Source organism: Heteronotia binoei, chromosome 15 (assembly GCF_032191835.1).
Source record: "Heteronotia binoei isolate CCM8104 ecotype False Entrance Well chromosome 15, APGP_CSIRO_Hbin_v1, whole genome shotgun sequence".
Taxonomy (NCBI): Eukaryota; Metazoa; Chordata; class Lepidosauria; order Squamata; family Gekkonidae; genus Heteronotia; species Heteronotia binoei.
The window spans coordinates 48,545,991-48,690,169 of NC_083237.1; the positions used below are offsets into that span (position 1 = coordinate 48,545,991).

At 47.7% G+C, this 144,179-nt stretch overlaps 1 protein-coding gene and 1 non-coding gene across 2 annotated transcripts; one reads left to right on the forward strand and one right to left on the reverse strand.

Annotated features, from left to right (window-relative positions):
• Nucleotides 1-2,476: 2,476 nt before the first annotated feature.
• Nucleotides 2,477-80,963, reverse strand: NGFR (nerve growth factor receptor). Its single transcript, XM_060256015.1, has 7 exons — nt 80,909-80,963; nt 55,724-55,865; nt 24,923-25,282; nt 12,691-12,765; nt 10,453-10,672; nt 5,564-5,724; nt 2,477-3,378 (listed from the first exon to the last, which is right to left on the reverse strand). The coding sequence occupies exons 1-7, from the start codon at nt 80,954-80,956 to the stop codon at nt 3,077-3,079; spliced, it is 1,308 nt and encodes a 435-aa protein (XP_060111998.1). The 5' UTR covers nt 80,957-80,963; the 3' UTR covers nt 2,477-3,076.
• Nucleotides 80,964-144,048: 63,085 nt separating this feature from the next.
• TRNAT-CGU (transfer RNA threonine (anticodon CGU)) lies at nt 144,049-144,115 on the forward strand. The gene has a single exon. It is a non-coding gene; the product is annotated as a tRNA-Thr (tRNA).
• The last annotated feature ends 64 nt before the right edge of the window (nt 144,116-144,179 follow it).

The window sequence follows — 144,179 nt, forward strand, 5'->3', positions numbered from 1 at the left end:
ATGTCCCCAAATACACAGTGAGTACTCCTTTGGTTCTCAATGACTCCATTGTTCTCACTGGTCAAGTATGACCAGGCTCATCTATATCCACTCCCACAGCAATATCGATTCAGCTCGTACTGCAGCTGGGTCAGATCCAAAGGTTTCCTTCCACAAATGGTGGACCTTCCTCTCTTTCAAGGATTCCTTCTCCAGTGGCAGAGATGTGGTCTTCCAGTGAAAGACTCCTCACTTTGCAAAAATCCACCATGAATGGAACCACTCGCATCTGAACAATGGCATGGCCTGCCAAGCTGGTGTTGTGCAAAGTCTGTATTATTGATGGATATTATTATTGTTTCAATCCATTACTCTTAAAAAAAAAACCCCTTCTCTATACAACACACTCAGAACACTGAAGGTGGAACTAAAAGACACAGAGAGTTGGCAGCTCTAGGAAATGCTCTAGGGGAGGGACAGTGGCTCAGTGGTAGAGCATCTGCTTGGGAAGCAGAAGGTCCCAGGTTCAATCCCTGGCATCTCCAAAAAAGGGTCCAGGCAAATAGGCGTGAAAAACCTCAGCTTGAGACCTTGGAGAGCCGCTGCCAGTCTGAGAAGACAATACTGACTTCGATGGACCAAGGGTCTGATTCAGTATAAGGCAGCTTCATATGTTCATATGTTCAAATGGGTTGGATCCAGACTATATTTCCCACAAATGAAAACTTCCATCCTGTCCTGAAGAAGCAGAAGAATCGTGGAATTGGAAAAGCCCTCCAGGGTCAAATAGTCCAATCCCCTTCAAGAAAATGGAGGAGGAGGGGGAAGAGGAGACTGGATTTATACCCCGCCTTTACTAGCTGAAGGAGTCTCGGTGTGGCTTACAATCTCCTTTCCCTTCTCCTCCCCACAACAGAACACCCTGTGAGGTAGGTGGGGCTGAGAGAGCTCTTTCCAGACCTGCCCTGGAGAAAACAGCTCTGAGAGAACTTGTGGCTGACTCATGGTCACATTAGCAGATGCATATGGAGAAGTGGAGAATCAAACCCAGTTCTCCTAGATAAGAGTCTGCACACTTAACCATGACACCAAATTGGCTCCCAATTCCTTTTAATGCTGCTGCAGTGAACTCCCATCATGTTATTTCCTGGAGTATATTGAATACTTCTGACTTCTCTCCTACCCACTCTGCTCAGTGAAGGTTGCAGTCTTCCTCCATCCTAAAGGTCCTTCTTCCAAAAGCAGTGGCTCTTCTTCCAGCAGCAAAGCTGCACCTTATGCTGGAGGAAGTCTTCAAACATCACTGAGAGGAGTGGTAGGATACAGGATCTTTCTTTTTCTCACTGTAATCTGCTTAGTGCCACCTCTCAATTTTTGCCTAATGCCAAAGTCATGGCAAGCTTGGCATTTCCTGTTCAGGCCATACAACCTAACAATTTCTCAGGGGGATCCTGAAGATTTCTAATCACACCTGACCACCATTTGGGGCAGGTGGGGTGGATTTCTTCTCCCCTGTCACCTCTTTGGATTTCCTCTCATTTCCTAACTTTGTAGGACGTCCTTCTTAATGTCATTCTAGCTCAGAGGGACAACAAAAAGAGACGAAACATACTCTTCACTAGACCAACTAGCTGTCTAAAATGCTGCAAACTTGCAGGTTCTTCAACTTTCACGTTCTTCATCCATGTTCAGAAGAAAAATAAAAACAGATAAAGCCAGGGAGTGTGATAAAATTTCAGTTCATATTTTTGTTGACCCACGGAATACTGGTAAGTATCTCCTCTTAGCTCCTGGAGAATCTTCCCTCCCATTCCCACACTGTATTTTTTTTAAGAACCCATCCATGGAAAAAAAAAACCCAGCAAGCCCCAACAGAGGTGCATTGGAGAAGACCCAATTCTAACCTAGATATATTGGTACAGAACCAACTGAACTCTTCCCTCCATCCAATGTCTTAAGACTCAATCCTTTAATGCAACAGAGGTAATGGCTTTAATAACCCACAGTGATTGGTTCACTAGTCTGAGGAAGAACATAGGGCTTATCTTCTAATGTTTCACCAAGGCAACATCTGGGATGATAACAAAGATGACATGTGGCCCGGCTTAGAGTATCACAGTGATTAGTAACTGACATGCCCACGAGCCATTTGTACGGTTTTGGTTGGCTGGGTTGGTTCCTCCAGCTCTGATCTCCAGTATGGCTTTTGACCCCATGATGTCAGTGCTGTCCATTCACTTTTGATCAAGGAACAATACTGGCAAGAGCGTTGAGTGCCAACTACAGAAGTGCGTCAAAGCAAAAAAGAGAAGGTAGAGACCAAGAGTGCTCTTGATGTTTGGAGTGCATGGATGGAAATGTGGAGGGAAAACCTCTGTACCCCTTTTCATTCCATCCCCACCCTTCGAGGTTTGATCTTCACAGTGTCAGTTTGGACAGACACAAATCATTCCTTCCCCCTTCAAGGAGGATCTCTCTTAAAACAAGTGTCTATGATTTTTTTGAAATGTTCCCTTGCTCTTTCCCTCTCCTAAGCGGAACTCATCCACTTTCCACCATCTTTGAGTCATGCCACATCTCCCACCAAGCTTCCTTCTACTTCTTGGCTGAGGAAATGTTCAAGAGAAGAGCTGGTGACTGAACAGAAGTGGGTGAGAGTGCAGAAAGAGAAGCGACATCGAATGGAAGCAAAGAAGCACATTGGGACGGGCGATGATATCAGAGAGGCACCTGAAAGAGAGGCATTGACTGGATGCAGTTCTTCACCCTATGTTTTAGCAAGAGACAGCAAAACCCTGCTATTCATCTCAGGAGACATTTCATAAAGAAAGAAAAATCCACTCCAGTTACCTTCCTCCTTTTTTTTAGCATCCCTCAGTCTGCTATCAGCAAGAGGTATTGGGTGAAGATACTCAGATGGGGAAGAGGAACAACAATCAAGTCATTGTATAGAGGATTGCTCCAAGACCCCAGACATCAGGGGGAGGAGCAAGCTCTGTTTTTCCTTCACATGTTTTCTCCCAAGAGGCACCAGTGAGGACAGGTGGGGTGATCCCAGGGGGGGCCACCTGGTGCACCACCACCCCTTCTCTCTGCTTCAGACTGGCGAGCTAGCAGTGGACTCGCTATACAGGCTCTCCACAATGTCCCCTCTTTGGATTTTACGCAAGGCAGAATAAAGGGCGTCCATGGTGGCACTGTCCTTGCTGGACCAGTCGGAGAGGAGGGCGCGGACTGGGTATTCCTCCTGCGTGAAGGAGTCTATGTGGTCTTCCTTGTAGCCCAACTCGCCCGCCAAGTGACGCCATGTCTCCTCTGTGGATCCATTCAGCAGCTTTTCAACCTCCTCTCGCTTGTTGGCTGGCAGGCTGGTGTAGAGGTTCCCATCTCCTTTCAGGCCTGCGTTGGGAAGAACAAGAGGAAAAGGCAGAAGGGTGATCACAATGAAGGATTAAAATATGGAATTCTCTGCCAGAAAACGCAATGGCCACAAGTTTGTATGCATGGGGAAAGGGATGTTGAAACAGCTGACTTATGGCAACCCCAGCAAACGGCTTTCAAAGCAAGTGAGAAGCAGAGATGGTTTGCCATGGTCTTCCTCTGCAGAGACTTTCTTCGTGGTCTCCCATCCAAGACTTATGGTGACCCCATAAAGGGGCTTTCAAGACAAGTGAGAAGCAGAGGTGGTTGACCATGGCCTTCCTCTGCAGAGACTTCCTTGGTGGTCTCCCATCCAAATCCTGGCCCTGCTTAGCTTCTGAGATCTAAGGAGATTGGGCTATACCATGCTGTCTTCCCTTCCAGCCACAAGTATAGATAGCTTTAAAAGGGGACTAGAGAGATTCATGTAGAATAGGGTCCATCAAGGGCTACCAAAGGGAACTCCACATTCAAAGGCAATAAACCTCTGAATAGCAGTGCCAGAAAGCAAGCTCAGGGGAAGGCCTTGACCTCTGTGCCTTGCTGTTGACCCTCCAAAGCAACTGGGGGGCCACTGTGTGAGACAGGATGCTGGACCACTGGTCCGATCAAGCAGGGCTCTTTTTATGTTTTTAGGTTAGCTTTAGATAGATAGCTTTAAAAGGGGACTAGAGAAATCTCGGTCTGAAAGCATCAGGTGTAGTCCAACTCCTGACCACTCAAAAAACAAACAAACAAATCTGGACCTAAAAAGTTCCTGGAATGGAAATAACTGGGAGCTCCGTCATTGGCTTGGTTTCAAGCTCATGAATAAAGGGCAATCTGCTTTCCCACATGCTGAATAATGCAGTTTCAATCCACTTCAGTGATGACAGCTTGCAAGTGGATTTTGCCCTTGTACACAATAAAATCCAGTTGCAAAGTGCATTGAAAGTGGATTGAAAGTGCATTATTTAGTGTGTGTGACGCCGCCCTCTAGATGTAACAAAGTGATGAAAAACACTCAAACAGGGTGGTCCTCACTATCCACTCACATTTAGTCTGTTTCTGCAGCAGTGTGGAATGTACATCATTTATTTAGCAAGTATCCCTTTTTGTATGTTATGCGTACCAGGAGCCCAGCAATTGCAAATATTGGCAGTATTCAAAGTTGCCTTGATGTCGTCATGTTGTCTGATCAGTGGAATGCACATATTTTTTTGCATTCAGGTACAGCTTCAGTATATGCAAAGCAGAACCCTGGAAAATAGAGTAGCTGATTCAGGCTGTAAGTGGATGCAAATTATGTGGACCTCCACTGTCTGGACAACATGGGAGCATCAACACGTAGTACCAGGTAGATATAGATGTAACATCTGAAAAGGACTAGAATTTATGGCGAACCCAGATGATGTTATCGGGAGCCCAGTGCATCTCAGTATTTTCTGTGTTATCTTTCCATCTTATAAAGATCCAAGCGGGCAGCCGTGTTGGTCTGAAGCAGTAGAACAAAGTAGGAGTTGAGTTGCACCTTTTTAAAATTGCTTTCTTTTATTGTTTTCGCATACTCCTGGTACCCAGATCGAAGGTTTGCTCAATTTGGTAATTTTACTATTCTGTCATTGGATCTTAAACTTGTACCATTTTGAATTCTAAACCACTCCCTACCAGCTTTATGTAGCTCTGCCCACTGTACCTGAATCTTCGTCCGATGACGTGTGCTTGGAGCACACGAAAGCTTATGTTCTGAATAAAACTTTGTTGATCTTAAAGGTGCACTCGACTCCTACTTTTATCTTTCCATCTTGTTTTGCGCCTGTATTACGGGCCAAAGCAGCTGTATTCCTCCATGCCTTACTGTGTCGGGAAATAATTACTCACTGTATGCACTGGCTATGGAGCCTGGGAGAAGATGGGCCAATGTGTGTATGTTGGCATTCCCCTGTTGTGTTTTTCTTAGTTCACTTTTTCATCTCATTTGAAAGTGCTGCTCTACAGACAACTTGCGCATACCAGGTCTCTGCCTTGGCATACGGCGGGCAAGATTTCACTGCCCAATTTACTGGAGAGCTCGAAGAACCACCCCCTGCCATCTTCCCGTGACCACTGATGTCCCTTCGCCTCAATTTGGCTCCCCCCTTGGCTCCCCCCTCCCCATTCCTGTGGAAACCATCGTCTCCCTTGCCTTGCATGGACGCCGTTTGCGTCTGGGGCTGTTGATCGTGGAGGCTTTGGCTGTCGACCGAGATGCCGCTATCGCTGTGGAGCTTCTCCCCTTCCGGCGAAGGTGTCTGATTAACAGGGCGGTTGTTGGCACCTTGCTTGTTCTGCTTGCAGCTGTTCCACCTACAAGTGAAAGCATCCAAAAGCCTTTTTTTTTTCATCCCCAGGTATCCTTCCCAACTCAAGGTGTACAACCCAGATTTGGCACAACAACGGACTTGCAGGTTCTTCGAAGCTCTGGGTGTGGCTAAGCCTGTCTTGGGGCTTGCATGCACCACCTTCGATGCAGAGACTGCTTCAGTAGTCTGGAGGTGAGGATGCTTTGTGCCACATTAGGCTTTCCCATCCCACTGCCGGGTATCTGAAGGACCCAACAGAGGTTGTAGGCAGGGCTGGCTCGCCCACTAGGCAAACTAGGCAGTTGCCTATAGCACTGGGAGAGTGGGCACCAAATTGGGCTTCCTCCCTCCCAGTGCCCAAGACAACAGTCCCCCCCCACTGTCACCAGCCCCCCCCCACTGTCACCAGCCCCCTCCCTTCCCATCTGCTTCACTCTGCCCACCACACTCCCCCTCTCGCCGCGATGAGGCTGGGCCCTACCGGCTTTGAGGCAGCCGGCAGGGCCGCATTTTTTGAAGAGAAAGCTGGGGGAGTCTTTGCTCCCCCCTCACTTCTGGTTCCAGAAGGAGGGGGGATAAGCCTCCTCCAGCTTTCTCTTCAAAAAATGCGGCCCTGCCAGCTGCCTCGAAGCCAGTAGGGCCCAGCCTTGTCGCAGCAAGCTTTGGGGTGGGGGAACGAAGCATGGTGGAAGGGAAGGGAGGGGGCTGGCGGTGACGGGGGTGAAGCAGCAGGGCCACCAGCCACGGAGTCTGCCTGGGGCACCATGCGCCCTTGGGCTGGTGCTGGTCGCAGGCCACGCCATCCTACTCTCATGCATGGGGTGGGGAGCATGCCTGCCTTTCTCTAGGAACTAGCATTGTCGTGCTGAACCAGGAGTCTCTGGAAGCCATCCCTGGAGGTTGGGTTTGGGTTGATGAACAGTCCATCCCAATGCCTGGTGGGATACTTCGGCCCCAAATAGTTAGTCATTTCAAGTTACCTCCAAATTGGGTTTGGGTGTGCCCCAAGAGATGTTTGACACTCCAAATGTGTGTAACAAAATCACCCCGCTACCTGCGATCCTCCTTATATGCACACTCAGCCGTCTTGTGTGAACAGGTCAAAGTACATTTATTTCCCATGGACACAAACCTTTAGTAAGCACAAACACATCCTCTGAAAAATCTATGGTTCTTATGGTGCGCACCATGCATAGAAAATGCACACTGACCCATTCCCACAAAATGGGGAGGACTCTTAGAGGGAGGATCACACGCAGCATGTGTTCTCTTTACCTGTGCTTGGAGGGCTAAAAGAGGAGTGGGAAGAAAGGAGAAAAAAGGGCTAAATTTGATGAAAAGGCATTGGAAAACATTAAGGCGTTGTTCCTTGGGCCACCTATCCTGCCTGTCAGACATTTCCTCAAGATATTCTTGCTCATCGCTCTCATGTTGTCCTGCTGAAGAAGAAGAGATTGGATTTATACCCCGCCCTTCACTCAAAGTCTCACATTGGCTTCCAATCTCCCTCCCTCCCTCTCCCCACAACAGACACCCTGTGAGGTAGGTGGGGCTGAGAAAGCTCTGACAGAAACTACTCTTGAGAGAACAGCTCTGAGAGATCTGTGACTGACCCAAAGTCACCCGGCTGGCTGTGTGTGGAGGAGTGGGAAATCAAACCCGGTTCTCCAGATTAGAGTCCTTAACCACAATACCATGCTGGAGTGCGTAAACCTGAATGGCTCTCCAGCAGTTCACTGCTTCATTCCTAAGGAGGAACAGTTAAGGAGCTAAGCCAGGGTGTGGGAGTAGCTGGCAGTGGGCTGCTATTCCTATCCTGTGAGTCCACCATTGCCCCGCAGAGCATTGCTTTGTGTGAGATGAGCACGATGCCAGAGCAGGGTTGCATGTTGAGTGTTTTGTTTACAGTTCTCTTTTGGTCTCAGTTGCACCCTATCTGTGGATAGCTTTACAGATCCTGGGAACGAATGTCATGGCCTTTACTCCAGTTCTGAAGGCTGCCTAATTTCTGGGAACTTCTGCCGCTCAGAGGAGGAGGAGAAACTCCAGAGTTGGAGAAAGGCTGCTGCCTCCAGAAGACGTTCACAGAGACCGGCTGGCAAATTCAGAGAGCTTCCCTCACTTGACTCTTTTGCATTGCAAATTCCAGAAGAGTGGTAAGGTTTCATCCGTTTTTGCCAGAAGAGCAGTGCCAGATTAACAATTAGGCCAAGTAAGGCACTGGCCTATGGGCCCCCAACCTTTTAGGGGCCTGGGCCAGCTTCCCCCCACCCTGGTTTCCCCTCTGCTTGCAGCCTCCCAGCCTGCACGTGCAGCCAGCAACTGAGCTACTCTTTGCCCAACTTGCTTGGTGCGGCTGCTGCTGGTGTTGTTGCCAGGTTTGCCTCTCTCTGCCTCTCCCCTGCAGCTTAGTTGAAGGGACTTTTAAGAAGGTGCCTGCAGGCTGCAGTGGGGGCCATGGGTGGTGGGGCCAGTGCTCAGACTCTGAGATCATTTGTGAGGGGACCCCCCCGGATTTCAACTGCCCAGGGGCCACCACAGTGTTTAATCCGGCACTGCGGAAGAGAAAAGAGTCTTGGGACACCCAAAAGACTAATCTCAGCCATGGGCTGTGTGTAGGGTTGCGAACCTTAAGGCAGGGGCTGGAGATCTCTTGGGATTACAACTGATCTCCAGATGACAGAGATCAGTTTTCCTGGAGAAAATGGCTGCTTTGGTGGGTGGGCTGTATGGCATTGTACTCCACCTCTCCACAACCCCTGCCCTTCTCAGGCTCCACCCCCCCCACCCCCCAAATCTCCAAGTATTTCCCAACTGGGAGCTGTGTAACTGTTGTTGTGAACATATGAAGCTGCCTTATACTGAATCAGACCCTTCGTCCATCAAAGTCAGTATTGTCTTCTCAGACTGGCAGCGGCTCTCCAGGGTCTCAAGCTGAGGTTTTTCACACCTATTTGCCTGGACCCTTTTTTGGAGATGCCAGGGATTGAACCTGGGACCTTCTGCTTCCCAAGCAGATGCTCTACCACTGAGCCACTGTCCCTCAGCCACCGTTGTGCCTGTACTTTTGCCCTGGCATGACAGGAAGCAAGGGGGAGGAGCAGGGTGGTGGCAGCAGAAAAAGGCACAGAAATCCCAGTGTTGGAAGGCACAATCTCTGCGTCTTCTCATGCTGCTTGCTGGTAGGGTTCCCATTCCCCTGTCCTGGGTGGGGAACCCCCAGGTTTGGGTGCTTCTGCTCAGGGGAAACCTGCCCCTCAAAAGCGATATCATCATGCAACATTCCTGATGTGCTGACATCACACGGAAGCCCCTCTACATGGGGCTGCCCCTGTGCTGGACCCGGAAATTGCAGCTGGTGCAGAATGCCGCGGCCCGGCTATTACTGGGCCTCCCAAGATGGGGGCACATTCGGCCGGGTCTTCGGGCTCTGCACTGGCTCCCAATAACATACCGGGTCCGGTACAAGGTGCTGGTCATTACCTTTAAAGCCCTATATGGCCTGGGACCTGCCTACTTGAGGGACCGTCTCTCCCCACACGTTCCCCAGAGAGTACTGAGGTCTGGGACTCAAAATCTTCTCAACATCCCCGGGCCCAAGGAAATGCGTCTCAAGACAACTAGAGACAGGGCCTTTTCTACAATGGCCCCTATGTGGTGGAACCAGCTACCGGAAGAGGTGAGGGCCCTGCGGGATCTTACTCAGTTCCGCAGGGCCTGTAAGACGACCCTCTTCCGGTTAGCCTACGCCTGACTGGATAAATGTAGCTTTCTAGATCTCTGTGATTACTGTATAGTTTTAATGCTAAAAATTTTAAGGTTTTTAGGTTTTTAAATGCTTGATTTTAAATGTAATTACTTTGTTCCGATTTTATTGTTTTATTGGTTGTTGTAAGCCGCCCTGAGCCACTCGTGGGAAGGGCGGGATATAAATCCCGGAATAAATAAATAAATAAATAAATAAATAAATAAATAAATAAATAAATAAATAAATAAGTGATATCCCCCTGCTGGCGCAATAGTTTTACCTGTCAGCCCCACTTGCTGGTGCTGTTGTGCAGGGGTGTATTACTTGCCTTTGTCTGGAAACAGGCTAAGTTGGCTCCCATTTCTTTGGATGAAATGATATACATCAAGCGCTTCACCAAGCCTAGCAAATGCCTGCTCATTATTTTTCCTTGAATTGTAGCACCTAATACCAATATATATATGTTTATTATGATATATACATCTATGGTATATATATGTTTATTAATTTATTCGTATTTTCCTTAAATTGTGTTCCTTTACTCCCCGAGCTTACTAGTAATGATATGTGTATTGGATACTCCGTAGCTTCTGTAATAATAATTGAGCATAATTAATGTGATATATGCATACTGTGCCCTATGTTTTCTTTTTAGTGTGACAAACTACTAATCCATTTTCCCTTTCCTAAGTTCTCCTGTGTTGTATCCTGTTTATAGCCAACAAAATTTGAAAGATTTTAAAAAAAGGAAGCAGGCTAAGTGAGCTTGGGCCAATGCAAGGTTATGCTATAATACATTGGTTCAACTTCACGGTGCCACCGGAGTTTTTGCCATTTTGGCCTTGCAAAGCTGACCACCGTGTAGAGCCAAAGATACCACCCAAGAAGTGTGAAACGAAGGAACAATTGTTTTGCTTGGGCTTTTTTTTTTGCATCACCCAGTTCTCTTTTTCCTGGATCTCCACAGGATCAAACTACACTTACCTCTTGAAAGCAATGTATGCCACCAGCCCCACGATCACAGCCGCCAAGATGGAGCAGTATACGGGGATGAGGTTGTCCGGCGTGCCACTTGGGACGACGGGCTGAGAGCTTCCCATCACCGTGGCTGCCGTGCCAGCTACTGTGCTGCCGAAACCATCCACTTCACTGGGATCATTTGTGAAAGGAAGGGGGTTCTCAGAACTCTCTGTATTGTAGTCTGCTACAGAAAGACAAGGAAACAGAAAGACAATGGAGGAACAAGTCTGGAAAAATCGGGGCTGCAAATCAGATTGCTGGAGAAAAGCATTTTGGGGCCAAGTGACATGTGAGAACAGCCATGCTGGATTGGTCCAATGCAGGGCTTCTTCTGTTGCAGGGACATATTTGCATATTAGGCAACACCTCTTGATCAGGCCCGGTGCATGGGGTTCTGGCGCTTGAGGCAGAACCCCAATGTGTGCCCCCAAATCCCGGAAGCAAACTAATTGCACACGCGTGGCATGATAACATTGCCAAGAGGTGATGTCATTGTGTCGGGTACTCGGTGGCTCCCCCTGCCCAGCGTGCTCAGAGTTTGGAGCATGCTGAGCAGGGGAAGGCTGGTTCTTTCTGGGCTTTGAGGGATCAGGTGAGCTCCCCCGATCCCTTAAAGCCCAGAAAGAACACTCGGCGCCTTCCCCTGCCCAGTGGGCTCCAAGTTCATAGCGCACTGGGCAGGGGAAGCCGCATTCTTTCTCAGCTCTGAGGGATTGAGGGAGCTCCTCCGACCCCTCAGAGCCAAGAAAGGCTCAGGGACGGCGCGAGCAGGGATGGGGAGGAGGTGCCCGCCCCTGCCCCCGCTGTAGGCTTCCCAATCCCCAGATACCAGCGGGGGATCCTCTGGTTTTGCAGGCTTCCCCCCTCCCCCAGCCAACTGGCCGGCGAGGGAAGCCCCACCCCCACAGCCATCATGCATAGGGAATGATGGGGAATTGATCCGCGGGTATGGGGGGCTTCGGGGGGCTCTTTTTTGAGGTAGAGGTGCCAAATTTTCAGTATAGCATCTAGTGCCTCTCCCCAAAATACCCCCCAAGTTTCAAAAGTATTGGACCAGGGGGTCCAATTCTACGAGCCCCAAAAGGAGGTGACCCTATCCATTATTTTCTATGGAAGGAAGGCATTTTAAAAGGTGTGCTGTCCCTTTAAATGTGATGGCCAGAACTCCCTTGGAGTTCAATTCTGCTTGTCACACCCTTGCTCCTGGCTCCGTCCCAATATCTCCTGGCTTCACCCCCAAAGTCTCCTGGCCCCACCCCCAAAGTCCCCAGATATTTCTTGAATTGGACTTGGCAACCCTACCCCGCTGTGAGCTGGTGCTCCAGGCAGTCCCCTCGTTTGCCTACTCCCACGCGCCAGCCCTGCTCCTGATGTAGACAATCCTCCAAGAGCTTACAGTAGGCTCTGTAAGAAAAACTCTGTAAGCTCTTGGAGGATCGGCTACATCAGGGTGTGTGGCCTAATATGCAAAGGAGTTTCTGCTACAAAAAAAAAGCCCTGGTCCAATGTTCCATCTGGTCTGGCTTTCGCTTTCTAACATTGGTCTGTCAGATGCCAAAGGAAAGTCTACAGGCAGAACAACCTTACAAGCTGGCTGCTCCCCAGTGTCTGATAAATTAGAGGTCCCTACTCACAATGTTAGAGGTCCCTGCTCACAACAGAGCAACACTAATTTTGGTCGTAGCATCAGTTTATTGCCCCCTTCCGATTTCCCTAATATAAGCTGTGCTCCCGTTAGTTGGTATTAATTGTACTGGCCACAAGTGTTCCCTCTAATACTGAGTTAGTGTGAGCTAGCTCAAAGGGTTTTAGCCTCTGGCTCACACATTTTTGTCTTAGCTCAGGAAAAATTGGCCCAGAACAAACTAATTTATGCAGTAGTCAAATCACTCACAACTTTAATGCTGGTAGCTCATGAAGTGTCATTTGTGCTCACAAGACTCCACTATCTAAAGGAAGCATTGCTGGCCACTAATGATGTCCCTGCAGCGATGGTTGCCATGCCAGCACATTTTACTGAATATATAGACCCCCACACACTTATTACAGAATTGTAACGGATTTAACTTCCATGTAACCCCCAATGCACGGAACATTTTAGAAGAAGAAGAATTCAAATTCTCAGCAGGATCTATGCTGGGCCTCAAATCATCTAAATAGATTAGCCATGGTTTTCGCATTGCTGGAAAAGCAAAAAGGTACCTTCATCTGGCTCTGGATCGTCGGTGTTGGACTCCATCGGGAATGTGGTTGTTGGTGAAAATCGTGGGTGAATCTCTGTGAAGAAAACGCAAATGGCACCTTAGTGATGTTTCAGCTACAGCCAGAATCAAAAGTCTCCATTCCCTCTTACTGAAGGTCCTGGTTCCCAAGAAGGCAAAGCCTGTATTCAGGTATCACAAGAGATCATCATTTGATCAAACCCTAGTTCATTGTGAGATGTGAATGCACACAGGTTCAGCAAATTAGAGTTTGCAAGCTGGCGTCAAACAAGTTCAGATCTCCATTCCGGCAGGGAAGCTTGTGGGATGACCTAGGGCCAGTCATACCTTCTCAACCTAACCTACCTCACCAAGTTGTTGAGAAGGTAAAACAAAAGACAGGAGACCAATGTATGCCACCCCAACCTCCTTGAAGGAAGGGCAGGATAAAAATGTACTAAATCATTACAAAAGTGAAACGATTTTTGAATGCACATCCTCTAAAATTAAATACTCACCATTCTTTTATATTCAATAATGTCTCCAATGTTGTTATTTAGAAGAAGACGACTGCAGATTTATACCTCGCCCTTCTCTCTGAATCAGAGACTCAGAGCGGCTTACAATCTCCTATATCTTCTGCCCCCACAAAAGACACCCTGTGAGGTGGGTGGGGCTGAGTGGGCTCTCACAGCAGCTGTCCTTTCAAGGACAACTCCTACGAGAACTATGACTAACCCAAGGCCATTCCAGCAGCTGTAAGTGGAGGAGTGGGGAATCAAACCCAGTTCTCCTAGATAAGAGTCCGCGCAAAACACCAAACTGGCTCTGAAGGAGAATTTTCATATATATATATATATATATATATATATATATATATATATATATATATATATATATATATATATATATATATATATATATATATATATATATATATATATATATATATATGTATGTATGTATATGTGTGTGAGAGTGTTGCATTTTTGCATTGGTTTTTTAAATTTTACTTATTGCAAGTGAATTCTTGCAATGTTGCAGTCACAAAAATACTTGCATTCACAAAGAGCAAATGTTGCAATGCTGTTGTTTTCTTTGCATCTATCTTGGTAGGTTTCAAATATGAAAATCTGGTGAGCCATCAATTCTCAAATACTAATTGCGGGTTATTTATCAAACGCTGTCAAATGCTCCTTATCACTACTTGATGCCTATCATATATATTAACTATAGTTGTATGCCAAGACTCCAGTGCTGTTAACAGTGACAGAAAATGTTTCTCAGTCTTCTGGAGAACCTTCAGCCCTTCTGACCCTTGCCAGGAATTTTTGCATAGAGTTGCCTGCTTTGGGTTGGGAAATACCTGAAGATTTTTTTGGGGGTGTGTGGAGCCTGGGGAGGGGGGTTTGGGGAGGGGAGGGACCTCAACAGGGTACAATGCCATAGAGTCCATCCTCCAAAGCAGCCGTTTTCTCCAGGGGCACTGATCTTGGTTATCTGGAGATCAATTGTAATAGCAGGAGATCTCCAGGTGCTACACAGAGATTGATAATCCTATTTCTCCATCGGAAGATTAGCAGCAGTTGTTTCCATACAGGCATTTCCCCCTTCCTTTGCTTCCAAAAGGCAGCATGGTTGTGGTAGGGTTGCCAAGTCCAATCCAAGAAATATCTGGGGACTTTGGGGGTGGAGCCAGCAGTAAAGTTGTGACAAGCATAATTGAACTCCAAAGGGAGTTCTGGCCATCACTTTTAAAGGGACCATACACCTTTTAAATGCCTTCCCTCCACTGGATATAATGAAGGATAGGGACACTTTCTTTGGGGGCTAATAGAATTGGACCCCTTGATTCAATCTTTTTGAAACTTGGAGGGTGTTTTGAGGAGAGGCACCAGATGCTGAAAATTTGGTGCCTCTACCTAAACAAAAATAGCCCCTCCAGAGCGCCAGAAACCCACGAATGAATTCTCCATTATACCCTATGAGAATTGGTCTCCATGGGGAATAATGGAGTGCCAGCAGATATTCCCCCCCGCCACTTTTTGATGACCCTGAAATGGGGAGAGGGCCTCCAAACTGGGAGATCCCCCGCCCCACCTTGGGATTGGCAACCCTATTGGGGAGGTATACACATATTGTTGTCCTCTAGTTGTCCCTTTCCAGGTTTTCTCTGTTCTCAGTAGGCTCTGTCTCAAACCTGCTTTGCTACAGTCTTTTCAAAAAGAATGAAGTCTAAGCATGGGTGTTGAAAGAAAGAAAGGGTGTCGTCGGATTCAATTCAGTATTCCTTAAAGATTAAAAGTTTGAAAACTAATATCCCATCTGCATCCGCTACCAATAAAACCAAGCACACCCACTGTAGTTAGATAAAGGTAAAGGTAGTCCCCTGTGCAAGCACCAGTTGTTTCCGACTCTGGGGTGACATCACATCACGGCGTTTTCACAGCAGACTTTTAGATATCAAATTTCAAAATCAGATATTGTTCTGTGTCAGACCAAGGAATTAAACCGTTGAAGAGAATTCAGAATTAACTGGCACACCCAGCGAATATTTAACACACAAAATTCACCAAGGAACATTTTGAGGCTAATTCGTTTTCTCAAGTGCAGCTACCTAAAGCTCTATCCGTTCCTTATGGACATACCGTCTTCTCCTTCCTTTTTCTCAACACACCAACCCCACCCAAATTCCATTTGTAAGCTCCTTGGGGACAGAGTTCTGTTTTGGGCTGATGTTAATCTATAAAAGCACCAGGACTAATGATCGTACAACATTAAGGGGGAAAAAAATCAGAAGAGATGGAAGGTGAGCAGAGGAGAGAGCAGCAGGCTGGAGGAGAAGAGCCGGTGTGGTGTCACAGTTAGCGAGTCAGAATTGGGAGTTCTGGGTTCAAATCCTCATTAAAACCATGGGCAGTTCCCTCCTAAAGCAAAATTACACCTTCTAAGTCCAGCGACTACAATAGACTAGAAGGGTGTAACCCTGCTTAGGCTACTAGCACGGTGGATGACAGTGGGTCTCTCCTGCTATCTCAATAGGGTTGCCAATCCTGGGGGGGGGGGGCGGGGCAGGGAATCCCCCCGGTTTGAAAGCCCTCCCTCCACTTAAGGTTCATCAGAAAGCAGGGGTGGGGGAGGGAAATGTCTGCTGGGCACTCCATTATTCCCTATGGAGACTGATTTCTATAGGGTATAACGGAAAATTGATCCTTAAGTATTCGGGGCTCTGGAGGGGCTGTTTTTTGAGACAGAGGCACCAAATTTGCAGCACAGTATCCTATGCCTCTCCTCAAACCCCCCCCCCCAAAGTTTCAAAAGGATTGGACCAGGGGGTCCAATTCTATGAGGCCCCAAAGAAGGTGCTCCTATCCTTCATTATATCCAATGGAGGGAAGGCATTTAAAAGGTGTGCAGTCCCTTTAAATGTGATGGCCAAAACTCCCTTTGGAGTTCAGTCATGCTTGTCACAACCTTGCTCCTGGCTCCACCCCCAAAGTCCCCAGATATTTCTTGAATTGGACTTGGCAACCCTATATCTCAACCTAGCCTACCACACAAGGCTATTATGAGAATAATAAGAGAGGTGGAGAGGATGAGTTCCATTTCGGAGGAAGGGCAGTCTTTTAAAAATCCACCAAGTGTCCAATTGTGCAAGATTTACAACAGAGGATGCAGGGAGGGCAGGATGAAGTGTTGGGGTGAATAGAAACGGCAGCAGCTTGCTGACAAAACAGGGAGTTCTCATCAGTTATATACACACACACACACACAACACACACATACACACACTTTCCTGGTTATCTGGCATGTCTGCATAAAGTTGAGTTTTAGCACCCTTTTAACACCACAGCGTGCTTTTAGCCTGAAAACTGTCATTTCTTTTAAGATGCCTCATAATTTATGCATTCTGCACATACTTGCCCATACTTGGTTTCATTTACCAACTTCAAATGCTTTTATGTTTTTCTAAGCTTTCGTTTTTAAGCAGCTGAGGGCCGGATCCCTGGAAAGCGATCCTGAAAAGCCTATAAACAAATAAATAAATAAATACAGGAGTTTTGCTTTCCGAGGCCCTGATCTGAGAAAGCAGCCATACAATCTTCACAAGCAGCTATACAGTCTTCACATCCTTGTCGATGCAGAGAGGGGTGTGTCTCTGTAGAACTGCTTCTGTACTTGCAGACATCTTGTCTAAAAGAAAATTATTAAAGAACATTCTGGGAAACTGGTGTGTGTGTGTTTGCATAGAACTGATGCACACTCTATGTTTTGCCAGCCAACTGCTCCTGTTTGGGAGGAAAAGGAGTGGCTGAATTGCATGCAGTTCTCCTTCACCGTGCTGTCTGGCCTGCTCCTTCTTTGCCCATCAAACAGCGCCCCTCTGAAGAACTTGGCATCATGCCATGTTCTGTGCCAGCGCTTCCCGGTTGTGCATTGCAAGTTCTTCTGCCGTCTGCCTCGCTATTTCACAGGCCTCATGTTCAAGCGTTCTGCGTCATGCGCAACTCCTCCGACCAATGGGTCTCATGCTTGCAAATTAGTTCCTGCTGGGCTTTTTCTACAAAAAAAGCCCTATGTGGAACAATGGTGACATCAGAGCCAGTTTGATGTAGTGGTTAAGTGTGCGGACTCTTATCTGGTAGGACCAGGTTTGATTCCCCATCCTCCACTTGCACCTGCTGGAATGGCCTTGGGTCAGCCAGAGCTCTGGCAGAAGTTGTCCTTGAAAGGGCAGCTTATGTGAGAGCTCTCTCAGCCCCACCCACCTCACAGGGTGTCTGTTGTGGGGCGAGAAGATATAGGAGATTGTAAGCCTCTCTGAGTCTCTGATTCAGAGAGAAGGGCGGGGTATAAATCTGCAGTCTTCTTCTTCTTAAACGGACTTGACTGTCCAAGATGTCACACGGCTCCCTGCTACTGATGCATTTAATGTGCCTGAATGCCTCTATAGATTTGGGCCCTGCTCTCAAATTCCCAGTTGCATCTGGCTCGATCTCTGTTCAAGAGATGCTGCACCAAAAAAGGCTCCCCCACCGAATCCACAGCGCTCCAGGTTGGATTCCCCCTTCCCTCCTTTCAAGGTTCTCTGTCGTCCTGACCCGCCCCCCGCTTCATTTTGTAATTTGGCAGCGCCTAAGGGAACAGCTGTTCCTTCTGCTCTGCAGCCTGCACCGCTTTCCCCACCTGGAAGCCTGTTCTGTCAGACCCAGGCTTACTCATCTTCAATGGCAACGGCTCAGTGATTCAGCTGCTGCTCCACCCATCACCGAGGGAATCCTGAGGTGCAGTCGGGGTGTCCAGATGCCTCTTCATCCCCAACAACACCGGCTCTGCTTTGTTATTGTTAACTTACTATGTTTTTAGCTTGCTTTTCAGCCCCTGAAACTGGTTTTCAAAGTGACTTGCAGCGATTAGGCTCGGATCCAATAGCACCTTAGAGGACAACATGAGTTTTAGAGGGTAAGCCGTGGAGAGTCAATGCTCTGGGGATCTTTGAGTATCAGAAGCTCACACCCTGAAACTCTTGTTGGTCTCTAAGGTACTACTAAGGATGCCAGCCTCCAGGTACCACCTAGATCAGGGGTGGTCAACTAGCTTAATGCAAGAGCCACATAGAATAAATGCCAGATATTTGAGAGCCACAAGACATTAACGTCAGATGTCTGAGAGGAAGGAAGAAAGGCAAATAGATGGGGAAGGAGGTGGAGATGGAAAGAAAGCAACTTTAGATTAATTCTCCAAGCTAGAGAGAAATGCCTTCTCCAAGCTGGCTGATGGGGCAGTGGAGGCTTTGAAAGCGACAAAATATGTGTGAAAGAGCCACACGTGGCTCCTGAGCTGCAGTTTGGCCACCCCGAATGGATCATCTCCAGCAAGGCTTTAAAAAAAGAAAAAAGAACACACAGGAACGCAGTTTGGGCTGGCTTGGCATCAGGGTGTGTGGCCTAATATGCAAATGAGTTCCTGCAGGGCATTTCCTACAAAAAGCTCTGTGGAACAATGGTGCCACCAGGGGGTGTGGCCTAACATGCAAATGAGTTCCCGCTGATCTCCAGACTACATAGATCAGTTAAATCTTCCCAAGCTTTCTTTACTTAATGGAACTAAAGTAGCCAGAAATATGGGGCATTTCTTTCCAATCTTATTTTCCCTAACCCATCACATTGTCAGGAAATACTGCTTTACCCAGTGAGTGATTAAAATATGGAATTTGCTGCCAGAAGATGTAGTGATGCCCACAGATTAGACAGATTCATAGAGGAGAGGTCTATCTGTGGTACTAATAGGGTTGCCATCTCCAGGTGGGGCCTGGAGATCTCCCACGTTTACAACCAATCTCCAAATGGCAGAGAAAATGGCTGCTTTGAAGGGTGGGCTCTATGGCATTGTACCATGCTGAAGCCCCTCCCCTCCCCAAACCCCACCCTCTCCCGGATCCACCCCCAATGTCTCCAGTCATTTTCCAATCCAGACCTGGCAGTGGCAACCCTAGCTACTAGCCAAGGTAACTAAAGGGAACCTCCACATTCAGAGGCAGTGAGCCTCTGAATCCCAGAGCCCGGAGACCTCAGCTTCTCTGCCCTGTTGTTGGCCCTCCAGAGGAACTGGTTGGCCGCTATGTTAGGCAAGATGCTGGAGTAGATGGACCACGGGTCTGATCATCCAGCAGGGCGCTTCTTACGTTCCCATGTCTTCCATCTTAAGAACTAGAAGACTTTAAAATTGGATAATTCTGATAAGTATTCCAGTAATGTAAGTAAAAAGAGAGGGCTGGGTTCAGCCGGGAAAGTGGATTTGAGAGGGCCTCAAAGCCATGTAATTGATGTTGGAGAAAGCTCTCTGGCCTTTTTCCAGGAGCAGAGAAGAGGAAAATAAAGGATAGACTGCGGTTGGATTCTCATTCGTCTCTTATGCCCTCGGAGGGAACATTCAGTCAGTGAGATCCATGAGTACAAATCCCCTCTAATGTACGATAAATGGAAGGCGGGAGAGGAAACATGGCCACTTGCACAGAAAGACGTATCAGGGTCTGGATCAATCTTTCAATTTTCTGCTTTAATGTTTTTCGGCTGCATTCGGCTGCGTGTTGTTACAGGCTGCTGTGATTAGATCTGGGTTTGTGACTTGGTTATACTTCGTTCAAGAGGCTCGGTTTCTATCGAATGAAAAGCAAAACGATTTTTTTTTTAAAAAAAGATGATGATTACGGATGGGCTGCCCTCCGAAGCGCTCTCCAAAACAAGTGCGCAGTAAGAGGCCAAGAAGGGGAGTGCCGGATAAATGGGATTTGTGAAGCCAAGGAGACAGGCTGTCTATTGTTGGTGGTTCTCTTAGCTTGGGGGGCTGTGAAAAAGGGCAAGGTTGCCACAAGCCGGAAATAGCCAGGGCTGAAATGGTGCTTTGAAGACCAGGGAGATCCAACAGGCAACACTCTGTTCCTGAGGCTCTGAAGAAAAGGACGGAGGCCAGGGTCGTGCTCCAGCCATTCTTCCTCTCAGCCAAGAGCTATTGTTGGCGTGAGATAGCTTCTTCTCATCTGGCTTTCAAACAAGGCTTATCCATTTCTTCAAGGACCCCGCTATGGGGGAGAGCACAGGAACGTTAGCTCTGAGCCACTCAAATGGGACAGTGGTGAGAGACTGTGGAGAGGAAGAAGCGGTCTCTCGTGCAGTTCTGACTAGCAGATATGCGAGGGTGGCATTGCAACTGGCAGGAGTCTGGGTAGAGCAGGGACGTAGGGGGCACCTTCAGCGACAATGTAATATCATTTTCAGAGGAGGAGTTGGATTTATACCCTGCCCTTCACTTGGAGTCTCAAAGTGGTTTACAGCCCTTTCCTTTCCCCACCACAGGCACCCTGTGAGCTATGTTCCCTCTAAGCTGAGTTGGTGTGAGCTAGCTCACAATTTTTTAGCCCCAGTTCACACGTTTTTGTCTCAGCTCAGGAAAAATGGCCCCAGAGCAAACTAATTTTTATGCAGATGCTCACAACTTTAATGCCAGTAGCTCACAAAGTAGAATTTTTGCTCACAAGGCTCCACAGCTTACAGGGAACATTGCCTGTGAGGTAGGGGGGGGACTGACAGAGCTTTTTGAGAACTGCTCTTGAGAGGAACAGCTCTGAGAGAGCTGTGACTGACCTAAGGTCACCCAGCAGCCTTCGTGTGCGGGAGGAACGGGGGAATCAAACCTGGTTCTCCAGATGACAGTCTGCTGCTCCTAACTGCTACACCAAACTGACTCTCAACGCCACATTTTCTAGGAATCACTGTGAACTCTATGATAAAACCACAGAGTGTTCGGGTGACTTCTGAAAGAGTTCTGACATCACTTCCGGTCATGCCATCACGGATGGCATTTTCCCCATTATTCTTCTCCTGCTGCCCTCAGGAAAAGCAATGGGAAACAGGAGCTGGGGGTGAGGGATCCTCCACCTTTGATGAGAAACTGGCAGCCCTCGCAGATTAGGAGAGGAGTTCTGGCTGAAGGATGCCTGAGAGCTACAGTGAATAGGCATGGCTTATGGGGCATTATTTAAAGCAGGGGTCCCCAACCCCTGGGCTGTGGACCAGTGCCGGTCCATGTCCTGCTAGTAACTGGGCCGTGAGTTGTATAATTATTTCATTGTATATTACAATGTAATAATAATAATAATAGTACGATACTGGATTTATATTCTGCCCGCCTCCGAATCTCAGAGTATCAGAGCAGCTTACAATCTCCTTTATCGTCCTCCCCCACAACAGACATCCTGTGAGGTAGGTGGGGCTGAGAGAGCTCTCACAGAAGCTGCCCTTTCAAGGACAACTCTGTGAGAGCCATGCCTGACCCAAGGCCATTCCAGCAGCTGCAAGTGGAGGAGTGGGGAATCGAACTGGCGCACTTAACCACTGCATCAAACTAATGGAAATAAAGTGCACAATTGTATCACCCAAAAACCATCACCCCCCCACCCCACCCACCCCGGTCAATGGAAAAATTGTCTTCCACAAAACCGGTCCCTGGTGCCAAAAAGGTTGGAGACAGCTGATTTAAAGTCTACCTTGGTATTTTTTGCCCACCAAAAGAAGCAGTGTTCAGATTCCCCCCATCCTCCCCAGTTCTGTTTCACAGGCCACCTAAGCCCCTTCCTTAAACACAGGGCTACTGTGGGGGGTGGGCAGGGCTTGGGGACCAAAACTCTGTGGGTCCTTGTTATCCTGGGGCCCCATACATAGGCCCCATATATATTTGCTCCACATGATCAAAGTCCTGGTGGATGCTACACATGATGCTGCCTTGTATTGAATTGGGCCAAAGTTGGAATTGTTTACTCAGACTGGCAGCAGCTCTCCAGCGTTTCAGGCTGATAGGGTCCCTAGGTCCCCTCTGGCCACCAATGGGGTGGAGGGGTAGGGTTGCCAGCTCCAGGCTTGGGACTCCTGGAGACTTGTGGGGGAGCCTCAGGAGGACAGGGTGGAGTCTCCTGGAGACTTGTGGGTGGAGTCATCAATGGAGTACAATGTCAAAGTCCAAAATATCCATTTTCTCCAAGCGAACATATCTTTGTAGTTTGTAGATGAGCTGTAATTTCAGGAGATCCCCAGGTCCCACCTGGAGGCTGGCATCCCTACGGGAGGCTGAGGTCCTTCACTGCCTGGTCCTTTTTAACTGGAGCTGGTTCCCTCTAAGCTGCAGAGTCTTGTGAGCAACAATTCTACTTTGTGAGCTACTGGTATTAAAGCTGTGAGCTACTGCATAAATTATTGTACTCTGGGGTCCTCCTTCCTGAGCTAAGACAAAAATGTGTGAGCTGGAGGCTAAAAATCTGTGAGCTAGCTCATGCTAATGCAACATAGAGGGAACACTGGTGGGGACTGAACCTGGGCTCCTCTGTACGCAAAGACTTCCACTGAGCCACAGCCGCTCCCTGCAAGAGCTGTGTGTTCATTTTGTGGCTCCCATACGCACAGCAGCCCGTTGGTGCTCCCAACCACAGAATGCAATGAGAAGCAGTTTCTGCCTCCCCACTCCACACTACTTTCAGTTTCCCCAAAAGCCCCATGAAACCACTACCGGCTCCATTCTGGAAATCATACCACTGACATGGCTTCATTTACGTTTTTGCAACAGAGCCAATAGTAGCTCCGCGAGGCTGTGTGAACACACATGAAGCTGCCTTCTACTGAAGCAGACCTTTGATCCATCATGGTCTACTGTCGTCTACTCAGACGGGCAGCAGCTCTCCAGGGTCTCAGGCTGAGGTCTTTCACGTCACCGACTGCCAGATCTTTTAACCGGAGATGCTGGGGATTGAACCGGAGATCTTCTGCATGCCAAACAAATGCTGTGACACTGAGCCAAGTCCAGGGTGGAATTCTAGCAGGAGCGCCTTTGCATATTAGCCCACACACCCTCGATGTAGCCAATCCTCCAAGAGTTTATAAGGCTCTTTTTTGTAAGCTCTTGGAGGATTGGCTACATCAGGGGGTGTGGCCTAATATGCAAAAAAGCTCCTGCTGGAATTCCATCCCTGGCCAAATCTACTCAGATTGGTAGTGGCTCTCCAGGGTCTGAGGCTGAGGTCTTTCACATCTCCAACTGTCCAGATCCATTAACCAGAGATGCTGAGGATTGAACCAGAGATCTTCTGCATGACAAACAAATGCCATGACCCTGAGTCAAGTCCACTCAGTCTGGAAGTGGCACTCCAGAGTCTCAGGAGGAGGTTTTTCACATCATCAACAGCCAGACCCATTAATTGGAGATGGTGGGGACTGAACCTGGGACCTTCTGCCCTCCAAACAGATGCTCTGACACTGAGCCCTAGCCCCTCCTTCCTTGGAGGTTTTTAAAGAGAGGCTAGATGGCCATCTGACAGCAATGCTGATTGCGTGAATTAGATCATGAGAAGGAGGGCAGGAAGGGGGTATGTGGGGGGAGGTATTTGTGAAGTTCCTGCATTGTGCAAGGGGTTGGACTAGATGAGCCTGGAGGTCCCTTCCAACTCTATGATTCTATGAACCAGCAACTGGGCAGGAACTAAAGCAGAGGGAATTGGGCCAAAGGGCAAATGATGGAACTGTGGTTATCAGCTAGAAAACTAGAAAGACAACAACCACCATATGTCAGAAAGTTGTGAAAATCAGCCTCAGATCTGTTCTCATCATCCCTTTCTGGTTACTTCCATTCTACACAAGCTTGTATTGTTTTCAGGCCCATATGTCTCCTCCTTTCCTCTGTGTGACCTGCTATGTTTAGGGTTACCAGCCTCCAAGTTAGAGTAAATGGCTGTGGTATAGGATAAGCTCTAGGGAAACATGGCCCTGCTGATCTCCCTCCCCTTTCTAAACTCCACCCTCCACAAACTCTGCCCCCAAATCTCCAGCAGTTTCTCAGGTACAATGGTCAGGTCTGGGTTGGAAAACACCCAACAACTTTGGGGGTGGATCCAGGAGAAAGCAGGATTTGTGGAGGGGCCTCAGCATGGCACAATGCCATAGAGCCCACCCTTCAAAGCAGCCATTTTCTCCAAGGGAGCTGATCTCTGCCAACTGGAGATCAGTTGTAAAAGCGGGAGATCCCCAGACCCCACCTGGAGGCTGGCAGCCCTATCATACCAGCAGCTGGAAGGCCCTATTCTGCAGAAGAGTCTTCCTTACACCCAGGGCTTTTTTGGCAGTAAGAACTCCTTTGCATATTAAGCTACATCACCCCGATGTAGCCAATCCTCTAGGAGCTTACAGGGCTCTTCTTACAGGGCCTTCTGTAAGCTCTTGGACGATTGGCTACATCAGGGGGATGTAGCCTAATATGCAAAGAAGTTCCTGCTACAAAAAAGCTCTGCTTATACCCCACAGCAAGGCTGGTGTGATGGTTCTCCTCAGGTCCAGCTATCCTCACTGCAAGCACACTTCCACTCACAGCAGTTAAAATGTCTGTGAACAGTCACAGGTGCCAACCAATTTGAAGAAGACGACTGCAGATTTATACCCCACCCTTCTCTCTGAATCAGAGACTCAGAGTGGCTTACAATCTCCTGTCTTCTCCCCCCACAACAGACACCCTGTGAGGTGAGTGGGGCTGAGAGGGCTCTCCCAGCAGCTGCCCTTTCAAGGCTAACCCAAGGCCATTCCAGCAGCTAAAAGTGGCGGAGCGGGGAATCAAACCTGGTTCTCCCAGATAAGAGTCCACACACTTAACCACTACACCAAACTGGCTCTCAATTTGGAGCATATTCAAACCCTTACCTTTGCACTCTGCGTCTGATCCTGCGGTACATTCCTTGATCATGATCTCATTCTCCTCACAAATGGTGCAAGGGAAACAGGGGTCCACGTGGTTGGCATCATCCGAGAAGGTCCCCACGGGGCATTCCTCGCAGAACGTGTTCTGATTGTCACTGCAGGGATACACAAGACCAAAGCCCACTTCGCAGACGGTGCATTCTTTGCAGTCGCCGCTTTCCTCATCCTGGTAGTAGCCGTAGATGCATTTGCAGACAGTGTTGTCTGACTCCACGCAGGGGGCCAGCATGCTCTGAAGGCCCACGCACTCCTTGCATGGCTTGCACGGCTCCGTGGCACTCATGGTGTCTGAATAGCTCACACCTGGAATGCATCAGAAGAAAAGAATGGAGGTGAGCCGCAGCCCTGCAAGGAAACAATATTCCACTGACCTGAGAGTCCAATAAATGCACACCGAGGGCCAAACCACAGGTTACAACATACACAAATCGGCCAGATTGTAGCTGCAGCTTCATGGTGAGAATTCCATTTAAAAGGGCCAGGAGACCTGGTTTGAATTGGGATCTTGGCAGGGGGCAGGATTCTTGCCTTTCCCTGGCACGGTTTTCTCATGCCAAAATGGTACCAAGGGGGAGTTATTTGCCCTTTCGTGGGGCTCTGTGTGCAAGCAGCCAGTTTTGATTTGCAGGAGTGACAGATTTGAAAAAATGCCGGCATGTTTGTTTTCAAAGTGCCAATGACCATTGCTTCCTGGTCCTGGGATGTTTTGGGGTAGCCTAAATTCTTTTTGTACTAGACACAAACCGGCCTCATTAGCTTTCTGAGTCACTGTTTTAAAATAACATGTTGCAGATGGGGAGTCGTTTACACCTTTTGCTAACAACACAACTTTCTTCTCTGTTTAAAGAATATGTTTTGGAAAAATTGAAGGATACCTCACTGCTTTGTGATTTTCGGTTGGACCTGAACCACACATTATGATACTGTGCCTGCTTGGAGCTATTTTTTCCTATTGGACAATTATGGTTTGTGTTTGTATGTCTGTGAAATAGATAGATAGATAGATAGATAGATAGATAGATAGATAGATAGATAGATAGATAGATAGATAGATAGATAGATAGATAGATAGATAGATAGATAGATAGACAGACAGACAGACAGACAGACAGACAGACAGACAGACGATGGATGGACAGATGGACGGACAGACAGACTGATGATGGATGGATGGACAGACAGATGGACGGACTGATGATGGATGAATGGATGGATAGACAGACGGACGGATGGATTGATGATGGATGGTTGGATAGACAGATGGACTGATGATGGATGGATGGGAAGATAGATAGACAGACAGACAGACAGACAGACTGATGATGATGGATGAATGGATCATAAGCTGCTTACAGTGCCATTCTAAACAGATTTCTTCTGCTCTAAGTTCACTGACTTAGAAGTAAGGTTGCTAGGCAGCCCAGAGTTGCCAACCTCCAGGTGGGGCTTGGGGATCTCCCAAAATTTTCAGCTCTTCTCCAGACAACAAAGATCAGTTTCCCTGGAGAAATTCCTGCTTTGGAGGGTGGACTTTATGGCATTATATCCCTTGGAGGTACCTCCCCACCACAAACTCCACCCTTCCATGTTCCACCCCCAAATCTCCAGGAATTTCCCAAATTCAGCAACTTTACCAGGTGTCTGCCTAGAACCCTAACATAGAGGCCAACCTTAACACAGAGGTACAAGGCCTAAAAACAGTAAAGAAATGTTTCTAAAAGCTATAAAACCAGCCATAAATTTTTAAAAACAAAGCCAGCACAACACAACTGAGATAACAGAAAGTTGGGTTTGCAGGAGGGGTTATTTGAACACCCACCGGTTTGTTCCGTGTTCTGTTTGCCAGTTGCAAGTGATTTTTTGGCTCAGCAGTTCATGGGCCACATGAGCCTGTGCATCAGGTTACCTTTCATGTAATTGGACAGGACAGGACAGTGCAATTGGTGGTGTTTCACACATTCACACGCACACTAGGCTATATAGTAAAGCATGCCTAACGACAATACCTTGGTTCTCCTAATGATGGTCCCTCCCCCCTATTTCCTTCCCAAATTAAGCAACTGAATTGCGGATCTCCGAGGATGAAGGGAGGCCTGCTTAGAGTTTGTATAACTGTGCCTGATGGCCAAATTCACTCGCTATTCATCGCTGTGCAGTTATAATCAGCTCGTAACAATAAAATTGACCGGACTCCCTTGCAAGCCTCCCATCGGATGAATCACACACTGGCGAGTATTATAAAGTGCCCTGGAAAGCCTGAAGAGGTAATATATTACGATTTAATGGGGAAGTTAAACCAGCGGAAGGAGCGAGGCGTACACGCTGACTTCAGGTTAAAATATTTTATTTCGATTTCAGCTCCAGGCTTTGGCTCCAGTGAGCTGTCTCCTTCTGCTTGGAAAAGGATGAGGAGGAGCTCCAGTTTCACATGCAGAGGAGGCGGGTGCAGGGCAGGAGAGCCGCAAGGCCCAAGAGGGCCAGATCGCACAGATGGGATGGGAGGGAGGGTTCTAGGGCTGCCAATCCCCAGGTGGGAGCAGGGGATCCCCCGCTTTGGAGCTCCTCCTCCCGCTTCAGGGACATCAGAATGTGGGGAGAGGGAGGGAAATGTCTGATGGGAACTCCATTATTCCCTATGGAGACCGATTCCAATAGGGTATAATGGAGAACTGATCCATGAGTATCGGGGACTCTGTGGGAGGGCAGTGTTTTGAGGTAGAGGCACCAAATTTTCAGCATAGTGTTTGGTGCCTCTCCTCAAAACACGCTCCAAGTTTCGAAATGATTGGACCAGGGCGACAAATTCTATGAGCCCCCAAAGAAGGTGCCCCTATCCTTCATTATTTCCAATGGAGGGAAGGCATTTAAAAGGTGTGCTGTCTCTTTAAATGTGATGAAGAGAACTCCCTTTGCTTCAATTCTGCTTTTGGCTCCACCCCCAAAGCCCCCAGATATTTCTTGAATTGGACTTGGCAACCCTAGAGGGTTGGAAAATGCCTGGAGACTTTTGGGGTGGAGCCAGGAGAGGGCGGGGTTTAGGGAGGGGAGGAGCCTCGGCAGGGTACAATGCCCTAGAGTCCACCCTTCAAAGCAGCCATTTTCTCCAGGGGAGCTGATCTCTGCCATCTGGAGATCAGTTGTAAAAGCAGGCAATCTCCAGGCCCCACCTGGAGGCTGGCAACCCTAGAGGGAAGATACCACCCGAGTGGCTTTTCCCATTGCATACTTGCGATAACCACAGAAGCAGCATTGCTGGAATTCTCCTTTCCAAGTAACCCATGGCAGGTTCTAGGGTTGCCAGCCAGGAGAAACGGGGGTGGGGCAGCGAGTCATACCACTGTTGCATGGATGTACAATGTTACTTCCAGCAGAAAGCCAGAAATGACATCTCGTCATGGTGATGCTCTACGATTTGTGGAGATGCTCTAGGTTTTGAGCTAGAAGCAAGGTCATTCACACATTGGTGCAATGCTGTCAGTTTCCCCCACCTAGTTTGTGAAGCAGTGGTAAGGGGGGGGGGCAGATGTTGAGAGGTCTCCGGCTATAGCTATAAGGAGCTGCACTCTCCAGCAGGTTCACACTTATAGGGTGTTTTTACGCTGACAGTGTGTCACTCTCTATCACCGCATTGAAAACTCACCTTTTACATTACCTAACATTCTCACAACTGTTTTGCATCGTTGCTGCCTGAAGCATCTACATTTGTTTTGGTGAGATGCGTTTCGGAGCTGCTGCTGCTGCAACGTTTTTCTCGACACTAGTTTTGATCTGATCTTTTCTCTACAGGTGTTTCAAACCTGAATAGTAGAAGTTTTCATGCATTTTAAAAGACTCCTCCAAAAGCCACAAGGTGCAGTAATTTGCATGAGAACTGACAGCACTTGAATTTTTTACATATCATTGCTTGCCTCATCTAGCAATTTATTGTTTTTGCAGTGTTGACACGATTTCCAAGCAATCGTACATTTAACTAAGCACTGGTATTTTGGCTGCCCCCTGAGCAGAGACCCCCCCCCTAAAAATTGAAATGCTTAAATGTAAAAGGAAAATAATTAAAGCGGAACAGTGGCAGGCGATTCGAAGACTCTAAAACTCTGGATCAAACTAAATGTAAAAACACCCATAGTTGCTGGCTCTGGGTTAGAAAACACCTGGAGATTTTGGAGGGTTTGGAGAGGGGAGGAGCCTCAGCAGGAAATTGATTTCATTTCTCCCCATTGGTTCTGGTCCAACTGTCTTGGACAACAGAAAACAACTCCACACCATTCTCTATTACAGTCTTACCATCACACCATGTGGTGACTCCAGACCTAATGTGTACAGTTTTCCTTCTTTCCCACCTAACCTGCAGAGCGCAGACCTCAGTTCAGCTGGGAAGGGGGGAAGGAGGGAGGTTGGAGGGCCATGGGCGGAAGGGTTAATCAGGGTGGAAAATTCCTAGAGATCTGGGGGCAGACTCTGAGGAGGGTGGGGCTTGGGAAGGGGAGGGATATCAGTGGGTATAACATCATATTGTCTACCCTGCAAAGCAATCATTTTCTCCAGGGAATGGATTTATGTAGTCTGAATATTAGTTGAAATTCTAGGAGATCCCCGGGCCCCACCTAAAGGTTGCGGACATCACACAGGGTTGTGGCTGTTGGGGATGGGTCTTCTTCTCACTGGCCAGCTGGCCAACAGTGGGCAGAAGCCCACTAAATTAGGGGATCCCCAGCTGCTACCTGGGGGCTGGCAACCATATGGGCCCAACAGGCCCATAGCCAGAAAATTCCAGTTGGGGGGACCCACGGGAAAAATTTTTGGATGGAAGGCCCCCGCTCTGGTGGCCCCAACTCCCTCCACCACGACTTTTCTCCCCACAGCTCTGGGGCAGCCAGCGCTGAACTTGCCCATCGTGCAGGAAAGCCGGCATAGGAACCGCTGACTTCAGAGCTGCTTTTCCAGCTGATCATGTGATCAGCGGGGGCAGGGGGGTGCCTTGCAAGAGCCCCCAGAGCCCGCTCTTTATAGTTTCTCCCAGTGAGTGAGTGGGAGGAAGGGGGAGGTGTTGTGTAGAGGGGAGCCGCCAGAGCTGTGGGGAGAAAAGTGGCAGCAGAGGAAGCAGGGGCTGGGCAAAGGGAGGCCCATAAGGGTCCGAGGGGGGTCGAATTGGGGGCCGTGCCTAGGCTTGCCAATCCCCAGGTTCCAGCAGGGGTTCTTCCGCTTTCCCAGGCTCCTTCCCACCCCCAGTCAGTTGGCCGGCAGGGGGAAGCTCCGCCCCCAAAGGACCATGTGCCTTTCCACCTCTGGAGGCTTCAGTCTCTGATTGAAAGGCTTCCTCTTGGGATGGTGTGTCTGTGTTACTTTGAAGAAGTTGGCAGCAACTTGTGAATAGAGAGGCCAATCCCCTTTCAGAGTTGCCAAAAACGGGGTGGGGTGGTGGGGGGGAGGGAAATGTCTGCTGAGCACTTCATTATTCCTTATGTGGAGATCGATTCTTATAGGGTATAATGGGGAATTGATCTGGAGGTTTCGGGGGCTCTGAGGGAGCTGTTTTTTGAGGTAGAGGCACCAAATTTTCTGTAGAGTATCTAGTACCTCTCCCCAAAGTACCCCCCATGTTTCAAAACGATTGGAGCAGGGGGTCCAGTTCTATGAGCTCCAAAAGAAGGTGCCCCTATCCTTCATTATTTCCTATGGAAGGAAGGCATTTAAAAAGGTGTGCTGTCCCTTTAAATGTGATGGCCAGAACTCCCCTGGAGTTCAATTCTGCTTTGTCACACCCTTGCTCCTGGCTTCGCCCCCAATGTCTCCTGGCTCCGCCCCCCAAATCTCCTGGCTCCACCCCCAAAGTACCCAGATATTTCTTGAATTGGACTTGGCAACCCTAGCCGTGCCCCCCAGTCCCCCGCTGTGGCTACGGGCCTGAGCCCCAATATGGATGCAACCGCTGATACTCTTCTGTTTCCCTGTCTGGACCAAAGAAAGGGAAATTCTAATAAAAAGGGGGACATTACAAAAGACTCTTAGGAATTCAGTCCTATGGTAATCTCCTCTCTAGTCACTGTTCATTTATTTATTAGATTTTTTTTTAGTTGCCACTGAAAGGGTCTCTTGGTACTTACTTCAATAAATTAAAAACAACACAAAAATACATAGCAAGTATAAAATATTAAACTATTAGAATACGTGGTTAACACCATAACCACTAACAAAAATAACCAAAACATATAGATTACTCCAAAGGGCTGACCAAATCAATTCAGCCCTGTATGCCCTGCAGAAACTAAACAAGTCTGTCATGGCATGGGTGTCATCTGAGCGTGCATTCTACAGGAGAGGGGCTACAACTGAGAAGCTCCTTCCCCCGATGACAGCTAAGCAAGTCATCTTGGCCTGGGCACCTTCAAGGGCCCCCTATATGATGACTATAGGGAGCGAGGGGTGGGGTTGTAACAGGACAGACTGTTGCGATTCCCCTCGAAGTCTGCTTGGGAAAAGACCTATCTTGAAGAGATAGCTGGACTCTCTTTTCCTAAAGAATTACTTTTGAAAGGGCTTGGATTCGAACCAGTGACCACTCTGCTTATTGAGATGCATACAAACCAAATAACACAAAATGCTCTCAAAAGAGTGCTTCAGTTGGATGCACGTGGCAACTGACACCTTAAAAAGAATGTGAACTCCGTTTTCTTTGGACTCGTGTGGTTCCAAAACAATTTGGAAGACCACTCTACCCTATTTGAAAGCGATCTCATTTCTAGAGCCAGTGTGAATCAACCAAGGCTTACACAGACAACCAAATAAGTCCCAAACCACATAAATCAATCATGAAGACATTTAGGGTTTAAAAGAAATCCTGCTGCTTGGCATTTTTCTAAGCAGTCCTTTCTGATGTTATTGGCTGCCAGTCTGTTTGGTTCAACCTCCCCTGTATGCAGGCGCAGTTCTGTTGGGTTCGGCAGGCATTTGAGTTATTCGGTGCTCAACCAAACAGACCTGGAAATCGGTTCACATCAGATCGCCCCAGTTAAACACTGCAAGTCCAATGTGAATGTTATGGCCTCCCTCATTCCAGCCACATCCACTGGAGATGTTGTGGGAAAACCCTGGTGTGTATCTTTTAAAAGAGCCAACCTACTACAGCAGCTGCTGACACTGAATGACGCTTCTGCCCCACAGAATTCTCCAAGGGGAAATACAGCAAAAAATGTTCTCAATACCAACGCACTGCTCCTATCGCTATACATTACAGTGGCGTCTGCTTTGGTGGGGAAAGAGGGGGGGCTTGTTTGATCGTGCATTCGGTTGCATCTGTTTTCCCTCAATTAGCTATGGGAAAGGATTAAGGTGGTGGTGTCCAATATAAACATTTAACGAGGATGCCAAAAATGGCTGACTTTCGGCTGACCCCAATCTACATTCCCCTCTCCTTTGGTTTCAGCTGCTTTCCGCAGGGAATTAGAGCTGGGATGTAAATCAAATCTTCCTTTGCCTTGCCCCACGTCCCTGAAAGTCTTCCTTGCCCCCGCTTTCCTCCTCGTGATCCCCGTTGCCACCAGCTCCCAGAGCTGTCAGAAGCAGCAGTGGTTGCTTCAAAATGTTGCCACCAGTGGCTGAGTGAAACAGATGTGGCCATACTGGGACCTTATCACTGGTGTCTCATCATTAAGTTGAGATTCTTTCAAACAGTGATTTCTCTTTGCGTTGTTTCCCATTATTATTAAATATTTGTGGCTGGACTGAAATATAAGGAAGCAGAAAGTGCAGCTAGGGAGTTGGAAACCAGCTTCATTCTCTGCACTTTTAATTGGAAAGGAACTTCTACCTGCAGAGGGAGGAATTGGCTCAGGGTGCAACTAGAGGTCTGTAACTAGACCTTCCACCATTTTACATCTGTATTATTAACAGGGCTTTTTTGGATCAGGGACACACAGGAATGCAGTTCTGGCTGGCTTGGCATCAGGGGGTGTGGCCTAATATGCCAATGAGTTCCTGCTGGGCTTTTTCTTAAAAAAAAAAAGCCCTGAGAGCCAGTTTGGTGTAGTGGTTAAGTGCGCAGACTCTTATCTGGGAGAACCAGGATTGATTCCCCACTCTTCCACCTGCACCTGCTGGAATAGCCTTGGGTCAGCCATAGCTCTTGTAGGAGATGTCCTTGAAAGGGCAGCTGCTGTGAGAGCCTTCTCAGCCGCACCCACCTCACAGGGTGTCTGTTGTGGGGGAAGGAGATTGTACGCTGCTCTGGGTCTCTGATTCAGAGAGAAGGGCGGGGTATAAATCTGCAGTCTTCTTCTTCTTCTAATAGCAACCAAACAAAAAGACCCAGACTGGATTGGAGCTGTGGCACTTGATGAAGGGTTAACCCCTTTCTCCCCAGGATTTATCACCTGGATCTCCGGAAGAGAGCTGAACCTGATTCATCCACCACCAGAGCTAGTAATAACATTTTAAAAAGACAAATGAATTATGTAATTCCATTGTCTCCTCTAGTCTTAGATGGCATTTTAAAACAGATTCAACAAATGCCTGGAAGATAGACCAGTGTAAATGCTAAGTGCTCACATTGCTTCTGACTTAAGGCAACCCTGTGAATTAATAACATCCAAAATGTACTTTGCATTTCAGATTTGTCTGAGCATTGGGTTTTTGAGGTGAGAAATGATCCAAAGCAGTTTACCATTGCTTTCTTCTGCGCAGGGTTAGCTGAAGAAGCACTGCCATTATCACCATCCTCTTCTGCTGGTGTGGCTATTGATAGCGGGGGGGGGGGGATGCATCTTAGTCTGGTTCCCTACCTGTGGCCATTCCACCTGGAGTGACTCTGCTACGGAATCAGATTGGTGGAGCAATAGCAATGGCCAAATAGCAATAGTAGACCGGTAAATTAAATTAAATCCATTCATCCACCACCAGAGCTAGTAATAACATTTTAAAAAGACAAATGGATTATGTAATTCCACTGTCTCCTTTAGTCTTAGATGGCATTTTAAAACGGATTCAACAAATGCCTGGAAGATAGACCAGTGTGAGTGTTAAGTGCTCACATTGCTTCTGACTTAAGGCAACCCTGCGAATTAATAACCTCCAAAATGTACTTTGCATTTCAGATTTGTCTGAGTATTCTGAAAGGTAAAAGTGGCGAACTCCAATTGGGAGAACCGGCATTGATTCCTCACTCCTGCACATGAAGCCAGCTGGGTGACCTTGGGTCAGTCACAACTCTTGCAGAGCTCTCTCAGTCCCACCTATCTCACAGGGTGTTTGTTGTGGCGAGAGCAAAGGAAGGTGATTGTAAGGCTCTGAGACTCCTTCGTGTAGTGAATGGTGGCGTATGAAACCTCCTCCTCCTGACAGTCTAAATGCCTGATGGTATCCATCTCAACTTTGCTGCCATGTAAAAACCTCACCATGTTAAGGTGTGTATCCAACAGGGAAGGAAAACAGACCTACCAATATCTATAAACCATGATGCCTAATTAGAACCTCCATGTCCAGGGACAGCATATCCCTGGATACTAGTTGCCTGTAAAGAGGGCAAACAGCAGAGGAATGCTATTTATGTTTTGCTTATGGAAGAGTCTGGTTGGCCACCTTGGAAAATGGGGCTTTCTGGCCCAGATGGACCCACAGCATGATTCAGCAGGGCTCTGCTATAAGTCTTAAAGTTCAAAGGGCAGAAGGTAGAGGGGCAGAGTTCAAAGGGCAGAAGGTAGATTGATGTTGCTCATCAATCCAGCATGGTATAGGATCTGGGAAATCCAGGTTCAAATTTCCCCTCTGCCATGGAAGCTCTTACTCAGACCCTGGGCCAGTCTCTCTCTCTCTCTGCCCAACCTACCTGAAGATAAAACGGAGGAGGGGAGGACAATGTTGTAAGTTGCTTGTAAATTGGGGTCCCTGTTGGAGGAAAGTGGGCCACAAATGAAGTAGATAAATCAACACATTCTGGGGAAGGGTTGTTGTGTGCCACAAACCCTGAATCAAAATATGGGATGACTGAATTCAAGTTGGCAAGCCAACATTTGCCAGGCTTCTTTCCCATTGGCAAGGCTTCAGTGGGGCAGGAGGAAACAAGACTTACCAGCAGCAGGCTGGGAAATACCTGGAGGATTTGGAGATGGAGCCTGAAAAGGATAGAGCTCAGGGAGGGGAGGGACTTCAATGGATATAATGCCACAGAATCCGCCCTCAAAAGCAGCTATTTTCTCCAGGTGAATAGATCAGTATTGCCTGAAGATCAGCTGCAATCCCAGGAGGTCTCCAGCCATTGTGAGGAGGTTGGGAAACCTAGAAGAAGCCCCAAAATTCACACCCCAAAGGTGCTGGAGCTAGGGTTGCCAAGTCTCCTGCAGCTGCCAGCAGGGGACTTTTTCTCGTGTGCACGGCACAATGACGATACCCGGAAGTGACATATTTCACCAAGGACATCATGCGAGCCACTGTAGGAATTTGCTGGAAACTCTATGATTTTGTGTGGGGACGTTCTAGCAATTTGGGGGAGAGATCTATGGTACTCTGTGGGCAGGAGCTTGGAAGCCCTAGCTGGAGCTATCGCCGTGAACCTGCCATTGATCACCTCCAATGAATTCACCGTGCCGTTGAGCTCCTCTCCCCTCCTCCCATCCAGGGCAGGGCATTAATCTTGAATGAGCACTGCGATCTCTTGAGGACGTTCTCGGGGAAATCACCATTTTCCCTTCTGAATGGCAGGATGCAAAGACTCTCTCACTCTGGCAGATGGAATGCCTCCATCCGCACACGCCCTGCTCTCATTTAAACTTGCCGTTGGCTGTCACTCCCAATGAGGCGGTGGCCTTTGTCAGGGGCCCTCCCGGCATCACCCCCCCCTGCTGGGCCGCTGCTCCCTCCTTGCAACTTCAGTCAAAGAACTAATATGTCTAAATTGCAGGAAGAAACATTGAGGTTAAATAGCAGAGCAATTTTGGGATCAGAGTGAGGCTAACAAGAACTCGAAAGGGTTTTTATGGGAGGCCGTTGGAAAAGGAAATATGCGGGTTATAAAACAGGGCAGACGGAGAGGTTATCAAATCCGCTCAGGTCAGACGGGTTAAAAGAGGCATGATGCGGCAGATCTGCTGTCCTTTTTGGATACCCAGGGACTGTCTGACACCCTAGGCAAGGCTAACTTCTGGTGCCCCCCCCCCACAGTGATAACATCACTGAGTCACATGGAGGGTTCCCAGTTCATCACCCCCAGAAAGCCAGCAACCTAGGCAATCACCTAGCAGAGCCAGCCCTGAACTCACCAGCAGCCATGGGGATTTTGTGGGGATTTTTTGATGATGGGCAGTATGCACCAGTATGAAGCATGGTAGTAGAAAGTGCTGTCAAGTCACAGCTGACGTAAGGCAACCTCATAAGGTTTTCGAGGCAAGAGATGTCCAGGGGTGGTTTGCCATTGCCTGACGCTGTGTCCCAGTGCTGGTAGTTCTTGCTGGTCTCCCATCCAAAGACTAGCCAGGGACGACCCTGCTTAGCTTCCGAGATCTGATGAAATCAAGCTAGGCTGGGCTATCCAGGTCAGGACCGATACTGACTTCCAGCACATTTTTCAGGGCTCCCTTGATCCTCATGCACTGCCTCACCGCTCAGAGTAATTAATTAATTAATTAATTAATTAATTTAGAATTTATATCCCGCCCTTCCCACGAGTGGCTCAGGGCGGCTTCCAACAATAGATCCAGCATAAAATTACGAAATATTTAAACATAAGGGAATAAACATTTAAAACAGGTAAAACAGATAAAACCATAAATATTAATAATTTAATTTAATTTTTAGATTTATATCCCACCCTATCCCACAAGTGGGCTCAGGGCGCCTTACAGCAATAAAACAACAGAGTTAAAAAATATAAGAACAGACATTACAAAACAGGAGCAGCACAGTAAACAGTCTTACAGACATAGACGGTAAACAGCATGTGGCTGATGGCTAATAGCATAACGTAACACCATAACGGTGAAATGCTGGGGGAAGTGATGACTTTCAAATGACGCCCGCTGGATTATTTAAAAGCCTGGTGGAAGAGCTCCATCTTACAGGCCCTCCGAAACCTTGATAAGTCCCGCAGGGCCTGGATCTCCAGAGGGAGCTCATTCCACCAGGTAGGGGCTCAGACCGAAAAGGCCCTGGCCCTCATTGAAGCCAGCTGGGCGTCCTTAGGATCAGGGATTATGAGAAGATGTTGAGCAGCAGACCTCAGAGTTCATATGGGGAGAGATGGTTCCGAAGTAACCTCGTGGAGATCTATAATAGCCGAGATGGGAACTGATGAGAGAGGAGGAATTGGTGGTGCAACCTTTTACATGAGTACTGGCATCTTTTGTTACCCCCCCCCCCCCGAAAAAAAAAATACCCCTTGGGATTTTGATCAGAGCAGTGGCACTGTGGGAGGGAGGCTTTAATCCCTTCTTACTGTGCTATTTCCCTCAGTCTAAATCTATGCCACCGATATTAGCTTCAGATTCCAGGCATGGGCATGGCCTGACAACCAGGAAGAGATGAGGGATGGGGGCAGAGACACTGGTGGGGCTGCTGTCAGAGAAAGCCTATCACTTCCAGGGAGAACTCATTAGTGACATCACACCTCTCTAGGAACTGCCAGACTCTATTGTAAAACCATAGTTCCTGCCAATTCCTAGAGAGGACTGATGGTCACTTCCAGGTTTTCCTCAGAAGTGACATCACGCTGTTGGGCTGACAGTTACTTTGTTTTGTTTTTCCTCTCTCTCACCACTGCTCAGAGCAGTGGCAGGAAATGGGAGCTGGTGGGGCGGACTAAGGCATGATCGACATACATGTGTTCTTTATGCATTGCTGCTGCAATGCAAAACAGAAACCCCTGGACAGCTTTTCTAAGGAACGTATTATTTGTTAGACACTTACAAAAGTATATTTATAAAAGCTACCCATTGCAAAGAGGACATGATTGTTCAGTGCAGAATTCTGGTTGTTCATGTGTAGCTTAAGCTTATTTGCCAGGTGACTTTCTATACATATGCATAGCTTCTGCACAAATGGGTATGTCTCAACGTGTTTGAGGGTTTTATTAGAGTAATTTCAGAGCAATCAAAATGCCAACTGTAACTACTTTAAATGATAACTTTTTTTTGCACTGTAGAATGGATAGACCTTCTCAGACCTGTGCAAAACATTTTCTTGTGAAGACTGAGTATCTGGTGTGTCTCTGACATCACTTCCGACCACATCTGTAACCCGTCTAAAGCAGCTGGGAGATCCACAGATCTCTTTGCATCATGTCTGTTTCATCCCTCAGGGCAAGGAAAAACACAGGCATACTGAACAGAGTTGCTGACAGAAGAACTAGTTCCAGATGTGTCAAGGAAGTGAGCCAAGGTGCATTCTGTAGCGCAACAATGAATCAATGCAACCCAAAATCTCTAGCCTTTGGAAATCTATGCAACAATTCCTACCCAATGTGGCCCCAAGTAAGTTAGTCAGATCCCGCTGTGGAACAAATCTCCAGTTGCATACTGCAAATCCCAACATGTATTCAGCTCTGTTTTACTTTTTCAGCAGTCAGATGAGACACTAGACGTTCTGACTCAGGGCCTGCAGGCAATCAGGGAGAGCTGGTACACCAGAGCTCAGTCCAGACAGGAGTGAGATGCTGCTGGTCAACAGTGGGAGCAGTCAGAAGTTGAGGAGTCAATCTGTTCTGAATGGGATTTTACCACCTCTCAAAAAAAGGCCAGGTTCACATCTTGCCAGGGCTACTAGATTATTTGTCTGCATAGAGACTCCAATATCCTCTGTGGCATGTGTGGTCTTTGCCATCTTGGGGTGGTGTGCTAGCTGAGGCCATAGCCCCCATGTTCGGATTGCATGCAAGTTCAACTACTGCAAAAGGGGCTGCCTTTGAAGATGGTTTGGAAACTTCGATAGGTTCAAAGCCCTTAATGGTCTGGGACCCTCATACTTACAGGTCGGGACCACTTCTCCGGTTACAACCCCCCCCCCCAAACACACAATGCTCCCATATGATCATTGTCTAGGGGCCTCTTGCAGGTGCCTGGCCCCAGGATAGCTCAGTTAGCGAGCACCAAGGGAAGGCCTTCTCAGTTGTGGCCCCTACCCTTTGGGATGCACTCTCAGATGACACCCATGCCCTGCCAGACTTGTTTAGATTCCACAGGGCATATAAAGCTGAATTATTAAGGTTGGCCTTTGGAAGGGTAACTATATGTTTAGGCTATTTTAATAGTGGTATGGTGACAGCCTTTACTTCACTAATGAGGGAAGGGATCGACTGGGAGTTCTAAGAAAACAACGAAGGATTCAATATCCTATCTGACTCCTTAACTACATGTTGACTCTCTCGAGTCTTAACTGCAACTGCATGGAGATCTGAGGACTTAAGACAAAGGGCCATAAAAGTAACCTAATGCTTCCCCTCAGACCACCACCCAAATATATGGATTAGCCAATTAGAGCTCTTCCTTACAAGTCACTATGCATATTGACACCTAGCCTCTGGCGAGAAGTACATGCAGACATTCTCATTGGTCCTACCACTGAATGGATAAACCTCAGCATGCATAAACAAACAATTAATTAACTCAGGATGAAATTGCCAAAAACTCAACAGAATCCAAGAGTGTTTCCAGTGTGATGATCTAGGAATCATGGTAAAACTCTATGGTGCCATAGAGTTTTTAGCATAAGCTCTAGAGCATCCCTGAAAACGTCCCCAGCACGATGGCATCACTTCTGGTTGATGTCATCACACCGCACACACTTTGTGCATGAAGAACAAGTCCCCCACTGGAGTGGTGGAGGGACTTGGCAACTCTACTGGTTACTAATGTATAAAAAACAACCACAGTGGTCTGGGACCAATGTTCCCTCTAAGCTGCAGAGTTTTGTGAGCAAAAATTCTACTTTGTTAGTAGTATTTAATACCAGTTAATACCAATAGTATCACAACTGGTATTAAAGTTGTGAGCTACTGGCATTAAAGTTGTGAGCTGTTGCATAAATTAGTGTGTTCTCGGGCAATTTTTCCTGAGCTAAAACAAAAATGTGTGAGCTGGAGGGTAAAAATCTGTGAGCTACCTCACGCTAACTCAGCCTAGAGGGAACACTGTCTGGGACCAGTGTACTTCTTGCTGTTGTTCAGTCGCACAGTCGAGTCCGACTCTTTGCAACCCCATGGACAAAGTCACGCCAGTATACTTCTAGGCCCACCTATTCCCGCATGAACTGGCACTAGGGTTGCCAAGTCCAATTAAAGAAAAATCTGGGGACTTTGGGGGTGGAGCCAGGAGACATTGGGGGTGGAGCCAGGAACAAGGATGTGACAAGCATAATTGAACTCCAAGGGAGTTCTGGCCATCACATTTAAAGGGACAGCTCACCTTTTTAAATGCCTTTCTTCCATAGGAAATAATTAAGGATAGGGGCACCATCTTTTGGGGCTCACAGAATTGGACCCCCTGGTCCAATCGTTTTGAAACTTGGGGGGTATTTTGGAGAGAGGCACTAGGTGCTATACTAAAAATTTGGTGCCTCTCCCTCAAAAAATAGCCCCCCCCCAGAGCCCCCAATACCCACGGATCAATTCCCTATTATTCCCTATGGGAATTGTTCTCCATAGGGAATAATAGAGTGCCTAGTAGACATTTCCCCCCCACACACGCTTTCTAAAGGGGGGAAGGGCCTCCATACCAGGGAATCCCCCCTCCCTGCCCCCTCCCTCTCTCACACACACAAATACTTACTTGGTCTTCTTCCCTCTGCCTGCTGTGAAAACAAAAGCAAAGAAAGGGAGGGGCCGTTCTCCAAAGCCTGTTTCCTCTTTCCTGCCCAGCCTTAAAGGGGCAGACATTTTACAAACTGCTCAGGACAGGCGTTTTACAAACTGCTACACCAACATGAACCCTACAGGTATATTCTCCCCCCCTCCAACCCCCCCCCCGCTTCCTGATTTCTGGAGACCGGGGGATGAAGCTGAGAACCCAGAAGTCTCCCGCCAAAGCGGGGGGGGGGGGGGGGGGGTTGGGAAGCCTAACTGGCACATCAATTGAAGTCTATCTATTCACTACCTTTTTATTCTACCCTTCTCGAGGGCAACATATATGTGTTTCCTCTTTCTGTTTTAGCTTTTCAACAACCTTGTAAACAGATAGTGACTAGCCCAAAGTCCTGCAGTGAGTTGCACTGTGGAATGAGGATTTGAACTCAGATCTTCAGTAACCCAGATGACATTCTAACCTCTGCACTACAGTGGTTTTTATCACTGGAGATCCTACTCTCTGTTCCCATTCTCTGAATAAGGTAGTTGGGCCCCCAAGACAGAAGGGCAGCTGTCAGATGTCGGGCAATTCAATGCCGATCAGACAGAAGTCCTGTTGATGTGGTCATGATGAGCATCCCTTACTCACATACCAATCAATCCCTTCCTCTAGCCTGGGTTGCCAACAAGCCTGGGTACTCAGTTTATTTATGTGGCACCAATCCAACAAAAAAAAAGATCTAATAATTTAAACGAATTTAAACATTAAATGGCAAAATGATCCATGGTTAAAACAGAATAGTAAAATTAATGAAAGTATCAATAAAATAGATATATGCATTTCTAATACAAAGACAAGCGTTAGATACCTGTTTTGTAATATTTTAATTGGCATCAGAGAGGAGATAAGACTACCTGAGCAGGCTCTGTTAGCCCTGGCTTAGCCTTAACCGAAGGGGAAATATATTTAGCATGGAGCAAGGACATCTTAGAAGCACATGTTCGATTGTTTCTATTTCTCGCAGGCCTGGGTAAAAATGTCTTGCTTCTCTAACAAAGATTTAAATACGTGGAAATGGGCAGCATGACAAGGAGGTAAAGAACATCACCTGGTAAAGATCATCCCATTAAGCTTCTATGAAAAGGACAATTTTTCCTCCAGGCAGTTGGCAACCCACCTCTAGCGTGCAGAGCTTGATTAAACACTTAAGCCTCATCCTTCCTCATTCATTACAGCATTTGAGTCCCAGTGCATCGGTGACTCGGAGTTTGTTTACTCCACGTGGGCCAGGATTCTAAGCAGGGATGAAACCAAAGTTTAGCATCCTGGGTCGATTTCGCACTAGAGCTTTAATCCTGATTTAACTTTGTCCCCAAACTGACTTTCTACACTAAAACCATAGAATCATAGAGTCATAAAGTTGGTTTCTCTGACTCTATGATTCTAGTGTAGAAAGTCAGTTTGGGGATAGAGTTAAACCAGGATTAAAGCTCTAGTGCTGGTTTCTGGGGAGTAAACAAATGCTGATTCACCTGGCGGCCTGCATTCAGACTTCATCGCAAACTGGAACAAGATCACACCGGGAAGTGCACATTCAAGCCCTGCATGGCAGGAGAGCAAGAAGGAGGGATGAGGGCATGTGTGCACCTACCAACCAACTGCATCCGTGCCCAATCAGATTTGAGTTGCAGCTTGCTGGGGTGTCCACCTGCAGCCAGGGCCTTTTCTGACATGACTCCACCATTCCGGAACTCCCTTCCATACTAGCGGTGCCAGGTCCCCCCTGGCCACCAGCAGGGGATGGAGGGTAGGGTTGCCAGATTCAGGCTGGGAAACTCCTAGAGATTTGGAGATAGATTCTGGGTGTGGTGTGTGGCTCCTCCATAAGGTGTACTCACCATGGAGGGCGGCAAATGGTCTGAGCTGCAGTCAGAAGAAATAGGAGGGGGGGAAACGCCACACCTCCAGTGTTCCGTCTAAGATGAGTTAGCGTGAGCTAGCTCATAGATTTTTAGTTTCCAGCTCACACATTTTTGTCTTAGCTCAGAAAGGATGACCCCAGAGCACACTAATTTCTGCAGTAGCTCACAACTTTAATGCCAGTAGCTCACAAAGTAGAATTTTTGCTCACAAGACTCTGCAGCTTAGGTAGAACACTGCACACCTCCTCTTTCTCTGCCTTCTCTGCCGTTCCAGAGCCAGTTTGGTGTAGTGGTTAAGTGTGCAGACTCCTATCTGGGAGAATAGGGTTGATTCCCCACTCCTCCACTTGCAGCTGTTGGAAAGCCCTTGGGTCAGCCATAGCTCTCGAAGAGTTGTCCTTAAAAGGGCAGCTTCTGGGAGAACTCTCTCAGCCCCACCTACTTCACAGGGTGTCTGTTGGGGGTGGGGAGGTAAAGGAGATTGTGACTGCTCTGAAATTCAAAGTATAAGGCAGGATATAAATCCAATATCATCTTCTTCTTCTTCCTACACTATTTTACCTCATAGTTCCACTTAGAATGGGTTTCAGATAAAGGTTCCATATATTACACTAAGGAGGGCAGGGATCTCAGTGAGGTACAATTCCATAGAGTCCAATGTGTATATTTTCTTCAGTTCACCAGTTACCAGTTCAAAGTTGAGAAATACCTGGAGATTTGGGAGGGATGTGTGTGGAGCATGGGAATGGTGGGATCGAGGAGGGGAGGAACCTCAACAGTCTACAGTGCCATTAAGTCCTTCCTTCCAAAGCAGCCATTTTTTCCAGAGGTCTTGGCCATCTGAAAATCAATTGTAATAGAAGATCTCCAGGACAGGCACTAGGGTTGTCAATCCCCAGTTAGGGGCAGGGAATCCCCCAGTTTGGAGGCCCTCCTTCTGCTTCAAGGTTATCAGAAAGGGGACAGAGGGAGAGAAATCTTTGCTGGGCATTCCATTCCTAAGGAGACTGGTTCCCATAGGGTATAATGGAGAACTGAGCCATTAGTATCTGGGGCTCTGGGGGGCTGTTTTTTGAGGTCAAGGCATAGAGTTTTCAGCATAGAATCTGGTGCCTCTCCTCAAAATACCCCCCAAGTTTCAAAAAGATTGGGCAAGGGGGTCCTATTCTATGAATCCCAAAATAAGTTACCTACATCCTTTATTTCCAAATAGAGGGAAAGCATTTAAAAGGCATGCATTCCCTTTAAATGCGATGGCCAGAACTCCCTTTGGAGTTCAGCTGTGCTTATCATAACCTTACTCCTGGCTCCACCCCCAAAGTCCCCAGATATTTTTTGAATCAGACCTGGCGACGCTACCAGGCACCACCTGGAGGTTGGTAACCCTGTTAAGTCTGGAGATGAGCTATAATTCCTTGGGGATCCCCAGGTCCTACCTGGAGGTTGGCATCCCTATCCCACACTCACTTGCATCTTATATTTTTGCCACTGGGGTAAAGGCATTTCTTTTTGCCCAAGATTTTTGTTAACTAGTTGCGAATCTCTTTGACCTACGGGTATTATTTTATGATCTCTACTTGCCTATACTATAAACAGCTTTTATGTTGCAGGGGATCCCTAATCTACTGAGACCAGAGTGAAATCACATTTTGGGAGGGAGCGCCACCCCAAAATGGCTGCTGTTGGGGCCAAGGAGAAATGGCCACCGTGTGGGATGGAGCCAATCGCAAAATGTTGGCTGGTTCCAGACCAGCTTCCTCCTATGACAGAGGCAGCTGTTTGAGAATGAGTACTCCCCACAGACACAAAGATGATACCTCCTGGGATCTTCTGAAGAACCTCCTGCTCCAATTAAATGGAGGACAGCCAGGATTGGCTCTTTGATTTACGGAAGAGACACTCTGGGGGAAGAAGGAAGTGGGTGCCAAGAAACACATCTGTGGGCGTCATGGGGATCAGTGCTCTATTGTTTTAATATTTTAACATCTTTTATTGCACTGAAATTTGGGAAATTAGTTTTACAGCTGGTTTTAGGTTTTAGGCCAATTGCAATTCTGCTGCATGTGGATATTATTGATCTTTTTTGTTTTAATATATATATATATATATATATATATATATATATATATATATATATATATATATATATATATATATATATATATATATATATATATATATATATATATATATATATATATATATATATATATATATATATATATAATTTTATTTTAATGGTATTTATATTTGATGAGTCACCTTGGCTGAGATCAGTGCAGGATCACAACCATTTTAAATAAATAGAGAAAAGGAGCTGAGAGAGTCTGAAACCTTGGCATTTGGGTACCCGATAGAACAGATGGGATTTATTGGCACCATCAAGAGGTCCCCAACTCACACAGTACATAAAGTGGCACTTCCCCGCCCCGCCCCCCCATCTCTCCTACTGTAGTTCCCCCTCCACCCTCAATCATAACAGAGGAAGCCGCTCCTGACTGCTCCTTTGTCAGAAAAGCAGATGGATTTGTATGGAGTTAATTTTAGGAAGGATGGTAAATTATTCAGCAGAATAATAATTCACACCAGGAAACAGGATTCCAGGCATGAAAGGCTAAGAGTTCCTGGGGCTCTGGGTGACGTGAGATGATTTAATTGGATCTCTTACTCGAAGAGTTCTTGTTCTAGGAACTGCTCGAGATCTGAGCTGAAAGGAGCAGGCCCAGCAGCTGCTTCTAGGGCTGCCAGCCTCCAGGCGATGGCAAGAGATTTCTCACTATTACAACTGGCCTTCTGGTGACAGAGACCAGTTCCCTTGGAGAAAATGGCTGCTCTGGAAGATAGATTTTGGGTGTGGAGCCTGAGGAGGACATGGTTTGGGGAGGGAAAGGGCATCAAGGGCAGTGTTCCCTCTAAGCTGAGTTAGTGTGAGCTAGCTCACAGATTTTTAGTCTCCAGCTCACAATTTTTTGTCTTAGCTCAGGAAGGAGGACCGCAGAGCGCGCCAATTTATGCAGCCGCTCACAGCTTTAATGCCAGTAGCTCACAAAGTAGAACTTTTGCTGACAAGACTCTTCAGCTTAGAGGGAACATTGATCAAGGGGTATAATGCAATAGAGTCAACCTTCCAGAGTAGCCATTTTCTCCAGGTCTCTGGATCTCTGTAGCCAGGAGATCTCCAGCCAACACCAAGAGGTTGACAACCCTGGAAATGTGCCTGCAATATCTGGACACTGCTAACTCTCTTGAACATGTATTGGATAATTCTCATGCTATGTTCGACACCTGTTATTTTCTAGGGCTGCCAACCGACCCAGGCAAAACAACTGCCAAACCTTCCCTGCTTCTGTTTATGGTTTTATGCCAGTTGTCACAAAATCAACAGGCAAAGTTTACTTCCTTCTTCTGGCTGTATTTTTGTAAAAGAGGCATAATTTAGGTGAACAGGGCACTTTGGGGGATTGTGTTCCCCTGCCAGACATGCCAAAAACCATTGGACTCAGCCTTGTTGCTAGGGATGCCAGCCTCTAGACGGGCCGTGGGGATCCCCTTGAGATATAGCTCTTCTCTAAACCATAGAGATCAGTTCCACCGGAGGAAATGGATGCTTTGGAGGATGGACTCTGCAGCATTGTATCCCTCTGAGGTCCCTGTTCTCTCCAGGCTTCACCCTAAATCTCCAAGAGTTTCCCAACCTGGAGATGGCAGTCTGGCTGCGGCATGTGTCACCCCATTGATCGCCAGGGTTGATTCGGCTGATCTGGCTGGCTAGGCAGTCCCCCCCCCCCCAATGCTTGTGGCCAGAGGGGGAACCTGGCAACCCTACTTGTAGCACATCCATGGGGTTCACTCTGGCTCCACCCCGACCTAAAGTTCCACCTCTCCCAGTTCATGAGCGGCATCACACTTTTTTGTTTTTGTAACCGTAGTCTTCCCTCAGGCTTGGATGTCTCCACTTGCCATTATGGTCCCCACCCCATGTACTCAGTGTTCCCTAGCCACTTAAGAAACCAATAAATTTGAATTACATTAAATTACAGCAAATGTAATTAAGGAGCGTTTGTATTTGCTTGCAAGCCAATTGCACCCCTAACAGGCAGGATGTGAACGTAATTACACGGTGTGAGTTCCGTGCCTCTGCTGCTTGTGCAGTTGCACTCTAAACTGACTTGTAGCAGAATCCTCGCAAAGCTTCTCTCACCCCTCGTAATCCCGAAAGGTGCGGAGCTCTGGAGGAATGCCCTGTTTCTCGCAGCTCAGTTCTTGGCAAACTTGTCCTGATTCCCTGACAGACAGTGATTTCTAAATCATTCGAGAAAGGCTTCTCCGCCTTCATTGCATACAGGTTTCTTGCGACCCACTGTCACTTCTGTTCAAAGAGGTTAATAAGGTTTTGTTTTTTAAAAAAAACTGTGGAGAGGAACTTGCAAACAGTGCTGGATTAAATCCTGTGGAGGCCCCTAGGCAGTCAAAATCTTGCAGGACCCCCTCACAAATTATCTCATAGTTAGAACACTCCCCGCCCCGCCACCCATGGCCCCTGCTGCAGCCTGCAGGCACCTTCTTAAAAGCCGCTTTTACTAAACTGCAGGGGAGAGGCAGAAAGAGGCAAACTGGCAACAACGCCAGCAACAGCCGCACCAAGCAAGTCGGGCAAAGAGCAGCTCAGTTGCTGGCTGCAGGCTGGGAGGGCTGCAAGTAGGGGGGAAACGGGGTGGGGAGCCAGCCCAGGGTCTCTAAAAGTTTTGGGGCCCAAAGGCCAGTGCCCACTTGACCTAATTGTTAATCCAGCTCTGTTTGCAAATGCCATTTAACTAGGATATATGCAGGGCCTTTTTTTGAGCAGGAACACACGGGAACGCGGTTCCATCTGGGTTGGTGTCAGGGTGTGTGGCCTAATATGCAAATGAGTTCCTGCTGGGCTTTTTCTACTAAAGAAGGCCTGGATATATGTATCCTTGCCTTAAACCGGCCATGGCTTATTTAGCTCCAGATTGCCTACTCCACAGGTCCACCACCTTTTGTGGGCACCTCTGGAATTCTGACATAGCATGGTGGGCACAATCACCAAATGGCTGGAGCAAGAGGCTGAGCCAGATACAAAATAGCAGCTTACCTTCAGACAGAAGGTGAAGATCCTAGTGCCACAGTGGCAGCTGCTGCCAAAGCAACACTTTTAAGAAGCGTTTAGATTCTAACCATAACAGGGAAACAAAAGCAGATGAGAGCGCAAACAAAGAAACATCAGAAGAGAAACAGGTAGAAGATAATGATGATTATCATGGAAGTGATGAACAGGTAAGCATCTGCTTGGAATGCAACGGAGAAAGTGGATTCACTGCTTGACACAAGTCACAGTCTTGCATCTAAAGAAGTTCAATGCCAAAAACTGAACCTTTCTTCTTTTAGTGAGGTAATAATTGAGTACCGGGGCGAAGGTGTGTGTGTGTAGAGAAAATTAAGCATGGAGGTATTTGTATCTGACAGGCATGGGTTCTTTGCTGTAAATTGTTGATATTATTTATTGCTTTATCATTTTGCTGTCTGATGTTTCTATGATGTAAAGTGCTCTGACCCCATTTTTGGGATAGGGCGGGGTATAAAGTAAATAAACGAGAAGGAAATTAAAAATCTGCACTGCCAATCCAATCTTCAGTAGCGAAATGGAAGCCTTGCTAGGTCAAAACCTCACCCACTTTATAAAAACACTTGGCAGCCACCAAGTTGGCGGCAACCCCTAGTCTAATCAGATCGGCAGCAGGTCTCTGGGGCGTTGGGTGAAGAGAAGTCTTTCCTAACTCCTAATGTCTTAAGTCCATTAACTAGAGATGCCAGGGATTGAACCAGGGACCTTCAACATGCAAAACAGCTGCTCTACCACTAAGTCAAACCTCCCCCTCCTTAAAGCCCTTCCTCAAGACTGACTTACTTCTATAGCAAAGCCTTTCCTGAACCTCCTGCACCTCGCTTTGACTTCTCGACAGCATCTCCTCTACTTAGGTGTCATCCCTAAATAGACTGCAGTGCTCCAAGGCAGGGGTGTCCAGCATTGAGGGGGTTAAACGTATTAAATACCATTGGTATTTGCACCACAGCCCACTCCTCCTTGCTAAATTAATCCAGCACAAGAATGTTCAGCACTGAAACCCCTTCCTCCTTCTGGGTTGGATCCAGCCATCTATTTTCATTCGGTCTCGTCCAATTCTCCTCCTTAATCCAGTCCCCATCTCACCTGGCTGTTCTCTGTGCAGGTCCCATGTTCCCCAGCATAGTCCTTTTGGGGTTGTGAAAGGGGAATTCTCCTTCGTGTTTTACCAGCAGAAAACTTAGAGGGATCTAACCTTCTGTCTCAGGAAGGACCCGTCATTTCACATCCGCTCTGACGCCATAGCAAATGGATCCCGTTATTAGCCTGGGTAATTCCTTGCTTTGCCTTAAATTATTGATGGCAGCCGTTGCATTAGTACAGGGGAGAGGGAGAAGGCAACATGCTGGGGTGGGCAACAGATGAATTGCGCAGGCACATTTTCGGTGGAGTGAGAGTAGCATAGGAGATGAGCCATTCAGATGGCGAAGCAAGGCAGACTGTCTGTGGTGATGGATGCTGAGGGGTGGGATTGATCAGTTCTTTTCCTGCCATCAGCGGTGTGTTACTAAGAATCCAGCTGATCCCCACCCTCCAGGAGGCACCCAAAAGAAAAAAAGCCCCTGGGGTCAACTCTACTCAGCTTCCAAGATCTGACAAGTTTGGGCTATCTTGGGCTATATTTCAAATGCTTTTAAGTTAGAACATTTTATTTTCCACCCGGGGGACCCTATATGGGTGGCAAGGTGGCACAGATACATTTAAAATAATTAAAGTATTCCGTGGGACAAATTTGCATCGCTATTTTACAAAGTCCTCCTTTCTATGACACTCAGTGCAATCCTGAGGACACTTTCCTAGGAGTAAACGCCATTGAATAGGCCTGAGTAGGATTCTGAGAAGACCTGTTTAGCACTGCTCTCGCAGTTGCTAAGGTTTCCTCTGAAACCTACCTCGCCTCTTTTTCTCCATCCCTGAGAGAAGCCTGTTTCCAGACACGTTCCTTCTAACTTTCTCTTTACCATTTTGACGTCACATAAGGAAAACCCACAAGATCACTTCTTCCTATGCTTCTCTTTGGGTTTTTCTTTTAAGGCGACACTCTCCGCAGCGACAGAACACACCAACCCAAGCTAAAGATTCTCTGAGGTTGCAGTCCGGCAATTAAGACCAGCAATACTCTCTGGAATCATCTTGGGAGCATCTTGGGAGATGCAGAAGGACATGGCAAGGTCAAATCTGTGCACACAGTAACTGAAAACAGCGGCACATGTGTTCACGCGCACCACCACCCACAAGCAGATTAATGTGGTCGTTGCAATGTGGCTGTCAAAGCATAAATCTGCAAATTGCCGGCTTCCCTCCCACTCATCTTCTCAAATAGATATCCCAGATGAGAGAGGAAATGTCTTCATCCAGGAACGTCCTAGGATCTGAGGTTTGGCTGGGTGGGAGGGAATATTCCCAAGAGTGAAAGACTGAGGCACATGGTGATCCCTATGACTTTAAGTATGCGTCACTTCGTTATTTGATGTGGGCTCTTCGCTAAGATGCCCATCACTACCACCACCAATGTAGCTTCTGTACACCTAATTTAGAAAGGCATCCGTGGGGAGAAAAAAAACATATTTGTGCATTTGGATTTTGTTTGCGGGATCAGAACATCAGGCGACAACTGTACTAGCATCCCTCTGTTTTGCCTCAAATTATATATTCTTATCTTCATAGTGCTTTTCATATCATTCTGACACAGTAGATTTTTCCTCCCTTTCCTTAAAGACACACAGGGCCCTGAAACTGGCTATTATTTTGATTGCATGTGAGATCCCTCCCCTTGAAAAGGGTGTCAAAGGGACTGCACCTGTGTGGTAAAGAGCAGCACTTTAATCTGGAGAACTGGGCTTGATTCTTCTCCACTGCTCCACGGTTAGCCTGCCACAGCCAGCCACAGTTCTCTCAGAATGCTCTCAGTCTCACCCAAGGGTTTTTTGTAAGAGGAACCCCTTTGCATATTAGGCCACACACCCCTGATGTAGCCAATCCTTCAAGAGTTTACAGGGCTCTTCCTACAGGGCCTACTGTAAGCTCCAGGAGGATTGGCTACATCAGGGGGTGTGTGACTTAATATGCAAAGACGTTCCTGCTACAAAAAAAGCCCTGGCCCCAACTCCCACACAAGGTGCCTATTGTGGGGAGAAGAGCAAGAGTCCAGTAGCACCTTAAAGACTAACAAAATTTGTGGCAGGGGATGAGCTTTCATGAGTCACTGCTCACTTCTTCATAAGCAGTGACTCACAAAAGTCATTAGTCTTTTAGGTGCTACTGGACTCTTGATCTTTTCAACTGCTACAGACAGACTGACAAAGCTACCCATCTTGATGTGAGGAGCGGAAGGGAAGGTGGCGGTAAGCCACTTTGAGACTCCTGAGGGTAGAGAAAAGCAGGGTATAAAAATGACCTTTTCTTCTTCTCCCACACAAGGCTCTAGACAAAGATCCCATCTGTATATAACACATAAACGGCAGCCTCAAATTGTCTCAGGGTCATCCAGGGAACAAAAAGGGGGATTTAACCCTTCCATCTCCGCTCAGTTTTGTTGCCTGAAACCAACTTCCCAGGTCAGCAATTAGCACTTTGAGGAAAAAAAGATATGACTTTTTTTTTGTATAGCTCATTTAGTATGCAGGACAGCATGTTTCAAACAGTTTAACCAAGTGGAGACAGAAGGGTCAAGTTCCTTCACATTTCCCTGTTCAGCCCAGAGGCAAATTAAGGCTGCCTGAGCCTGCAATTTGTATGTTATGGACCTACCAGATGTAAGATCTTCATCTCCACTATCTTGAACCCTGAGGGACTGTAAAATAACAAGGGTTGGGCAACCTACTCCTGGTGTGTGATCTGTGAGCCAAGCAGACCCCATTCAAACTTCGTCTATAAGTGGAGAACTTGCTAGATAGCCTTCAGAAAACCACTTTTCCCTTTCTGTTGGCCCGCTGCCATAGGACCATTGTAAGTCAACCTTTTTTTTTGTTATAAGTGTTATGTATGTGGACTCAAGTGAAGACTGGATGTACCTGCCGGGCTCATTGGAGCCATAAGGACTGAGCTTGGGGACTTGGGAACAAAGGGCTGCATAATCCAAATCTCTGCAGCCCTAGACCAATCACAAGCCCCCACCGGTTTGAATGACCCACTGATGTGCTAGCGCGGATGTGTATAAATTGGGCTGGTAGGCCCCCATCCCCAGTCTTGCAATGTAGTCCTCTCCTATATCATGTCTGTTAAAGAGCTTGTTATCACTCAACTGGCTACTCCTCCATGCATAGAACCCACTATATTATAGTAAGAATACCCGCAGCAACATTTGCTCTGTGCTTTGTTGGCTTAAAATGGGGGAGTCATAGAAAAAGCCCAGCAGGAACTCATTTGCATATTAGGCCACACCCTCTGACACCAAGTCAGCTGGAACTGCATTCCTGTGCATCCCTGCTCAAAAAAAGCCCTGCTTAAAACCCATCATATAATATTAGAGACAGACCAAGGACCAAGTCCTATGAGGAAAAGTTGAAGGAGCTGGGGATGTTCAGCCTGGAGAGGAGGCGGCTGAGAGGCGTTAGGATCACCATCTTCAAGTACTTGAAGGGTTGTCATATAGAGGATGGTGTGGAATTGTTCTCTGTGACCCCAGAAGGTAGGACCAGAACCAATGGGTTGAAATTAAATCAAAAGAGTTTCCAGCTCAACATTAGGAAGAACTTCCTGACCATTAGAGTGATTCCTCAGTGGAACAGGCTTCCTCGGGAGGTGGTGGGCTCTCCTTCCTTGGAGGTTTTTAAACTGAGGCTAGATGGCCATCTGACAGCAATGAAGATCCTGTGAATTTTGGGGGAGGTGTTTGTGAGTTCCCTGCGTTGTGCAGGGGGTTGGACTAGATGACCCTGGAGGTCCCTTCCAATTCTATGATTCTATGAATGCAACTGGCTTTCTTGAGTATATGTTCAGATAGTATGGGCTGACAGTGACTTGCATTTGGGATGCATAGAGTTGCCAACTCTTGGCTGGGAAATACCTGGATATTTTGGAGGTGGGGCCTGGGGAGGGTGGGGTTTCAGGAGGGGAAGGACTTTGGGGAAATCTAATACCATAGATTCCACCCTCCAGAGCAGGCATTTTCTCCAGGGAAATTGATCTTGGTCATCTGGAAATCAACCAGGGCTTTCCAGCAGGAATGCACCGGAATGCAGTTCTGTCTGGCTTGGCTTCAGGGGGTGTGGCCTAATATGCAAATCCAAATCCAATTAAATATGTAAATGAATTCCTGCTGGGCTTTTTCTAGAAAAAACCCTATGTGAAGCAATAGTGACATCAGGAGTGTGGCTTAATATGCCAAGGAGTTTCTGCTGGGGGTTTTCTACCAAAAAAAGCCCTGAGATCAACCATAATAGCGGGAGATTTCCAGCTGCCACCTCGAGGTTGGCATCCCAACACCAGTAAGATGTTTGTCCAAATGAGTGTAAGGGAAAGCAGAGAGCCCCTGTTTAATTAGGCATTAACTTCAGCACAAAGAAATCCTGAGGTGAGGACGTATGTGGACTGGGCCGGCAAGTGGAGGCAAATTTAGATGCTCCTGGCGATGTTTTGGATGCGAGCGGAGAGAGCAGGTCCGCACTGGTGTTGTAGGAACTGATTCATCTGGAAGTTGGTCTTGCTAAGCAGCTGTGCTTGCTTCTCTCTATTGATCTTCCCTTATCCGGTGTCAGCTTTCAGCTGAACAGCCCCCTCCCACCACCACCCCCCGCCACCGGCTGCTGCCATGTTGGGCTTGTAAGCATTTTCTGCCAGCCAGTCAGTGTCCAAAATAAATGAAAACTGCTGCGTCGGCTGGGTGCATGATGCAACTGAGTGACTCGTCCCTAATAAAGGATCCTGCAAGGTTCAGAGCCTGGGGACCCAGAGAAACTTTGGCAGAGCCCAGAAACCAGCATCCCACCCACTCCCAGGCCCCCTCCGAATCCTAGAGCACAGCAGCCAGAGCTTCCTGCATTCTTTCTGCCCTGCCAAATGCCAATACAGCAACTCTTCCAAGGTCAGATTATCAGCCTGGTATTCGATACCCAGCTTCTCCACTGCCATTCTCTGCGAGGTTAAGTAGCAGCCATTGATTTTGCATAGGAAGGTTATTTTTAGTTATTTTTAACCAATGCTGTGTCGAGCAGAATGGATCACCAGTCTTTCCTGCTTTTGTTGCTGGGTCACCGTGCTTTTGAGGGTTTGGAAAGGGAGTGGTTGCCTTGGCCGGGCACCCCTGATTCCACGGTTTGAGGTCAGCTATAGCTTTGTCTGATAGCAAGTGCTGCCCATATTTAGCATTTAACCATTCATTTGGCACACCCAGTAAACAAAGCAGCTTCTTGCAGTCCTTCCAGAGAAGTAGCTGTATTCCTTTCTTGCAGCAAAAAAAAAGGGGGGGGTCATAAGAACATAAGGGAAGGCATGTTGGATCAGGCCACCACCGCCCCCAGATTAAAATGGCATGTTCATGCACACACGTCTGTGCCCCGCCACACAATCATCCATACCCTGTGCCTCCAGTCCACTTCAAAAAGCCACCAGGGACTTCCCAGTGGCAAATAGCTGAAGCGCTTCCCTGTTGCCTTTCCTGGCTGTCCTGGACTGCCATGTGCTTGAGCAGTGTGACCACTCCTCCGGGGTGCACGCAGCCCATGCTTGTCTCGGCAGCTAGGCGTGTGCCATCTGAGCGCCCCGGGGTGCCTCGAACTGTGCTGACTTTTCCTTGAGCTGGGAAATTGCTGCCACAAGCTGCCAGCCTGAATGCAGCCACTTTATTTTTGCCACCTTGTGTTGAATTATGGAGTTTTAGCTGGTTACTGTGTAGTTGCTTTTATTTTTTAAAATTTTTTAAATTGCTTTTCAATATTTTATGTGATTGAATTTGTTGTGAACTGTCTTGAGCCCACTTGCAGGGGAGAGTGAGATAGGAATATAAATAAATAAATGGATAGGCCTTTATACCAGGTGGAGTGGCATGGCCCTAGCTTCTCAGATGCTGAGTTGGTGCTTGAATGGGAAACCAACCAAGGAAAGCTCAGCAGAGACAAGCAATGGCAAACTGCCTCTCATTGTCCTTGAAAGCCCCTTGCTGGGTTTGCCAGTAGTCATTTGAGACTGGCCAGTCGAGGAAGCCCCACCCCCAAACAGCGACATCGCTGTGCAACAATCCTGATGCTGTGACATCACCCGGAAGTGACATCATCATGCCAGGGGCACCATACAGTGACACTCTGGTTTGAGGGCAAAACTCTATGGTTTGAAGCCAGTTTTGCACAAGAAGCCAGAGCCTTGCCGTGATGATGTCACTTCCAGGTAATGTCATTGCATTGACGATGTCTCAGAATGCCCTCAAACTCTCTGCCAGCGCAATGTGGGAACTTGGCAACCCTATTTCCAAGTGTCACTGAGATTGGCAAGCTTATGCCCAGCTCACTTCCATGCTGGTTATCAGCAGTCCTCCAGGGCAGCAGTCATCATGGACATTTCCCAAAGGAAGAGGGCCAAGCAGGGCTTTTTTTGTAGCAGGAACTCCTTTGCATATTAAGCCACACCCCTTGATGTAGCCAGTCCTTCTGGAGCTTACAGTAGGCCCTGTGCCGAGAGCCCCTGTAAGCTCTTGGAGGATTGGCTACATCAGGGGTGTGTGGCCTAATATGCAAAGGCGTTCCTGCTACAAAAAAAGCCCTGGGGTCAAGGGAAGATTGGAATCCAGGGCTGTCTGGTCCAAATCCAGCAATATTCCTTCCATGACTTGACCTTGTCAGTTGCATTAGCCAAAGAGGAAACAGGCCATATATTCAAGTAAAACAAACACAAGGAAACACACACCCACTTCCAACATCTCTTTTGGTGACCAAAAGTTCTGCACGTTCTACAAAAGAAATGAAGCTAACAGGTTACTTACTGTCCAGACATGGCTCACAGACGGTTTGGTTGATCCCACAGGGCTGGGCAACTCCTTCCCCAAGGTTGCAGGCTTTACAGCACTCCCCGTTGGCGGTAAAGCGCCCAGTGAGGCACTCCTCATTGGTGGTTCCCAAAGTGTCCTGTCCAGGAGGTAAGCAGAACGAAAGGAGTTACTCGCCTTGTAAGGGCAACTGGGTGCTCAGTACCATTGACAGCATGCAGGCAACAGTGCTCGGCCACTTCCTTCAAACCTGTCCTGTTTAAAGGCGCTTTTGGCACAACCTCTAAGGCACCCTCTCTGACCAAGCCCAATCCTGGGTAAGTGGAATGAATGCACATTCTTCTCTTTATTTCCACTCACCTCTCATCGCTTTATTTAATCACATCATTTATACCCAGCCTTTTTGTCCCAGTGGGGATCTAAAGGGGCTGACACCCATCTCCTCTTCTCCATCCTATCCTCACAGCAACCCTATGAGGTAGCTGGTAGAAAAGAACAAGAGTCCAGCAGCACCTTAAAGACTAACCAAAATTGTGGTAGGCGGTGAGCTTTTGTGAGTCACTGCTCACTTCTTCAGATGGGAAGACTGGAATCCAGGCCTTTCTTCACATGGTATCTGAAGAAATGAGCAGTAGAGCTGACAAGTTCCTGCTGGGGATGGTGGATCCCTGGTTTGGCAGGTCCCAACCTGCTGGCAGGGAGGAGGCCACCAGGGGGATTCCCCCCCCCTCCAAAGAGACCCATTGCTACATGACATGTGTAGCACCCAGAAGTGATGTTTGTGCCAGGCATGTCACACGGGGATGCCCTAGGAATTCACAGGAAACTCTATGGTTTTGTGCGAATTTCTAGAATTCCACGATATATTGCTTCTGGGTGACATCATTGCACCGCGCATGCAGAGTGTGTGTAAAAAACGTCCCCCACCAGCAGCCGCAGGGGACTTGGCAACCCTAGTGAGCAGTAACTCACAAGAGCTCCTGTCATAAATGGTGTTAATCTTTATGGTGCTACTGGACTCTTGCTCTTTTCTACCACTACAGACAGACGTGGCTATCCATCTTGATCTATCTCCCTAAGAAGCAGGTTAGGCTGCTGATGTGTGACTGGCCCAAGGCCACCCAGCAATTTTCTATAGCAGAGTTGGGATTTGACCCTGGATCTTCCAGGTCAGAGTCTGGGGCTGGTTTCACACTGTGAAATTGACACGATTGTACCTCGTTCAGAAAAAAATCCACTAAAGTGTGCACCGTTTCTGGGCAATCAGACAGCTGCTGCTGAAGCGGCAGGATCCTGGCAGCGGTCAGTGGTTGCCCATTCACATTGCTAGCCTGGTTCAACCACGGACTGCTGTGGAAAGGGTTGTCTCTTTAAAAAAAGGTCCCGTGTGTGCACCCAATGGGAGAAGCGGAGACGGGGTGGGGGGGGGGACCTGACCTTGCCGGAAATGGCTTGACACCATCACACAGCTCTTCCCAGGGCATTCAGGCAGCAGCTGATTATGCGACCTACATCCGATTCAGGGGGATGCTACTGGGAAAATCCAGGTAGCTTTTTAATGTGGCTAGGAGGCGTCTGGGGACGGGGTGAGTGTGGGTGCAGCTCAGGGGACAGATGTGCTCATGCGATCGTGCACTTTTAATCCGAATGGGAAGTGGGGCTAGGTCAGGGCAAATCTCCTGTGTGAAACCACCCTGGTAGCTGAACCACTACACCACACTGGTTCTCTCTTGTTTCACATTTCTCTTCCTCGTTTTACTTATTTTAAATTTGTTTCAAATGATTTCTCTTTGTTTCTTCTCTCTGTTTAAAACTTTAGGCAGTAAATTCCTCGGGAGAGGAACCCCCATGCCTGCCAGGAAATCTGGAAGCTGCCATGAGCATTGAGGACAACATATACAATGTGCTCACAGACCCCTTAGATAGCCTCAGCAGTGACACACTGAATCAGGGCCCAGTTGAATGCGATGTTTTTATAAACATCATGGACTGCAGCATAAGAGTCAGTGCAGCATAGTGTTGATGCAGACTTGAAGGACTCACATTCAAATGCTCACCCACTATGAAGCTCCTTGGGTGACCAGCCCCCCCCTCTCTCTCTCTCAGGGAGGGCTACCAACCTCCAGGTAGGGCCTGGAGATCTTCCAGAATTACAGCTGATACTCAAAGGTATGCCATCCTAAGCTCCCTGGAGGATGAGCAGCAGGGCTTTTTTTTTTAGCAGGAACTCACAGGAACGCAGTTCCAGCTGGCTTGGTGCCCGTGGGTGTGGCCTAATATGTAAATGAGTTCCTGCTGGGCTTTTTCTGCAAAACAATGGTGATGTCAGGGGTGTGTGACCTAAGATGCAAATGAGTCCCTGCTGAGCATTTTGTGCAAAAAAAGCCCTGTGCAAAACAACGTTGATGACAGAGGGTGCGGCCTAATATGCAAATGGATTGCTGGGCTTTTCCTACAAAAGAAGCCGTGACGGGCAGAATAAAAATGTGTGAAAGAAAGGACTGGGAAGCCACCATTCTAAAGCTGTGTCAGCCAGAACTGTGTTCCTGTGGGTTCCTGCTCAAAAAAAAGAGCCCTGGACGTGCTCATAGCAGTGAACAATAAAAGAGCAAAGCACAGTGAAGAACTGGGGGGTGGGGAGGGGGTGTTATGAAAAGAGCAAACAAGCTCCCTTACCAGTATTAAAAATTACCTTAATTATTTATATGATTGTCATCTTATAAAAGCAATGTAAGGGCAACTTAAAATGTTTCTAAGCAGGGTTTTTTTTTTTTTGGTCTGGAAAAAAAGGTGCCGGAACTCTCAAGGGGGAAATGAAGGAAAAACACATGGGTGCCCCTCACGAACTATTAAACATCTTTTGAGAATTTTGTTTCCACAGAGAGTTTCCAGGAAAGAAAAAAAGAGCTGTGTTGGGTATTTTGTTTGCTTGTTTGTTTTAATCATTATGCAAGCTAAAGGCCATCATGCAGAAAAATCACCAATATCCACTTGTGGACAGTCCCCATGTGAAAGCACCCAAAGAGAAAAGTTTTCTGGGAGGGAGATCCAGGCATGAGGGGCAGCAAGGGAGAAAGAGCACGGCCGTTTAAGGAAGCAGGAATTTTTTAACAAGGAAAATGAATGGATTTTTAAATAAATCAATAATAAATCATATTACACAGTACTTATCTCATGATGCAGTCCCTCTGCGAGGCAGATCATTACAATTCCTATTTTAGACATAAGGAACCATCTGGCCCAAGGCTACCCAGAGAGCGCATGGCAGAGCATAGATCTGAATTCCCACCTATCTAACCTCTTATCCATCAAGCCAGGCCGGCTTTCCTGTCGCTTTCCCGTCAGCTAAGTACAAAGTGGGAGGAGAGGTTGGAGATATGAATGCAGCCTCCGGATTGCCCCTGCAACTGCTAAGAACGCAAAAAAAAAAAAAAAAATAGCACCAGGCTCAGCTGTGTATCTTTGTGTATGATGTGTCATTAAATCCAAAGATTGCATTTCTTAAAAGAGCAAAGTGCATCCATATTGCTTCTGCAGGCTTCCGGGCTTTTCTTAGGGCTGTCTTGAAAAAGAAATGAACATGTAAGGGACCCTCTTCAAACTGCTCTAATTTAAGCTGATGTGAGTCTGAGGGGCAAGGCCATCGGACTATATTGCTGCCAAAAACAGTCTCCAGTCAGGACTGATCTCCACCCCCACCCAGGAGTGGAATTCTAGCAGGAGCTCCTTTGCATATTAGGCCACACACTCCTGATGTAGCCAATCCTCCAAGAGCGCAAAAAAGAGTCTTGTAAACTCTTGGAGGATTGGCTACATCAGGGGTGTGTGGCCTAATATGCAAAGGAGCTCCTGTTAGAATTCCAGCCCTGCCCCCTCTCCATCATGGGAAACTGTGGACACTCCCAGTGGCTGAGTCCACAAAGGAATTTTCCCCTCTACACAGGCCGTGGAAATCCCCCTGACAAAAATGGGGGCATCTGGATGATACCATACATCAGGGGTGGCCAACGGTAGCTCTCCAGATGTTTTTTGCCTACAACTCCCATCAGCCCCAGCCAGCATGGCCAATGGCTGGGGCTGATGGGAGCTGTAGGCAAAAAACATCTGGAGAGCTACTGTTGGCCACCTCTGCCATACATAATATAGGCATGACGTGTTCCCCCCTCCCCAACCTGGAGCCAGAGATAAAAAAAATCTCATTGTCTCAACCAATACTCCCTCTAGGATGTGGAGTCTTGTGAGCAAAAATTCTACTTGATGAGCTGCTGGTATTAAAGTTGTGAGCGAGTGATTTGGCTACTGCTTAAATCAGTTTGCTCTGGGGCCATTTTTCCTGAGGTATGACAAAAATATGTGAACTGGAGAATAAAAAACCTGTGAGCTAGCTCACACTAACTCAGCTTAGAAGGAACACTGATCTCAACTGGGAAACTCTACTCCACTTGTAGCTAGCACCGGCCCGAGGGAACATGGCGCCCTAGGCAGACTTGCAGCCTGCTGCCCCCCTCCACAGCGCCCCCACGACTCCCCCCCATGGCACAATGGCACCGCCCCTAGCCCCCCACACCCTCCCCGCCATGCCTCCTCCTCCCTCTTTTCCCCACACCAGGTCTATTTCAAAACCACTTCTTTCCAGACCTGTTTTCAAAGCTGGCTGAATGTATTGTTATATTTGAAGAATTCTTGGGAGGGGGTTAGGGGCGCACAGTATCATGATGCAAAAATGCTCTCATATGTAACATGGTATAGTCAATGGAGCCCAGAAGGGCTGCCAGGCCACCCACATGCAAAAATCTTGAATGTTAACAATTTAACCTACCTCAGCACCTGCCATAATTTGACAGGCCTACTGACAGACTCACAAATCAGTTTTTCTAGAGTTCTAATGAGCAGCACAATTTTTCTGAATGAAAATGGGAAGCATGCTTCACTCTTCCTCTCAGGAATTCTTAGTTTTGAAAGCCTGAAGGGCAGTGACTCCCCGATAACAATTACCAGTGTTTCCAGGTATCTTCTTGCTTCTTCCCAGAACCAAGAACTAATCCTGGGTTTTTTTCCCACCAGATCAGACTAGGAGGTGCTTCAAGAAGACCACCAGGAGGCAACATTTTTTAGTTAGCAAGGGGCACTCATTTCGAAATAGCTGCCTTTTGGGGTTCCCAGCTGCCTGCTGGGGGCGGGGTTTCCCTCCAATTTTGGGGGGCCCAACCTACTGACACAGGGCTGGCTGGCGGGGGGGTCCCCATCCCCAAAGAGCTCCATTGGTGACCAATGTGCCTGGTGCAATTACATCACCTGGAAGTGACATCATTGCACCAGGCACATCATGTGGGGGACACTCTAGCATTTGTGTAAAAACTCTATAGCATCATAGCGTTTTTAACCCAAATGCTAGAGCATCCCCTGTGCCATATGCCTGGTGCAATGATGTCACTTTTGGGTGCATCCTCCGCCCAGAGGCAGGTAAGACCTGGCAACCCTGCTGCCTTTATCACTGGAAAATGCAGGTAATTCTGTGATATCTCTCTCTCAGCAGTGATTGAATGATCCAATCAAAACCGATTGTGTGACAGATGAGCCACCCACAGTAGAGGCTAATAGAAAGAAAGCAAAGCAGGAACAGTGAATCACGCCAGAGAGGCAGTGGTCAACCTCCTTTGTGAGCAAGTATTTTCAGCTTCCAAGAGCTTTTAATTATTTCAGTAATTTATTTTCTGCAATTATGTTTCTACTCGCTATCGCGCACATTGTTCGATGAATTGCTGTAATAAATCTTAATTCCAACCACAGCTGGAACGCATGAATTTGATATGAATTCATATGGGGAAGAATTAGCTAGTCATTACTCACATAGTGAAATTGACAGTCAATTGATTTCTCAAATGACAAAAGTTCTCTCCCCCATGCCATGTAGCATTACCAACCTACTTTTGGGGCTGAAAATTTGGCACCTCTACCACAAAAAAATGCCAGCCCCTCCAGAGCCCCCAGATTTGCAGCATAGCATCTAGTGCCTATCCTCAAAACCCTGCAAGTTTCAAAAAGCTTGGACCAGGGGGTCCAATTCTATGAGCCCCCCAAAAAGGTGCCCCCGTCCTCCATTATTTCCAATGAAAGGAAGGCATTTAAAAGGAACACGCTACCTTTAAATGTGATGGTCAGAACTCCCTGCAGAGTTCAGTTGTGCTTGTCCCAACCAGTGTTCCCTCTAAGCTGAATTAGTGTGAGCTAGCTCACAGTTTTTTAGCCTCCGGCTCACATATTTTTATCTTAGCTCAGAAAAAATGGCTCCAGAGCAAATTAATTTATGCAGTAGTTTATGACTTTAATGCCAGTGGCTCATGAAGTTGAACTTTCGCTCACAAAATGCCACAGCTTAGAGGAGTATTGGTCACAACTTTGCTCCTAGCTCCGCCTCCCAAAGTCTCTTGGCTCTACCCCCAAAGCCCCCAGGTATTTCCTGTCAGACCCGGCAACCGTAGTAGACCCTCCATTTCCCAAGCCCTGCCCTCCTCATGCTCCACACCGATCTTCAGGAGTTTCCCAAGGCACCGTCGGAAGCCCTAGGCCTTCAGCACTTGAGACTGCAATGTTTACAAAGGCCTTCAGTAAAGCATTCAGCTGCTCAGGACCTCAAACGAGGGGTGCCAGCCCCTTGCCCAGAGCTGTGGCACTCTGCACGCAAAGCACATCAACATCCTGTGGACTATGTGTACATTATGTCAAACTGGAAACAAATCCATGTAACTTTGCCAGGTTTCCAAAGACCTTTCCCACATCTGCAACTCTGAGATATTATTAGCTGAATGCAAATGAGTCACAGCGCCTCTTTAGTTAGGGTTAATTTAGTTAACCAGCGGGAGACCAGGATGGGGAAGAATTTAAAAAAATTGTTGATGTCATGACATCCCTTCTGGAGAAAACCCAGAGAGGACTGGCATCACTTCTGGTTTCCCCCCAGAAATGAGGTCATGTGTCTATAGGGTTGCCAAGTCCAACCCCAGAAATATCTGGGGACTTTGGGGGTGGAGCCAGGAGACTTTGGGGGTGGAGCCAGGAGACTTTGGGGATGGAGCCAGGAGACACTGGGGTGGAGCTAGGGGGAGGGGGGAAACGGCGCCGGGGAGCGTGGCGAGCCGCCCCGCAGCTGAGCCCATCTCGGAGGAGCTCGCCCGCTCCGCCTCTGGGGTGGAAGTTGGGGGGCTTGTGGAGACGGGCCGGGGGCGTGGCGAGCTGCAAGTCCGGGTCCTAGAAGGGCCCGGATTCGCGGCTCGCCATGCTCCTGGCCTGCCTCGCCCTCCCCTGCGCTGCTGCCGCCTCTTGGCTGCTCCTCCGAGATGGGCTCAGCCTGGGCCCATCTCAGAGGAGCAGCTGCGGTGGGCAGGGAGGGGGCGGCAGCAGCGCGGTGCGGTGGCCTCACCCGCTCCAGGATCAGGCGGCTCACCATGCTCCCCGGCGTCGTTTCCCCCCTCCCCTCGCTTCCGTTTTTTTGGGGAGCGGGGGAAGAGGGTGGAAATCCTGGGGTCCCCCGCCAGGGCGGGAGGGTTGGGAAGCCTATGTGCCTACTATCCAAAGCAGCCATTTTCTCCATGGAAGCTGATCCTTGGGATCTAAAGATCGGTTGTAATTCCAGGAAATATCCTGGCCCCAGGGCTTTTTTTTAGAGAAAAAGCCCAGCAGAAACTCATTTGCATATTAGGCCACACCCCCTGACATAACCATTGTTTTACACAGGGCTTTTTGTAGAAAAAGTCAATCAGGAACTCATTTGCTTATTAGGCCACACACCCTGATGCCAAGCCAGCCGGAACTGCATTCCTGTGCGTTCCTGCTAAAAAAAAAAAGCCCTGCCTGGACCCATCTGGAGCAGGGGTGGCCAACGGTAGCTCTCCAGATGTTTTTTTGCCTACAACTCCCATCAGCCTCAGCCAGCATGGCCAATGGCTGGCGCTGATGAGAGTTGCAGACAAAAAACATCTGGAGAGCTGCTGTTGGCCCCCCTTGATCTAGAGGGTTACACCAAAACAAGAAACAACACAGTGTAAGGTTGAGCAACCACGTAGATATCACCGCATACAAATCACACCGCTTGCGTGACAACTCTTGGGTATGCACTATATTAGTTCATTCACCCATATAAAGAAGTAACATGCTTATTAAACAATGCAAATGTTACAATCAGCCACAAGTTGGGTTTACAGACTTCAACAGAATGGTTCTCACAGCCCCTGGTTAGAGGGGAATGATAATATAGTGCATACCAAAGTTTCATCACACAAGTGGAATGATTTCTGCATGGTGTTATCTACACGGTTGCCCATCTAGAGGGTGGCAACTCAAGGAGGGCAGAGTTTGGATGGGGAAGCTCAATGAGAATTTGATGTCATACATCACAGTCTCTGAATCTGCCCCTTATTCCAGAGGGACCGATCACTATTGTGTGTGAAGAATTGAACCAGGATGCCAAGCAGAGCCAAACTACCAACCTCCAGGTGGTAACTGGAGATCGCCTGGGATTACAACATCTCCAGGCGACAAAATCATTTCATCTAAAGAAAATAGCTGCTTTGCAAGCTGGACGCTGTAGCATTGTACCCATCAAAGTCTCTTCTCTCCCCAGGCACCTCTCTCCTCAGGCTCCACCCCTAAAACTCCGGTTATTTCCCAACCTGGAGCCAGCAACCCTACAGGCTACAAAAGGAGATTGAGGAAGAATCGTACTGCTACAGCACCAACCCCAAATCAGACTTTTCCCTGCAGCCACTGTGGCCAGACCTGCCTGTCCCGCATTGGTCTTGTCAGCCACCAGCGAGCCTGCACTACTGCACCTTTCTTAAATCTTCGTTCGCGAAGTCAAGCCGACAGAGAGAGAGTCCACCTTCTAAAGCAGTTGTGGCCAAATTGTGGCTTGGGAGCCATATGTGGCTCTTTCAGACATATCGTATGGCTCTCAAAGCCCTTACTGCCCTGTTGCCAGTTTGCAGAAGGCATTTATCTCTTTAAATCACTTCTCCAAGCCTCAGCCAGCAGCTCAGAGAATGCATTTAAAGTTGCTTTCTTTTTCTTCTCTCTCCCTCCTTCCTCCCCCCATTTATTTTCCTTCCTTCCTAGGCTTCCTTCCTTCTCTCAAACTTCTGATCTTCATGTCTTGTTGTGGCTCTCAAACATCTTATGTTTATTCTATGACTGTGGCTCTTATGTTAAGTAAGTTTGGTCACCCCTGCTCTAAAGCATCCATTTTCTCCAGGGAAACTGATAAATAGTCTGGAGATGAGCTGTAATTCCAGAGGATCTGCCAGGTCCTACTTGGAGGCTGGCATCCATGTTCTGAACAGTCTTAGAAGCCCTCTATCTTTAGCAGAGCTTCATGGTTCCCTGGCTGTTTCCTGGCACTGAAGAAAACAGATTCCAGAGCTGCCCGGCAGGCTGAAATGTAGTCACGGCAGAGTACCAGGCCCTGTAAACTCTAAGGTCATCTCAAGCGGGAAGGCACGAAATGAGCAGAACACATCACCCCCCATTTCTGACCACCCCGCCCCCCCACAAGCCTGCATTTTCAATGATGCGGAAAATGTAACTTCCACTCCACATCCAAGTTTCACAAACAGGCTCGAATGCTACCCCTGTTTCAGCTTTGGGGTTTTCCAGAGGGTTCGATATGTTCCGCCGTCCCTTTAGATTAGCACTCTCACGGGAGGGCACATGGTCTGCATTAGGCCCATCCGAATGTGCTTGCCATTAACACAACTCCTGTTGACAAAGCCGCAGGTATTAACCCCATAAAGCATTCTGACAGGTGGAACAAAAGGGGGAAAGAGAGAGAAAGAGCAAGAGAATGACACTTTTGCAGAGCCTTTAACTGCTTTTTAAGTCGAGGTTCCTGTCTGGATTGTTTTTATACCTTTTTTTTTTTAAGGAAGCAATGGGGTGGGGCAAAAACTGTGAATTCCATACTTTGGGTCTCCCCTCCCCCAAAACCTGTAGGTCTTTGGACAGTTGTCTTGACCACATTGAAATGGGATTGGTTCTTCCTTGATGGAGATTTTATAGAGATTTTCAGAGCAAGCAGATTTCCGTCTGCGCCTCCCGTTCAGCTGAATCTCTGGCCTCGCTCAAAACACACAGAAGAAGGAGGGGGTGAAACACTGAAATCGTAGCATGGCGTGCACCATTGGAGAATGCCTAAGGTTGCCAACTCCAGCTAGGGAAATTCCTGGAGATTTGGGGATGGAGCCTAGAAAAGGGAGAGGTGGGGCTTCAGCAATTATGTATGCCATAGACTCCATCCTATAAAGATGACATTTCCTTAGGGTTCCCAAGTCCCCTGCTGCCTCTGGTACCTATTGTACCATAGAGTTTTCCCTCCCAAATCGCTAGAGCATCTGGGAAAACCATAGAGTTTTCCCAGAAACAGCTAGAGTGGCATGATGATGTCACTTCTGGGTGATGTCATTGCACCGGTGACGTTGGGGGAGGTTCCCCCCACCAGCCTAATGTGGGCCGGCGGGTTGGGAACCTCCAGGGCGGGAGAACCCTCACCCGGTCCGGGGGCTTGTTAGCCCTACATTTCCTGCAGGGGAAATGATATTTGATAAGTGATCATTCCAGGGGATCTCCAGGACCCACCTGGGCACTGGCAACCATAGGGTGAATTCTGGTTTTGGATCCTCATTGTAAAAGAACTTCCTGCAGGTAGAAAATGTGCATACCACGGGGAAGATGCCGCTCCCTGTCTTTGCTGGCTGCCCTACTTTGCAGGAAGCTTTTAACATGGGAGATCCCTCTGGATCTTCTGTCTGAAGTGTTCACAGTCCATTTAACCACCTCCACATTCCAGCACCTCCTTGCCCTTCTTGTGTAAAGCAGGCCTGAGGCCAAACTTAATCCTAATCTCATTTAATCAAAAGAATATACAGATGACTTTGAGCCAGATGCCTCTGTAGTTCTGTGATTGTGTGTTCAGCTGTCTTATTTGGTCACTAGAAGGGCTGTGGCCTTGGAAAGGGAGGGAATAAGGTCACCCACACCTAGTGCTGTTTCCCTATCAAAAATCTACTCCCAGCTTGCTTTAAGATCTATGGAGGGAAAGACTCACATTGTACCTGGGAATTTTCCCCCCTGTGTGTATAAAGTATGGTCAAGTCCAGTGTTCCCTCTAAGCTGAGTTAGCATGAGCTAACTCACTGATTTTTAGCTTCCAGCTCACACATTTTTGTCTTCGCTCAGGAAGGATGACCCCAAAGCACACCAATTTCTGCAGTAGCTCACAACTTTAATGCCAGTAGCTCACAAAGTAGAATTTTTGCTCACAAGACTCTGCATCTTATAGGGAACATTGGCCAAGTCACATTTGCATATGCCATGACTTATGGTGACCCTGTAAGGTTTCCACGGCAAAAGACTGAAGTTGCCTTCCCCTGGAGTTCCTTCCAAGTTCATAACTTCCAGGAGACTGAGTTGTCTGAAAGAGATTGTTCATTTCCCTTGCCTTCACACTTCAGTCTACCATGAGAAGAGTTGAACTGTCATTCCAGATGACAACTCACTGTAATTCTTTGACATTTCTTACATCATTCTTCCACTGAATCACATCCCCTGCCACGAATGTGTTACATCTGACAGGGTTGTTCCACTTGAACAACAAAAATTCAGAAAGAAAAACTAGAAGGCATTCTCCAATTTTATTGTTTCTCCTGTTTAGGATAAGGATTTCAGGCAGTTCTCCAAGGATGCTCTTGGAAGAACTCCAGAATTAGGAACATACAAGAAACTGGTATGTTGATTCTAAAAAAAAGAACAGTTGCTTGTAGTGCAGGGGTGTCAAACTTACAGACCGTGGGCCACAGCCAGTCCACTCAGGGCTTTAATCAGGCCTATGGCTCTTTTCTTCCCTCTCCTTCCACTCCTGTCCTCATCCTTTTAAGCTCTGAGCTCCCAGCTCCTTCTGCCTTGTCTTTGCTTGTTTCAGCAGGAAACTTTTCTGGGCTTGCAAAGCTGCAAAGAAAATGCAGAATGGATTTTTGTTGGATATATACATTTAAATTAAGGCCTCTGCATCCAGATAGACTATTCTGGGAGTAGTCTGGAAGTAGTCTCTCTGTACCCAGAGACCTTAATGGAAAATGCATTCCAGGTTTTCCTTGCAACTTTGTCTATGCTGCAATGTATTTCAATGGAGTGGAGCTCAAGTAGTTTCACTTCCAGCATTCGTATGGCCAGTTGAAGCTGTTGCTTCCTGGAGTTGTCTCCTTGCAAATAAAGGGTTGATGCTTTGAGCCAGCTTGTCTCTGTTGAGTGGACCTGAGAACTGGTGCCTTGTAAGTATGCTAACCTGGAAACTCACAACCAAAGGGGATAGTACACTGGAGAGCCATTGCCAATCTGAGTAGGCCCGGGGTGTGGGGAGAAGCTTGCAATGCCTAGCCATTTCATGTTTTCCTAGGCTCAGAGCATTATATTTTTAGTTTTTACTGTGGTCTGTGCTTTTTCTTGATGTTTTATTTTAAAAATTGCATTGCCAAGTCCTATTATTCCCCCACCTTTCTATTTTAGACAATATATTTCAAGAGTTTTAAGCATGTTTGTATTTTAAGTAAAAAAAAAAATCTTTAATTGTGTTTGTATCCTTTATAAAGTTGATATCTCTGCAGTCTGCAGCCTGGCATTATATTTTATAATATGCATGACCCGGCCCCACAAAGTTCCATTTATGTCAGATCTGGCCTTCAGAACAAATAAGTTTGACGCCTCTGGGGTCGCGGATAGAGGGGCATAGCGAGGAGACCCCTGTTCACACACACCCTACTCAGGTAACCCTGGGCCAGTCACATGTCACAGTCCTCCTCCCACTGGAGCATATTTCAAAGATAGGGGTTTTTTTTGGGGGGGGGTGTAAGTGTTTGACTTAGATGAGAGCCGGTGTGGTGTAATGGTTAAAAGTGTTCGACTAGCAGACTACTAGCTGGGAGACTGGCATTCAAATCCCCATTTGTGACATGGAAACTCACTGGGTGAACTTGAGCCAGTCACATTCTCTCAGCCTAACCTACTTCACAGGGTTGTTGTAAGGATAAAATGCAGGTAACCTTGGGGCAGTCCCGGTCTGCCAGAACTCTCTCAGCCCCACCCACCTCACAGGGTTTCTGTTGTAGGGAGAGGAAGGAAAGGTGATTGTAAGTCTCTTTGGCCACTAGCAGATGGCCGGCTCAGGGCAGCATCAAGCTGACCCAGAAGTGAGCCGGCCGGAAAAGGAGCACCTGGGAGCATCCTGATGGCCTGCGGAAAAGGGATGGGCCACGGGCACCCCGGGAGCGTCTGGAGCACTCATGTGCCCCGTCTGCAGCTCTCCAGGTGTTCTCTGGGTGCTTCCCAGCCATCGAGAAAAGTGGTACCTTTTCAAGCCGGCTCCCGGTAAGTCGGAGACAGTTCAGGGGTGGGACGGGGACAGCAGGCAGATGCACGTGTGTAAACACGCTTTTTAGATCCGCCTGCCTGCTGTCCCCGGGGCAGCTTTAACGGCCTGTCTGTAAGCAGCCCTTGAGACTCCTCAGGGTAGAGAACAGTGGGATATAAAAAAACAACTCCTCTTCTTTCTCTCTCTCTTTCTCTCTCACACAAAACATTTTGCAGATTATAAAAAAGCTCCCTTTTTCAGTTTTTAAATGAGCTCTTTGGAGTCTGAATCCTCCCTGCTGTCAAGCAGCAAAACCCTGGGAGGTTTTTAGAACATCAAAGAGGCGATGAGCACCACAAAAGGAAGAGCTCCAGCACAGTTGCCAGGCATCTGACGTTCAGCCCCCAGCAGCAGGGCAGGCATCAGCATACCCAGGGCTCTTTTTCTAGCAGGAGCTCCTCTGCATATTAGGCCACGCCCCCTGATGTAGCCAATCCTCCAAGAACTTACAGGGCTCTTAGTACAGGGCCTACTGTAACTCCAGGAGGATTGGCTGCATCAGGAGTGTGCGGCCTAATATGCAGAGGAGCTCCTACTAGAAAAAGAGTCCTGAGCACACCCTGAGGCAGAGTACTTCTGGTGGGGCCCAATGCCACTGACCCTCACCCACTCACCTCCCCTGCCACCTGTCTGTAGAAGAAGATATTGAAGAAGATAATGGATTTATATCCCACCCTATACTCTGAATCTCCTTTACCCACCCACCCCCACAACAGACACCCTGTGAGGTGGGAGAGGCTGAGAGAGCTCTTACAGCAGCTGCCCTTTCAAGGACAACTCCTACGAGAGCTATGGCTGACCCAAGGCCATTCTAGCAGGTGCAAGTGGAGGAGTGGGGAAACAAAACCGGATCTCCTAGATAAGAGTCCATGCACTTAACCACTACACCAAACTGTACCCATGCTCCCAACTGCCCAAAGTTAACAAGGTGGCCAGTCCCCCAATCCTCTGGTTTGGAGGTCCTCTCCCCACTTCAGGGTCATGAGAAATGCGGGGGGCTGGGGTTTGAATGTCAGCTGAGCACTCCATTATACCCTATGGAGGCCAGTTCCCATATGGTATAATGGAGAATTAATCTGTGGATATCTGGGGCTCTGGGGGCCTGTTTTCTGAGGTAGAGACCCCAAATTTTCAGCATAGCATCTGATGTCTCTTTTTGAACCCTCCTCCAAATTTCAAAACGTTTGGACCAGGGGATCCAGTTCTATGAGCCTCAAAAGAAGGTGCCCCCATCCTCTATTATTTCCAGTGGAGAGATGGCATTTAAAAGGAGCGCCACGAGGGCTTTTTTTTTTTTTTAAGCAGGAACACACAGGAACACATTTCTGGCTGTCCTGGCCAGGGCTCTGGCTCAAAAAAAAGGTCTCCAGCAGATGGAAGGCACTAGGCAGCCAGATGCTCCCAGACTGTGCACTCCTTCCTCTTTGCTGCCTCCAACCTCCAATGGGCTTGCTAAGAGAGAGAGACTCAGAGCTGCCCATGAGTGCTTCCTCCCAGGAGAAGTTGGGCCTGCCACTGCCCACTCTGCTGCACGTAGCTCTCTCTGTATGGCCATGTTTGGGGGGGTGGGGGAACAAGGGTTCTCATTGGGCTGTGTGAGAATACACATCCATAAAATGCAGCTGAATGGCACTGTACGGTTCTGCATCAATATGCAGAAAGTAACCTACTGACCGGGTGACACCACTTCTGGTGATGTCAGGGGGTGTGGCCTAATATGCAAATGAGTTCCTACTGGACTTTTCCCTACAAAATGTATTTAAATGTGATGGCCAGAATTCCCTTTGGAGTTTAATCATGCCTGTCACAGCCTTGCTCCTAGCTCCACCCACAAAGTCCCCAGATATTTCCTGAGTTAGATCTGGCAAGCCTACCAGAGTAGGTGAGGGAAATCATGTGGGTGGTTCACAGCAGTTGCACTTCTGCCTGTAATGGTAGCAGCTGCACTTTCAGCTGCGTAGGCTGGCCAGTGCTGTCAGGGTGTGCTGGCCAGTGCTGTCAGGGTGTGTGGGTGGTGCTGCCGGGTGGTGGGTGTGCTGAGTGTTTGGGTAGTGTTGGCAGCAGAGCTTGGATGGTTGGAGGGCTTGCAAGCAGAAGGATGCATGCCCCCCCCCCCTAAAACTGGCACTGTCTGTCCAGTGTGCCCCCCCCCCCAAAAAAAACACCTGAAACAAGCAGTGCCTAGCACTTCTGGTTCCAAAGACCTCAGGTAACCAGTCTGGGAATAGCAGTTGCCTGAAATCTTGGGAGAGCCACTGCCAGTCAAAAACGGCTGGACTGGGCTGGGCCAGAAGGACCTTCAGTACCAGTGATTTCACTTGCCATATAAGGCAACTGTATTTATTTACTTCATTTCTATCCTACCCTTTCCCCTCAGTGTGACTCAAATCATTGTACTCTCCTCTATTTTATCCTCACAACAACCCTGTGAGGTAGTCAAGGCTGAGAGAATGTGGCTGCCCTAAGGTTAGCCAGAAAACTTCCTTGGTGAATTGGAACTGGTTCTCATAAATCCTAGCCCGGCACTCTGGCTTCTACCCCATGCTGGTTAAGGATGTATGTAAAAGATACCTTTTCCCCTTCAGCACTCTCTCCTCCACCTATTTCACAAATCCTTTTGTGAGGGGTGCAGGTTTCTTTGGATTTGCTTAAAATAAGGATTCCTTGGAAGTCAATCTAATCAATTAGGACTTCCTGTACTTAAGTTATGTGTTCTCTGGAGCTAGATGATACATCTTACTTTGGTGGGGGAGAGACGGACAGAAAGCAAGCTCTCTCCCACAGCAAATTTTCTGTCCTAGAGATGCCAGCCTCTTGGTGGGACCTCACCTGGGGATCCCCTGGAATTACAGCTCATCTCCAGACTACAGAGATCAGTTTCCTTGGAGAAAAATGGATGCTTTGGATGGGATCAACGGCATTGTACCCCACTGAGGTCCCTGTCCTTCCCAGGCTCCATCCCCAAATCTCCAGGCGTCTCCCCAGCTAGGGGCCGCAGGGGGAGGGGGCCCTTTAAATTGTGCAGAAGGCTGGTGACTGCTCCTGCCACCCCTCCTGCATAATTTAGACCCCACCAATCAGCTGATTTCTGGGCCCTATAAATGGCATCAGAGGGGCAGCAGCTACTCCTGGATGCCCCTCCCATGTGATTTAAATCATGCAGGAGGGAGGCAGCAGCCTGAAGGTGAGGGGCCACCCAAAACTGTCAGGGGGCCAGGCCCCGTGGGCCCCTGGTTAGCTATGGGCCTGAGTCTCCCAATCTGGATCTGGTTACCTACCCCCTACCCCTCACCAGTATCTGGCAACCCTATGTCAGGGGTGGCCAACGGTAGCTCTCCAGATGTTTTTTTGCCTACAACTCCCATCAGCCCCAGCCAGCATGGCCAATGACTGGGGCTGATGGGAGTTGTAGGCAAAAAACATCTGGACCGCTACCGTTGGCCACCCTGCCCTATGTCATCCTCTGGACTTTTCACCCTTACAGGCTCAGCACCTCAAAGACTGCATATCCCGATAGGCTCTGCCCCTGATTTTAGAGATGCTGCAGGAATTCGTAAGCCATTTCCCTAACAAAGTAAATGGATGAGTTCCATTGTACAACAAGGGCCAAGAGGACTATGTAGCACTCAGTGTTCAATGCATGCCTTTACTGCTTAACAGGAATGTTTTCAGATATGCCGCGGATATTAAGCCCTTGCCTCCCAGCATCGGAGATAAGCGGATTAAAGTGTCCAAGGATGAATAACCGATTGAATTATTAGCATGGTCATCTGCGCTCTGTCGTGGAGGCATTAGATACTTCAGATAATGCTCTTCAACAGCATAGCAACTGCAAGCAATTTTTAAAAATAAACTTAAACACTTGGAAAGAGAAGAAACTAGCCAATCACTTCAGAAGGAGCTGCAGCCGTGGCCTCCGGAGGCCTTTATTTTCATGAAGCCTCTTTTGAATGATGTAGTGACCCTGCAGACAATGGAGTCCTCGCCCTGGCACTCGGCTGCCGGCTTCTGCAAGTCGTAAACATTGGTGGATGCTCCAGCATCACAGACATGTGGCTGCACAGTGAATGCCTTTGGAAAGAATCATGGGCATCTGCACAGCGTAGATTTTTCAGGCCACGTTACGGATGAAGGCATAAAAGCACTAATTAGTGGAATGGGTCCAAAGAAGATTCACATGTGAATCTAACCAATGTAATTCTGGAAGCTCTTCTGACTTGCTGTCCTATGATCAGGCCTCATTTTGGGCAGGAGGAGCTCACAGCAGCAGAGCTCTGGAACCTCTACATTTTATTGTACTCTTTCTTTCTTACCCACCCACCCACCCTGCAAAAAAAAAAAATGCTTTCTTCTGGGCGCCACTGTTCAAACCTCCTTTGCTGAACTTTAAGATTTCACAAACTTTCTAATATTTTCCGCACCAAAAATGGGGAAATAACCAAAATATATAAAGCAGAGAGATGGAAATCTTCAACCTGCTGCTGTGGCCACAAAGTAATTTTAAAAGTATGATGGGAGTAGTTTTATTATGACCATTATAATTCAAGAAGCATTTTAAAATAGATGCTGAGCTGATAGAATTTAGCACACCTTCCGGTGATGTCAGGGGTGCATGGCATATGCAAATGAGTTGTGCTAATGAGCTCTGGCACCTCTTTTTCTACAAAATGACCCCTGCTTTTGATATACATTCTTCTGTTTTACAGATGCCCTGTGATAGTGGATCATTCCCGAGAAGCCTTGGAACAGCTGGTTGGACCCAATGAATTTAAGCAAAATATGTGGCCTGTTTATTGGTTTTCATGTTTCCCATGTGCTTGTGTCAAATGGCAGGCAGGATCTGTTGGTTGGGGAGGATACAGTTGCCACTGGAAAGACACAGGTCAAGCAGAAGGCTGTGTTGGTTCCCCACTGAGTGATCTATCATCACCCAAGTAATTCCCTGTATTAATGCTCTGTCAGAGTTACAAGAAAAACAAGGACATTGTACTCATTGCAGGGTTTTTGTTTTTTTTTACTCCGAATTATTGGTAAAAGACAGGGACATTTCTTTTAATGTTTGTAGAAGAACAACACGAGAACACTAATAAATGTTAAAAATAATTGGACTGAATCCAAAGGTGCTTTTCTGCTTGCAGTTCAACTAGTTCAAGGTGTTAGTTTAAGCTTCAGAGCTCTATGCAGTCTGGGACCAACATATCCGTGGGACCATCTCTCCTGGCACAGCATTATGCTTTTCTAAGAACAACACACTGGAGATCCTGGGTCCAAGGAGCATTCACCTGGCTTCAACCAGAAACAGAGCCTTTTCAGTGGTAGCTCCAATTTGTTGAACACACTCCCAACGGAGATTCAGACCCTATGGGATTTGATACAATTCTACAGGGCCTGTAAAATGAAGATGTACTGTCAAGCATATGGACTAGGAGAGGGGAACTCCCATCTGTGTAGTTCCGCTACCTGCCCCCTCCCTCTCTCTCCCTAGGGTGATAGTATAGCAAATGTATGAGCCATCATGGAAATTGTATGGTTGGAATTGTTTTACTTGAATTGTTTTAATCTCATGTATTTATTATATGTTGAAACAAACTTTAGTATGGGGAAGTAGTAAAGAGTCCATTAGCATCTTTAAGACTAACAAATGTTATAGTAGCATAAGCTTTCGAGAAACACAGCTCTGTTCATCAGAAGAGAGCTATGTTTCTTGAAAGCTTATGCTGCTATAAAATTTGCTATTCTTAAAGGTGCTACTGGACTCTTTACTATTTTGCAGCGACAGACTAACAGTGCTAACTCCTTTGGATTAGTGGGGGAGAGCAGCAGACAAACTGAAATAAATAAATACATGTGTTCCAGTGTGAAGTCCTGCACTAGCAAAGGGCCAACAATAAATGAAGGCATGCAGTGTGTGGAGTGAACCAGCAAGGCTTGGGAAGAGGACTAACGGGGTTAAATGCCTTATCAGGCGTCCCTTTGAGGACCAAGTATGTTTCAAAGTAGGTCTTGTAACTGGAAATGTGTTTTCTTTGTGCTGTGTCTTATTTGCAAAGTAAAATCTCTGGCTTTCTTTTGTTTAAATTACTGTAATCCTCCCATTCTTTGGTTGCCATCCTCCAGGTGGCAGCTGGAGCTCACCCAGATCAGTTCCCCTGGGGAAATGGCTGCTTTGGAGGGTGGACTCTGTGGCATTCTACCCTGCTGAGGTCCCTCTCTTTTCCAAACCCAGCCCTCTACAGGCTTCATACCCCGCCAAATCTCCAGGTATTTCCCAACCCAGAACTAGCAACCTTGCCCATTCGACAAGGGTAGCATTGCTAAAACTAGGTTTGGGTGAAGCGCCCAGGTCTGGCTCTTCTTTTTGTTTCCTTCTTTCCAAAGCTATCAGCGGCAGCATGAGGGGACTTGGAACAGTTTGCAGTGCAATAAAATTCATTTCCTAGAAGTCGCTTTTGCATTAGTTCTCGGAAACATCCGAAGGCGCAAGAGAGACAAGCTTGGAAAACGAAGTTTGCGTCTCTCTCTCTCTCTCTCTCTCTCGCTTTCTCCTTTCTCAGAGTCCCCGTTTGCTGGAGGAGCCAAATTCCTCCAAGAGTGCTGGTGCCTGCCTGCCTTTGGATGCCCGGACCTTTGGAGACTGGAGCTTTTGAACACGGAAGCATAAGGGCAACCCTGGTTTAACTTCTCATCTGAAAGCTGCTCTTGCATTCCTCTGCTAAGCTCATGTAAAATGCAACCAGGATCTTGCTTCTGCTGCTTCTCTCCCTCCCCCGCCCCCCAGTTCTGCTCCCCCTCCCCCTTTCCTGCTTCTGAATTTTGCTTTCTCCCTGCTCGGTTTCATTTCTTCTTTTCTCTCTCCACCTCCACCCCTGCACCTTCTTTCCTCTTCCAAAGAAGTGATCCGCTTCTTGCAAAGAATACTTGGGAGAAGCCAGATGGTCTCCCTTGTTTTCGTATAACTTTGAGACACATTTTACATGGCCCTTCCAGATTCTCATTTAAGAGATGACTGGAAGTCACCTTGGGCTTCAGAGACATAGTGACAGAGATGCACAGGTCCCTGGGCGTTTGTGGGACTGCCTTCTGCCCATGGCTGGCCCTGCGCTGTCTGGCACCCTAGGCAAGGCTAACTTCCGGCACCCCCCCCCCTTGCGGTGATAACATCAGTGAGTCGCATGGGGGCACCTAATCTGGGGGACGCCAGAAGTGAGTCACATGGGGGGGGGGATTGCCTAGTCTGCCTAGTGGCAGGGCCAGCTTCTGCCACCCCACCCAGCCAGGAGCAAGGCTAGAATTAAGGCTGAAAGGAATAGACAGGCCTCAGCTGTTCACAGCCAGAGGGAAAAGACAGGGCTACGCTGGAAAAAGAACAGAAATAGGAATCTGCCCCAGCTGCTCCTGACTCTTCTAATGCCAGGAGCTCCTAACCTACATGACGATGCCACACCTCTCTCGCATGAAGCTACCTTACACTGAAGCAGACCCTCGGTCCATCAAAGTTAGTATTGTCTAACTCACAGCAGAACCCTGACCTGGACTGCCCAGGCTAGCCTGACCTGCTCAGATCCCAGAAACTAGGCAGAGCCAGCCCTGGCAAGTATTGGATGGAATACCAGGGTCCAAGGAGTACCAGGTTCATGATGTGGAGGCAGGCAATGACCAGCCACCGCTGAATTGCTCTTTCCTTGGAAACTCTAGGGGTGGGATTCTAGCAGGAGCTCCTTTGCATATTAGGCCACACGCCCCTGATGTAGCCAATCCCCAAGAGCTTACAAGGCTCTTTTTTGTAAGCTCTTGGAGGATTGGCTACATCAGGGGTGCGTGGCCTAATATGCAAAGGGGCTCCTGCTAGAAAACCCAGGGGGTGACGAGGTCACTAAAAGTCAGTTTTGACTTGACAGCACTTTCCATCACCAGCTGAAGAACTGGTGGTGAAAACAAAACGAAAGTGGCAGATCTCCAGGGGCTGAGGCAGAGACATATCTTTCACATCACCTCCTACCTGGATGAAGCTCTACTCCATGGCCACTGAGAGACACCAAACATTTCTCAAACATGCCCAGACCCAAGGTAAACATTGTTTGGAAATTAGTTAGTTAGCATAATGGCAACATAACCCCCCTCCCTGTTTCCCCTTTCATAGCCCAACTTCCCTCCAAGGAGTTTAAGGGAAGTGGGCCTGCCCCTTCCCATTTCCTCTTCACAACAGCCCTGTGAAGTAGGAAGGGAGAGCCATTATCGGATGCCTTGAGCTCTTTGCAGGAAAGAAAAATGGATGGGGAGACGGATGAATGGGTGGACAGAGAGAGACAATAGATGGACAGAGAGATATATGGATAGATAGGAAAAAGTTCAACTCTCAAGAAATAGATTAGGTGGCTAGAAAGATGACAGACAGACAGATAATGAAATGTAGCCCAAATTCAATCTTATCCTCGCTTGGAACAAAAGAGTGCATTGAATGTATACACACATGTTGCCTTCTGCAGATCATCCCCCTCTTTGCTGCCACCAGTAGGACCTCTTGCATTTTATTCCTCTCATACCCCCACCCCACCCAGCAAGCAGTTCTTCCCTTCATACTCAACTATATGCTTGTGGAGCTGGATTTTCCCACCCATCTGTTACTTTTCCTTCTGTGTCTCCCTTCCCTTTGTTACCCCCCCCCCCTCCCCTCTCAAACTTGTAAACTAAGCTCCTTGGGAGAAAGGTGTCACTGTCTCTTTGCATCTGTATATTGAGAGCAGAGCAGTGTCTAAATAACACTGTTAAAAAGAAGGAAATAATTGCAACCCTCCCACCATGTGACCTGGTTCTGATCTTATGCTCAGAGTCACTTACAAATGGTTATTTCAGGGATAAGCAGCCCTTGCGCTCCAGATGGATTCTTCTTGTAATTAATCCTTGGCCAAAGGGTTAAGAAAGCTATTTGGGATGCCACTTCCAGGATCCCCCAAAAATCACCATTTTGGATTTTTTGCCATGGTGCCAAAAATCTGTCATCCATCCATCCATCCATCCATCCATCCATCCATCCATCCATCCATCCATCCATCCATCCATCTAGCTAATCTTCATTTATACCCTGCCATTCTCCCCACTATCATCTATGCATGCATGCATCTATCTATCATCTATCTATCTATCTATCTATCTATCTATCTATCTATCTATCTATCTATCTATCTATCTATCTATCTATCTATCTATCTCTGTCTGCCCGTCTGTCCTCTATCAGTCTCTATCATCTATCTGCTCATCCGTCTGCCTGTCTGTCTGTCTGTCTATCTTCATCTGTACCCTGCTTTCCCCCCCCCCCCCCAATGGAGACACAAAGCAGTTTACATTGTTCTCGTCTCCATTTCATTCTCACAACATTCCTGTGAGGTAGGTGCAGCTGAAGGTCACCCAACAATCTGGCCCTAGGATCCTCCATCCGTATCCATCCATCTTTCTAGGCATTAACAGTGTCCCTCTAGGTCAGTCATTGCTGGTTCCTTACCACATTAACCATCCACTTTCCTACACAAGGTTCTCCACAGGGCTGGAGCCAAAGAAGAAAAATGACTCTGTTCATACAAAATCATTCATTTCCAATGAATGGCCATGTTTTGCATGAATACATGAAGTTGCCTTATAGTGAATCAGAGCCTCAATCCATCAAGGTCAGTATTGTCTACTCAGACTGGCAGCAGCTCTCCGGAGTCTCAGGCTGGGGTCTTTTGTTTCATCTGTCCCTTGACTGTCTTAGCTGGAGATGCCAGGGATTGAACCTGGGACCTTCTGCATGCCAAGCATACGCTCTTCCACTGAGCTGCAACCCTTTCCCAACTGATGAAAATCTTGACAAAAATCTTGTGCGCAATTGAATGCACGAAGCTGCTTTATACTGAGCCAGAGCCTTAGTCCATCAAGGTCAGTATTGTCTCCTCAGCCTGGCAGTAGCTCTCCACGGTCACCTGCTGCCTGGTCCTGCCAACTGGAGATGGCCAAGACTGAACCTGGGGTCCTTCTGGCTCTGCCACTGAGTCACAGCCTTCCCTGCCCCCGTTGCATGTGGCATTCCAGGACCAAAATCGGACACCTTTGCAAACTGGACCACCATCCTCCCCTTGTCAGTCCATGCCACCGATCTGCCTCTTTTTCCCTGCGCCGGTCTCTCCGCGGCTCCTGCCCCGCCCACTCCCCCTTCCCCTCTTTCAGTAGTTTTCCTTCTGTCTCCTCGAGCCCCGCGCCTTCTGAGCGACCCGCAGCAGAGGACGGACGAGAAGGCTGCGCGAGATGTTTCTGGAGGTATTTCTCCCTGGCTTTCCCCTCCCGTGGTGGGATCCAGAGCGGCTTACAGTAGCCACTTTCTCCTTCTCCCTGAGACTGAGAACGAGAGAGCGGCTTTAGCTCTCCACCTCCTCCAGTTGTAGGGAGTCTCAAACGTTGAGCTTCCCGGAGGGAGGGCTGGGTGGGACCCCACCTGGGGCAGTTTCCAGCTTCGCTCCTGAGCCTGCTGCAACCCAGGTGGGAACGGACTTCTGCTTAAGCCTGCCGAGGACGAAGCATGCCCAGGGGAGGTCCTTCCTCCTCCGATCTCGGACTTGGACCGCCTTGATGATTCACTACTAGCAGGGGTGGCGTTCAGCGGAGATCTCTATGAACCACCGCCAGAGTTTTCTGCGCACCGAGTTCTCTTAGCCATTCTTCTCTCGCTGCAACTGACAATTTCCGAGAACGCCCCTGATGGACCGAAATCCCACTCGGGGGAGAGCAGCTCTCCGGCTTCCCTGCTGCGGAATAGTTGCAAAGAATTCCTCACCGGAGCGCCCCCTCCCCCCCCGCACCTTCCAAGTCCGTCCAAGCCAAAGGGGTTAAGAAAGACCTAACCCTGTTTAGGATTTGCGCTGTTGATATGCGCCGGGAAGAATAGGGGTTGGATCCCGCCGGTTCCTCGGGGCCAGATTCTCCCGTGCCCTAGTCCCGCCTGGCTCTATGCAGGGCCACGATCCCCGGCACAATCTTTGGGGCACTTTCCTCTCTCCCCGCAGTTGACAGGCGCCACTCCATCGCACGCACACGCAAAATTTATTTCAGCTTTTCTCGCGGCGGTGCGCATCCGTCAGCCACCGCAGGCGCGCCCACTTCTGAACCTCCCCAAGCCCTTCGCGCCACCTTTCCCATCTCCGGATCTTCCCCTTTTCCCAGCCGGGCCATGCTGCCTTCTCTCCCCCCCACCCCCCACCCCTCGCGCCCCACTTTCCTCTCTCCGCACTGCTGGCTGCTAGAGAGAGCTCCGCTCGGGGCCATTCCCAGAAACGGAGAGGCCAGGTGTGGCCAGGGCGCGCCCTGCCCGCTTGCGCTCCGGCGGCCGCGCACCCCGCCGCTTCTCCACCCCGCCGTTTCCCTCTCCTCCGGATCGGCGCACACAAGTCCTTTTGCACTTCTGGGGAGGAGGAGGACGACGGCTGACAAACCAAGCCCCCCCCCCCCCCCATCCCCAGCGGCAAAGCAATCCGCTGCCCCGTTCCCTTGGAGAAGGGACAACCTCTCCACTCCGCAGTGCCGGACCCCTATCCAAACCCTTTCCACAAGCCCCCCCGAAGAAAGGCACCCAGCAGTTGCCCCCCCCCCAAGAGGAGCGCTGCCCCTTGCCTGGTTTTGCCCCCCCCCCGCACACACACACCGGTTTGATCCAGGGTGCCTCCGGCGCGCCCCCGAGAGCGCCCAGCCCAGGCGGCACTCACCCCGCGGAGCATCAGCAGTGCGAGCCACAGCGCCAGGCTCCGCTCCATCTTCCTCAGGGCTCCTCCGGGGCGGGCGAGGGGGGGCGAGGCTCCTGCCACATGCCCTTGGGCGAGCTGGAGGGGAGCGAGACGCGGCGGCAGCGACGGGGCTGCGGCGAGGCGCGCTCCCTCCAGCTGGGACAGCAGCAGCAGCAGCACCTGCTTTCTGGAAGGGGCAGGCTCGGCCCCCCCGGCTTTATGAAAGCGGTCGATGCTCTCCTCCCACTGGCTGGGTGGCTCGGAGGAGCCTTCAAAACAAGAGCGAGAGAGGCGGCGAGGCGACCCTCCCCCGGTCCTCTCGGCCCCGCCCCCTTCGCGGGTCCCCGGCAAGCGCCGAAGCCAGGCCAGCCAGGGGAATCAGGGCCCGCCCGGGGCTGCTGCTGCTGCCGCTTTTTTTTGCTTCTCCTCCTCTCTCAAGGTGGGGCGACCTAAAAGGAACGCGCAGCTGGAAAGGGGGAGCCCTTTCCAGGCTTCATCCTGGCTGCTGGAGGACAGCTGTCTAGGGCGAGGTTGCCAGCCTCCAGGTGGTGCGTGAAACCAGAGTGCCCAAGGGTATAGTAAAGGTAAAGGGAGTCTCCTTTGCAAGCACCAGTCGTTTTTCAACTCTGGGGTGACGCTGCTTTCACAACGTTTTCACAGCAGGCTTATTGACGGGGTGGTTTGCCGTTGCCTTCCCCAGTCCTCTACACTCCCCCCCCCCCAGCAAGCTGGGTACTCATTTGACCCACCTGGAAGGATGGAAGGCTGAGTCAACCTATCTGAACCAGCTTCCACTGGGATCGAACTCAGGTCGATTGCAGTACTGCAGCTTTACCACTCTGCGCCTCTGGGCTCTTTCAAGGGTATGAGTCAGGTATATAACAGGGGTGGCCAAACTGTAGCTCTTTCGCACACCACCACCCTGTCAGCCGACTTGGAAAAGGCATTTCTCTTTTAAAATCACTTCTCCAAGCCAAGCCAGTCTGTGGCTTGGAGAATGCATTTAAAGTTGCTTTCTTTCCCCCTCCCCATCTATTCACCTGCCTACCTGCCTTCCTGTCTTGCGGCTCTCAAACATCTGACATTTCTTCTATGCAGCTCTTACATTAAGCAAGTTTGGCCACCCCTGGTATTTAACTTAGAACAATCTATGAGAACTTTAACTAATAAATATATTAAAAACAAAGTTTTAAACCACAATATTTTTCTCATATTAATTTAGGATTATTTTACAGTCCACTTTACAATATGCAATGTTTTTTCTTCATTTGTAGGACTTCCTGAGGTCCAATGCAGGTGTGATTATAATTCCTAAACTGGTGTGGCTGCAGCTGGACAGCTGCTTCCGTCCACTTTCCGAGTGAATCCTTCCTTAGGCAGCTGGACATCTTTCCCCCTTAGCACTGAAAGAGGAACGACCCCAGCTATGCCTAGAGCCACTTTAGAAACATAGAGCTGGAAGGAATTCCCGAGGGTCATCTAACCCAGCCCCCTGTACAGTGTGGAATATTCCCAGCTACCTACCTGTTTCTGTCCTTGAGACCAGTGTTCCCACTAAGCCGTGGCATCTTGTGAGCAAAAATCGTGAGCTACTGGCATTAAAAGTTGTGAGCTACTGCATAAATTAGTGTGCTTAGGGGCCATCTCTCCTGAGCAGGCTGAGCTACAACAAAAAATGTGTGAGCCAGAGGCAAAACAACTGAGCTAGTTTACATGAACTCAGCTTAGAAGAAGAAGAAGAAGATATTGGATTTACCGTATATCCCGCCCTCCACTCTGAAGAGTCTCAGAGCGGCTCACAATCTCCTTTACCTTCCTCCCCCACAACAGACACCCTGTGAGGTGGGTGGGGCTGGAGAGGGCTCTCACAGCAGCTGCCCTTTCAGGGACAACCTCTGCCAGGGCTGACCCAAGGCCATGCTAGCAGCTGCAAGTGGAGGAGTGGGGAATCAAACCCGGTTCTCCTAGATAAGAGTCCGCATACTTAACCACCATACCAAACTGGTTCTCAGTGTTCAGAGGGAACACTGCTTGAGATACATCATCATCTGGAGGTCATGTGAGGTGGCAGATACTCCTGACTACGGTTTAAGGCACCATCAAGGGGGTTGTTATCGAGTTCTGTTTATGCACAGGTCACCAACTTTGTTGTACTTCCAGAAAGAGTTCTTATAACCAATTTCGTAAAGAGTCTGTTTAAGATCATAAAGAGGGCCAACCCAAAATAAATTCCGCCACAGGGATCTGGCCTAGGAGCATGGAATGGAGAATGTAAGGGTCTCAAGCCCTCCCTCCCAAAATGGGTCCAGGGCATGATCAGGATGGAAACTTCCAGTAAAACTTCTAGCAAACCCCCAGACTGCTAATTGACATCTCCCAAAGAATGATGTGCAGAGGAGGGATCCTAAGAGCTGTCATCCTAGAAGGCCATGCCTAGAAGTGAGGCCCACCGAATAAAATGACTTCTGAATGGACACACTTAGGCCTGCTTCCTAGGGCACACTTATTGGGGGTGTAAGGCTCTCCATTCAACACAGTGGGATTTACGTTTGGGTAGACAGGCAGGTGCTACAAGAAAAGTGTTCATAGTCAAGTCTGGCAAAATGGAAATAGGTGCCAAAAAGGGCAAAATCCATTGTGTTTTGGTTGCCCATCTTGGGGGGTCGGGATGGCAGAATGCCCTCTGGTTATGACTCTCTGGGAACCCCTCCAGCAACATATGAAGAACATATGAAGCTGCCTTATACTGAATCAGACCCTCGGTCCATCAAAGTCAGTATTGTCTTCTCAGACTGGCAGCGGCTCTCCAGGGTCTCAAGCTGAGGTTTTTCACACCTCTTTGCCTGGACCCTTTTTTTGGGGAGATGCCGGGGATTGAACCTGGGACCTTCTGCTTCCCAAGCAGATGCTCTACCACTGAGCCACCATCCCTCCCTTTGCATAGCTGCCTGCCATTCTTCAGCTTGTGCCACCCCCAGTTATAGGCTGGATCCTGCCTCATGTTACTGAATGGATTGCGAGTGACTGACTCATGCCTTGACCTGGATAGCCCAGGCTAGCTGGATCCTGTCAAATCTCTGAAGCTAAGCAGGGTTGGCCCTGGCTAGTATTTAGAAGGGTGACCTCCAAGGACTGCCAGGGTTGTGATGCAGAGGCAGGCAATGGACACCACCTTTGAAATGCCTCTTGCCTTAGAAACAAGTCTAGCTCATCACCCAGTGGGGCATAAGACTTACAAAAAAACACCCAAGACCTTCTGGCTGCCAGACAGTCTTAGGATCTCCTGGCTATTCTACACACAAGGCCATATGATAATTATTATTACCTATTTGTTTCATGTTAATCCCTCCCTCTTTTCCCCTAAGGAAAGCCAGAGCGGTGCAGTGCTTAGAGCATTAGACAGAATATACCCCAGTGCACGTACCTTCTATCATCTGCCGCTTTTGAGTATAAATACATTTGCCTAATTGTTGAACACTCTGATGCATCTGATGAAGAGAGCTCTGACTCACAAAAACTTTAGGCCGTGATACCTTTGGTGAGTCTTTAAGGTGTCACTGGACTCCTGTTTTATTCTGCTGAAACAGACTGCCGCAGACTAACCCACGTATAATAAAGGTGTTTATGGGGGGGGGGGGGGGTGTCAAATGCCATCAAGTCACTTTGAACTTATGGTGACTCTACAAACTGAATGTTGAATTGAATGAATATCTGAAGAAGTGTGTCTGCACACGAAAGCTTATACCCTGAAATAAACGTTGAGGTTTTAAAGATACCCCTGGACTCAAACTTTGTTCTGTGAATTAATATCCTCCAAAATCTCCTGTCATTAGCAACTTTGCTCAAGTCTTGCAGACTGAGGGCCATGGCTTCCTTTAGTGGGTCAATCCATCTCATGGTGGGTTTCCTCTTTTCTTGCTGCCTTCAACTTTTCCTAGCAGTCCTGTCTAATAAAAGAGTTTATTATACCCTGTTGTTATTACACTCAGGGGTGGAATTCTAGCAGGAGCTTATTTGCATATTAGGCCACACCCCCTGCTGTAGACAATTCTCCAAGAGCTTACAAAAAAGAGCCTTGTAAGCTCTTGGAGGATTGGCTACATCACGGAGGTGTGGCCTAATATGCAAAGGAGCTCCTGCTAGAATTCCACCCTTAATTACACTGTTTGTAAATTTTGCATATCAGCCGTATGTGTACATACCATACACTTTTAGCACCTCTTATTTTGTCCTCTTATTTGTAACCAATACTCCCTCTAAGCTGTGGAGTCTTGTAAGTGAAAATTCTACTTCATGAGCTACTGGCTTTAAAGTTGTGAGCTACTGCGTAGATTTGTTTGCTCTGGGGCCATATTTCCTAAGACAAAGATATGTAAATTGGAGGCTAAAAAACTGTGAATTAGCTCACACTAACTCAGTTTAAAGAGAACACTGTTGGTAACCCAGTTTTATTCACTCTTGGTTGTATGTTTGATGCTGTTTCTATTGCACAATTTTTCACTCTGCTGTTTGCCAAGAGCCTTAGAGAGAAAAGTGGACTAGACGGGAGTTAAATAAATATTAAATATTAAGTACCATGGAAGATGAACTGGCTCTGCAGCAAAACATAGCCCTGTCTGCGTTTGAAAACACCTTGACACCTGGGGGGGAAAGCTGAGCTCCACCCTGCTCTGGAGCAGAACTTATTTGCTTAGATGATGCACACACCACAGGCAGGGAAACAGCAATTCTTTTGGGTTTTTCTGCCCAGATCCTCTGCTTCGTGTTGCTTCGTGTTCATCCACCTCAGCTCTTTCTTTTCATTCTCAGCATCTTGCAAGATGGGTTCTCTTTCCTCAACTCAGCCAGCTCCTTTCTGAGCCCTCTGCGAGATCAATAATAATAAAAACAAGGATCTAATTGTCTGACTCAACAAAATTCTCCCATGCGCAGGCTTGGCGCTCATTGGATCTCTATCCAGGCCCCCTGTCTCTTGCATTTATGAAAGGCGCTGCTGACTTCTCCGTTCCAGGCGCCCAGGCTTCGAATAGCTAAATCGTCCACTTGTTTAAGGACGGACAGTTCAAAATGCCATCTCAACAAAGCATTCCAGGAGAGGAGAGATCCGGGGCACAGCGCTGCACGTCAGAGCATGACTCGGCTTGAGCGCATTCTCCAGTTGCTCATCAGAGGTTTAATGGCTATAATTGGGGCTTTAATAATGAATGCCAGTTTGAAAATCCACCCTGAAAGCACTCTGCTCTCCTGGAAGATGTTCCCTTCAAGCTGAGGTCAAGGCTGAAGGAAATACAGCATCTTGTTAAAAAAACCCAATGCGCCCCAGAATTTCTATAATATAGTGGATTCCATGCCATGAAGAGGTGAGGTGGTAGTGAACATAGCTCTTTTATTTGCACAGCATAATATAGGGCTGCACTCAAAAGACTGAAGACTGGGCCAACAGGGCCAGCTATTTATATACTCCAGGTTCCTTCCCATGCTAGCATTCCTATTGGACCATTCAAATCAATAAGGGGCCCATGATTGGAGCAGAGCAGCAGGGATTTGGATCCTACTGCTCATTGTTCCCAAGTCCTCAAGCTCAGTCCTACAGGCTCCAATGAGCCAGGCAAGAACTCCATATAATAGACACATTACCGATCACATATATTACGATTTCTTTCTTGGCACCGTTCCTTTGAAGTCCTGGCGCATCTATAACATGCTGACATTCACACGTGCTGCTTTTCAGCCCTTCCCCTGCTGTGCAAAAGGCATATTTTGTGGGAAAATCAAGTCTGGTGGGATGCAAGACAGCCATTTTTTACCATGCCGGTTTCTTCTTTCTGAGGGCCGGGCAGGGAAGCTGATTTACGGCTACAGTTCAGCCTTTCCTGTGTTTTACAATGCAAGGGTGATTTCAGCCTTGGGTTGAGGGCAAAATTGCATCTTTGGTATTTTGCAAGAGAACGGCAGGGAGGTGGCTCTGGGGGAGGCAAGGATGCATTCACATGGCTTTCATTAGAGCCCAGAGTGTGGTTGCTTTTGGCCTTTGAAGAACCCAGGTCCCCTGCAAATCGAACAGACAGAGACTGGTCTGTGTTGAGCGATTGCAGCAATGTCTGGCTTTCTGCGCAGAGCAGAGAAGCCACCTTTTCTTTGCCTCTTGATAGTCTACTCTCCATGGACATTCCTTTGCCATAAACTGCTTCAGGAGTCAATGTCGGGAACTGACTCATGTAATGGCCATATGGACATACTGTTGTGACCACATGAAATCTTATCCTGTACAGTGGCTAAAACGGTAAGAATAGATAGACGCAAGTCAGGATCAGTGGATTTTTAAAGCTTCTTTCCCCTTTAAGAGCAGATCCACCCCACCCCTCTATCCTGACCAGGATAGTCCAGGCAAGCCCAATCTTGTCAGATCTTGGAAGCTAACTAGGGGTGACCCTGGCAAGTACTTGGATGGGAGATCTCCAGGTTTTATTTTGTTGTTGCTGTTTTTGTAGCAGGGACTCCTTTGCATATTAGGCCACACACCCCTGAAGTAGCCAATCCTCCAAGAGCTTACAGGGCTCTTAGCACAGGGCCTATTGTAAGCTCCAGGAGGACTGGCTTCATCAGAGGTACATAAGAACATTAGAGAAGCCATGTTGGATCAGGCCAATGGCCCATCCAATCCAACACTCTGTGTCACACAGTGGCCAATATATATATATATATATATATATATATATATATATATATATATATATATATATATATATATATGCTTGTAGCCGCCGCCACCTCCTGTGGCAGTGAATTCCACATGTTAATCACCCTTTGGGTGAAGAAGTACTTCCTTTTATCCATTTTAACCTGACTGCTCAGCAATTTCATCGAATGCCCACGAGTTCTTGTATTGTGAGAAAGGGAGAAAAGTACCTCTTTCTCTACTTTCTCCATCCCATGCATTATCTTGTAAACCTCTATCATGTCACCCCTTAGGCGACGTTTCTCCTAGCTAAAGAGCCCCAAGCGTTTCAACCTTTCTTCATAGGGAAAGTGTTCCAACCCTTTAATCATTCTACTTGCCCTTTTCTGCACTTTCTCCAATGCTATAATATCCTTTTTGAGGTGCGGCGACCAGAACTGCACACAGTACTCCAAATGAGACCGCACCATCGATTTCTACAGGGGCATTATGATACTGGCTGATTTGTTTTCAATTCCCTTCCTAATAATTCCCAGCATGGCGTTGGCCTTTTTTATTGCAATTGCACACTGTCTTGACATTTTCTGTGAGCTATCTACCACGACCCCAAGATCTCTCTTTTGGTCAGTCTCTGCCAGTTCACACCCCATCAACTTGTATTTGTAGCTGGGATTCTTGGCCCCAATGTGCATTACTTTGCACTTGGCCACATTGAACCTCATCTGCCACTTTGATGCCCACCCACCCAGCCTGAACAGATCCCTTTGGAGTGCCTCACAATCCTCTCTGGTTCTCACCACCCTGAACAATTTAGTGTCATCTGCAAACTTGGCCACTTCACTGCTCACTCCCAACTCCAAATCATTTATGAACAAGTTAAAGGTGTGTGGCCTAATATGCAAAGGAGTCCCTGCTACAAAATCCCCCCCTGCAACTTCAAGGAATACCAGGGCTGGGATGCAGAGGCAGGCAAACAAGTCACCTCTGAAACATCCAAACCCCAGTAGGGGGTGTCAGAAGTCAACCATGACTTCCAGGCATGCACGCGCGCACACACACACACACTTTTAAAAAAAGATCAGATTCCCCCCAGTCAGGGCAGTCTTAGTCCTGGGCATCCAGGGTAGCTGGCGCAAGCCTTGTACTGGAGGGGCCACGCCAGGGGCCTGAATGCCGCCCTGATTAAGCCTTCCCTGCTGTGACTGCAGGGCCCCAGTCACCCTACAGAGAATTGCTGAAGAGACTCAGGAAAGTTGCCAGCTCTGAGGCATTCAGGGGTGAGGTGGGATGTCGCGCTCAACACTTTGGTTTCTGGGCAAAACTTCTGGTTGTGGATGGTTGCCTTCAAAACTATGCAGTCAGCCCCAAAAGCAGAGCATCGTCACACCACGTCCCCATTTGGAGGTGGGTTTTCCCGCTGGCCAGCTGGCTGGTCAAAGCCCCCCAAAATAGGGGAACCTCCACCAGGGCCTGGGACTGGCAACCCTTGTGCGTCCTCTCCCTATTTACTTTCCTGTCAGTGTCCCCTGGTAGACAACTGATGGATTTCAGGAAAATTGCTTCTTTTTGCTTGTTCCCTCTCTCTCACCACCACCATCCCTCTCTCTCTCTCTCTCACACACACACACACACACACATCCACAATGGAGGCTGGATGTCTTTCAGCATCCAGATCCGTTCAAGGTAGTTTGGGTTAGTTCTGTCTCAGTCTCTTAAACTTCACTATCTAGAATGTGGTTCCTAAATAAAAGGACTATTATTAGTCCTTGAAACTGACAAGTGGCTGTAGCTCTGTGTAACTTTGTAACTCTGCCAGCACACAGAACAAAGGGCTCCTACTGCATGTAGCCAAGGTGCATTCTGCTAAATTTGAGACAGGATCAGAGCTTTCCCCCCCTAGAAAAAGCCCAGCAGGAACTCATTTGCATATTAGGCCACACCCCCGACATCACCATTGTTGCACACAGAACTTTCTATAGAAAAAGCCCAGCAGGAACTCATTTGTATATTAGGCCACACACCCTTACACCAAGCCAGCCAGAACTGCGTTCAGGCCATTCCTGCTAAAAAAAAAAAAGCAGTGGATGGAATACTGGACTAACTACCCTGTTAACTCCTGATATTGACTTCACTAGACTTAGAAGGGTAGAACTCTGCTTAGAATGGTGCTGCAAGAGCAAGAGGAGACCCCAGTGAGTATTATTTTGTCACCAGCTGGAGCCAAGATTTCACTGGCCAAGGGGAGTTTGGTTAGGGAAAGGAACAATCCTGTATGCCAGCAGTCCTGAATGTGGTGACCATGTGCCATAGAGCCAATCAACACCTTTCCTGGTACCTGTCAAGTTTTGTTAGAAAGTGAGCAGAGCCAGGTAGAGCTTTTGCTCAGCAAGGCTTCTGGTTGCTCACTGGAGATTGGATTGGCTGTGCAGATTTCTAAAAAAACGCCGTTGTTTTGGCAGCAGCTGCTACCACAGCACTAGGATCTTCTTCACTGTCTGAAGGTGTGGGAGACACTGGTGGCTGGCTGCACCTCTTGCAGCCAGGGCCAGTGCTAGGATTTTTGGTGCCCTAGGTGAGCAGCCCACTAGTGCCCCCCCCAAAAAATTTAAAATAACAGAGAATTGTGGGAGAGATGAAGAAACTTGAAACTATTTACATGTTTGATTTACAGGGTTTTTTATTTTTTAAAAAATGGTGAGATTAAGCGATAAAAATGGTGAGAACACTACTTGATCCTTTTCACTGGAGGTGGCAGGGACAAGACCTTCACATTACTATTTCGACTCGATCCTTTTAGTTGGAGGTGCCTGTGGCAAGACCTTGCGCATGTGAGAAAGATGCTCTGCCTCTGAGCTGTGGTTCCCACCCCATGGCTCTGTTAAGGTAGAGCAGGAAGGATGAGTGGCAGCATACGACTTCATATGAACATATGAAGCTGCCTTCTACTGAATCTGACCCTTGGTCCATCAAAGTCAGTATTGTCTTCTCAGACTGGCAGCAGCTCTCCAGGGTCTCAAGCTGAGGTCTTTCACACCTATTTGCCTGGACCCTTTTTTGGAGATGCCAGGGATTGAACCTGGGACCTTCTGCTTCCCAAGCAGAATCTCTGCCACTGAGCCACCGTCCCTCCCAACTTCAACAGGAGCTGATTTTTAGAAACTGTAATTGGCCCTTCTTCAGCTTTTACAGTTGGTTAATTTACCCCTGCCGGGCTCTGAGGAGCACACTGTGCAGGTGCTGTCCGCTTTTGTGTTTCCTGGGTCTGGAACAGACCTGGGGAATGCAAAACGGGCCAGGCAGCATTTGTGCTCCATGGAACCTGCTTTCCATTGGGGAAGGCAGGCTCCAAGGAGCACACACACTGCACGTTGGGAGAGGGGGCGCCTAGACCAGGTGGCACCCTAGGCAGCCACCTACTTGGCCTACTCCCATGCACCAGCCATGTTTGCAGCAGATGTTTTGTGGCAGCCATTTTTTGGCTATGCCCACCACACTGGGTCCAGATTCCAAAAGCATCCGCTGACTCAAAAAAAGTTGGGGATTCCTCCAGTCTGCTTTGCTGGCTGTTCCATCCCATCCACCCAGTGGGAGCAAGGCCAAGTCAGTCAATTCAGAAGTCCCATTTGATTCAATAGGATTTATTCCCAGGAAAATTTCCTTTGGGTTCTAGCTTTGATCTCTTTGCTGGGAGGAGTCTTTGCCAAGCAAACTCAGCCCTGGAGGCTGTTTCCCTTTTTGGATCCTACCTCCCATGAACACAGCTAGAACAAAGGGGGAGAGAGTTTGTACTGTGGGTTTGGGGCTTTGTTTTGTTTGTTGGCAACGGAAGCAAAAAAAATAAAATAATGCTTATTAAAACATAGGCACAGTTCTCTTATTTCAGCACAGTTAAAACCCGAACTGGGAAGTTTTTACTTGGTACAGTTGGTAGTCTGAATGCAAAAGGGAACTGGGTTCCTATGCACTTTCTTGCTTGTGGTGCATAGGTTAAAACATAAGAAGAGCCCTGCTGGATCAGACCAAGAGTTTGTCTTGTCCAGCCTCCTGTCTCACACAGTGGCCAACCAGTTCTTTTGGACAACAAACAACAGAGCATAGAGGCCGAGGCTCTGGCACTAAGCTCCCCTCCGTTACTGTGGCTAGTAGCCGCTGGTAGAATGGGAAAGGATTCCCATATGCTTTCCATTAATCTCCTCCACTTGCAGCTGCTGGAATGGCCTTGGGTCAGGCATCGCTCTCGCAGGAGTTGTACTTGAAAGGGAAGCTTCTGTGAGAGCTCTCTCAGCCCCACCTAACTCACAGGGTGTCTGTTGTGGAGGAAGAAGATAAAAGAGATTGTAAGCCGCTCTGAGACTCTGATTCAGAGAGAAGGGTGGGGCATAAATCTACAGTCTTCTTCTTCTTCTAAAGCTGTTTATTCCTGTGGTTATCACAACATCCTCTGGCAGTGAATTCCACATTTTAATCACTCTCTGTGTAAAGTGTTTCCTTTTGTCTGTCCTGAAGATAAAAAAAAAAGGTAGTCCCCTGCGCAAGCCCCAGTCATTTCCGACCCTGGGGTGATGTTACATCACGACGTTTTCATGGCAGACTTTTTATGGGGTGGTTTGTCATTGCCTTCCCCATTCATCTACACTTTACCCCCAGCAGGCTGGGTACTCATTTTACCAACCTTGAAAGGATGGAAGGCTGAGTCAACCTTGAGCTGACTACCTGAACCCAGCTTCTGCCAGCATTGAACTCAGGTTGTGAGCAGAGTTTGGACTGCAGTACTGCAGCTTTATCACTCTGACCCACAGGGCTCCTATCCTGAATCTACTGCGTGCCCATCAACTTTGTTTGATGACATCGAGTTCTATCATGTCCCCGTTTAGTCATCTCTCTTCTAAACTAAAAAGTCCCAGACTCTTCAGCCTTTTCTGATAGAGAAAGTGCTCCAACCTCCTCATTAAACGCAGCTCATAATGGTCCCAGGCCTATTTGAATTATTTATATAGTACCCTATAAGAGCTGGGGGGTGGCACTTGAGAACCAGTGGGAGGGGCTAAAATTGATGGGCATTAGGAACGAGGATTGTGAATCTCATGAAGGGCTGCTGTATTCCAACCCACCCTGCCCCGCAATTTAACAGGAGATGGCCTAGGCTAGCCTGATTTCCTCAGATCTTGGAAATTAGACAGGTTCAGCCATGGTTAGTAATAAGGTTGTAAGGGCCTCCATCCACTGGATTTAGGGCAATGGGCATTTATGTCTCCAGTGTTGTAATAGAAATCTTTTAGCAACTGTAAAGACACAGAGGGTCCATTTTCATTGACCATCATTTAGACTCCAGGAGACAGGCAAACAGTTTAAAAGTACATAAGTACCCTCAAAGACCAATTAATATTTGAATACAAAATTGATACAAGTAATTACTTCCTCCCCAAAAAGACTGAATGACTGGACACACTCAAAGAGACATATTGTGTTAAAAGGCCAGCAATTAGACACTTTACTTAGACATTTACTAATAAAGCACTTTGGTGTCCAGTATAATCCTAAACACATTTTGCTTTTTTGCTGAATAGGTTCCAATTTAAGATCCACGGAAACAACAGGTATAAAATGTAGGGCCATATCCCATTGCTTTGGCAAAAAAAGGGTGATCTCCTTCCTTGTTTGGAGAGCCGGTTTGGTGTAGTGGTTAAGTGTGCAGACTCTTATCTGGGAGAACCGGGTTTGATTCCCCACTCCTCCACTTGCACCTGCTAGCATGGCCTTGGGTCAGCCATAGCTCTGGCAGAGGTTGTCCTTGAAAGGGCAGCTGCTGTGAGAGCCCTCTCCAGCCCCACCCACCTCACAGGGTGTCTGTTGTGGGGGAGGAAGGTAAAGGAAATTGTGAGCCGCTCTCAGACTCTTCGGAGTGGAGGGCGGGATATAAATCCAATATCTTCTTCTTCTTCTTGTTCCATCATTCCTGGGGCTTTGGATATCATGTTTCTTAATCCATATCAAATATTCATAAACAAATATCGTCGGTTTTGTTTTCCAAATGAGAATTTCCAGGACGAAGGGAGATTCTGGCTGCGATCTCACACTACGGAATGCACTTTCAATCCACTTTCAATGTGACCGCAGGACCATATTTAGATACCAGCAGATGTTGCAGTAGTGAACACAGTCATTCAAAAGAGGTTGACAAGTCATACCTAGACCTCAGCTGAGAAAATGACAAAAACTCATCATTTCTGTTTAAGCAGGAATGCTTGTCTTTGGCCAGGTCTCCTCGCATTCCCAGTCTCACAGGTGTTGTCATTACCCCTCCCTTTTGCTCTTCCAGCTGTGCCACACAGTAAAACTACTGTCATTTTAAAGGCAGGGGTTAGCCCCAGTCCTCCCCTCCTTATATTGTTTGCACTAGACAATGTACTTAGATACTCTGGCCACACAGACACTGGATCAAAGGAGAATTTCCTTAGATTTTTCTTTAAAGGGGACAGCTCAAATGTTCTACTTATTGAAACATATATACCCCAATGGGGACCCAAAGTAGCTTACAATGCCAATCTCCCCTCTCCATTTTATTCTTTCAATGCTGAACTGATAAAGGTACATTAGACAGAGAGAGAGAGTGATGACTAACAAGCAGTGTTCCCTCAAAGCTGAGCTAGTGTGAGCTATCTCACAGTTTTTTTTAGTCTCTGGCTCACACATTTTTGCCTTAGCTCGGGGAAAATGGCCCCAGAGGAAACTAATTATATGCAGCAGCTCACAACTTTAATGCCAGTAGCTCACAAAGAAGAATTTTTGCTCACAAGACTCCACAGTTTAGAGGGAGTATTGCTAACAAGCTTCCATGGCAGAATGGGTTTTCAAACCAGGAGCTCCAAGATTCTAGTCCACATTATGTGGAAGCTCCCCTTTAAACCAGGGGCTTTCTGTGTTCCATGTGGGAAAAACCTCTGTGTGGCTGCTGCTGTAGTCATGTTATGGGAGAACCTGATGGTTGCAGAAGGGCAGAGAACTGGTTCAAAAATGGCATTGCCAACTCAAGGTTGGGAAATTCCTGAAGACTTGGGGAGGGTGGGGTTTGGAGTGGGAGGGACCTCAGTGGTATATAGTGCCATAAAGTCCAGCCTCCCAAGTATTCCTGCCAAGGAAATTGATCACTCTAGTCTGGAATTCAGTTGCAATTCCTGGAGATCTCTAGGCACTCCCATAGGATTGCCAGCTCTGGGTTGCAAAATACTTGGAGATTTTGTGTATAGACTGAGCCTAAGGAGAGTGGGGTTTGGAGAGGGCAGAGATTACAATAAGGCATTATGCCATAGAGTCCAGCCTCCACAGCAGCCATTTTCTGTGTTGACTCTCAAGTCTTAACTTCAACTGCATGGAGATCTAAGGGCTTAAGTCAAAGGGCAATTAAAGTAACCAAATGCTTTCCCTCAGACCACCACCCAAATATATGGATTAGCCTATTAGGGCTCTCCCTTTCAGGTCACTATGCATATTGACACCTAGCCTCTGGTGGGAAGTCCGTGCAGACATTCTCATTGGTCCTACCAACTCACTGGCTAAACTTCAGCATACATAAACAAACACTTAATTAACTCATGATGACAGGAAGTGAAATTGCACTAAAAACCCAACAAGAACTCCCTTCAGAGTTTAATTGTGCTTGTCACAACTTTGCTCCTGGCTCCACCCCCAGAGTCTCCTGGCTTCACCCTCAAAGGCCCCAAATATTTCTTGAGTCAGACCTGACCACCCTAACTGATCTCTACTGTCAATAGTAACAGCAGAGATCTCCAGGCCGCGCCTGGAGGCTGGCAACCCTACCTGGAGTTTTAAAAAAACCCAGACAGTGATGTCAGTAAATAGCTCCCAATCCTGATCTGATGTTTCTGCAAGATGTTGTGGCGCCTTTTGCCCCCTTCCTAGAGTCTCTGTGTTTTGTTCCCTTTTTTCTTCCCCCTTCACAACATCAGTCCCTCCTCCCTGTGACCTCCTCCACCTCTCCTTGATCATCTTTCCTCTCTGGTCTCTCCAGTCCCTCCTGAGTAACGAGGTGGCCAAAACCCACCGCAGCCAAATGAAGGGTGGATGTGTTTTTTCAGATGCCGATCGTAAAGGGGGAAAAAAAACCCCTTTCTTTTATTACCCTCATTATTTTCCAGGCCTCACGGCCAACAGAGCTGTGTTGCCTCTCTTCCTTCACCCTGATAAAGGGAAAAGAGAAAAAGCCTTGGGAATCCAAGACACCGGTGAACCATCCATGTGTAAAGCTGCTCTTTCCCTCCCAGACGTGGTTGCAAAGCTGTGGGGCTCTTAGGAGGCCTTGTCCAGCCTTAACGTTGTTTCCCTCTTTGCGAGAAGGACTTTGTCATATTGATTGTTTCAGACTGGGTTTCCTCTCGAAAACAGGAGCTATCGACCCACCAAAGCTTGCGGGGTCATCGACTCGGTTGGGCAGCTGATCTGCTGCGTTTTTGGGGATGGGGTGGCGGTGGATCTGTCCGCTCTGATTAGCAGTCACAAAAGGCTCTTAGTGGTAGAAGAAGAGCAGGGGCACGGCCCCCACCCTTGTGCCGAAATATGATGTATCAAATATTTCTCTGGTCATGCTGTTAGAACTGCTTCTTGCGACACAAAGGGAGGCAATCCCGCAACAGAGCTTTAAAGTGTAAGCCCCTAAACCTGGTTGGTTGGTTTTTTTCTCAGTACTTCCCTTTGGAATCTCTGAAGTGTTGATAGACGAATGTCTCTGAGCATGTGCAGAGATTGCCCCCTTCACAGCTGAGACAACACATTGATATTAACGAGGAAGTCTTCCCTGTTGGGGGGGGGGGGTGAAAAATAGCTGGGTATCTCCTAGGATTACAACTAATCTCTGGGTGACAGAGATTAGTGCCCCTGGAGAAAATGGCCACTTTGGTTGGTGGAATCTATAGCATTATAGCCCACCGAAGTCCCACCCCTCCCTAAACCCCTCCCTCCCCAGGCTCCACCCCCAAAATCTCCATGAATTTCTCAACCCAGAGCTGGCAACCCTTGTGTGAGCTCCAAGCGAGCTGAAGCACCAAAATCTCCCAATGTTAAAATTAAGAGCAAGCTGGGCATCTCAGAGACGGTCTGCTCTGAAGGTGTGTCCAATCTCTCTGTGTGTGATTAGAAACATCCTCCTTACCCATGGCCTTCACATACAAAAAGGGGAAAGTACACTTAAAATTACATTCAACACATTTGCAAATCCAATACAGGTGATGGCGAATGGAAGAGCTTTAGGAAAGTGGTGGATACTTAACCCTTTCCAAACAGTGATTGCTATTTCAGCTCCAGTTCTTTCCCCATAGAGGTTTGTGGAGGCAGACAAGGGTTTGAAACTATGGGAGGCAGGCAGGGGAGCCACATGGAAGGTGATTTAAAGTGGGACAGCACTGATTAGGGTCTCCTGCAATGTGCAGCATCCCTTTTGAAAGCAGATTTCTACTATCAAAAGGGGTACTGCCTGGGGCTGCTGTTTCCCCCCATACATACCCTGACTGGCAACAGAATGTAATGCTAACTAGACAGGCCCTTTAAAATCATTACTGCCCTTTGCAGTCAGGGTGGAAAGAAATACTGCAGTGAATGGGAAGTGGGAAAGAAAGGTTTAAGCCTTTCTCTTGCTGTGGCTTCTTTCCCTAATACCTCAGTTGCTAACCTCCAGGTGGAGCCTGGAGTAGAATTCCCCTGGAATTACCATTCATTCCCAGACTGTAGAGATCAGTCCCCCTGGAGAAATATGGTCGTCTTGGAGGGTGACCTCCTCTTCTAAAACTCTGTCCCCACCAGGGTCTACCCCTAACTCTCCAGGAATATCCCAACCTGGAGTTGGCAACCCTGCAGTCCCCGCACAATTTCACCACCTTTGGATTCCACCCCCAGCCTTGCAATGTAAACTAGCCGAAGAAAAACCAGGTGGGGGAGAGGGGCTTGCAGTGAAAGAATTGTGCCATCATCCCATCTCCCTCTGCTTTTCTACTACAAAGCTTCCCCTCCCAGTACGGTGGCCAGCCTCCAGGTGGGGCCTGGAGACCTCCCAGAATTACATCTGATATCCAGATTACCGAAATCAATTCTGGAGAAAACAGTTGCTTTGTGTTGGAAGAGGAAGATGTAATGCTGTCTCTTAGCCTCAGCCTTCCGGGGAGGGGGGTGGGGGTGGGGATGTTTTGCAAACAAGTCTGTGAGATAGACAGGCAAACTGGAGTTTTTTTTTCCTGTTTATTCTTCTGTCTCGATCCCTTTAATACAGATCACAGGGAAACAGCTTCCTTCTGCTCTGCCCTCACACGCTCTCTTCTCTCGCACCCACAACAAAGAAGGAGCATGCTGCTCTCTTTTTTTGCACAATAGATGCAGGATACCCCTCCAGATCCACATCTATTCAGGGCCTGCCCTGCCACTAGGCAAACTAGGAGACTGCCTGGGGTGCCAGCCTTCTGAGGGCTCCAAATTTTTTTTGGGGGGGGAATGTGACTCAGTGACATTATCAATGGCCGTTTTCCCACTGAGCTTACCTTGGAGCGATGTCCCTCTTCATCGCGCAGCGTCTGCGCGGATTTCCCACCAACTGCTCCGAGGCTGCTCCGAGTAACCAAGTAGAGTCGCGGCTTTTGCGTCGCTAACGTAAACTGGTTTTTAGCGGTTTCCATTTGCGACGCAAAAGGTTGGGAACTTCCTGGTTCCTCGGAGCAGCCTCGGAGCAGTTGGTGGGAAATCCATGCAGACGCTGCGCGGTGAAGAGGGACGTCGCTCCGAGGTAAGCTCAGTGGGAAAACGGCCAATGTGGGGGTGGGGCAGAAGTTAGCCTTGCCTAGGGTGCCAGGCAGTCTAGGGCCAACCCTGCAGAGATGGCTGCTTTGGAGGGTGGACACACTATGGCAGGGGTGTCAAACTCATTTGTTATGAGGGCCGGATCTGACATAAAAGAGATCTTGTTGGCCTGGGCCATGTGTGTCATAAAATGTAATGCCAGATAGCGGAGATATAAACTTTATAAAGGATACAGACAAACACAATTAAAGATTTTTTAAAAACCCTTTAAAATGAAACATGCTTAAAGTATTAGCACTTTTGCAATACTGTGATCAGTTATCAAAGCAATCTCTCCCTCCCCCCACTTCCTCGCCAAGAAAGGAGCCTCAGCCAATGAGGAAAATAGAGGCTTTGCTCTGTAGCTTCTGTGCAATTGAGAAATCCTAGCAAAGCAAGCCGTGACACAGAAAGAAGCAAGAGAGAGGGGAAAGGAAGCAGACTTGCTTGTGGGCCTGATAGGAGCTCTCCAGGGGCCTGATCCGGCCCCCGGGCCACACATTTGACACCCTGCACTGTGGCATTGTACCTCACTGAGATCCCCAGGCTCCACTCTAAAAAATCTTTAGGAGTTTCCCAACATGGATTTGGCAATCCTACCCCCCGCATCCCCCAATGGTGGCACAACTGGCAACTCTTCTGCAGTGTCTGGAGAAGTCGCTAGGGAGCAGTGTTCCAACTAAGCTGAGTAAGTGTGAGCTAACTCACAGTTTCTTAGCCTCCAGCTCATACATTTTTGTCTCAGCTCAGCAAAAATGGCCCCAGAGCAAACTAATTTATGCAGCAGCTCATAACTTTAATGCCGGTAGCTCACAAAGCAGGCCTGTAGCTGCAGTGGAGCCTGGGAGGCGCCGGGCCCATTCATTCAACCTCCCCTTCTAACCATACGGCCCCTCTATTGGAGGGCCCCCAATCTGTCCCCTTTGCTCACCGCCACTCTGAACAAGTCGTAACATTGCTGCAGGTCTTTTCACTTTTCCTTCTCCCCTTCCCTAACACAGCGTGCACAGCAAAGGGGCGGGGGAGAGTCAAGAGGTCTCTGTCTCTCTGGGAGAGGGGCACATAAGAAAGGGGTGGGGGGAGCAGAGCTGCTGTAACTGCCCAGGCATGAAGGGGGGTTAGCTTGTGGAACTCAAGGCAGCTTACAGTGCTGAGAGCCCTGGGATGCCAAACTGGGTGGCCCCCATGCCCCCAAACAACAAATTCCACTGTGGGCCCCACCAAACATGGAATCTTGGCTATGGCCCTGTCACAAAGTAGAATTTTTGCTCACGAGACTCCACAGCTTAGAGGGAACACTGCTAGGGAGCTGTCTTGCATGGGATATTTTAAGGTAGGGAAAGAGTTCAGCATCCACTCCTGTTTTAACTTAATCCCTTTTGTTTCACACAAAAAACTGCTCTGGGGAGGGGGGAGGTGGCCTTGTGATTGTCACAGATGAGGCAGCCAATCAGGGCTGAGCATACATCGTCCTGGACTACAACTCTGAAGAATGTTGCCCTCAGCTGCAGCCTTCGAAGATGGTTGGGTATCACATCCAAACTGCAGGGGGAAGGGGGGCTGCTGTATCATAGTGGATTTATGAGGGATGCATCCTGACTTCCTGAGAAACCAGAAGCTGGGGCCAGGACCTCACTAGAGGATCTTAGAGAGTAGGCAGGTTTAACTTTGAAGTATAGCAATCGGGATCTTGGAAGAAATTGGCAGCCAACGCGAGAATTCTTGTTAAAAGGCATGCTGTATCTCAATCCAGCCAGGAGTGGAAACTGAATGATTCTGCTCCACCTGTAGCAATTTGGGACCATTTTCAAAGACTGTTTTATGCACTTTCTCAGCGCAGTGCTATTGCTTGCCTACAGTAAGGGAAGCTGTTGCAAGAGGGCTAAGACTCCAAATGCCCCACTTTTCCCTTTAAAAGTTCTGACTGCTCCCATTGTAAAATTTGTAGACCATTTCATAGGCGGGCTGTGTGGTTGCAGTTAAGAATCACCAGCGTAACCGTAAGGGACGGGTAGGTAGGCTCTCTGACCTCATGCAAATATAAAGTATCCCACCCCGTTGTCAGGACTGATATCCCATCCTGTGCATTCCAGGAAAGCACTGCAGGAGGTGGACTTGATCTATTTGGCTCCACACATGCTGCTTTCTTCCTTAATCCCAGGCTTTTAATTCTTATTCTTTTGCCCAGCAGGGTCTCTCTCCCTCTTCTCTTGGCATCTCCACTTGGGTGTCTCTCCAGAAGAGCCCATGTTCTGAAGCTGGTTTTAGCTAGCCAGATGCTGGTCTCTGATTTCCCCCTCCCCAGCTCCTCCCCACCTCCTTTGCACCTCCACCCCCCCCCCCCCAAAGAGGGGACTTGATGGAAGCCAGCAGCCTCTTCCTGGTATTCCAAGGAAAAGTAGCCATGTGGGAAGCACATGTATGAGCCACTTAGGAGAGATTAGGAGAGCCGCCGCTGAAAATATTTGGGGTGGGGTTTCATTTTGTTCAGAGGCATAATGAGGGTCCTGGCACGGACAGTGGGGGGAGGAAGTAATTATGTCTCTTTTCGAAAACCAGAAGGCTGGAGGATACTCAGATGTCATCTAGCCCATCCCAATATCCCACTGAATTGTTGTTGTTGTTCAGTCGCACAGTCGATTCCGACTCTTTGCGACCACATGGACAAAGTCACACTAGGCCGTCCTGTCTTCCAGCATCCTCCGAAGTCTGCTCAAATTCGTATTAGTTACATCAGTAATGCTGTCCAGCCATCTCATCTTTTGCTGTCCTCTTCTTCTTTTGCCTTCTGTCTTTCCCAGCATCTTCTCCAGGGAGTGCTCCCTTCTCATTTGGTGGCCAAAGTATTTGAGCTTCAGCTTCAGCATCTGACCTTCCACGGACTGACTGACTGGATCTTCTTGCAGTCCAAGGGACTCTGAAGATTCTTCTCCAGCACTATTTACATCAGTAATGCTGTCCAGCCATCTCATCTTTTGCCGTCCCCTTCTTCTTTTGCCTTCTGTCTTTCCCAGCATCTTCTCCAGGGAGTGCTCCCTTCTCATTTGGTGGCCAAAGTATTTGAGCTTCAGCTTCAGCATCTGACCTTCCACGGACTGACTGATTGGATCTTCTTGCAGTCCAAGGGACTCTCAAGATTCTTCTCCAGCACTATTTCTCAAAAGCATCTATTCTTCTGTTCTCGGCCTTCCTTATGGTCCAGCTCTCACAGCCATACATTACTACTGGGAATACCATCGCTTTGACTATACGGACTTTTGTTGGCAGGTTGATGTCTCTACTTATTATTATACTGCCCAGGTTCACCATAGCTGTCCTCCCAAGGAGCAAACGTCTTTTAATTTCATGGCTACAGTCACCATCTGCAGTGATCTTGGATTTCAGAAATGTGAAGTCTGTCACTACTTCCTTGTCTTCCCCTTCTATTTGCCAAGGTGTGATGGGACTGGATGCCATGATCTTAGTTTTTTTGATGTTGAGTTTCAAGTCTACAAAAAAGAGCCAAGTGGAATAGCGTGTTAAAGCTGCAGTACTGCAGTCCTAAGCTCTGCTCACGACCTGAGTTTGATCCCTGATGGAAGCTTGGTTTTCAGGTAGTCGGCTCGAGGTTTACTCAGCCTTCCATCCTTCCAGGGTCGGTAAAATGAGTACCCAGCTTGCTGGGGGGAAAGTGTAGATGACTGGGGAAGGCAATGGCAAACCAAACAAAAGTCTGCCGTGAAAACGTTGTGAAAGCAACATCATCCGAGAGTCAGAAACGACTGGTGCTTGCACAGGGGACCTTTCCTTTCCTTCAAGCCTACATTTGTGCTCTCCTCTTTCACCCTCAACAAGAGTTTTTTTATGTTCTCCTCACTTTCTGCCATTAGAGTGATATCATCTGCATATCTGAGGTTGTTGATGTTTTCCCCAGCAATCTTAATTCCGGCTTCTGCTTCATCCAAGCCAGCATTCCTCATGATGTACTCTGCATATAAGTTAAATAAGCAGGGTGACAATATACATCCTTGTCGAAACCCCTTTCCTATTCTAAACCAATCAGTTGCTTCATATCCTGTTCTGAATTGTAGTGCTCCATAAAAGAGATTGTTTTAAAAAAAGCACAGACAGGGCAATGAATGGTTGCTTTTGAATCCCAGTCATGTGCAAGTTACTTGTGGTTTATCCCTATGTGGTGAAGGAAACATACTGTACCCACAGGACCAGCCCTAGACTGTCTGGCACCCTAGGCTAACTTCTGGCGCACACACATACCCTGCACTGATAATGGGGAGGGACAGTGGCTCAGTGGTAGAGCATCTGCTTGGTAAGCAGAAGGTCCCAGCTTCAATCCCCGGCATCTCCAACTACAAAGGGTCCAGGCAAATAAGCTTGAAAAACCTCAGCTTGTGACCCTGGAGAGCCACTGCCAGTCCGAGTAAACAATACTGATTGTGATGGACCGAGGGTCTGATTCAGTATAAGGCAGCTTCATATGTTCAATGTCACTGAGTCACATGGGGGGGAACACTGAATTTTTCACCCCCAGAAGGCCGGCGCCCTAGATAATCACCTAGTTTGTCTAGTGGCAGGGCTGGCCCTGTGTCTCTTGTAGTCTGGAGGTGACCTGTAATTCCAGACCCCACCCGGAGAAGAAGAAGAGTTGGTTTTATACTCTGCTTTTCTACTACCCAAAGGAGTCCCAAAGTGCCTTGACAATTATTTCCCCCTACTCTTCCCACAACAGACACCCTGTAAGGTGGGGGGGGGGGGGTTGAGAGAGCTCTGCAGGAACTGTGACTGGACCAAGGTCACCCAGCAGGCTTCACATGGAGGAGTGGGGATTCAAACCCAGTTCTCCAGATTAGAGTCTGCCGCTCTCAACACCACACTAGCCGGCATCCCCACCTACCCTGCAGGATTTCAAAAGGGCAATTTTTCTACGTTTGGAATCCAGCAGGGCACAAACCTACTTTGCAGAATCAATTTAAAGTGGGCAGAGGGAGAGAAAGGATTAACCACTACCTTGGTTTTGAACTGCAGGAATAGATTGACCATTTAGTCAACAGGGGAATTTTCCAGTGGGCCACTGACCTGTAGAGTTCCCAGGATTTTTTTTTTACCAGGAATGCAGTTCCAGCTAGCTTGGTGTCAAGGGGGTGTGGCCTGATATGCAAACAAATTCCTGCTGGACTTCTTCTGCAAAAAGGCTTTGTGTGAAACAATGGTGAGGTCGGGGGTGTGGCCTAATATGCAAATGAGTGCCTGCTGGACTTTTCCCCACAAAAAAGCCCTGTGTGAAACAATGGTGATAATCAGGGGGTGTGGCCTAATATGCAAATGAGTTCCCGCTGGGCTTTTTCTACCACAAAAGCCCTGAGAATTCCCATTCCACAGCTGCTGGGTTGCCACTTCAGAAGCAGCGATTCCTTTTTCAAAAGGGCCATCCGGATTTGACAGGACCCGCAATTTGCATGTAGTACGGAGTTTGGCTCGTTGACGTCAGATCCCCAGCAGGGACGCATCTGTTTAATCAGATTTCAAGGGCCACTAAGTTGCTTTCAAGTCCTGAAATAGTTTTGAATAGTTAGCATATTATAGGGTCGGGAGGGGGGGTGGTTATTTTGTACATGGCTTTGATTTGTAAATTGGTGCAATGCTTTTTCTTTTTTTTACTGCTCTTCTGTTTAATTGTTCTAATTGCTATGGTGTGTTGGGCCTGTCAACCACGTGGGGTGCTTGAAGTGGGGGGGAGACAGAACAATATGGAAAAAATTAAAATAAACAAGGCACTGCAATCCATCATTGCTTTGCATGCAGGCTCCGGCCTCCCCCCACTCCCCCATGCCCGTGCAGAGTCCAGGGTTGTACAAATCCGTCTTCCTCGTCAGCAGGGGTCGTTTTGTAGAAAAATAGGTGGCAGAGCTTATTAGCATAACTCATTAGCATATCCCCCCCAGCCAAAAGCAATTCAACTCAAGGAAGGAGAGCCCCGGGTGAGTGAGGCCTGCTTGGGCTGGCTAGAGATCCAGCAAGCAGGCCTTGCTCACCTGGGGCTCTCCTTGGCCGCCCCCCCGCCCCCAGTCAAAAGGCCAGCAAGCCATCCACCACCCAAAATCACATAAGAAATTGAGAAAGGGTGGCGTGGGCTTCTCCAGGGGTTAATGAGGACTGCTGGGGGTGCAGCAAAGCCCCTGGTGACTGGCTGGCTGCCCGGTCTCCTAATCCAGGGATTGTTATGCAGCTGCACCTACTATTCAATGGACCAGATAGGTGGGAGGGAAGAGGGGGAACCATCAGAAAGGTTCAGGAGCTGCGCTCCTGTGAGCTCCTGCTGAATCTGAGGCCTGCTTGTCAGTAGCACGGAGTTAGTTAAAGCCTCCAGCCCCGGATGGCAATCACCCGCTGCCTTTGGAATGCAGTGATTGATTCCCGCTTTGCTTTGGAATTCCGCTTTTGGACTCGATCAAAAGCAGGAGTCCCTCTTTGGCTCAGCTCCTGAGGATCCCCCCTTCTTTTTTCCATGCCTGGGGGGTGCTGCAGACCATCCTTATCCCATCCCGGTAGCACAGTCGCTTTCTGCCAAGGCAAGACAACTTGGGGGGAGAGGGGCTGGGCAACACCGAGCAAGAGCAGAACCTACTGATCACATAAAGCAGACATGTGGAAGAGGAAAGGCGGGAGAGCCGATCCAACGGGTTGCAGCTGCCGGGCTGGTGGAGGTAAGTGGAAACTGCTGCTCCCCGTAGCAACTTTACACAACTCCCTTTGATAAATGTGTTAGCTCTTAGCGGAGAGTAAACTCCTGACACGAACTTAGCGTCTGTGTCCCGTCGGGGACTGTTGGCCCTCTATGACTTCACAGCGAGCTGACAAAGAAGCCTGCTTCGGAGGTGAAAGGTCACACTTCCCTCAGCTCCAAACTTTGGTTCAAGGTTACCTGTGCCCTCCTCTTCATTTCAGGGGGATTTGAACAAGATGTCAATGCGCTGTTCATGTCAGTATTGGTTCAAGATGGATAACATGTTTCTACTGCTGACATCTAGGAGAAGCATGTAGGGTTGCCAGTCTCCAGGTGGCACCTGGAGACCTCCCGCTATTACAGTGGATCTCCAGATGACCAAGATCAATTCCCCTGGAGAAAAGGCCTGCTTTGGCACAAATGGACAGGGCTGGCCTTAGACTGTCTGGCACCCTCGGCAAGGCTAACGTCTGTCCCCTCACACACTGATAACGTCACCAAGTCACGTGGGGGGGGGCACCCAGTTCAGCAGTCCCAGAAGGTCGGCGCCCTAGGCAATTGCCTAGTTTGCCAGTTTGGTGTAGTGGTTAAGTGTGTGGACTCTTATCTAGGAAAACGGGGTTTGATTCCCCACTCCTCCACTTGCAGCTGCTGGAATGGCCTTGGGTCAGCCATAGCTCTGGCAGAGGTTGTCCTTGAAAGGACAGCTGCTGTGAAAGCCCTCTCTTACAGGGTGTCTGTTGTGGGGGGGGGGGGGGAGATATAGGAGACTGTCAGCCACTCTGAGTCTCTGATTCAGAGAGAAGGCCGGGGTATAAATCTGCAGTCTTCGTCTTCTAGTGGCAGGGCCAGCCCTCAGCATTGTACCCTGCTGTGGTTCCCTGCCTCCCAAAACCCCTCCCCTTCCCCAGGCTCCACTCCCCAAATCTCCAGGTTTTTCCCAATCCAACCCACAGCTAGCAACCTAGCATTTGTGTGTGTGTGGGCACACGTGTGTGCATTTGTGCCCCCATGCCTGGAAGTCATGATGGTGACTCCTGCTGGGGCATGGAGGACATTCAGAGAAGTGGATTGATAGCCTATCTCTGCTACCCGTCTCCTGGTATTCCAAAGAGGTCTCCCATCCAAGCATTTGCCAGGGTCAGCCCTACCTAGCTTCCGAGATCTGATTAGATCAAGTGTGCCTGCAGGGCCAGCCCTAGACTCTCTGACACCCTAGGCAAGGCTAACTTCTGCCCCCCCTCCCCGCACTGATGATGTCACTGAGTCACATGGTGAGTGCCCAGTTTGGCACCCCCAGATGGCTGGCACCCTAGGCAGTTGCCTAGTTTGCCTAGTGGCAGGGCCAGCCCGCTTGCCTGGGCTATCCAGGTCAGGCCCAGACCTGGCAACCTTAAGAGCAGCAAAATGGGATTTGAAAGCACCAGGATGCTGATCAAAGCATTCAAAACACAGTGGAAGGGCTTCTAGCCCCACTGGTGGACCTCTAGATGGCACTTGGTGTTTTTTTTGGGGGGGGGGGGGCACTGTGTGACACAGAGTGTTGGACTGGATGGGCCATTGGTCTGATCCAACATGGCTTCTCTTATGTTCTTATGTTAACCCAGGTGACCATTCTCATCCAGCATTTCTACCATCATCTAGGTCAGGGGTATCAGACTCATTTGTTATGAGGGCTGGATCTGACATAAATGAGACCTTGTCGGGCCGGGCCATGTTGGGCCAGGCCATATGTGTGCCTATGTAAGATTAGGTAGCAGAGATATAAACTTTATAAAGGACATGGACAAACACAATTAAAGATTTTTTTTTAAACTTCCCCAGAGGACCAGGATGGGGAGGAGCCTCAGCCAATACAAGGAAGAAAGGCTTGGCTCAGTAACTCTGCTGTGCAATTGAGTTAATTATGCTTTTCCACCCTTCATCTCCAAGGGAGGAGCCTCAGCCAATGGAGAAAACAAAGGTTTTACTCTGTAGCTCCTGTGCAATTGAGCAAGCTTTCCAAAGCAAGCTATGATGCAGAAGGAAGCAAAAGAGGGGGAAGGAAGCAAACAACAGCCAGTTGCTTGGGGGGCCTGATAGAAGCCCTCCAGGGGCCTGATTTGGCCCTCAGGCCACATGTTTGACATCCCTGACCTAGACAATGTTATTGACTGATTCAAGCTGCAGCAACTGAAGTGCTGGCCCAAAGCAGCGCTTCCTGCAAGATCTGAGCTCTTTTGCAGAGTAAACAGCAAGTCACTCGATGCAGATTGGTAAATTTAGGATTCAGGGGACCAATGTACCTTCTTTACTGACACTTGTGGCTAAATTCCTTATGTTTTTCATGAGCTCAATCCAATTGCAAACAATATAGTGAGCAAAACTTAACTTGTGGCAACACATCTCCTTCCATTATTGGCAAAATATTTCTCCTCTTGATGGGCACCGTGGTGTAGGAGACCATATGAGTTTCAGAATGACTGAGTCAAATTGGAGATCCTTTCAGGAGCTGAGCATGAGTTCGGCCACAAATCAATTAAGGTTTTACCTCATACAAAAAAGAGCAGAATCAGGGAAAAAAGGGTTTCAGTTAGGGATGAGAGACATTTTTGCAGTGCTCAGCCCAAATTAGGTGTTTCAAAGGGATTGACACTGCATTCAACGAACCGGTTTTCACTAGGGTTGCCAGGTCCAATTCAAGAAATATCTCGGGACTTTGGGGGTGGAGCCAGGAGACATTGGGGGTGGAGCCAAGAGCAAGGTTGTAACAAGCATAATTGAACTCCAAAAGGAGTTCTGGTCATCACATTTAAAGAGACTGCACACTTTTTAAATGCCTTCCTTCCTTTGGAAATAATGAAGCATAGGGGCACATTCTTTTGGGGCTCACAGAATTGGACCCCCTGGTCCAATATTTTTGGAGGGTATTTTGAAGAGAAGCACCGGATGCTATGCTGAAAATTTGGTGCCTCTACCTCAAAAACAGCCCCCCCCACAAGCCCCAGATACCCATGGATCAATTATCCATTCTCTATAGGAATTGGTCTCCATAGAAAATAATGGAGTGGCTAGCAGTCACCCCCTCCACACACACTTTTTGGTGACTCTAAAGTGGGGGGAGGGCCTCCAAACCATGGGATCCCCTGCCCCTACCTGGGAATTGGCAACCTTAGTTTTCACCGTATTTGAAAAATCCATTTTATTTTGCTATAATATGCAAATAGAATTCTTATCTATGTATTTTATATACAGGCATCAAATTTGAGGATAAAAGGTGACCTTTTTCTTAACAGCATTTCTCATCCTTCACCGGGCAGTCATCCTTTCCGCTGACATCACAAGGCATCAATTTTTCAAACCTTCTGAAACAGTTTCCTGCCACAACGTGGCTTTCACTGTATAATCAGAATCATCTGTGGGTCTACCCAGCCAATGCAGGGCGACTGATTGATTTGTTTTAAAATTTTAGCATAAAAACAGCATAAAACAACATCCAGCAGACAGAAACGATATCCCTACAAAATAGTCCAGAGGATGGAAGCAGGCTATAAAAACAAACTGGAAACGATGGAAACCTTCAGTTTAAAGTCTGGGCATCAAGAAATCTTTTGGCCAGCCACCTAACAGCAGTAAATGGCAAGGGAAAATGGTGTGGGTAATATTCAGGGGCCTTTATTGGGGCATCCCCATCATTTGAGCCTTGACAAGCAGCAACCATGCGAAAGGACCATCTTGGTCATGGCACCAAAACTATGGAAAATTCATCTGTTTTCTTGTATTATTGTCTTCCATCAGGGGATGAACACTTTTCTGTCTGGTATTCCCTCATTGACCCTCCTTCCTGCCTAGGCGTTTTGTTTAAGTTAGGGTTGCCAGGTCTGAGTCAGGAAATATCTGGGGACTTGGGGGTGGAGCCAAGACACTTTCAGGGCATAACCAAAACAAGCCCAGCAAAAGCTGCTGCCCTTGACAACAGCAACTGGTCCTCTGCTTACAGTCCCCCTCCTCCAGGGGTCTTTCAGTTGAGGAAAATGGTATGGGGGGAGGCAGGGACCCCTCCAGCTATGGGTACAGTCTAGGGTTGCCAGGTCCCCCATGGCCACCAGTGGGGGATGAGGGTAGGGTTGCCAGATCCAGGTTGGGAAACTTCTGGAGATTTGGGGATGAAGCCTGGGGAGGACAGGGACCTCAGTGAGGTCCAGTGCCACAGAGGCTAACCCTCCAAAAGCATCCATTTTCTCCAGGAGAACTGATCTCTGTAGTCTGGAGCAGCTCACCTGCAGAAAATGGCTGATCAATGCATGCTCTCAACATCTGCTATGAAGAGCTGATAACAGATGTTGAAAGCATGCGTTGATCCATGTTATAGAAAAAAGTACTGTGGTTCCATGTAACATCGGGAGAAAAGGCTGAAGAAGAACTTGATAAGCGAAACCGTGAGGATTCCTTTAATAAGCAGTTCCTTATTCCTCCCAAGTTTGAACCAGGGGGTCTGAAAGAGGGTGCCCCATACTTCATTATTTCCAAATGTAGGGAAGGCTATAAAAAGCATGTGGTCCCTTGAAATGTGATGGCCAGAATTCCCTTTAGAGTTCAATCATGCTTGTCACACCCTTGCTCCTGGCTCCACCCCTCCCCCCAAAGTCCCCAGATGTTTCTTGAGTTGGACCTGGCAACCCTAATAATAATAATAATAAAATTTTATTTATATCCCGCCTTCCCCGCCGAAGTGGGCTCAGGGCGGCTAACAACATATTCATATAGTTATACAAAGGTTTAAAATCACATTAGTTTTAAAACATTCCAATTTAAACAAATACAATACAAAAAATTTTCAGGTGCTAATTCTATTCATAAGATAATGGTGACAAAAGTCACCCAACATCAGTCGCTCAGCCGGCAAAGGCCATCCTGAAAAGGGTGGTTTTGCAGGCCCTGCGGAACTGGTCAAGGCTCCGCAGGGCTCGCACTTCTTCTGGGAGCTGGTTCCACAGGTGTGGAGCTGCGATAGAGAAGGACCGTGTGCGAGTATTTTGTAGTTTGGCCTCCTTTGGTCCGGGGATAGTCAGCTGGTTCTTCCCTGCTGACTTCAGTGCTCTCTGGGGTTCGTATGGGGAAAGACGGTTCCTCAGGTAGGCAGGTCCTCGGCCATCCTCGTTGCTATCTTTAAGCTGATTGAGAGTTAAGAGACCCCTCTGCGCCCACGGCTTCCAAATCACCGGCCGTCCCCCTATCTTCACTTCAGGGTTGCCCCATAGGGTCATCCGACTATGGATGTAATTGTCAAATCCGTAAATATCACCCAAATATTGCCATGTTTGTCTTGTTGCTCGAATCGATGGAAGAACCGACTCTCCCTGATAGTATGTTGACCCAAGCGCGTTCCATGTCGACAAAGGAGTAAGAACAGCAGTTTCCAAGTTCATCCAGGGAGACTCGACAAGATGATTAAGTGGAGCCCATCGCTGAATACCAGCCAGCAAATATGCCCGATGGTATAGGCATAAGTTTGGCAAGCCAAACTTCTCTCTTTTGAGGATCTACAAAGTGTCTTTGGGTTACCAGCTAACCAATGGCTGCAATTCCAGCAACTGTCTACTTCTTTCGGCATAGACACCTTGGCAGTTCCGGATGCTCCGCCTCTTCTGCAGACCCTAGAACATGCAATTGAACAAAATAACCCAGTCCGTGTTTTATATTTATGTCTGAAAAAAGACGCGCAATACTCTATGGAAGACTTGCGATGTCAATGGAGTGAGGAAATTAACTGCCCTATTTACCCTTTTCAATGGGCAGCTATCTGTAGTGGTCTCCGCCATTGTTCGAAAGATCTTCGTTTGATTTTAATTCAACAAAAGCTTTTGTTCAGAATTTATTGGACCCCTCTTTGCCTTTATAAGCACAATTTGGCTGAATCCTCGGCTTGTTGGCGGTGTCCACATTCAGAGGCGGGTCTGGCTCACATGCTGTGGAAATGCCCGATGTGAAAAAATTTCTGGGATTGGATTGCTCGATGGATGATAAAAGGTACTTAACATTGACCAGTCTATTTCTGCCATGCAGATATTACTGAATTATTTCCCGACGACCTGGTCACTGCCTCGTTGGTAGCGAAGATGGGCGGCACGTGCGATAATGATTGCGAAGCGGCTTATCCTGCTGCAGTGGCGTGAAGGCTTCACCGGCACGATTACTACTTGGCTTGAGGGAATGTATGCTTTGGCTGTGCAAGAAAGGATAGCATATCGCCGGCAATGTCAACAACAACAATTTGAAGAGATTTGGTCGGCTTTTTTAGAAGCATCTAATGCTCAAAGCTCTGCATTTTGAAGTCTGGGATTTGTTTGCCCAGGGGCTCTTGGGCTGGGGAATTGGCATGCCGGCATCTAATTAACTCGATTAAGTTCAGGCAGTTCAGATTAGGAGAATATATGGTGGCGGTGCACAAGGTGTAGGATGAGTGCCTCTGTTTGTTCGACGGAATGAATGTCTGTGATATGCTTTATGAAAAACTTAATAAAGTATAAATAACAAAAAAAAGGCAGGTCCTCGGCCATATAGGGCTTTAAAGGTAATAACCAGCACTTTGTAACGAACCCGGTAAATAACTGGCAACCAGTGCAGTCCGCGTAGCCCTGGCTGTATGTGCTCCCACTTCGGGAGCCCCAATAGCAGCCTAGCCGCCACGTTCTGCACCAGCTGCAACCTCTGGGTTCGGCACAGAGGCAGCCCCATGTAGAGGGCATTACAGTAATCCAATCTTGAGGTGACTGTTGCATGGATCACTGTTGCTAGGTCCCGGCGCTCCAGGAAGGGAGCCAACTGCCTTGCCCGCCTCAGGTGGAAGAACTCCGACTTGGCAGTGGCTGCTATCTGGGCCTCTATTGATAATGAAGGCTCCAGTAGGACTCCCAAGCTCTTGACCCGGTGCGCCGCTTTCAGTGGCACACCGTCAAAAACCGGGAGAGGTATTTCTCTCCCTAGAGAGCCACGACCCACGCAAAGGAACTCTGTCTTTGTCGGGTTCAGCTTCAGCCCATTCAGCCTAAGCCAAGCTGCCGCGGCCTGCAATGCCAGATCCAAATTCCCTGGAATGCAGTCAGGCTGGCCATCCATTAGCAGATAGAGCTGGGTGTCATCTGCATATTGGTGACACCCAAGCCCATACCTCCGGGCAATCTGGGCAAGGGGGCGCATATAGATGTTAAATAGCATCAGGGAGAGAGCTGCTCCCTGCAGCACCCCACAATCTAGTGCGTGCCTCTGGGACAGCTCACCCCCAATTGCCACCCTTTGTCCCCGTCCCTTGAGGAAGGAGGAAAGCCATTGTAGGGCTAGCCCCCTAACCCCTATGTCGGCGAGGCGGCGGGTCAGTAGCTGATGGTCGACCGTATCGAATGCGGCCGATAGATCTAGTAGCATCAGCACCACCACGCCGCCTCGATCCAGATGCCGCTGGAGGTATCTACTAAGACGACCAGCACTGCCTCCATCCCATGACCTGGGCGAAAGCCGGACTGGCAAGGGTGTAGGATGCAGTGAAGCTGCAACCCTAGCTGCAGTGGAGGCTTTCAGCCAGTTCATCCTCAGAACTTGCTTGCAGTGGCAGCTTGAATCTGAGTAAAGTCTATTTGAGCATGTGCAGGATGCCTTTCTGTCATTGCTGAGTAACTACATCTAGCTCAAGTTGCAGATCTGCCCGTGAGAGGGGGAACAGACAGAAGAAGTGACTTCCCTTCAGGTTTAATTCCCATCATGCCTGTTCAGAGATCGTCTCCCCTTTCTCCTCCCTTGCTGTGAGAATGTTTGTCTTCTTGCTTCTCAGAGGCAGCTCAGAGATGCATTGGGACAGCCAGCTGGGCCTTTTGAACCTTCCAGCCGCTGGCTCTGATGGGAGCATCCTTCATCTTGAATAAACAGGATCCTGTCATCTGTGGCCTGGCTTTCCTGTGGGAAAGAAAGGACCAAAGAAAAGCATTGCTTTTGTCCAAAATCTGAATACCCGGTTAGGTCAAACCCTGGCAGCTGAACTGAAGGGCCACAAAGACCTCAGGCATGCAGGCTGGCACAAGGGCGCCTGATGTTCCAAGAGGGGCAGAGGCTGAATGAGCAGCATCTGATCCACTGGGAGTGCAACGGAGATGGTGAGGGATGCCAGAGCTCAAAGGAGGAAGAAGGGGATATGCCAAGAAAAATAGCAGCTTTTCTTTTTGAAAATGATTTCAAAGGGCTTAGACTGGAGTAACTCTGCTTGGGATTGCACTGTACATTTCTTTTGGGGTAGTTTCTTTCTTTCTTTAGTCAGAAACTGGCACAGCCATGAACACAGGAATCGGGATGTGGCCCTGGCTCTGTAGGTCTGCAAGTAGAAGGTCCCAGGTTCAGTCCCAGGCATCTCTAGTGAAAAGGATCAGGTGATGTGAAAGACCTCTTGCTGAGACCCAGAGCAGACAATAGTGACCTCAATAGTCAGAAGAAGAAGATGACGACTGCAGATTTATACCCTGCCTTTCTCTCTGAATCAGAGACTCAGAGAGGCTTACAATCTCGTATATCTTCTCCCCCCACAACAGACACCCTGTGAGGTGGGTGGGGCTGAGAGGACTCTCACAGCAGGTGCCCTTTCAAGGACAACTTCTACAAGAGCTATGGCTGACCCAAGGCCATTCCAGCAGCTGCAAGTGGAGGGGTGGGAAATCAAACCCAGTTCTCCCAGATAAGAGTCCTCACACTTAACCACTACACCAAACTGACTCTCAGATCTGACTCAACAGAGGGAACAGTTGCCAACCTCTAGGTGGTGTCTGGAGATCTCTTGCTGTTATAATTCCTGCTGTTACAACTCATCTCCATGCAACAGAGATCAGTTCCCCTGGAGAAAATGGCTGCTTTGGAAGATGAAATCTGTGGCATTCTACCCCACTGAGGTCCCTCCTCTCCTCAGGCTCCACCCCCAAAACCTTAGACTCCACCTGAAAAACTCCTATGCTGGCAACCCTTGCAAAGGGTGGCTTCATTGTCTTCATGTTAGAACAAAGTTTGAGTCCATTTGCACCATGAAGACCAACAAAGTTTAATTCAGGCGCTCACAATATTTCAGGATGTCACTCCATCCGCCCCCCGCCCCCCCCCCCCCCCGCATCCATTTTCGCTCCTGCTGGAGTGAAGCAACTGACTGGCAACCCTCACAGCCATACATGAAGCAATTGTTATTGGGTTTTAATTAATTGTTAATTATTTTAAAATATTGGGTTCTGTTATTTATCATAGTGTTGAAGCCCATCCATACCACAAGTTAGGAAAGGCACAAACAGGCATAAGAAAAGGCCTGCATGGTTAACAAACAAAGTAATGGAAGCTGTAAAAGGTAAGAAGGACTCCTTTAAGAGATGGAAAACCAGTCCAAGTGAGATTAGTAAAAGGGAACACAGGCTGTGGCAAATCAAATGCAAGACTGTGATCAGGCAGGCAAAAAGGGACTGTGAGGAGCATATTGCAAAAAACATAAAGACCAACAATAAAAATTTCTTCAAATATATTAGAAGTAGGAAACCAGCCAGGGAGGCAGTGGGGCCCTTGGATGACCATGGGGTAAAAGGATTGCTGAAGGAGGATAGGGAAATGGCTGAGAAGCTGAATGCATTTTTTGCCTCCGTCTTCACTGTGGAAGATGAGAACTTTTTGCCCGCCCCAGAACCACTAATTTTGGAAGGGGTGTTGAAAGACCTGAGTCAGATTGAGGTGACAAAAGAGGAGGTCCTACAACTGATAGACAAATTAAAAACTAATAAGTCACCGGGTCCGGATGGCATACATCTGAGAGTTCTGAAAAAACTCAAAGTTGAACTTGTGGATCTTCTAACAAAAATCTGTAATCTTTCATTGAAATCTGCCTCCGTTCCTGAGGTCTGGAAGGTAGCAAATGTCACCCCCATCTTTAAAAAGGGTTCCAGAGGAGATCCGGGAAATTACAGGCCAGTCAGTCTGACTTCAATACCGGGAAAGTTGGTAGAAAGCATTATCAAGGACAGAATGAGTAGGCACATTGATGAACATGGGTTATTGAGAAAGCATGGGTTCTGTAAGGGAAGATCTTGCCTCACTAACCTGTTACATTTCTTTGAGGGGGTGAACAAACATGTGGACAAAGGAGACCCGATAGATGTTGTTTACCTTGACTTCCAGAAAGCTTTTGATAAAGTTCCTCATCAGAGGCTCCTTAGAAAGCTTGAGAGTCATGGAGTAAAAGGACAGGTCCTCTTGTGGATCAAAAACTGGCTGAGTAATAGGAAGCAGAGAGTGAGTATAAATGGGCAGTCTTCGCAGTGGAGGACGGTAAGCAGTGGGGTGCCACAGGGCTTGGTACTGGGTCCCATGCTCTTTAACTTGTTCATAAATGATTTAGAGTTGGGAGTGAACAGTGAAGTGGCCAAGTTTGCAGATGACACTAAATTGTTCAGGGTGGTGAGAACCAGAGAGGATTGTGAGGAACTCCAAAGGGATCTGTTGAGGCTGGGTGAGTGGGCGTCAATGTGGCAGATGTGGTTCAATGTGTCCAAGTGCAAAGTAATGCACATTGGGGCCAAGAATCCCAGCTACAAATACAAGTTGATGGGGTGTGAACTGGCAGAGACTGACCAAGAGAGAGATCTTGGGGTCGTGGTAGATAACTCACTGAAAATGTCAAGACAGTGTGCAATTGCAATAAAAAAGGCCAACGCCATGCTGGGAATTATTAGGAAGGGAATTGAAAACAAATCAGCCAGTATCATAATGCCCCTGTATAAATCGATGGTGCGGTCTCATTTGGAGTACTGTGTGCAGTTCTGGTCGCCACACCTCAAAAAGGATATTATAGCATTGGAGAAAGTCCAGAAAAGGGCAACTAGAATGATTAAAGGGCTGGAACACTTTCCCTATGAAGAAAGGTTGAAACGCTTGGGACTCTTTAGCTTGGAGAAACGTCGACTGCGGGGTGACATGATAGAGGTTTACAAGATAATGCATGGGGTGGAGAAAGTAGAGAAAGAGGTACTTTTCTCCCTTTCTCACAATACAAGAACTCGTGGGCATTCGATGAAATTGCTGAGCAGACAGGTTAAAACGGATAAAAGGAAGTACTTCTTCACCCAAAGGGTGATTAACATGTGGAATTCACTGCCACAGGAGGTGGTGGCGGCCACAAGCATGGCCACCTTCAAGAGGGGTTTAGATAAAAATATGGAGCAGAGGTCCATCAGTGGCTATTAGCCACAGTGTGTGTGTGTATGTGTGTGTGTGTGTGTGTGTGTGTATATATATAATTTTTTTGGCCACTGTGTGACACAGAGTGTTGGACTGGATGGGCCTTTGGCCTTATCCAACATGGCTTCTCTTATGTTCTTATGTTCTGTGACTGCTTGACAGGTAGAAGGGCTAGAAGTCAAATAAAGATTAAAAAAGAACGAAGCCAGGGACCTCAGTGGGGCACCCAATGCCATAGAGTTCATCTTGCAGAGCATCCATTTCTCTCCAGGGGAGCTGATCTCTATAGTCCGGAGATGAGCTGTAATTCCTGGGGATCCCCAAGTCCAGTGTTCCCTCTAAGCTGCAAAATCTTGTGAGCAAAAATTCTACTTTGTGAACTGCTGGCAGGGGTCGTTTTGTATAAAAATAGGTGGTGGAGCTCATCCAGGATTGTTATGCAGCTGCACCTAATATTGAATGGACAAGGTGGGAAGGAGGAGGTGGAACTCTCAGAAAGGTTCAGGAGCTGTGCTCCTGTGAACTCCCACTGAATCTGAGGCCTGGCTACTGGCATTAAAGTTGTGAGCTCCTGCATTAATTATTGTGCTCTGGGGTCATCTTTCCTGAGCTAAGACAAAAAGGTGTGAGCTGGCGGCTAAAAATCTGAGCTAGCTCACATTAATCCATCAGGCGGAACACTGCCCAAGTCCCATCTGGATGCTGGCATCCCTACCTTTGAGGGAGGACAAAATAAAAAGTAATAATAGCTGGAGAGATTTTGTTCTCAGTCCAGCCCCACCCCCAGAAGATGAGGGTGGGTAAAAGCAGTTTGAGTGATGGAGGTCCCTTAAGGACAATTTTTGTGGATCCAGATGTTCCCTTTCAACTCCTATTCAATTCCTAGAGCCCACTTTTGATGCGCATTATTGCACTCATCCTTCCAACTTCTCTCTTTCCATCCTTGCCTCCTCTCTCTCTCTCTCTCTCTTCACCCCATCTTTCTGCTTCACTCTCTCACAAAACTACTTTATCAATCTGAACAAAAGACACATGAGAATGTGGTGTTGGTGGAGACACACCCGGAGCTGCCCAGTGTGACCCAGTTTTTATTTCTGACCCACCAGGTGGAGACCAGTGCCTTAGAGGGAAAGGCAAACCTTTGTGCAAGTGTGCAGGTGCGAGAGCTGCCAACGAGGCTCTTCCCGAAATGAGTAAGCTGCAAATCTGTCCCCACAGATACAGACACGTGCACTTGCACACCTGCCCCAGGCAATCTTTGAAATAGGGCATCTGTTCTTCCCGCTGTCTGGTGGGGTGGAGGATGAATGCCCATTCTCCTCCATTCCTGCAGTAGATCAACTTAAGCACTTTGTGCTCATTTGCACCTCACAAAAAGTTTTCCATTGATTTTACTAAAAAGCAAGAAATAATTACACTCATGACAGAATGGCCATGCATTAGCGGGAAGTTATAAATAACAGAGCATAAATATGACAGTAGCAAGAGGAAAGGATTACCCAGAAGGCTGTGCAGCAGAGAACATAAATATGGTCTGTGAAAGGGACAGGGGAGCAACACTGAGTGGGATACTAAGTTCTGATGCCCAGCCAAGAGGCAGCATGGTGTACTGGTTAGAGTGTTGGACTAGGATAGGGAAGACTGCAACTGGAAGCTTGCTGGATGCCCTTGGATCAGTCACCCACTGTCAGCCTAACCAGCCTCATGGGATTGTTTTGAGGATAAAACAGAGGAGAGGAGAATGATGTAAACCTCTTTGGGTCTTCACTGGGGAGAAAGGCAGAATATAAATAAGTTTGGTTTTTGCAAGTGTCATGCATCAGTCACGAAAGAGTTAAACAGTAGTTTGTGTATGCTAATGTTAGCTGGTTAACTTGGAACCAATTAGCTATTGCGTGTAACAGGGGTGGCCAAACTTGCTTAGCACAGGAGCCACATAGAATAAACATCGGATGTTTGAGTGCTGCAAAACATGAACATCAGATGTTTGACAGCCACAAAGGCAGACAAGCAAGGAGTGAGGAAGGAAGGAAGGAAGGAAAATAGATGGGGGGGGGAGGAAGAGGTAGAAAGAAAGCAACTTTAAATGCATTTTCCAAGCCACTGGCTGGCTCGGCTTGGAGAAGTTATTTAAAGAGAGAAATGCCTTCTTCTAGTTGGCCAAAGGGGTGGGGTGGGGGCTTCAAAAACCAAACAATATCTGTGAAAGAGCCACATGTGGCTCCTGAGCCATAGTATGGCCACCCCTGTTGTAGAATCTTCCTGCCAAGAAGGGGAATATATTATTCCTAGTGAGATGAGCTGTAGAACGACTATTGGCTAATCAATATATTGGGCTACAGTACATGCTGTCTGTCCCATAGACAAGAGGTGGGGCTTTGGGGGAAACTCTCTCTCTCCTTTGTTCTCACACACCACGTGAGTTTGAGCAAATAAACGACCAAGATGGGAACTAGTTAGCTAGGATGTTGTTCTTTTCTTCCATATAATCCTTCCCTAATTTTTCTAGTAAAACTTCCTACATTAAATGCATGTAAGTCTTAGTTCACTTTATTTTCTGCTGCACAATGTTGCTCTACTAAAAGAATCCAACGAAGTGAAGCCAATAAATAGGGCTGTCAGCAGCACCCTGCTGGGGGTAGGGGATTCCCACCCATGGACCTTGCCCTCTGCTGTCAACCTTCATCTGGCCCATACGGGGGCTTACCAAGAGCAGGAGGGAAGGCCAGGCTATGTTACCAGCAGTACAGCCTCATCACTTCCTGTGTGTACCAGAAGTGATATCATTGTGTTAGCGACATTTGGTATTTGGGCAAAAACTCTATGGTAGAAGTCATTTTTACTATCGGTCTTTTGCTTAAATGCCAGAGTGTCATTGGGACATCCCAGTTTGATGGCATTATTTCCAGTACACGCTAGAAGTGATGCTGCCACATTGCTGGTGAGGTAGCCTAGGCCTCCCTCCCTCCCCCCCATCCCCTCTGGTCACCAGATGCGATGTTGCAACCCTATACATAAATAAGTTCTGACTTGCACTACACAAGAGTGTAGCTATTTGAATTTGAAACAGAGTGAACTTCAGTGGGGAACCTTTATTTATTCAAATAAGTCTTGCACACTTTTTCCCAATCAAACAATTGCTCAAGGCAGAAGTTTGGGGAACACAAGACCTCTTCTAATGTTGTAGCTTCATAAACTGGGAGCAGGGGCAGACTGCAAAGCTAAAGTGGTTCTGTAAGAAGTCAAACTAAGGGACCTTCTGATTAGGGTTGCCAAGTCCAAGAAATATCTGGGGACTTTGGGGGCGGAGCCAGGAGAGTTTGAGGCGGAGCCAGGAGATACTGGGGGTGGAGCCAGGAGCAAGGTTGTGACAACCGCAATTAAACTCCAAAAGGAGTTCTGGCCATCACATTTAAAGGGATCGCACACCTTTTAAATGCCTTCCCTCCACTGGAAATAATGAAGGATAGGGGCACCTTCTTTTGGGCCCCAAAGTTGGACCCCCTGGTCCAATCCTTTTGAAACTTGGAGGGTGTTTTGATGAGAGGCAGTGGATGCTATGCTGAAAATATGGTGCTTCTACCTCAAAATACAGGCTCCCCCAGAGCCCCAGCTACCTGCAGTGCAATTCTCCATTATTCCCTATCGGAATCGGTCTCCATAGGAAACAATGGAATGCCCAGCAGACATTTCCCTCCCCCCCCCCTGCTTTCTGATGGCCCTGAAGCGGGGGGAAGGCCTCCAAACTGGGGGATCCTCCTGCCCGCACCTGGAGATTGGAATCCCTACTTCTGATGCTACATCACAGCAGAACTGAAGGCCCACTTGGCTTATTGGCAGCCACAAGTCCTCAGTTCTCTGGTTGCCTCCTCCTGCAAACTGGTGGAGTTCTGGAGTAAATGATGAGCAGACAGCAATCTCTGCTTCTCAGGTGTCCAAACCAAGCAGCCCATGCCGCAGAGCCGCTGGGACTTGGCTCTGCTTACTTCTGGCTGCCAATGGGTTTGTAGGCAGTGACCCATTGGAAGATTTCCATCAGTTACACAGCCAATCCACCCCAAGTGAGAGCCTCCCAACTCCTCCCAGTATTCATGTTCTCCGAAATGGGGCAATGGGTATTTTGCATGCATGCATGCCTCTGGATTTGGGGTTCTAGTTTATGCTTACCAAAGCTGTATGTGCATGCAAAATACAAGCATGGCCCCTATTCAGACAACATGACTACTGCAGGTCTCAGGAGCATAGGCAGTGGCATGCACTCCTGATATGTGCAGTTGCTGGTATCCTGTTACCTCTGAAAAGGACTATTGCAGCAGAGGATTCTGGAATGCATTGTAGGGCACAATACTTACCTAGCACTTTGGGAAGGTAAAGCTGTCATGCCACATGAACTCAGAGAGTCCTTCCTCAAGCATGTGAACACCATTCCCAAAAGCTGTAGATAAAGAGGCTTAATGGAAGACAAACTGGCTGTCTGCTCTGACTGATTGTGTTATTAGGGAAATGCCAGTGTTCCTTGAAATATCATTTGGTATCTGCAGATCTACCCCGCACGCTTGCTTCATCTACTTCCCAGAGTGCCCATAAATCTCATGGGAGAGGCAGCTTCACTTTGTTTTTCCATGTAGCTCAATGGCAGAATTCATGCTTTGCACGCAAGAGGACCCAGGTTCAATCCCAGCATCTACAATTGAAGGGTTCTCACACAGGTATTAGATGCTGAGAAAGCTCTTTCTCTGCCCTGAAGAATCCTTGCTGAACAGAGAAGACAATACTGAGCTAGATGGACCATCGGCCTGACCAGATGTACAGCTCAGTATGTTCATATTACAAAGAAGGGAAGAAGAAGAGGAGGAGAAAGAGGAGGAGGAGGAGTTGGTTTTATACCTAGGAATCTCAAAGTGGCTTACAATCTCCCCTTTCCTCTCCCCACAACAGGCACCTTGCAAGAAAAGTGGGGCTGAGAGAGCTCTGAGAGAACTGCTCTTGAGAGAACAGCTCTGAGAGAACTGTGACTGGCCCAAGATCACTCAGCAAGTTTCCTGTGGAGGAGCAGGGAATCTGACTCGGTTTTCCAGACTAGAGTCCACCACTCCACCATGCTGCTGGCTCTCTTGCAGCCACAAGCAGCCACACGCTGAGATTTGTCAAGATTTCAAAGAGGAAAGCAGAGGTGGCTTGTTGGAGGAGGGGGAGAGATAGGTTGATGCCTCCGGACCAATTTCTCTTGTTCTCCTTTCTCTGATGAGAAATTTATTTATTTAAATTTATGCCTCACCTTTCTCACCAACAGGAACCCAAAACGGCTCATGTTGTTCTTCTCTTCATCATTTTATCCTCGCAACAACCCTGTGGGGTAGGTTAGGCTGAGAGGTCACCCAGCAAGCTTTCATGGCAGAGTGGGGATGTGAACCTCAATCCCCCTGATCCTAGTCCACCACCTTGGATCTTATTCATTAAAATCAAATTAAAACACAAGAAATAGTGTTTTGTCCATACAAGGCATGGCTTATGCATGCTCATGGAAGGACTCGAACCCAGGTCCAAACCTACCTTCTTACCCACTCAAAACCTAGTGACAAGCAACTCAAAATGGAAATTACAAATCTGTTATCAGTGTTCCTAGGTGTGAATTAGGGGAAGTCATTGCCAAATCATATGTGATGTGATTTAATCTCCCAATGGTTTTAACATTTCTTAAATGCAGAAGTAGGGAGTCCAAAACTGGATCAAAAGATTAGTATTTGGCAGAGGAGGACTTAACTCCTTCCTCTGTGCTATATTCCTGTTCTAAATGGTATCTCTGCAACTGCTGTTAACGAGGGTTACCATATTTTGAACAGCAAAAAAGAGGGCATATTTTCTACAAACAGCTGTTCACGATGACAAATCTCATTTTAAATACCCCTCCTATTTAAGTTGAAGCTTGAGAGAGCCAGTTTGGTGTAGTGGTTAAGTGTGCAGACTCTTACCGGGTTTGATTCCCCATTCCTCCACTTGCACCTGCTGGAATGGCCTTGGATCAGCCATAGCTCTGGCAGAGGTTGTCCTTGAAAGGGCAGCTGCTGTGAGAGTCCTCTCAGCCCCACCCACCTCACAGGGTGTCTGTTGTGGGGGAGGGAGATAAAGGAGATTGTGAGCCGCTCTGAGACTCTTGAGTGGAGGGCGGAATAGAAATCCAATACCTTCTTCTTCTTCTTCCCTCCACCGGGGGGCTTTAGGGCAAAACAGCTTCAGCCTCCGCACCCCAAAAGAGGACATTTTCTTAAGTTTTTTTTTTAAAGAACCCTAAAGTGGACTGACACACAAATAAAGAGGTCATGGACTCTAAAAAGAGGACATCTGGCAACCCTATGGCTGATAACAGACGGGCAGTTTGGGCTGACTCAGAGACACCTCAGCCTTCCAAACAATAACATCTGCAGTCTGTCCCCATCCCATACTCACCCTGTCCTCTGGAGTCCTCAGAGTGGCTCAAAAAGCTACCACTATTGGTTGCAAATTTTTGAGCCGCACTCCAGTCGCCTCTTCAGCATCTGGATACAGCAGTGCGCAAGCAAGGCGGATGGTGGTGTGAACCCACCAAGCCACCCCAAGCCGCATCCAGCTTTCAGAAACAAAAAACGGCCCAGAGCGCATGTGCACATGTGCATGACCACTCAAATGTCTGGGGAAAACAAACCGAGTGACGAAGATTGTGCACGACAGCCATCTGATCGTGCCTGTGTCACCCCATGGATGGGATGGTGATGGCTTGCGGGGGAGCGTGGGGAATGTTCAGGACGCCTCTTTCTGAGCTGGCTCGGTTTGGGACACCTCCCACGCACCCCAAACTGCCCATCAGTTATCAGCAAATGTTAACCCCACTGGTTTTCCACTGAAACTTTGAGAGTGATATAGATCAGGAAAATAGGACAAGAAAGCGTGTTAAATCTCCTTTCCCCAACTTGCTGCTACACCAATCCTTCAATGGCCGCTTTGAAGTAAAGCTGAAAATATCAGAGGATTCAATCCCTTCTCTCCCTCATCACATATCACTTGGCCCAGAGTGTGTGCACTTATTTGTGAAGTGCACCTTCCCTGGCAGCTTTCCTAACCATCTGGATGAGTTTCCAAGCCCTGAGAACTTTCATAGGTAAATTTATTTATTTCCCAACCATTGCAACAACAAGCCTGAACAGAAGGGCTGGCTGGCTGGTTTTAGAAACTCAGCTCTGTTTTGCGATCCTTTGCCAATCAGATCGGTTTTGAGAGGTACAGAAGCAACATTGCACTGGGAATCTATAATTGCGCTGTTGCAATTAGAAACATACATTAGAATAATAGCTCCTCTTGGAGGAGGCAGACAATAAAATAACCAGTCAACACCAGCCTCAGGTAGTAGAGATAAATTTTACTATTAGGAGTAAATCTTTTAACTATAAGTGCACGATCAATACAAGACACCTCTGATGTTATGCACTGTCAATTCACATCTGGGAACAATATGGGATTACCGTATTTCATTTTAACGAAAATGGCGTATTCTTCTTCAAAATGTTTTCCACAATGTTAAGAGAAAAAAGTTGTGATACCTTGGTTACCAGCTTACAAATAATAGTATTGTAATAGTATAATTGTACAAATAATAGTCCTGCTACACCATCTTATTGTATTGCCCTGCTGCACCATTCTGTTGTACTGAATATTGTAACTGGTTTTTTATTACCATGCTGTTGTGATTTTACTGTGATATTATTATTTATGTTGTACTCCTCTCTGAGCCCCTACGGGGGAATGGGTGGAATATAAATAAACAAATAATAATAATTTTGCCACAAAATCCTGTATATCACAATTTGATATATTTTTAATGTTGATTGTAAGCAGAATCATTTGTTCAATAAAATTCTTTTTATTAAAAAATGTCCTATCCTTATTACACACACACACAAGACAAGCATTTATTGACATATATAAAAATATAAAATAGAGGGTCAGCCAGGTTACAGATTAGGAGAGTACAAAATCCATGCAGCATAAAATTAGGATTACAAGATAAAAACAAAGTAGCAACGTAGTAAAACCTGATACAGAGTACTATTTATCAGGATGAGTAACCATAGCTCTATAGAGAAACTTTGCTACTAATTCAGTTATTTCCGAATCAGAATTATCAAGCAAAAAAAAGCACCTTAAGACCATCTCTAAAATCTGGGCCAATATTTTACTATTAGGAGTAAATCTTTTAACTATATGTGCACAGTCAATACGGGACTCCTCTGATGTTATACGCTGTCAATTCACATCTGACTTACGCGACCCTGTAATAAACAACCTTCAGAATGTCCTATCCATATAAGCTTTGCTCAGGTCTTGCAAACTGAAGGTCGCGGCTTCCTTTATTGAGTCAATCTACCTCACACTGGGCCTTTCTCTTTGCCCACTGCCTTCAACTTTTTGTAACATCAGGACTTTCTTTGTAAGAAAAAAACCCAGCATGGACTCATTTGCATATTAGGCCATGCCCCCTGATGCCACCATTGTCTCACGGGGCTTTTGCAGAAAACACCCAGCAGGAACTCATTTGCATATTAGGCCACACCCTCTGATGCCAAGGCAGCCAGAACTGAGTTCCTGTGCGTTCCTGCTCAAAAAGCCCTGCATAGCATCATTGTTTTTCTCAGTGTATCTAGTCATCTCACAATATGACCAAAGTTCCACAGCCTCAGTTTAGTCATTTTAGCTTCTAGAGAGAATTCAGGCTCGATTTTATCTAGAATGCACTAATCGGGCTTTTTGGTGGTCCACAGGATCTGTAAAACCCTCCTCCAACAACACATTTCAAACAAATCTGTTTTCTTCCTATCAGCTTTCTTCACTGTTCAACTTTCACGTCAAGTCATAGTATATTCGAGACAACATAGAATATGAGGAATATCACAGTATGAATTATCAAACCTTAGTATGAATTATCTTGGTCTTGGTTTCCAGCAACACTTCTTTACTCTTAAGGATCTTTTGTAGTTTCTTCATGGCTACCTTTCCAAGTAGGGGTGCCAGGTTCCCCCCCCACCACCGCCCAGCTGCCTACTACATGTTTGCCATTTTGTGTGAACCAGGCAATGTGCACATTTTCCAACCTTGGAGCACAAAAACAGAATACTAAATTTTTAAGTGCATGCATTCACATGAAGCTGTATGTGCATAGAAAACGGCTCTGTGTAGACAAAATGTTGAACATGGATATGTGAGCAGCATGGACTGGAATTATGTGTGGTTGGTGTGACCAAATCAGATATTTGGAAAGTGCTTCTGTCTCAGCCTGAAAGTAGCAGAGAGGCTGAGCTGCAAGTTGGTTAAAAGTGGAAGCACCTTGGGGTGAATGCTCTTTCTCTCTCTCTGTTTGGTGTAGGGGTTAAAAATGGTGGACTCTAATCTGGATAACTGGGTTTGATTCGCCACTCCTTCACATGCAGCCAGCTGGGTGACTTTGAGTCAGTCACAAGTTCTCTCAGATCTGTTCTCTCAAGAGCAATTCTCTGAGAGCTCTCTCAGCCCCACCTACCTCACAGAGTTACTGCTGTAGGGAAAGAAAGCAAAGGAGATTGTAAACTGCTCAGAATTAGGGAAAGGGATAAAGCTGCAGTACTGCAGTCCTAAGCTCTGCTCATGACCTGAGTTCGATCCCCAGCGGAAACTGGGTTTTCAGGTAGCTGGCTCGAGGTTGACTCAGCCTTCCATCCTTCCGACTCGAGGTCAGTAAAATGAGTACCCAGCTTGCTGGGGGGAAACTGTAGATGACTGAGGAAGGCAATGGCAAACCACCCCGTAAAAAATCTGCCATAAAAACGTTGTGAAAGCAACATCACCCCACAGTCGGAAATGACTGGTGCTGGCACAGGGGACCTTTCCTTTCCTACATGGAAAGAAAACAACAACAGTATAACTAACTTGTCTTTCAAGTTTTGATCTACTCCAGCTTGTTTCCTTGTTGCCTCTCTGACCCTTAGAAGAAAGGAATGGAAGTTTCCTCCCCACCAAAAAAACCCTCCATCCCTTGCGTTGGTGCAGAATGACATGAACTATCGCCAATATATTGATTAGCCAATAATCAAAGTCAGCTTATTAGTCAAGCTCAATAGTCAGGCTAAATAGTCAAGGTCACCCCTCCCCCTTTTTGGAGGGAAGAATCTACTCTACACCTAACTGGTTCTATGCTAAACTTGCTATTGTTTCCTTACATAAACTTCTGCTTAACTTTTTCATGCCTGAAGGGATGATACTTGCAAAACCAAACACCACCAGCAGCATCACTCAAGTTCTAGTTCACCACTCTAACCATTGCACCACATTGGTTCATCTGGGGCTACAAAAGAAATCCCTCTATGCTGAATGGCATTATTTGATTAATTTTTTTGTATCAGGAACTCCTTTGCATATTAGGCCATACACCGCTGGTGTAGCCAATCCTCCAAGAGCTTACAGGGCTCTTCTTACAGGACCTACTATAAGCTCTTGGAAGACTGACAACATCGGGGGTGTCGCCTAATATGCAAAGGAGTTCCTGCTACCAAAAAAGCGCCCTGGTTATGATTACATATGCGTTGAACATGCTCAGCACAAAGGCTGTTGCAGAGAAGCAGAGCAGAATGAAATAAAAGACTGGTTAAACCAATGCAATCCATTTACACCTGGTTTTAAACAATGAAGAGAAAGGCAGCCTATCCATAAAACTGTTCCGAGAAGACATTCCATCAAACCAAAGGGCTTTGCCATGAAGCTGAAGGTCTTGTCTAATCTGCTAAAGCGTAAAGAGCAGACCAGGTGGGCTTCCCAGGAGAGGAAGTGTTAGAAAGTGGAAAAACAAATTGTAGCTGCAACGTTTGCCCTGTACTCAGCCAGGCAAAGGAAACGTATTGCTTGGATTTGTCCAACATTATGAGGCCCAGCAAGGCAGCCTCTCGGTTGTTAACTAAATTACAGTATGATCTACAACACTTGCTGGCGCTCAAGAAAGGTTCACCCTGGATCTAGGCTTAACCACATTCAGAATTCATCTGTGTTTGAACTAAGGTAGGGTTGCCAGTTGTCCTCTTTTTAGAGGACATGTCCTCTTTGGAGGGCTCTTTTTTTAAAAAAAAAACCTGATAAAATGGTCTCTTTTGGGGTTGGACAATTAGGAATGTTTCTACTTAGTAGCAAGGATCACAGCTGAAATAGGAGGGATATTTAAAATGAGATTTGTCATCGTGATCATTAGTTTGAAGTAGTCAGTTGGGAAATAAGTCCTCTAAGAAAGGTTAAAACGCTCAGGGCTCTTTAGCTTGGAGAAACGTTGACTGAGGGGTGACATGATAGAGGTTTACAAGATTATGCATGGGATGGAGAAAGTAGAGAAAGAAGTGCTTTTGTCCCTTTCTCACAATATGAGAACTCGTGGACATTCGAAATTGCTGAGCAGTCGAGTTAGAATTGATAAAAGGAAGTAGTTCTTCACCCAAAGGGTGATAAACACATGGAATTCACCGCCACAGGAGGTGGTGGTGGCTGCAAACATAGACAGCTTCAAGAGGGGATTGGATAAACATATGGAGTCGAAGTTCATCAGTAGCTATTAGCCACAGCATATTGTTGGAATTCTCTTTCTGGGGCAAGTGATGCTCTGTATTCTTGGTGCTTGGGGAAGGGGTACAGTGGGAGGGCTTCTGGTGTCCTGGCTGCACTTATGGACCTCCTGATGGCACCTGGTTTTTTTTGCCCATTGTGTGATACAGAGTGTTGGATTGGATGTGCCATTGGCCTGATCCAGCATGACGTCTCATGTTCTTATTTTTTTTTGCTTTTCAAAATATGGTAACCCTAGCTAAAGATGAGCAGCCCCGTGGCGCAGAGTGGTAAAGCTGCAGTACTGCAGTCGGAGCCCTCTGCTCATGACCTGAGTTCGATCCTGGCGGAAGCTGGGTTCAGGTTGCCAGCTCAAGGTTGACTCAGCCTTCCATCCTTCCGAGGTCGGTAAAATGAGTACCCAGCTTGCTGAGAGGAAAGTGTAGATGACTGGGGAAGGCAATGGCAAACCACCCCATAAAAAGGCTGCTGTGAAAATTTTGTGATGTGACGTCACCCCAGAGTTAGAATCGACTGGTGCTTGCACACTACCTTTACCTTTTAGCTAAAGATGAGAAGGCTGCAAAGGAGAATGCCTGACCTGAGAATGATCTGACTTCATTTGCTAACCAAATTGAGATTGTTTCAAAATATAATTCAGTCACAGGTGGCTAGTGGAGGTTGCTACTGAGCAAAAAAAAAAAGGACTGCGAATCACATAAAATCTAATGTGGAGAGAGAAAGATCTGCATTGACTGTCTGGAGTATTTTAGTACTTGGTTGATTAATTAGCTGGCTAACGAGTTAAAAGCAGCATGCTTAATCAGATAAAAATGTTAATTGTTCCGGCAACACTCATTTAAGTATGATTTACACCCTTGCACAAGATACACTTGCTCTTTGATGCATTTAGCTAAAGTTCCCATTCATTTCCAGAAATTGCGTATTAAATTGCTTTTATGCCCAAGGCTTCTTTTTAGATACCAGGCAGCCTGATTCTAAGCAGGTATATTCAGGACTAAGTCTGCCAAGCAGGAATAGGTCTTAAACCTTTTCTGTTCATTTCAGTGAGAGAGAAGAAGAAGAAGAAGAAGAAGAAGAAGAAGAAGAAGAAGAAGAAGAAGAAGAAGAAGAAGAAGAAGAAGAAGAAGAAGAAGAAGAAGAAGAAGAAGAAGAAGAAGAAGAGGAGGAGGATGTTGGATTACTATCACCTTCTTTCATCTCCCTACCCTGTGAGGTAGGTGGGGCTGAGAGAGCTCTCAGAGAACTGCTCTTGAGAGAACAGCTCTGAGAGAACTGTGACTGACCCAAGTTCACCCAGCTGGCTGCACTTAGAGGAGTGCAGAATCAAACCCAGTTCTCCAGATTAGAGTCCACCACTCTTAACCAGTACACCAAGCTTGCTCTCCTGCTGCATAATGCTCATGGATTTAAGTAATCTAGATCCCCCAGTTCATACATTACAGTTTACACAGGTTGAATCTGAAGTTAGGTTTGTCAGTTGTCCTCCTGTCCTGGCAACCTCCCTCCTACCCCAGTACTCCCTTCCTCTGGCTCATAGCAGCAGCTGGAGAAAGGGGTGAAATGATGGTGTGGATGCCATGATGTCATTTCTGGATGAGCACTCAGAAGTGACATCACAATATCCACAAGACTCTAAGAACTTCTTGAATCTTAATGGGCTTTACCATAGAGATTGTGGGAAATCCTAGAGCACTGAGGCTGCCGTAATGTCACTTATGGTTGCTCACCAGGAAGTGACATCACAGCATCAGCAATCTGTTCTCAAACTGCTGAGAAACCTCTGCTCTGGAATCCCTGTCATTGCTTTGCTGTATTGGCAGCAAAGGCGGCAACAGGGAAACTACATAAGCCTGTTGCCGTGTGGAAAGCATCCCAATTGTACACATCCCAATTGTAGTTTCAAAGTTTTAAAAATGAGGGTTTTGTACATCTGTGGGGGAGGGGAGAGGAAGGTAATACACCCGGTCTCCCATGCATCAAATGATCTGAATCTGAATAGAACTGCAACCAACCACTAAGTTAAGTCACATAGGTTCCAGCAGCCCTTTCAGACCCCCATGTGGATATCTTTGTGAGATCACTCAACAAGTAACCCTGTTTCCAATTTATTTCTTTGTATTTTTGTTTATATTTTAGTGTGTGTGTGTGTTTGCACCTGAAAGTCATGGCGCCTCTGGTGACTGACTCCTACTTGGGTGCCTGGAAGATATTCAGAGAGGTGGCTGAATAAAGCCTGCCCCTGCCTCCCAACTGCTGGTATTCCAAAGAGGTCTCCCATCCAAGTACTTGCCAGAGTCAACCCTGCTTAGCTTCCCAGATCTGACGAGATCAGGCTTGCCTGGGCTATCCAGGACAGGGGTGTTTCAAATTTCTAGAGGATGGCAGCAAAGTACTCCAAGTATCATTTCATGGCCTCAGTGTAATGGTCAATACATATCTGTGGCCGAGGTCAGACTCACATAAACTGACGAGATGGACATGGATGAAAGCCCACGCCTACTTTCTATGTTTGAACGCTCCATTGTAGCCGACTCGTCGCAAGCGCACATCCGCTTCCCTGCGAGAGCCCACTCCAAATAATATCTTTGAACATACATATGAACATATGAAGCTGCCTTATACTGAATCAGACCCTAGGTGCATCAAAGTCAATATTGTCTACTCAGACTGGCAGCGGCTCTCCAGGGTCTCAAGCTGAGGCTTTTCATGCCTATTTCCTTGGACCCTTTTTTAGTGGAGATGCCAGGGATTGAACCGGGGACCTTCTGCTCCCCAAGCAGATGCTCTGCCACTGAGCCACCATCCCTCCCTCCTTTGCGCCAGCAATTGTTGACTTCCAACCTTCTGAGGTTGGTAAAATATGTACCCAGCTTGCTGGGGGGGAAAGTATAGATGACTGGGGAAGGCAATAGCAAACCACCCCGTAAAAGGTCTGCCATGAAAAGTTTGTGAAAGCAGCGTCACCCCAGAGTCGAAAACGACTGGTGTTTGCACAGGGGACCTTTCCTAAAAGGGGGGGGAGGCAGATCGCCCACCTTTGCTGTCCCCCTGCCAGGGGAGGAAAATGACCCACCTTTGCCGTCTCCCCGCCAGGCGGAGTGACAGCAAAGAGAGTTGCCGTGCTCCCCCCCCCCCCATTTAAACACCACGTTGGGGTGTTTAAATGGGGGGGGAGGAAGATCCCCCACCTTTGCTATCTCCCCGCCAGGCAGAGAGACAGCAAAGAGAGTTGCTGTGCTCCCCCCCATTTAAACACCACGTTGGGGTGTTTAAATAGGGGGGGGGGAGATCACCCACCTTTGCTGTCTCCCCGCCAGGTGGAGAGACAGCAAAGAGGCAATGGCAAACCACCCCATAAAAGGTCTGCCATGAAAACTTTGTGAAAGCAGCATCACCCCAGAGTCGAAAATGACTGGTGCTTGCACAGGGGACCTTTCCTAAATGCTCCAGATGTTTCTCTAACCCCTCCCAGGGGATCCCTGGGATTCTCCCACTGTTACAGTTGATCTCCAGACAACCAAGAAAAAGAAGATGACCATAGATTTAACCCCTGTAACCCTGCTGTTCTTTCTGAATCAGAGTTTCAGAGCAGCTCACAATCTCCTTTAACTTCTTCCCCCACAACAGACACCCTGTGAGGTGAGTGGGGCTGAGAGAGCTCTCACAAAAGTGGCCCTTTCAAGGACAACTCTTACGAGAGCTATGGCTGACCCAAGGCCATTCCAGCAGGTGCAAGAGGAGGAGTGGGAAATCAAACCTGGTTCTCCCAGATAAGAATCCGCACACTTAACCACAACACCAAACTGGCAGTTGCCTGGAGAATATGCTGCTTTGGAGGGTGGACTCTATGGTATTATGCTCCAGTTTGGTCTAGTGGTTAAGTGCATGGACTCTTATCTGGGAGAACCGAGTTTGATTCCCACTCCTCCACTTGCTGCTGCTGGAATGGCCTTGGGTCAGCCATAGCTCTCGCACGAGCTGTCCTTGAAAGGGCAGCTGCTGTAAGAGCCCTTTCAGCCCCACTCACCTCACAGGGTGTCTGTTGTGGGGGGAGAAGATATAGGAGATTGTAAGCCACTCTGAGTCTCTTATTCGGAGAGAAGGGAGGGGTATAAATCTGCAGTCTTCTTCTTCCACTGAAGTCCTCCCCTCCCCAGGCTCCACCCTCCCCCAAATCTCCAGGAATTTTTCAACCCGGGGCTGGCAACCCTATCAGCCTGCAGCCTCTTAATCTGGAGCAGAGTAATTCCACCCCCCTCCCCATAACGTGCCGGATCTTAGAATCCTGCTCCTTATAACTTTGTACAAGATAGGAAAGGAAAGGTCCCCTGTACAAGCACCAGTCGTTTCCGACTCTGGGGTGACGTTGCTTTCACGTTTTCACGGCAAATCTTTTACAGGGTGGTTTGCCATTGCCTTCCCCAGTCTTTAACACTTTCTCCCCAGCAAGCTGGGTACTCATTTTACCGACCTCAGAAGGATGGAAGGCTGAGTCAACCTCGGGCCAGCTACCTGAATCCAGCTTCTGCCGGAATCGAACTCAGGTCGTGAGCAGAGAGTTCAGACCACAGTACCGCAGTACTGCTGCTTTACCACTCTGCGCCACGGGGCTGAGGTAGAGCCGTCCCCAAAAGCTCTACACCGAGTCTGATTTCTATTAATGTCAAAGAATCCAGCTCTGGTTTCTATTACAGCCCTTGATTCTCAACCCTATAATTTCTCCTAATGTCCCCCCCTTCCCCACCTCTCAGTTCACTTGTTAATCTTCTCTGGTTAAAGGTTTCCTATCTCCTATTCTTGGCGTACAAAGTGTCCTTTCAACGGGATGTCTCCGTCTGAAGAACGACAGGCCAAGGGGGCAGCCGACGTCACGGCAGCTTTGATTTCCTGCAAGGAGCCAGCGCAACCGAAGGCAACACTGACCACAAAATGTGATCCGTTAATAGACAGCAAAAGTCGTGAATTGGGGAAAGATGCGGAAAATGTGGTTTAGTTTGCGAGGTTGTATGTATGTCTATGGGAGGGTGTTTGTTTCAGGAAATTCAAATTACATATTCGAAGGATAAAACTATAAGGAGGGAATTTTTTTGGGGGGGGGGGGATGGACGGAATCCAACGCTCCTTGTGGCCAATATAATAAGGCACATAAATATGTCTGCAGCAGCTTGTGGATTGCATTATCAATATTTCTCTGCTTTAAAATATTGATTCATTCCACATGCAAAGGGCCTGGCAGGCTTTCTTCTCACCGGTCGGGGTTTTAGGAGCCGATTGATCCACTTGTGTTGTTGATAGAACAGGATTTCTGTTGTTCAAAGGAAATGAACTTCAAACACCAGGTTGCCCTGGATATGGGGGAAACAGAAGAGGACAGGAGAGGTACAGGCAACCTGGCGTTAGAGTTTATGGGGCTGAAACGGGGCAGGAAACAGTGAGAATTCCTGGGTTTTTAATATTTAATCTCTTTTAAAAAATGAAAGGAAAGGGGGCTGGTTTACTTCCGATTTTTCTGTATTTGGGAAATGAACAGAAAGAGCCCTGTGGCGCAGAGTGGTAAAGCTGCAGTACTGCAGTCGGAGCCCTCTGCTCACGACCTGAGTTCAATCCCAGCGGAAGCTGGTTCAGGTAGCCGGCTCGAGGTTGACTCAGCCTTCCTTCCTTCCAAGGTTGGTAAAATGAGTACCCAGCTTTCTGGGGAGAAAGTGTAGATGACTGGGGAAGGCAATGGCAAACCACCCTGTAAAAAGTCCGCTGTGAAAACGTTGTGAAAGCAACGTCACCCCAGAGTAAAAAACGACTGGTGCTTGCACAGGGGACTTCCTTTACCTTTTACATTTGCATATTAAGCCGCACACCCCTGAAGTAGCCAATCCTCCGAGAGCTTTCAGGGTTCTTAGTACAATGCCTACTGTAAGCTCCAGGAGGATTGGCTATATCAGGGGTGTGTGGCATAAGAACAAAAGAGAAGCCATGTTGGATCTAGCCAATGGCCCATCCAGTCCAACACTGTGCATCACACAGTGGCCCAAAAAAACCCCAAACAAACCCAGGTGCCATCAGGAGGTTCATCAGTGGAGCCAGGACACCAGAAGCCCTCATATTGTTGCCCCTCCCAAGCACCAAGTATGCTCATCACTTGCTACAGACAGAGAGTTCCAACAATACTCTGTGGCTAATAGCCACTGATGGACCTTTTGACCACAGCATATAATATGCAAAGGAGTCCCTGCAATAAAAAAAAAGCCCTGGCTAAAGGTAATGGTCTGTTAAGCTCTTACTCAAAGCCGTGTTCTTGATCTGTGGGATGATCCTTCAACCCAGGGCTTTTGGGGGGGAAAAAGCCCAGCAGGAACTTATTTGCATATGAGGCCACACATCCCTGATGTCACAATTGTTTCACACAGAGCTTTTTTGTAGAAAAAGCCCAGCAGGAACTCATTTACAAATTAGGCCACACCCCCTGATGCCAAGCCAGCCGGAACTGCATTCCTGTGCAAAGCCCTGCTTCAAGCAATCGTCAGTCTTCTGCTTTTGGTGTATACTGTCTCCCCACACTTTCCATCCAAGCAATCTGTAGTACCCATACATAATAAGTACAGATGAATGGAGAAAATTAGGGTTGCCAATCCCCAGGTGGGGGCAGGGGATCCCCCGGAGGCCCTCCCCCCACTTCAGGGTCATCAGAAAGCGAGGGGAGGGGAAGGAAATGTCTGCTGCGCACTCAATCATTCCCTATGGAGACTTATTCCCATAAGAAATAATGGCAAATTGATCCATGGGTATCTGGGGCTCTGCTTTTTGAGGTAGAGGCACCACATTTTCAGCATAGCATCCAGTGCCTCTTCCCAAAATATCCCCCAGGTTTCAAAAAGATTGGGCCAGGGGTTCCAATTCTATGAGCCTCCAAAGAAGGTGCCCCTATCCTTTATTTCCTATGGAAGGAAGGCATTTAAAAGGAGTGCGGTCCATTTAAATGTGATGGCCAGAACTTCCTTTGGAGATCACTTATGCTCGTCACACCCTTGCTCCTGGCTCCACCCCCAAAGTCTCCTGGCTCCACCCCCAAAGTCCCCAGATATTTCTTGAACTGGACTTGGCAACCCTAGAGAAAATACCTCCAGTCTTTGTCATATAGCCACATGGGTACCCAAAAAAGGCCTCCAATGAGGTCACAAATCAACCTGACCTGCGTCGTAAAATTCCTTCCTGACTCTCAATACAGGAATCCACCCAAGTCTGACTAGAAGCCAAACATGTGCATTGACTCATCTCCAAGCCGTGGGGTACAACTCTGCATTTCTTCCTCGGGCGCAGGCTTTGCCGGGCTCCGAACTGATTTCCCATCTGTTGCTTAAAGGGACAGAGCGAAGCCGCTGCTCTCCATCTGAGCCCTGCCCCTGTGTTCTCCTCCAACGGCTGCCAGGAAATGGCTCGGATTCCTGCTCCCGAATGGGAATCCCATCTCTGAAATCGTTAACGCCAAGCATCGTTAAATCACAGGCCACCATCCTTTCTTTGGACAGCTGCGCAGATTGGGGCGCTCACCTCCTGCTGCCGGGGCACCTCCGCAAACTGCTGGCGTCTGGACAGCAAGATTCATTGAGACGGTCACCATGCAGCTCGTTTGTCATCTGACAATTTGGGTCCGTGGCCTTTCAGGTTGCTTTCCTCTAAATCAGGTTTGTTTCCCCTCCACAGACTCCTGATTTCGAAAGGGCCTTTCTGAGGCCAAAGGAGAAATGCAGAAAGGATGGCAGATGTGAGCAGGTCAGGGCAACATATGTGTGGCACAGCCCTACAATGCGCAGGGGCCATCCAGAGCCCAGGTGCTCCGGTACTGCAAAGTTCCAGTGTCACTGCGTAGATTCATTCCATAAAGCAGCCACTTCCTTCGTGTCTTGACAAGGGAGCGTGCTTAGGAGGGCCCAAGAAGAGATCCATTGAGCCCTTACAGCTGCATCTTTCATCTTTTCACATCCTCTTCACCTTGAGTTCATGATAGAAATCCTTCAGTCTGCTGCTGCTCACCTTAAGGCCAAATGAGAAGTTAAAGGGGGGTTTTTTAGCCCTGACCTGGAAATGCCAGGCACATCTGATCTCATCAGATCTCAGAAGCTAAGCAGAGTTGACTCTGGCAAGTACTTGGATGGGAGACCTCCTTGGAATACCAGCAGTTGAAAGGTGGGAGCAGGCTTTATTCAGCCACCTGCCTGAATATCCCCCAGGCCCCAAGCAGAAGAAGAAAAATTGCAGATTTATACCCCACCCTTCTCTCTGAATCAGTCTCAGAATGGCTTACAATCTCCTATATCTTCTCCCCCCACAACAGACACCCTGTGAGCTGAGAGGGCTCTTACAGCAGCTGCCCTTTGAAGGACAACCTCTGCCAGAGCTATGGCTGACCCAAGGCCATCCCAGCAGGTGCAAGTGGAGGAGTGAGGAATCAAACCCAGTTCTCCCGGATAAGAGTCTACGTACTTAACCACTACACCAAACTGGGGTCAGTCACCAGAGGTTGCCATGATGACTTCCAGGCAGTGCCAGTCCTATGGCACATGGTGCCCCAGGCAGACTCCCTGCCTGGCATCCCCCCACCGCTGCCACTGCCTCCCTCCACTGTGCCGCTCTCCGTTGCCCCCCCCCAACTCACCGCGACAAGACTGGGTCCTATCGACTTCAAGGAGCCGCGCGTTTTTTGAAACCAGCATGGGAGGAGGCTTCTCCCTCCTCCTTTCCAGAACCAGAAATGAGGGGGTGCGAAGCTTCAAAAAACACCCAGCTGCCTTGAAACTGGAAGGGCTCAGCCTCGTCGCAGCTAGCTGGGGGTGGATGGGAAGCGTGGCAGAAGGGAGGAGGCTGGCAGCAGGAGCAGAGGCGGCGGCGGGGGTAGGGAGAGGCAAACTAGGCAGTTGTCTTGGGCACCCGGAGGGGGGAGCCCAATTCAGTGCCCCCCTCCTAGCATCCTAGGCAACCACCTAGTTTGCCTAGTGGGCGAGCCAGCCCTGCTTCCAGGTGCACACACACAAAAAAAAAAAATACAAAAAGTTATTTTTTTTAACAGCTGAGGCATGGGTAACCCTGTACTTTCCACTTTCCAAACAGCCGGACAGCAGTTGTTGAGAAGTGCTTTTTAAAGGGCGACAGGTTCCCAGGTCAGCTCAGGAAAAATGGTTTGGGGGAAAAGAAGCTGCTGCCCAGCACCTCCTGCCCACTCACTGGCTAGCTGTGCACATTGCCCAGTGCCCCTGGGAAAGGTCTGCAGGCATTCATGAGCATGGGCAATGAGAGAACTTGTGAGCAGCAAGGGAAGGATGCACAAACAGGTGGGCAACATGCAGGTGGGTGGGAGCAGGGCTTTATTTTAGCAGGAATGCAGTTCTGGCTGGCTTGGCATCAGGGGGTGTGGCCTAACATGCAAATGAGTTCCTGCTGCTTTGGAACAATGTATGAAACAATGGTGTCAGGAGGCATGGCCTAATATGAAAATGAGTTCTTGGTGGGCTTTTTCTACAAAAAAAAAAAGCCCTGGGTGGGAGGGAAGAAGGGGATGCTCACATTGGGATATTTGGTTAATATCACAGAGTTTTGCCCAGTCATAGAAATGTGATGCTGAGAGCAGTAAATAAATCTCCCAATAAGTATATGGGGAAAAGGTAAAGGGCGTTTTCGCACAGAGCTTACCCCGGAGTGATGTCCCTCTTCACCGTGCAGCGTCTGCGTGGATTTCGCACCAACTGCTCCGCAGAACCCGGAAGAGCCCTGTGTGAAAACGCCCAAACTTACATTTATTCAAGTAAATCAAGCTCATATTCAGGTTGTAGTTAAAAGAAGAGAACGAGAAGCCTACTCTAAAAAGTACTTTCCCTTTCCCAAATGGCCAGCTTGTCCAGCATCATGAGTGTGGCAGAATGAAGACATTGTCTCTACAGGACAGACCTAAAAAGACATCTGTCTCCATAGAAGGCCATGGAGAGAGAGAGAGAGAGGACAAAGGGACATGATGGGTCAGAGGACAGTTTCCAGGTTAAGACAAGGAGAGGCATTCCATTCAAGGAGATTGTAATGTACTCAGAGACGAGACGTGTAGAAGGCAACATGCTTTAATAGCTGGTACATCACAGAACAGGGCAACGCGGGCCGGGACCCGCTTTATATACATTGACCCGGAGCAGCCCTCTAGCTGGCCAGTCCAATCCTGGCCAGTCAAACTTCCCGCCACTGATCTTGATAGGCGGAGTCTTTTCCCGCGCTGCGCAGGGTGACCAAGGGACTTCCCCTGGTCGCCATTGCTGCATGGAACCAGCCTTTGTTAAGGATGCTTGGATTCACACTAGTGAATCACTCATAAACAGGGAGCTAGGGTTTTCACAGACTGTATGTTGGTCAACCCATTTGTGACTGTTTCAAAAAGAAGAGTGGCTTAGAAAGCACAAAACTTAAGCATTTTTTTTCTGGGCCTGGTACAAATTTGTAATACAAGTGCTGATCCATTATTCCATCCCATCTATAGTCCAGCGGTGTCGAGCACACAAAGGCCAGATCTGACATAAATGGGACTTTGTGGGGCCAGGCCATGCATGTCATAAAATGTAATGCCAAGTAGTGCCATTACATAAAGTTTGTAAAGGACACAGACAAACTTAAAATACAAACATGCTTAAAACTATTGCAGTATTTTGTTTAAAATAGAAAGGTGGGGGGAAATGAGATTTGGCGATGCAATTTTTTGAAATAAAACACCAAGAAAAAGCACAAGAATCACAGCAGAAACCAAAAATATAAAATGCTCTCAGCCTGGGAAACCATGAAATAGCTGGCCATTGCAAGCTGCGCCCCCCACCCCCAGACTACCCAGATTGGAAATGGCTCTCCAGTATAATATCCCCCTTTGGCTGTGGGTTCCCAAGTTAGAGTACTCACTAGGCACCAGTTCTCAGGTCCATTCAGCAGAGACAAGCTGGCTCAAAGCATCAACCCTTTATTTGCATGGACACAACCATCCAAATTCACTGCTGGAAAGTGAGACTGAGGTCCACTCCATTGAAACACATTGCAGGGAAACACTTTGCAAGGAAAACGTGGAATGGATTTTCCATTAAGGTCTCTGAGTCCAGAGATCTTAATGGAAAATCCATTCTGCATTTTCTTGGCAACTTTGCAAGCCCAGAACGAGGTAGGGTAGGCTGGCGGTATGTGACTGGTCCATAGTCATCCGGCAACTATCCAAAGCAAAGTGGGGACTTGAACCTGGGACCCCCAGATCCCAGACTGACTATATAAGCAATCATGTTTGCATGATTATTTCCAGGCCAGACTTAGCAGACAAGAATTTTCAGACTATCTAAAAATGAGCTCCTGATGATTAAAAGAATGGACCACTTGCTCCTGTTTTTTTTGTTCCTCTCCTGTGTTGTTCCCAAGTCTTTCATCAGGAGGTTTGGAAGGCATCCTTTGCCATGGCATATGAGCCCTTGCAATTTTCTCCCAGGCAATTAAGTGTTTGTAATAAAGTTTATCATATTACATCCTTATTACAAGCCTGTGACATTTCCGATGATGGAACAGAGGACTTTAATATCCCTCCTCTGATGGCTGAGTGCTTTTCCAGCCATTTTCAAATTAGTTCAAACTCTAAATATTTAATTATCTTGCTGACTTCCAACTGAAAAAAGAAAAGCCTTCCCACTAAAATAGGTGACGCTGAGTTTTCAGACATAACTTCCAGCCTCGCGAGACAACTGTCTCTTGACAATCGGTGACTGTTGACAGAGTCAGACCACAGTTCTATGCTGCTGATTCGGGTGGGCTCAGATCCTTTCTTTCTTGTTGCTTGGGTCTTGCAGACATCAGGGTGGGTTGTAGAGCCAGACAGTGATGGAAAACAGAACGCTGGGTTTCGGCACGAATGTCTTGCAATGAAAATCTTTCATTTCTCTGAGCCGCTAATGTCTGGCCAAGTTTATAGTTGTCTAAATTAGAGCCAATATCTTTTGGTCGTGACCCCATCCCTTGCCTCCTTTGCTTTCCTGTGGCACTACCATTTCAGATCCATTAGGTGTAGTAGCATCAGTAGCACACAGAAGACCTGACCTGGATACCCCACTAAAGCTCGATATTGTCAGATCTTGGAAACTAAGCAGGGTTGATTCTGGCAAGTACTTGGATGGGGGATCTCCTTGGAATACCAAGAGTTAGGAGGCAGGGGCAGGATTTCTTCAGCCACCTCTGTGAATACCCTCCTTGCTCCAGAAGGGGTCAGTCATCAGAGGTCACCATTATTTCCAGGTGCGCGTACACACATTCAGATATAAAAGTAACACACAGCCGTAATCTTGCACTACCAAGTCTGTAACATTCTCAGCCATCCACCCTATTGTGCCACTTTTTTGTTATTGTCGTTCCTGGGAGCAGAGCTGGCCTACAACTTGTGGGATGACTAGGTGGTGGAGACGGTGGGGGGGGGGGGGGAATGGGGTCTTGAAATGCTACAATGTCATTTACAGATGAAAAACCAGAAGCGACATCACTGCATTGCATGCTGCTCTAGGGATCTCCTGATCTCTATGGGTTTTACGATAGACATCTGGAAGGTTCCTAGAGCATCATATGATACAATCATGTTACTTCCATTTTTAGAGCAGGCAAAGATATTGCATCATTGCATGATGCTGTATCCCCACCCACCATTTCCCACCTGCCATGTCACTGAGTACCAACAGGCAGCGTGGGAGCACGGGCAGGGTCACACCCACCCACTCACCAAATACAGAAGGAAAATCATAACCCTGCTCTGCAGGAAGATCAGGCAGAGATGAATGGATGCCTCCAAATCAACACAGAATCCCAAGGGTGAGTGATGCTACAGTTTGTTCAGACACACACACACATGGAGCTTCAAAACCATACCATGAATCTCAAAGCCATCCATTGTTCATAGTAGTCAAACAAATAAGCACAGACACTGGCATCTCCTCCTAAGGAACTATACCCTTCCCCCCCTTTGTTCTTTTTGAACCCAGTGAAGCTCAAAGCTTTCTGATGCACTTCCAAGTGAAGGAGTCATGCACAGGCCTAAAATGGTGAGGGCAGAGGTAATGCCTCCTCTCCAATACTCCCTCTAAGCTGTGGAGTCTTGTGAGCAAAAATTCTGCTTTGTGAGCTACTGGCATTAAAGTTGTGAGCTACCGCATAAATCGGTTTGTTCTGGGGTCATTTTTCCTGACCTAAGACAAAAAGGTGTGAGCGGTAGGCTTAAAAACTGTGAGCTAACTAACTCAGCTTAGAGGGAACACGTCTTCCTCTCCTGTGATGTTCCCGTGATCGTCTGCATTACCTGTCCCAAGTTAAAATGAGATCTTACTGCCCTTTCATTCCTGATAGTGGTGACACCAGAGTCAATGAAAGTCAATCAGAGTCAACACTTCAACCTGAGCTGGATCCCTAGGAGGGCTGCTGATGATTCTACCAGCAAGAGGGAGCAGCAGCACTCTGCGGGGCACAAAACTCCAATAGCATTCCCCTGCTTCCCCCCCCCTCCCACCTGTCCTTCAGGGTGATGGTTAACTGAAAGGAAGCCACTCTTACTTAAAGGCAGGGGTGGAATTCTAGCAGGAGCTCCTTTGCGTATTAGGCCACACACCCCTGATGTAGCCAATCCTCCACGAGCTTACAAAAAAAGAGGCTTGTAAGCTCTTGGAGGATTGGCTACATCAGGGGTGTGTGTCCTAATACGCAAAGGAGCTCCTGCTAGAATTCGACCCCTGCTTAAATGGGATGGTTACAAATGAAGTATGTATAAGACAGCAGCAGGATCAGCACTTCTAAAGAGGCAGAGAGCAATATGTTAAATGATACACTTTGAGAGGCCTCCAGATAATGTGGGCAACATGCACAGACTAGGAATTATTGACCCATGACCCTAGCCCCAAGTTAACTTTTTCTCACCACCAGCCTCATCCCGTGCCCTTGATTGACAGTACCACCCTAAGAACAGGCAGATCCTGATTCCTCAAACCATCTGCCAGTTCACAGGCCATTGTCCCATTACTTTTCCAGGATTCTTCTGCCCTCCAGACAGGGTGGCCTTGGTTATGCATCAGCTTGGTTCGACATAATAGGAAACCATGGTTAACTATGGTTCATTTGCAAAACCAGAATTCAGCCTGCAGATGATTATTCAAACCCTAGTTTGCCTTTGTTCTTTTACTCATATTGTGGAATTCCCTGCTAGTGGATGTACTGAGAGCCACAAGCACAGATGACTTTCAAGGGGGGGTTAGAGAGATTTGTAGAGGACAGGTCTCCCAAGGGGTAATAGCGATGGGTTACTAACCATGCACCAACCCCAAATCAGACTTTTCACTGCAGCCACTGTGGCCGGATCTGCCTGTCCCGCATTGGTCTTGTCAGCCACCAGCGAGCCTGCAGCAGACGTGGACTACTGCACCCTTCTTAAATCTTCGTTCGCGAAGTCAAGCCGAGAGAGACTAACCATGGTGAGAAATGGGAACTTCCATACTCAGAGGCAGTAAACTTCTGAAACCCAGTGCTAGGAGACAATGTAAGGGGTGGACCTTGGCATCTCTGCCTTATTTACTGACCCTCCAGGGCCACTGAGTGGCCTCTGTGAAAAACAGGATGCTGGTCCATCAGTAGCTATTAGCCACAGCTTATCATTGAAACTCTCTGTCTGGGGCAGTGATGCTCTGTATTCCTGGTGCTTTGGGGGGGGCACAGTGGGAGGGCTTCTAGTGGTCCGGCCCCACTGGTGGACCTCCTGATGGCACCTGGGGTTTTTGGCCACTGTGTAACACAGAGTATTGGACTGGATGGGCCATTGGTCTGATCCAACATGGCTTCTCTTATATGGAATGGATAGATCACTGGTCTGATCCAGCAAGGCTCTTTTGTTCTGTCTCTCAGAGACCCAACTGGTATGTTGGCCTGTGTTGCAGTGACAGCCGAGTCCAGAAAGAAACCAGGATCCAGACTGAATTTCTGTATTTTGTCAATCACAGAAAACCATAGTTAAAACTAGGGATGTCACGAACAGGTTTACACTGAAGTTTTGCAAAACTGTACATGCATGAAAGCACTGCCAACCTAAACAGATCATCAGCCATCCACATTGCTAAGAGCTTCTTAGACAAACACCAATGGCTGGGTTATTTTTAAACACAGCATTTCATTTACGACTGATTTATACAATTTGTGGCTGATTCAAAGTCTCTATTTAAACAATTACCTGCCAAGCAAAACAGCAGAGCTGCAAGGGGACAGTAGAACTCCTTCAGGTTGCATGAGAACGCACTTGCGCAAAAAGCCGATAGCACTGTGCTGTTTGGAAGGGATAGCTGAAACAATCTGCCAAAAAAGCCACAAGCTAGTCAACGAATATGTGCATAATCTGACCGATTTCTCACTAGGGCTTGTATTGGTCTCAGAGCCCTCTCCCCACCAGCACTTCTCTCTGGTTTTGCACAAGCTGTTGCGGGGCTGCGACTTGTTCCGCCTCTTTCTCATGGCAAGTAAGATCCTCTGAAAGCTGGTTTCTGCTTGCCTCAGGAAAGAGGCAGCTTGTGCATAATCGGACAGAGACACTGGGTCACCATCATATCTGGAGAATTTAGGAGAAACCATGAAGAACTGTGGTACGCTGTCCATCTATCTGGTTATATTATACACCACATATCAGCAAATATAGCACCAAATTAGTTGATTTTATATATTATGGTTTTAATAATTGCTTAATGTTTTATAATAATATTGTTTTATAATAGATTATTGTATTTTATGATGTTAATATGCTGTTAGCTGCCCTGAACCTGTTTGCAGGGAGGGCAGGATACAAATAGAAATAAATAAATGAAGGGCTCCAAGACTGGAACAAGCCTAGTGAGAAATTGGTTTCTGTTAAAAAAAAAAAAAATGGTTCCTGATTGTGACTGGAGAGCAGGACTGGTGATGCTGCAAATTTTGCTCTGAACAAGTTCAATAGTCGAACTTTCTGTGTTCGAAGAGAGCAATGAGATGTGATCTGGTTTGAGGGACGGTGGCTCAGTGGTAGAGCATCTGCTCCGTAAGCAGAAGGTCCCAGGTTCAATCCCTGGCATCTCCAAAAAAGGGTCCAGGCAAATAGGTGTGAAAAACCTCAGCTTGAGACCCTGGAGAGCCGCTGCCAG

What these genes read in the sequence shown, in the direction of transcription:
- NGFR (XM_060256015.1), bottom strand. Translation starts at nt 80,956, where the DNA reads ATGGAGCGGAGCCTGGCGCTGTGGCTCGCACTGCTGATGCTCCGCGGG. An exon ending in CACTGCTGATGCTCCGCGGG is followed by an intron (nt 55,866 to 80,908) that starts GTGAGTGCCGCC and finishes CCTCCTGGACAG; the next exon opens with GACACTTTGGGAACCACCAA. An exon ending in ATCAGACGCAGAGTGCAAAG is followed by an intron (nt 12,766 to 24,922) that starts GTAAGGGTTTGA and finishes TTTTCTTCACAG; the next exon opens with AGATTCACCCACGATTTTCA.